The 144,179-nt window shown below is 43.1% G+C and overlaps 4 protein-coding genes and 1 long non-coding RNA gene across 6 annotated transcripts in view; 3 read left to right on the forward strand and 2 right to left on the reverse strand.

Annotated features, from left to right (window-relative positions):
* The first annotated feature begins 517 nt into the window (after positions 1-517).
* On the forward strand, positions 518-68,832 carry dnah5l (dynein, axonemal, heavy chain 5 like). Its single transcript, XM_036943917.2, has 77 exons — positions 518-667; positions 1,065-1,335; positions 4,453-4,553; positions 4,778-4,966; positions 5,041-5,115; positions 5,219-5,305; positions 5,765-5,836; positions 5,935-6,036; positions 7,271-7,457; positions 10,651-10,816; positions 11,124-11,217; positions 11,639-11,737; positions 13,256-13,437; positions 19,854-19,973; positions 20,145-20,346; positions 20,955-21,050; positions 21,176-21,349; positions 22,181-22,270; positions 22,595-22,750; positions 23,137-23,276; positions 23,488-23,639; positions 23,914-24,121; positions 24,399-24,486; positions 24,660-24,783; positions 24,989-25,158; positions 25,384-25,476; positions 25,873-26,076; positions 26,307-26,387; positions 26,477-26,881; positions 27,720-27,838; positions 27,924-28,060; positions 28,197-28,359; positions 28,499-28,610; positions 28,696-28,824; positions 28,911-29,110; positions 29,556-29,709; positions 29,846-30,112; positions 31,863-31,991; positions 32,230-32,445; positions 32,965-33,111; positions 33,431-33,603; positions 36,581-36,759; positions 37,037-37,224; positions 37,871-38,065; positions 39,604-39,738; positions 39,915-40,104; positions 40,610-40,827; positions 41,606-41,917; positions 42,088-42,177; positions 42,411-42,644; positions 42,733-42,900; positions 43,000-43,206; positions 43,443-43,772; positions 43,944-44,150; positions 44,461-44,703; positions 45,330-45,484; positions 45,870-46,534; positions 48,720-49,000; positions 49,318-49,533; positions 54,687-54,854; positions 56,148-56,366; positions 56,455-56,631; positions 56,831-57,025; positions 57,215-57,370; positions 57,695-57,877; positions 58,112-58,282; positions 58,479-58,857; positions 59,822-60,093; positions 63,197-63,361; positions 63,490-63,757; positions 63,881-64,002; positions 64,871-65,218; positions 65,398-65,586; positions 65,738-65,870; positions 66,108-66,316; positions 67,552-67,773; positions 68,058-68,832. Exons 2-77 carry the CDS (start codon positions 1,065-1,067, stop codon positions 68,274-68,276), a joined length of 14,082 nt encoding a protein of 4,693 aa, XP_036799812.2. The 5' UTR covers positions 518-667; the 3' UTR covers positions 68,277-68,832.
* LOC110489725 (caveolae-associated protein 4a) lies at positions 68,514-78,551 on the reverse strand. Its single transcript, XM_021562516.3, has 2 exons — positions 76,854-78,551; positions 68,514-70,949 (listed from the first exon to the last, which is right to left on the reverse strand). The coding sequence occupies exons 1-2, from the start codon at positions 77,208-77,210 to the stop codon at positions 70,371-70,373; spliced, it is 936 nt and encodes a 311-aa protein (XP_021418191.2). The 5' UTR covers positions 77,211-78,551; the 3' UTR covers positions 68,514-70,370.
* Positions 78,552-93,869: 15,318 nt separating this feature from the next.
* Positions 93,870-106,172, reverse strand: LOC110489726 (tomoregulin-1). Its single transcript, XM_021562517.3, has 10 exons — positions 105,444-106,172; positions 101,035-101,144; positions 100,502-100,631; positions 100,317-100,343; positions 100,031-100,127; positions 99,190-99,338; positions 95,739-95,795; positions 95,375-95,495; positions 95,086-95,247; positions 93,870-94,749 (listed from the first exon to the last, which is right to left on the reverse strand). The coding sequence occupies exons 1-10, from the start codon at positions 105,595-105,597 to the stop codon at positions 94,665-94,667; spliced, it is 1,092 nt and encodes a 363-aa protein (XP_021418192.1). The 5' UTR covers positions 105,598-106,172; the 3' UTR covers positions 93,870-94,664.
* A 4,938-nt stretch (positions 106,173-111,110) lies between these two features.
* LOC149977414 (uncharacterized) lies at positions 111,111-112,722 on the forward strand. Its single transcript, XR_016487013.1, has 2 exons — positions 111,111-111,529; positions 111,707-112,722. It is a non-coding gene; the product is annotated as an uncharacterized LOC149977414 (long non-coding RNA).
* A 13,812-nt stretch (positions 112,723-126,534) lies between these two features.
* Positions 126,535-144,179, forward strand: part of LOC110489727 (melanoma receptor tyrosine-protein kinase) — a 51,428-nt gene continuing 33,783 nt past the window's right edge. Inside the window, exon 1 of one of the 2 annotated variants that reach the window (XM_021562519.3) lies at positions 126,535-126,815. In XM_021562519.3, the coding sequence (XP_021418194.2) occupies positions 126,737-126,815 (79 nt within the window). In that variant the 5' untranslated portion in view covers positions 126,535-126,736. The remainder of the gene's footprint in view (positions 126,816-144,179) is intronic. The other variant, XM_090199419.1, reaches the window with a different exon arrangement.

The following is a 144,179-nucleotide window of genomic DNA, read 5'->3' on the forward strand; positions in this document are numbered from 1 at the left end:
CTCTGGATAAGAGCGTCTGCTAAATGATGTACATTTAATTCGCTGTGGCTTTGTTTAAGCTGTAGCTAGTACCTAGAAATAGTCTACCCCCAGGTAGTTAGTTATATGATATGGATGTCATAACGGAAGTTACTAAGACAATGATTAGTCAATCATGGTAAATACACAAACGCACTGTGATTTAACGTACTTCTCACAATAGAAGATGATATCTACCACTTAATACCTTATTGCATTATCTATGTGTGTTTCTCTTACAATACATCTATTAAGCCTCAAAAACACCTCAAAAATAACATTTACCTGATTAATCAATAACATGATTTGATTTTATCTATTTTACAGTTACACACACACACACACACACACACACAGACCGACAGACAGACAGACAGACATAATTCAAGTATCATTAGCGTTGCCAGACTTTAATGACCTCTCGTGTATTCATATGTGGACAGGCATTTGTTTGACTTATCCCTCTGCTGGTTTTCAGTGGATTAGTCATTCTGGCTAGGGGTTGCCATGACAACAGTCAAACTTTGTCAGAGCAATTCACCCATTGATTGCCTTTAGCGTCAGCTAGCTGAGCTGACTCTAGAGGCTCTTTTACCACACATCCCGGCAGGAGAGCAGCAAGAGACAAAGCAGAAAAACTGAGGGGGAGGTCTGGTATATTCAACATTTAATTTAGAAATTGTTGGATTATTTATCCTGTGTTCTTTTCCATTTGTGTGGATGCGCATAATGAATGTTATGGAAACACTTGAACTACAGTATCCATAGACAGTGCAGCGCATTGTTAGATTTCACATGATCATTATACCTGGCATAGACAATTGCACAATATAAGTTATTCTAATAATAATTTTCAATGGACAAATGGGTTTATTTGTTAAAACTATGTTGTTCAATACTGCAATAAAGTTATGCGTAGATCATGTAAAGGTGTAAGATAATTATAGAAAACTGGATCAAATTAAGATCCTACACTTGACTAGACCATGTCGTCTAATAGTTTAAAACCCAAAAGTGACTATTAACTAACTCCTCTGCGCTTTAAGATGTGTGACACTCAGAATCTCCAGCCAGTTGAAGTAGTGGACCCTGAGGTGGATGAGGGGTCCGGCATCCCCCCAGCGGAGAAGGTGGATCCAGAGGAGGAAGTGTCCAATCCTCCCACAGAGGAAAGCCTTGATGCTGGGGAGACGATGCAGGACAGCCCTGAGGAAGCAAAGAGGGAACAAGAGAACAAGGCCGAGGGAGAGCTAAGCCAGACAACTGCACCCGACCATTCAAATGAGTTAACACCTCCACTTGTTAGTATACGAAAAGGTACAGTGCAAGTGCAGTGTCTTGCGAAAGTATTCACCCCCCTTGGCATTTTTCCTATTTTGTTGTCTTACAACCTGGAATTAAAATAGATTTTTTGGGGGGGTTGTATCATTTGATTTACACAACATGCTTACCACTTTGAAGATGCAATATATTTTTTATTGTGAAACAAACAAGAAATAAGACAACAAAACAGAAAACTTGAGCGTGCATAACTATTCACCCCCGCAAAGTCAATACTTTTGCAGAGCCACCTTTTGCCACAATTACAGCTGCAAGTCTTGGGGGTATGTCACTATAAGCTTGGAACATCTAGCTACTGGGATTTTTACCCATTCTTCAAGGAAAAACTGCTCCAGCTCCTTCAAGTTGGATGGGTTCCGGTGTACAAAATCTTAAAGTCATACCACATACCAATTACCTCAATTGGATTGAGGTCTGGGCTTTGACTAGGCCATTCCAAGACATGTAAATGTTTCCCCTTAAACCACTTGAGTGTTGCTTTAGCAATATGCTTAGGGTTATTGTCTTGCTGGAAGGTAAACCTTTGTCCCAGTCTCAAATCTCTGGAAGACTGAAACAGGTTTCCCTCAAGAATTTCCTTGTATTTAGCGCCATCCATTATTCCTTCAATTCTGACCAGTTTCCCAGTCCCTGCTGATGAAAATCCTCCCAACAGCATGATGCTGCCACCACCATGCTTCACTGGGGGGATGGTATTCTCGAGGTGATGAGAGGTGTTGGGTTTGCGCCAGACATAGCGTTTTCCTTGATGGCCAAAAAGCTCAATTTTAGTCTCATCTGACCAGGGTACCTTCTTCCATATGTTTGGGGTGTCTCCCACATGTCTTTTGTCGAACACCAAACGTATTTGATTATTTTTTCTTTAAGCAATGGCTTTTTTTCTGGACACATTTCCGTAAAGCTCAGCTCTGTGGAGAGTCTCTTTGGTCTCTTTGGTGCCTCTCTGATTAATGCCCTTTTTGCCTGGTCTGTGAGTTTTGGTGGGCGGCCCTCTCTTGGCAGGTTTGTTGTGTTGCCATATTCTTTCCATTTTTAAATAATGGATTTAATGGTGGTCCATGGGATGTTCAACATTTAGGATATTTTTATAACCCAACCCTGATCTGTACGTCTCCACAACTTTGTCCCTGACCTGTTTGGATAGCACCTTGGTCTTCATGGTGCCGCATGCTTGATGGTGCCCCTTGCTTAGTGGTGTTGCAGACGCGGGGGCCTTTCAGAACAGGTGTATATACAGTGGGGAGATCAAGTATTTGATTCACTGCCGATTTAGCAGGTTTTCCTACTTACAAAGCATGTAGAGGTCTGTAAAATCACATTGTATGATTTTTAAGTAATTCATTGGCATTTTATTGCATGACATAAGTATTTGATACATCAGAAAAGCAAAGGTTTGCAAACACTGCAGCAGGGATTTTGGCCCACTCCTCCATACAGACCTTCTCCACATCCTTCAGGTTTCGGGGCTGTCGCTAGGCAATACGGACTTTCAGCTCCCTCCAAAGATGTTCTATTGGGTTCAGGTCTGGAGACTGGCTAGGCCACTCCAGGACATTGAGATGCTTCTTACAGAGCCACTCCTTAGTTGCCCGGGCTGTGTGTTTCGGGTCGTTGTCATGCTGGAAGACCCAGCAACAACCCATCTTCAATGTTCTTACTGAGGGAAGGAGGTTGTTGGCCAAGATCTTGCGATACATGGCCCCATCCATCCTCCCCTCAATACGGTGCAGTCATCCTGTCCCCTTTGCAGAAAAGCATCCCCAAAGAATCATGTTTCCACCTCCATGCTTCATGGTTGAGATGGTGTTCTTGGGGTTATATTCATCCTTCTTCTTCCTCCAAACACGGCGAGTGGAGTTTAGACCAAAAAGCTCTATTTTTGTCTCATCAGACCACATGACCTCCCATTCCTCCTCTGGATCATCCAAATGGTCATTGGCAAACTTCAGACGGGCCTGGACATGAGCTGGCTTGAGCAGGGGGACCTTGCGTGCGCTGCAGGATTTTAATCCATGACGGCGTAGTGTGTTACTAATGGTTTTCTTTGAGACTGTGGTCCCAGCTCTCTTCAGGTCATTGACCAGGTCCTGCCGTGTAGTTCTGGGCTGATCGCTCACCTTCCTCATGATCATTGATGCCCCACGAGGTGAGATCTTGCATGGAGCCCCAGACCGAGGGTGATTGACCGTCATCTTGAGCTTCTTCCATTTTCTAATAATTGCGCCAACAGTTGTTGCCTTCTCACCAAGCTGCTTGCCTATTGTCCTGTAGCCCATCCCAGCCTTGTGCAGGTCTACCATTTTATCCCTGATGACCTTACACAGCTCTCTGGTCTTGGCCATTGTGGAGAGGTTGGAGTCTGTTTGATTGAGTGTGTGGACAGGTGTCTTTTATACAGGTAACAAGTTCAAACAGGTGCAGTTAATACAGGTAATGAGTGGAAAACAGGAGGGCTTCTTAAAGTAAAAAAACAGGTATGTGAGAGCCGGAATTCTTACTGGTTGGTAGGTGATCACTTAAAAATCATACAATGTGATTTTCTGGATTTTTGTTTTAGATTCCATCTCTCACAGTTGAAATGTACCTATGATAAAAATTACAGACCTCTACATGCTTTGTAAGTAGGAAAACCTGCAAAATCGTCTGTGTATCAAATACTTGTTCTTCCCACTGTATACTGAGATCATGTGACAAATCATGTGACACTTAGTTTGCACACAGGTGGACTTTATTTAACCAATTATGTGACTTCTGAAGTGAATTGGTTGCAACAGGTCTTATTTAGGGGCTTCATAGCATTTATTTAATTTCTTTTTTTAAACAAGTTATTTTTTTAATTTCACTTCATCAATTTGTATTATTTTGTGTATGTCCATTACATGAAAAAATATATATATTTAAACGACAGGTTATAATGCAACAAAATAGGAAAACTACAAAGGGGATGAATAATTTTACAAGGCACTGTATATGGGTAGAACTATAGACATACAGGAAGTACAAACACAGACCATGCCATACAGTACATATAGACATGAAGCTCTGATTTTATCGGCCACGAAAATAGACAGTCATGTTTTGCCATATCAACAGACGTGGGAGTGAGTGGACACAGGCGAATAGGAGGTCACAACCCTAAAAGCACCAATCACACGGCATCGGCAGCTCTTCCTTCCTCAACTGCCAGTACAACTGTGAGTATTTACGAAGTCAAGACAGCTGAAAGGGCACAAAGGGTGTTAACCCCTCAGTCATTTTAACTTTTGATGGGCATCAACTGATCAGTTAATCATATCTCACAATATGGGTGAAGTTTCTTAATGTGGAAAACCCTAAACACTGTCTCCCTAAACGAATGTCACAGTAGCTCCGCCAGGTTGTGTTTTCTTTCACTCCCATTCTGTCTGGATGTGATTAGGTTTCAGGGAAACGGACGATGGTACTCTCCAACGAAGCCAGGAAAGAGATGGCTAAGCAGGCCAGGGCTGCCAAGGATGAGCGCCGGGCCATGCTAGATGCCCGCCACAAGTACCTCATAGCCAAGCTTGTGGACAGTGTGAGCCTGGGGGAGACTGAGGTGGAGGAGGCCTTTATATCGGATGACAAGGTAAGGGGGGGGTCAGATATTCACAAAATGCATCCAGACTCCAATTATACTAACTGTCATAAACTCTGCTCTAGTTCAATTTGATAGAGGATTTTTTTGCGCCTAATGGATCAAAGAGGTTGATATTCTTCTATCAAGACATACAAGTGGTAAACTGACCTTTCTCTTTATTGTCATCATTTAAAAAATGGAGCGAAGAACATCAGTCCTATAATATTACATGATGGTACTTTCCCCATCTCCCTTTTTCAGCCTTCATCAAACCACCCCACCTGGGCAGACACAGTCAGTTCTACCCCTGGGCAGAAAAAGCTCTTTCTCACCACTGGAACTTCAGAGGTAACGTTTTGCTGCAGAACTGATTGAAGTCGGTGTTGGTTCTACTTCTACTTGAAATCCTTGTCCGGAACTTCTTCCATTTAATAATTATCTCTGACAAAAGTTTCTAGCCCTAAAAGGGGACTTGAATGCCATCATGGCTTACAAGACACAGTCTGTAATTTTCACATTCTTTCTTTAAAGTATACAGTCCTGCACTCAACACCTTGCAGGCATAGTAATGGGGAAGAACACTCTCCGTGAAATATACCAGAGCCCCCTTCTTCAAACAAGCGTATCAGAATGACCTCATAATTACTAGTTTGGTAATGTTTGTATTACGTTGGTATTGGAGACAGAGCCTCTGCCACTTCTTAAGTATTGATTTCCATGGTATCAGTAAAAAACAAGAGTCTTTCTTTGTTTCTCTCATTCAGTCTCATCACCAGGCCGTGTGATGTGTTGGCTCTTATGTTTCAGGCCTTACTTGAAAAGTGTTTGTTTTTCTTGAGAACGACAGACAAGGCCATAACAACCGCCAATGTTTCCCAGGTCAGTAAGCCTAGCGTTTCTAGCCACCACTTTAGTGGCACTGTTTACGAATTGTTTCACTGTTTTGCTATTGCTCTTGTACTGCTTGTTTCTTCCAGGAAGTGAATTTCGGAATGCTAGACTGCACTAATGGGAGCATTTTGTACAGTATGGAGAAACTGTTCTCACAAATTATGCTGCCTGCACTCAAGTCTCAAGAGGTAATTCCCTATTGAGTATAATGCCCCATCAACATGCATGTTAAGTTGTTCAAAGTAGACAGAATAATCAAACACAACATAACAGGGCGCTGTAGTGAAGCGGGTCGAGAGTTTCAAGTTCCTTGGTGTTCACATCACCAACAAACTATCATGGTCCAAACACACCAAGACATTCGTGAAGAGGGCACGACAACAGTTTCCCGCTCAGGAGACTGAAAAGATTTGGTATGGGTCCCCAGATTCTCAAAAAGTTCTGCAGCTGCACCATCGAGAGCATCTTGACTGGTTGCATCGCCACCTGGTATGGCAACTGAGGCCAAGCTTTCTGCCATCAAAGACCTACATACTAGGCGGTGTCAGAGGAAGGCTCCAAAAATTGTCAGAGACTCCAGTCACCCAAGTCATAGACTGTTATCTCTGCTACTGCACGGCAAGCGGTACCGGAGCGCCTAAGTCTAGGTCCAAAAGGCTCCTTAACAGCTTCTACCCCCAAGTCATAAGACTCATGAACACTGTATCTGTCACGCCCTGACCATAGAGAGTCCTTATTTTCTATGGTGGAGTAGGTCAGGGCGTGACTGGGGGGTTAGTCTAGTTTATTATTTATATTTGGGTGTTCTAGTTTTCATGTTTCTATGTTGGTGATTTGTATGATTCCCAATTAGAGGCAGCTGGTAATCGTTGTCTCTAATTGGGGATCATATTTAAGTAGTGTTTGTTCCCACCTGTGTTTGTGGGATATTGTATTTTAAGTAAGTGCACCTCTGTAGTCACGGTTCATGTTAGTTTATTGTTTTTGCTAAGTTTCACTATTAATCAATTATGTGGAACTCAACATTCGCTGCGCCTTGGTCCGTTTCTACAAACGATCGTGACAGTATCCAATGACCACCCAGACTATTTACATGGACCCCCCACCCACACCTTTGTTTTTACACTACTGCTACTCTGTGTTTATCTATGGACAATCACTTTACCCCTACCTACATGTACAAATGACCTTGAATAACCTGTACCCCCGCACATTAACTGGGTATCAGTACCCCCTGTATATAGCCTCTATATTAAGTTATTGTGTTACTTTCTATTTAGTAAATATTTTCTTAACTCTGTTTCTTAAACTGCATTGTTTGTATGTAACTATTCAGCGCATGTGGCATATACAGTTTGATTTGAACTCTCCTATATCTCCTCTACTTCAACCCCAATAAATGTTTTGTTCAATCCTCACCAGAATTGGGGCTCCATGAAGGATGGACTTCAGAATGCTCAGATTCAGGACTTCCTGAGTTCAGTGGACAAGTTCATTAGCAACCTCTCCTCTGCCAGACTGAATATGGAGGGAAGGTTCCATCTCCACAGAGTGGACACTGGACAGAGCCTAAGCAGCCTGCTAGGCCCAGCAGACTACACAGCTGCAGGTATAGAAGTTACCTAAGTTATGGTTTTGGTGTTTTTTTGTGTGTGATTAGCGACTGTCCACTCTGTTGTATGTTGTGGGAAATGTATTCATTCTTACATATTTGCCTGTCATTGTTATTGTCACGGCCGTCCTCCTCTTCATCTGAAGAGGAGAGGCGAGATGGATCGGAGGACCAATACGCAGCGTGGTAAGTGTCCATGGTGAATCTTTAATAAAGAAAGACTGAACACTATGCAAAAGAGTAACGAAAACAATAAACCAAATACGACCGTGAAGCTACAAAATGAGACCTGTGCTGACACAAGCCACTAACATAGACAATCACCCACAAACAAACAGTGCAACCCAGGCTACCTAAGTATGATTCTCAATCAGAGACAACTAATGACACCTGCCTCTGATTGAGAACCATACTAGGCCGAAAACATAGAAATGCCCCAAAACATAGAAAAACAAACATAGACTGCCCACCCAACTCACGCCCTGACCATACTAAATAAATACAAAACGGAAATAAAGGTCAGAACGTGACAGTACCCCCCCCCCCAAAGGTGCGGACTCCGGCCGCAAAACCTTGACCTATAGGGGAGGGTCTGGGTGGGCGTCTGTCCGCGGTGGCGGCTCTGGCGCGGGACGCGGACCCCACCTCATCATTGTCTTAGTCCGCCTTATTGTCCGCCTCTTTCTCAGCATGACCACCCCTCTCAATGACCCCAAAGGACAGAGGGGCAGCTGCTCGGGACAGAGGGACAGCTGCTCGGGACAGAGAGACAGCTGCTCGGGACAGAGAGACAGCTGCTCGGGACAGAGAGACAGCTGCTCGGGACAGAGAGACAGCTGCTCGGGACAGAGAGACAGCTGCTCGGGACAGAGAGACAGCTGCTCGGGACAGAGAGACAGCTGCTCGGGACAGAGAGACAGCTGCTCGGGACAGAGAGACAGCTGCTCTGGGCAGAGGGGCTCCGGCAGCGGCGCCGGACAGGCGGGAGGCTCCGGCAGAGGCGCCGGACAGGCGGGAGGCTCCGGACAGGCGGGAGGCTCCGGACAGGCGGGAGGCTCCGGACAGGCGGGAGGCTCCGGACAGGCGGGAGGCTCCGGCAGAGGCGCCGGACAGGCGGGAGGCTCCGGCAGAGGCGCCGGACAGGCGGGAGGCTCCGGCAGAGGCGCCGGACAGGCGGGAGGCTCCGGCAGCGGCGCCGGACAGGCGGGAGGCTCCGGCAGAGGCGCCGGACAGGCGGGAGGCTCCGGCAGCGGCGCCGGACAGGCGGGAGACTCCGGCAGCGGCGCCGGACAGGCGGGAGACTCCGGCAGCGGCGCCGGACAGGCGGGAGACTCCGGCAGCGGCGCCGGACAGGCGGGAGACTCCGGCAGCGGCGCCGGACAGGCGGGAGACTCCGGCAGCGGCGCCGGACAGGCGGGACCACCTGCAGGGAGGAGACAGAGAGACAGCCTGGTGCGTGGGGCTGCCACAGGAACCACCAGGCTGGGGAGACCTTCAGGAGGCTTGGGGTTAGGAGGAGGCACCTGAAGGACCGGGCTGTGGGGGAGCACTGGAGCTCTGGTGCGCAACCTTGGCACCACTTCCCCAGGCTGGATAACCACTCTAGCCCGGACCCTCCAGAGTGCAGGCACAGGTTGAACCGGGCTGTGGGTAAGCACGGGAGATCTAGTGCTTACTACACGCACCTCTCCCTTAGGCTCCATTCCCACAGTCGCCCGGTACGAGCGGAGCGCGGGCAGAGGACGCACTGCACCCTCCCAGCGCCCCGGAGACACAGCACGCAGAGCCGGCGCAGGATACCCTGGGCCAAAACTGCGTACCGGCGACCAGACCCGCTGAGCAGGCACCATACGCCCTGGCTCGATGCCCGCACTCGCATGACACTCTCGGGGGGCTGTCCTATAGCGCACCGGGCTATGGACACGTACTGGCGACACCGTGCGCTTAACCGCATAACACGGTGCCTGCCCAGTATCGCGCTGCTTATAATAAGCACGAGGGGTGAGCGCAGGTCTGCTACCTGGCTTAGCTCCACCCCTCGTGTGCCCCCCCCCCAAAAAAATTTGGGGCTGTCTCTCGTACCTGTCGGACTGCCGTGCTGCCTCCTCATATCGCCGCCGCTCAGCTTTCGCTGCCTCCAGCTCTGCTTTGGGGCGGCGATATTCCCCAGCCTGTGCCCAGGGTCCCTCTCCGTTCAGTATCTCCTCCCATGTCCAGGAGTCCTGTGATACCGGCCGCTGTTGTTGTTGCTGCTGCTGCTGCTGTCGTCGCTGTTTTCTACCACGCCGCTTGGTCCTTGGTTGGTGGGTGATTCTGTCACGGCCGTCCTCCTCTTCATCTGAAGAGGAGAGGCGAGATGGATCGGAGGACCAATACGCAGCGTGGTAAGTGTCCATGGTGAATCTTTAATAAAGAAAGACTGAACACTATGCAAAAGAGTAACGAAAACAATAAACCAAATACGACCGTGAAGCTACAAAATGAGACCTGTGCTGACACAAGCCACTAACATAGACAATCACCCACAAACAAACAGTGCAACCCAGGCTACCTAAGTATGATTCTCAATCAGAGACAACTAATGACACCTGCCTCTGATTGAGAACCATACTAGGCCGAAAACATAGAAATGCCCCAAAACATAGAAAAACAAACATAGACTGCCCACCCAACTCACGCCCTGACCATACTAAATAAATACAAAACAACGGAAATAAAGGTCAGAACGTGACAGTTATGCCGAGCAATTATTCCCCCTTGGGGATTAATACAGTTGATTTAATTTAATTTAATTGGTAGTCCTGTGCAAAGACCCACTGAAAAATCTATTTGAGTAGAATAGACGATGTATAGTACAGCACATGCACAGGAGGCTGCTGAGGGGAGAACGGCTGGAAATAATGGCTGGAATGGCACAAACGGAATGGCATCAAACACATGGAAACCATGCGTTTGATGTATTTGATACCATTCCCCTGATTCCGCTCCAGCCATTACCACAAGCCCGTCCTCCCCAATAAAGATGCCACCAACCTCCTGTGAGTACATCCTTCCATTGGCAGATACTGGACATGAACAAGCATCATAGAGAAATGTCAACGTCAGCGGTACTGCTAAGCTCATACTGCACATGAGAAAATACATGCTCAAAGTAAGTCTGTAACATAGACAGTTTGTCTCTTCCCTCAAGCCAATAACTCCGAACTGGTGGAGGAGCTGGAGGGAGTTCTCCTTCACTGGGCCCACCAGATCGAACAGGTGCTGACAGAGGGCGAGCAAATGAGGAAGGAGGCCGATGACATAGGGCCCTCTGCTGAACTGGAGCATTGGAAAAGCCGCATGACCACTTTTAACAGGTACCCATACTCACTTGTCATGCCACCCACCAGAAAAATTCCCCTTTTTTCTGACACAAGTCTCAACTCCACACTCAGTCTGTGTCATTAAAAAACCTTAGAACATCTATTACATTTACATAACTTAGCAGACATTAGGGTCAAGGCCCTTTCGATTACTGGCCCAATGCTCTTAACTGCTAGGTTTCCTGAAACAAAGAATTGTTCTGTTATGCTGGCCAATATTTTTTTGAATGCTGCATGTCTTGTTTGGTGTGTTGGTTGAGTGCACACTAGTCTATATTGATTGTGATCGATGTTTTCTCAGCCTAATGGATGAGATCAAACGACCTCATGTGAAGAAAGTTATTGGAGTGCTGCAGGTGGCCAAGTCAAAGACACTAAGGACCTGGAGAGAGCTGGTCAGTTTCACTCTCTCTATTTTCTATATACTCTATATGTAAAAGCCTCTATTTTCTATATACTATATATATATATATATATATATATATATGTAAAGGCAGGCCTTTATTATCAGTTGCATTCAGTCATTTTGAACATGGATATTTTGAATTCAAGTGTTACTTTTTTGGACTAATGCTCATATATGCTTATAATATATATGCATATAATGCTTGAACTGCACCGTTGGTTAAGGGCCAGTAAGTAAGCATTTCTCAGTAAGGTCTACACTTCTTGTATTCGGCGCACGTGACAAATAAAGTTTGACTGACTTACAAAAGTCACAGTGATTTTTATTGTGCATTTCACACAGTTCAGTGGGGTTGTGTGGAAGTAAAATCAAGCCCTGTAGAAACATAACACAAATCTTATCTGCGGTAGGATGGAAACATCACTGTTGTGGCAAATGAAGCAAAAGACAATATGAAATACCTCTACACGTTGGAGAAGTTCTTTGGCCCGCTTGGAAAGTGCACTCCGGTAAGAACTTTGACATCAAACAACATTTTATTGGTTGCATTCACATATTCAGCAGATGTTATTGCAGGTGCAGCGTAGTGCTTGTGTTCCTAGCTCCAACAGTGCAGTAATATCTAACATTACACAACAACACACACAACCTAAAAGTTAAATAATGGAATTAATAAATATAGAAATATTAGGACGAGCAATGTCGGATTCCAGAGTGTGTGTGTGTGTGTGTGTGTATATATATATATATATATATATATATATATACAGTTAATTACATTTTAAAACATACATATAGACTTTATATAGACAGTATGTGATTGGACGAACAGACATTATGGACAGTATGTGATGGGATGTACATACAGTATGTGACGGGATGAACAGACATTATGGACAGTATGTGATGGGATGAACAGACATTATGGACAGTATGTGGTGGGATGAACAGACATTATGGACAGTATGTGGTGGGATGCACATACAGTATGTGATGGAATGTACAGACATTATGGACAGTATGTGGTGGGATGTACATACAGTATGTGATGGGATGAACAGACATTATGGACAGTATGTGGTGGGATGAACAGACATTATGGACAGTATGTGGTGGGATGCACAGACATTATGGACAGTATGTGGTGGGATGCACATACAGTATGTGATGGAATGTACAGACATTATGGACAGTATGTGGTGGGATGTACATACAGTATGTGATGGGATGAACAGACATTATGGACAGTATGTGGTGGGATGAACAGACATTATGGACAGTATGTGGTGGGATGCACATACAGTATGTGATGGAATGTACAGACATTATGTACATACAGTATGTGATGGGATGAACAGACATTATGGACAGTATATGGTGGGATGTACATACAGTATGTGGTGGGATGAACAGACATTATGGACAGTATGTGGTGGGATGTACAGACATTATGGACAGTATGTGGTGGGATGAACAGACATTATGGACAGTATGTGGTGGGATGTACATACAGTATGTGATGGAATGTACAGACATTATGGACAGTATGTGGTGGGATGTACATACAGTATGTGATGGAATGTACAGACATTATGGACAGTATGTGGATAGAATGTGTAGTATATCTGAGGAATAGTATATGTACAGCAATAGTTAAATAGGGTGGCCTTGGGCAGGGTACCGTGTGGAGGCTGGCTAGTGATAGCTATTTAACAGTCGAATGGCTTTGGGATCAAATCTGTTTTTCAGTGATATCAGGGTGGGTGGAAATATGCAATAAGACTATATATTCTGAGAGCTTCTAAGGCTAGAAATTCTAATGCTTATGACTTTAACCATTCAGATGAATGCTTTTGAAAAGTGCAAACAGTCCTCACAGCCTTAGCTCATGTATGTTTATATGCAGATCCTTGGAACTGTGCATGCCACAAACAAACATAAGATATAAGACGACAATACTAAAACGCTGCACCTGTATGTGTACGAACAATTAGACAAGACATGTCACTGTTTATTACCTCTTCTAGACGACCATGTTGGAACACATTCCCAGACTGATGAACAGCATCCGTATGATCCACAGCATCTCCCAGTACTACAATACCTCAGAGAGAATGACCTCTCTCTTTGTCAAGGTCACCAACCAGATGATTACAACCTGCAAGGCCTACCTATGCCAGGACGTGGCCAAGGTCTGGGATCATGACAGGTATTTATCCGGATATAATCATATATGTGATCACTGAAGGAATTGAACCCACAGCCTAGGCATTGCTAGCAGCACACTCTTAGCAAATGAGCCACACAGCTGGCTTTCATCCTCCCTGGTAGAAAATCAATGATGCTCTGCAATTTTTCTGTTGGCTGTCTAGGAGGCGTTTGAGTACTTGTCTGACATGCTTTGTGTGTTCTTGAAGGGAGCTCGAAAAGATGAGGATGTCATCCAAGTAAACAAACACGTATATGTTAAGCATATCCCTAAGCACATCGTTTGTGAGCGCTTGGAACACAGCCGGGGCGTTGGTCAGGCCGAAGGGCATCACCAAGTATTCGTAGTGACCAGTAGGCGTGTTGAAAGCGGTCTTCCACTCGTCACCGGGTCTGATCCGCACAAGATGGTATGCGTTCCGCAGGTCAAGCCTAGTGAAGACAACTGCTTCCTGGAGCAGCTCAAAGGCTGTGGCCATAAGGGGTAGCGGGTAGCGGTTACGGTCGGTTATGGCATTTAGTCCCCGGTAGTTGATGCAAGGACGTAATCCACCGTCTTTTTTGGCCACAAAGAAAAACCCTGCTCCCGCCGGCGAGGTGGATGGACGCATGAGGCCTGCTGCCAGAGCGTCCTTGATGTAGGTATCCATAGCAGCTCGTTCGGGAGGAGATAGGGAAAGATCCGACCCCTGGGGGGGCAGGTGCCCAGAAACATGGGGCAATCGTAAGGTCTATGGGGTGGTAGCATGGTGGCCCTCTGTTTGCTAAATACCGGTTTGAGGTCATGGTAACACTCGGGAACTCGGGACAGGTTGATGGATTCTAGAGACTCGGGAGGAGAACTCGGGGAACTCGGGAAGATACAAGTGGCTTGGCACGTAGGACCCCACTGCTTGATAGTGTCCACAGACCAGTCGATGTGAGGGTTATGGCTGTGAAGCCAGGGGTATCCAAGGACGAGAGGGAACTCGGAACAGGAGATCAGATGACAGTTCATCACTTCCTGGTGTTGAGAAACTGAAAGTCGCACGGGGGTAGTGACACGTGTGACAAGTCCAGATCCCAAAGGGCTTACATCCAATGTAGTAACCCTCATGGGGTCAATTAGAGGATTCAGCGGGAACGCCATTCTCCTTCACCAAGACACCATCCATGAAGTTACCTGCGGCTCCAGAGTCTACCAAGGCTTGAAGGGGAAGCTCGTGGTTGTCCCAGGAAAGGGTGACTGGAATGAGCAGGCGGGAGTTGGATGGATGGGAGAAGGTTATGTTTCCCGTTACAATCCTCCCAGGCCTGCACGGGACAGTGAGTTTCCCTGGAGCCCGGGACGCGTGGAGCGGAAATGGCCTGGTTTGCCGCAATATAGACAGCATCAAGAATGCTGAGTTGCATCCAAAGAACATCATACCTACTGTGAAGCATGGGGGTGGAAACATCATGCTTTGGGGCTGTTTTTCTGCAAAGGGACCAGGACGACTGATCTGTGTAAAGGAAAGAATGAATGGGGCCATGTATCGTGAGATTTTGAGGGAAAACCTCCTTCCATCAGCAAGGGCATTGAAGATGAAACGTGGCTGGGTCTTTCAGCATGACAATGATCCCAAACACACCGCCCGGGCAACGAAGGAGTGGCTTCGTAAGAAGCAGTTCAAGGTCCTGGAGTGGACTAGCCAGTCTCCAGATCTCAACCCCATAGAAAATCTTTGGAGGGAGTTGAAAGTCCATGTTGCCCAGCAACAGCCTGCTCTAGAGGAGATATGCATGGAGGAATGGGCCAAAATACCAGCAACAGTGTGTGAAAACCTTGTGAAGACTTACAGAAAACATTTGTCCTCTGTCATTACCAGCAAAGGGTATATAACAAAGTATTGAGACATTTTTGTTATTGACCAAATACTTATTTTCCACCGTAATTTGCAAATAAATTCATTAAAAATCCTACAATGTGATTTTCTGGATTTATTTTTCTCATTTTGTCTGTCATAGTTGAAGTGTACCTATGATGGAAATGACAGGCCTCTCTCATCTTTTTAAGTGGGAGAACTTGCACAATTGGTGTCTGACTAAATACTTTTTTGCCCCACTGTGTATGTATATATATATATATATATATATATATATATATATATATATATATATATATATATACATATATATTTATTATGTTACGTTAGTCGTATTCTAAAATGGATTAAATAGTTTGTTCCCTCAACAATCTACACACAATACCCCACAATGACAAAGCAAAAACAGGTTTTAAGAATCGCAGATGTATTAAAAATAAAAAATGTAAATAAAATATTTACATAAATATTCATACGCTTTGCTCAGTACTTTGTTGAAGCACCTTTGGCAGCGATTACAGCTTCGAGACGTCTTGTGTATGACACTACATGCTTGGCACACCTGTATTTGGTGAGTTTCTCCCATTCTTCTCGGCAGATCCTCTCAAGCTCTGTCAGGTTGGATGGGGAGCGTTGCTGCACAGCTATTTTCAGGTCTCTCCAGAGATGTTAGATCGGGTTCAAGTCCGGGCTCTGGCTGGGTCACTCAAGGACATTCAGAGACTGTCCCAAAGCCACTCCTGCATTGTCTTAGCTGTGTGCTTAGGGTCCTTGTCCTGTTGGAAGGTGAACCGTCACCCCAGTCTGAGGTCCTGAGCGCTCTGGAGCAGGTTTTCATCAAGGATCTCTCTGTTCTTTTCTCTGTTCATCTTTCCCTCACTGGTCTCCCAGTCCCTACCGCTGAAAAACATCCCCACAGCATGATGCTGCCACCACCATGATTTACCATAGGGATGGTGTCAGGTTTCCTCCAGACGTGACGTTTGGCGTTCAGGCAAAATAGTTAAATCCTGGTTTCATCAGACCAGAGAATCTGGAATCCTTTGGAATCCTATGGGTGCCTTTTGGCAAACTCCAAGCAGGCTGTCATTTACCTTTTACTGAGGAGTGGCTTCCGTCTGGCCACTCTACCATAAAGGCCTGATTGGTGGAGTGCTGCAGAGATGGTTGTCATTCTGGAAGGTTCTCCCATCTTCACAGAAGAACTCTGGAGCTCTGTCAGAGTGACCATCGGGTTCTTGGTCACCTCTCTGACCAAGGCCCTTCTCCCCCGCTTGCTCAGTTTGGCTGGGCGGTCAGCTCTAGGAAGAGTCTTGGTGGTTCCAGACTTCCATTTAAAAACGCTGAAGGCCACTGTGTTCTTGCGGACCTTCAATGCTGCAGACATTTTTTGGTACACTTCCCCAGATCTGTGCCTCGACACAATCCTGTCTCTGAGCTCTACGGACAATTCCTTCGACCTTATGGCTTGGTTTATGTTCTGACATGCATTGTCAACTGTGGAACCTTATATAGACAGGTGTGTGCCTTAATGGAAACAGGATGCACCTGAGCTCAATTTCGAGTCTCATAGCAAAGGGTCTGAACACTTAATAAGGTATTTCTGTTTTTTTTATTTTTAATACATTTGCAGACATTTCTAAAAACCTGTTCTCGTTTTGTCATTGTGCAGTATTGTGTGTAGATAAATGAGGAAAAAATTTAATGTAATGCATTTTAGAATAAGGCTGTAACGTAACAAAATGTGGAAAAAGTGAAGGCGTCTAAATCCTTCCCAAATGCACTGTGTGTGTATGTATATATATATTGGGGTCACTTAGAGGCCATTGTGGAGGCCAGGTCATCTGATGCAGCACTCCATCACTCTCCTTCTTGTTCAAATAGCCCGTACACAGCCTGGAGGTGGATGTGTGATGGTGTGGGAGTAATTTGCTGGTGACACAGTGAGTGATTTATTTAGAATTCAAGGCACACTTAACCAGCATGGCTACCACAGCATTCTGCAGTGATATACCATCCCATGTGGTTTACGCTTAGTGGGACTATAATTCAACAGGACAATGACCCAACACACCTCCAGGCTGTGTTAAGGCTATTTGACCAACGTCTTTTTGAGGGCTATTTGAATGCTGCACCAGATGACCATGGCCTCAACAATCACCCGACCTCAACCCAATTGAGATGGTTTGGGATGAGTTGGACTGCAGAGGGAAGGAAAAGCAGCCAACAAGTGCTCAGCATATGTGGAAACTCCTTCAAGACTGTCGGAAAAGCATTCCTCATGAAGCTGGCTGAGAGACATCAAGGCAAAGGGTGGCTAATTTGAAGAATCTAAAATCTAAAATATATTCTGATTTGTTTAACTCTTTTTGATTACGACATGATTCCATATGTGTGTGACTGACGGTTTCAAATCAGTCTTATGTAGCAAAATATGAAATTGTGTTTTTTGCATTGGATAAAAGTAGAGACGCAACGCTACAAAATGGTATATCATACACTACAGTTGAGGAACAATGGGGAAGAAATTTGGCTTTGGAAGTTGATAAACGTGATAAACTATAGCTAACCAAGCAAATAGCTCTTTCTGTCAAAATTAGAAAAGTGTAATATCTGAAAATGTATCTAGCTAGACTATCTTATACATCATTCATTGTTGGACGCGTCTCCTGTCAGATGCGATGATTGCCCTTAGTTTGAAGACGTAACCCAGAGACAGGTGTTTTATCCATCTCTTTAGCTATCATACATTCCACTGATTTCAAAACTCAGTCCTCCAGAAAGCGATACATTTAAAAAAGCAGTGTTAGACAGGATTACCTAGACATACTGACCAGCTGAAATTGACAGAAGCGTGCTATATGGCAGACCAATCCAAACTCATCTCTCGGCATGTCCAGCCCACTCATTATCTTAACCAATCATGGCTAGCGGGAAGGTTGCTCACTTTTTTCGTGTTTGAGAAGGCATTTCTGACAAAAAAAAACATTTTAAAAAATTTAAAAAGTTTACATTAGTAGTGACCCGTGTTTAAAGCTTGGGAAATCTTTTTGTATCCAAATCCGGCTTTAAACTTCTTCACAACAGTATCTCGGACCTGCCTGGTGTGTTCCTTGTTCTTCATGATGCTCTCTGCGCTTTTAACGGACCTCTGAGACTATCACAGTGCAGGTGCATTTATACGGAGACTTGATTACACACAGGTGGATTGTATTTATCATCATTAGTCATTTAGGTCAACATTGGATCATTCAGAGATCCTCACTGAACTTCTGGAGAGAGTTTGCTGCACTGAAAGTAAAGGGGCTGAATAATTTTGCACGCCCAATTTTTCAGTTTTTGATTTGTTAAAAAAGTTTGAAATATCCAATAAATGTCGTTCCACTTCATGATTGTGTCCCACTTGTTGTTGATTCTTCACAAAAAAATACAGTTTTATATCTTTATGTTTGAAGCCTGAAATGTGGCAAAAAAAATGTACTTTTGTAACCATTTCCTGCTTTATGCAAGTCAACAATTCTTAATCTTAGGTATTTTGAGATCTCTTTCATTCCAGGGATGGTTCACATCAGGCAATGCTCCTTGTGAATAGCAAACTCACATTTTGTGAGTGTTTTTTCTAGGGCAAGGCAGCTCTAACCAACATCTCCAATCAATTGTCTCATTGATTGGACTTGAGGTTAGCTGACTCCTGACTCCAATTAGCTTTTGGAGAAGTCATTAGCCTAGGGGTTCACATACTTTTCCCAACCTACACTGTGCAAGTTTAAATTTTGTATTCAATATAGACAAGAAAAATACAATAATTTGTGTGTTATTAGTTTAAGCACACAGTGTTTGTCTATTGTTGTGACTTAGATGAAGATCAGATCAAATTTGATGACCAATTTATGCAGAAATCCAGGAAATTCCAAAGGGTTCACATACTTTTTCTTGCCACTGTATATATACTGTATGCCATAATTCTACCACATTATACACATAAATATACCCCATATGAATCAATCTCCATGTGTGACAAATTAAACCCTGAATGAAAAATATTGATTTATTTTGCAATTTAACAAACTGCAGCTATAAAACCGTTTCGACCTATTTCCGTAAAGTAAGTAAGCCTCTGAGATTGAAATAGGGATGCAGGCAATTTTTCAGCACAGTCATGGTATGCAAGCAATATTATAAGTCACCCAATAACTTCTTGCAGAAAGTGGCCCTGCTTTCCAACTCAAAGACTCTGTAAACTGCAGTACTATGCTCATATTTCAGGACAAATCTACTCTGAAAAATGTTGCTTCATTCATAAGTACATTTGTCTATTCTAGAGGACATTCAAATGAAAGCAGTTAATTTTACATTATAGCTTCCAACTAATCAACAATTATGGTGATGCATGTGAGGTCATGTTTAAAATTGTTTTTAAGTAAAGTAAACCTACGACTGTGCCAAGCAACTATTGCGAAATAAATATTATAGTATAATTATATTATTCACACTCTGGAAGGATTTCTATGCCTTATTTGTTAGCATATGGAACCGTGTTACTGAAGGACGTCTATGGCATGTCTCCTCTCAGAAACGAGATGTTGAGGAAGATCAGAGAATGCACACAGCTCAACCAGGAGTATCAGCTGTGCTTCCAGAGGGTGCGAGAGAAGCTTCGGGACAACCCCAACGACAAGCAGTTTGAGTTCAGGTAAACAAAACAAAAAAGTAGACGATTTGGAGAAATTAGACCCGGGTCAATTACCTATGCTTTTCTTTTCCTATTCTCAGTTACATGTAAAAACTGTTTTTTTAACCAATAAAATAGTTCAAAAACGAATTGAGCACACCTCAAATAAACACTTCATCTGTGTCACTGCAGTGAGAATTACATCTTCGGCAAATTCGACACATTCTGCAAGCGACTGGAGAAGATTGCAGACATGGCCTCCATTTTGGAGGACCTCGCATCTCTGCAACACATGAAAGTGGAGGGGATCGAGAAGATCTTTGTTCGCTATCAGACCATTGTGACCACCACCAAGTCCAAGACCTACAATGTGCTTGACCACCGCAAGTTGGAGGTGCTATTTTATTTTATTTATATATTTTACCAGGCAGCTCAATTAAGAAAAACATTGCATTTACAATGATTACCTGGAGAGACATAAAGCCTACTGTGGGGCAGGGGGTGGGGATACAAATAAAACACAGACGGAAGACACTTGGCAACAGTACAGATACATCACCAGACACACAGTGGAAGCAAAGCACATCACGACAAGAAAGGCATCCCCGCATGACATGAAGAGAGTCCTATGGCAACAAGCACCATGGCACAAACAATGTTAAGGGCAGACAACAGAACAAGAGAAAACAACAAAGTGTCAGACCACAATACAAGTAGCATAGCACTACTGAATAGCCAAATGGACAGATAGAGGCAACAAATAATAGCAGCGCAAGCAGCCAGTCAGAAAACAGAGTGAGAGTGTCCATGATTGAGTCCTTAATATCAAATGTATGATGAAGTGCTGGTTGTAAAAACAGACGATAATCTGGCTATTACAACTGCCATAACTCCATGAAATTGTAATATAATGGTTTCTGTGAGGGTTTTAAATTGATCAAAAGCGTTGTATTGAATTGCCTCTGAATTGTGTGAGTGCTACAGATCCTGCTCTTTGCTCAGTTTGACAGTGACTACACAGAGTTCAAGTTCCAGATCCAAGGACTCTTCCAGTCTCTCCAATCATTGCTAGTGGCCTGGTTTGAGCAGTCACTAACCGTGAGTTCTCACTGATCCAAAAGTCTCTATGACATCTAAGGGTACCAGCTAATCTCGAATTGTAAAGCATGTTTCTATGATGATTCGTCACCTTTCACCTCGCTGAATTCTTTCTCTACCATTAGACTGAGCGAATGCTTGACCTCCTCTCCAAGTTTGAGAATGGCGTCGGTAAGCAGCTGGACCTCACAGACAAATACATGGCAGTACTGCAGCGCTATAGCCGAGACCTGGAGCTTGTCAGGAAGCTCTATCAAAAGCAGAAGGACAACCCTCCCATTCCGCGAAACATGCCTCCTGTGAGTCCATGTAGTCCAACTTTTCGAAAATGTGCTGCACATAGCAAATTGGTAGCATTTCATGATAAAAGCATGATGAATTATGTGTTTTTCTTCCAGCATTCAACTAACACATTCACTGTTTTGTTATAGTATAATGTACTCAGACCTCTGTGGCCACTGCAAAATACATTTCACACATTTGCTGGCTGCCCACAGAGCTTTGCAGCACTTCCTCAGTAAATTTGATGTGCGGTGACTATGGTGTTAATGTCAAAGCCTGTATGAAAGAGGATCTAAAGCAGAGCTCTACAACCCTGTTCCTGGAGAGCAACCGTCCAGTATATTTTTCACATCTGATTATAATAATTAGCTGGTTGATGAGATGAATCCAGTTAGAACCAACCCGGGTTGGTTCTACAGGAGGGTAACTCTTCAGGAACAGGGTTGGAGTGAAAACCTACAGGAGGGTAGCTCTTCAGGAACAGGGTTGGAGTGAAAACCTACAGGAGGGTAACTCTTCAGGAACAGGGTTGGAGTGAAAACCTACAGGAGGGTAACTCTTCAGGAACAGGGTTGGAGTGAAAACCTACAGGAGGGTAGCTCTTCAGGAACAGGGTTGGAGTGAAAACCTACAGGAGGGTAGCTCTTCAGGAACAGGGTTGGAGTGAAAACCTACAGGAGGGTAGCTCTTCAGGAACAGGGTTGGAGAGCCCTGATATAATGCATTTATCCCTTTTCAGACATTTAAGGCATACTAAACATACAGTGTGAAGAACATGGACAGCACATACAGAATGTCAAGAGTCTTTTTGGTCTTCATAGGTTTTAAAATGCTTCTCTCTCTGGCAGGTTGCAGGGAAGATTATGTGGTCGCGGCAACTATTCCGAAAGATTGAGTTACCTATGTCTATCCTGAAAAACAAAATGGACATTCTAAAGGTAGTCTTTTACAATTTCAACAACATTTCCTCAATTGTTTTGTTTGATATGTAACCCTAAATGAGGTAGATGTGATACTTTGGGTTGACACTTTTCAAACTTTGTGTTTTCTGAATTCATACTTTTGTGTGGGAAGCAAAACAAAGGAAATTAATGAAATGTGATATCTACAGTACCTAATTTGTATGGTCCCCAAAGAAAAATATGGTTTCATTTATACTCTCATTATATTTAGAATGCATGCCCAGTACATTGCGTCATTCTGAGCAGTATGCTAGTGTAGATATTGTTACAGAGACTCGTGCTTCTCTTTTTGTCTGGCAGACCCCTGAGATGAGGAAGGTGATCAGAAGCTATAACAAGATGGCCGCCGTTCTCCTTGAGTTCGAGCTCCTGTACCACAGAGGCTGGAGCCAAGCCGTGGAGATGGGCCGTCACGGCCTGAATGCATCGCTGCTTGTCAGAGACCCAGAAACAAAGGTTCTGCCCATTCCAAAGTGCCGCTAATGTCGACATTATATTCAGATAATGGCCCTTTCCTTAGAGGCCAAAGCTATAGAACTAAGCAACACCTTGTATTATATTTGATAATGTTAACATTATTTAAGTGTGTGTTGTGCAAATTTGAGATTTACATTAAAAATGTTGTCATTTAGCAGACGCTCTTATTCTTAGCGACTTACAGGAGCAATTAGGGTTAAGTGCCTTGCTCAATGACACATCGGCAGATTTTTCACATAGTTGGCTCGTGGATTCGAACCTGCAACCTTTCCATTATTGGCCCAACGCTCTTAACCGCTAGGCCTACACTTTCCGATTTCACTCTGTTAACTCACCCTTCAATATTGTGATTCTTGCTTGCCCAGAAGATATATGTTAATCTTGACTCCTTGGTCCTGGAGGTTCTGCATGAGGCTAAGTGCATGCATAAGCTTGGCATCGCGGTCCCAACTGTGATCCTGAATATGTGTGCCAAAGAAGTCGAGCTGAAGGCCCAGCAAAACAGGTGAGATATTATTGATTGAATCAAGTGTTTCAGTAATCAGTAAAGTGTTGAACTAAACCAAAACACCCTATATCTCCCAGGACCAGGTTTGGTGACCAGGTGTTGACTATGGGTCTAATGTACAATACATGTCTATTTTTTACAACAGTTGAAGCAAAAATGCACATGGTATCATAGAGGATGTTTTAATAGTGAAATCCCTTTGTCCCAGGCTACAGGAAATGCTGCAGGACTTTGAAGCAGTCTTATCCAGGATCCCTCCCATCCTCCTCCCCCTGATGCAGCCCTTCATCAGACACGTGGAGAACTCTCTCTCCCCAGGGCTCACTACTCTCTCCTGGACATCACTCAACACCGACAGATGTGAGAGCAGTTTACTGTAGTTTACTGGTAAAATTCGACAGGGTTCTCCTATTCCAGTCCTGGAGACGGTTGTACAGTATGTGTACAGGCGTTAGTTCCAACCCTGTGGTAATACACCTGATTCAGCTAATCATAACTCATAAGGAGGATTATGATTGGGTTAAATATCTGAATCAGGTGTGTTACTGCAGGGCTGGATTTAAGCATTGAATCTGGGATTGTGTTCTTTCAGTAATATTCAGACTTAACCAAACAAACTGTCCTTTTCTTGTAGTCATAGAGAATGTATATGGAGTACTGCAAGAACTGGAGCAAGTTGCAAAGGTTGCCATGGATACACTGGAGTGTCGCATCGAGAGAATCCTACAGGCCATGTCGTCCACTGCCCTGCTGGTGCTGCCCGAGGATATGCCCGTTTCATCCCAAAACTTTCATAGCCAGGCTGAGGAAACTGTGAGGTCTGCTGGGAAGGCACTGAGCATGTGAGTGCTGACTGAGCTCTACAAATTATACAGAAAGGTCAATTATGCCTATGTTTGGTTAGTCCAATATGTGAAATCTTAGTGTCATTACATGGTTTGATATGAACTTGCAACAAGTGACCAACAGACAAAGGAAAATAAAGGATTGGTGTTTTCAGAGTAATCGTCTCTCTATTACCATTACCAAAAACAGCATCATTGATCAAATCATCAGGGTATCATTGTTTGAAACGTTTGCTCAGTTTCACTTCAGCTGTTTATCTTGATTTCACTGCAGCCAAAGTAAACAAGTGGAAATGTCTATGTACGAGATGACTGACGAGCTGAAAAAGAGGATGACGCCAGCGGAAGTAGTCAACCTAAAGGTGGGTTAGTGTGACTGACTCGTTGAACAGCGCAAGTTTTCAGGTCTCAGGACAAAGTTACTTTTCACACAAGTGTGGTTCAAGAAACCACCTCTGTTACATTAGCAGTAAACGCACAACTACACCTGTCAACAATGAGCCTTTGTGTAACGCCTCAATGTTCTCTGATTCAGGGGTCTCTCCAGTGTCTACACCCGGATGCTAAACAGAAGACACGCTGCCAGTTGTGTCTAGCCTGTTGCTTTTACAACCTGATGGCTCAGCTGTGCCAGAGGAACACAGAGGCCCTGGTCAAAGGTGAGATTTCCAATTGTTCTTTTACCTATGTGAGGTCATCGGGGTTGGGATCAACTCTGTTTTAATCAAACCAAGACATTAATTCAAATGCAATAATTCAATGAAAACAATACACATTGGCAATAATAGTTAGTTGCTTTTGACTGAGTACCAAAACTGCCCTAAACTGACGTATGTTTTCCTATAATCATTTACATTTTCATAGCTACAAGGTCATCCCTTGATTCTCTGAGGCGAAGGCTTCATGTGGCGAGTTCCAAGTACCAGTCGTCCTCGTACCTGAGTCGACCACAGGTCCAGGTTCCTCTCTTCGAGGCCTCTATTCAGCTGGCCATTCCCAACATCGTCCTCAAGCCCAGTCTAGAGGACATCCAGGTACTCCTTGACACATGTAAAGAAATAGTCCAAAGTCAAAGTTTATTGGCAAATTGGATAGAAAAGATTAATGGAAAATATATATATTTAAGTCTATTTTATGTTATGAATATACACATGAGTGTGTTTATTGCTATCTCTTCAATATTCAATTATTTTCTACTGATAAATCACATAGTATGGTGGCATTGTCCTCTGTCTTTGTCCCCTGCTTGTGTCTCACAGAGTACTGTCAACAAAGTTGTGAGCATTGTGCTGTCTATGGCTACAGACATCCCACTATGGACATTTTCCCATCTACATCACAAGCAGCTTCAGGTAGGCTTGCTATCTGGTCGATGTATCTGCTGCTTATTACGTCTGCTGTGTTGCCTTGGACTTTTCTGCTCTAACCCACTGTGAATATTTCTTATTGTTCTATATTTGATGAATTTGTACCTTTTCTCCATATAGTGTGTTTTATTTCTTTTTAGTGGTATTGTGTGTTGTCCTGTTCACTGTTGGCCAGGTCGTATTGTAAATGAGAATTGGTTCTCAATTGACTTATCTGGTTAAATAAAGGTGGAATAAATAAATCAAATAAATAAACTAAAGATTCCTGAATGGTATTACTATCATATTTTTTTCTTATAATTATTCCTACCTTAAATATTGTTGAGAAATTGAATGTAAGAAGTGATCCAAATTGGGGTCTTTCCCTGTGCCCCTCCCCAGGCAGAGCAGGCTGCAGTCAGGGACGCTGGGGATGACGGCCCCCTGACCAAACAGCTGGTCCTCAAGCCCCTGGACCGGCAGCTGGCCGAGCACAAGGACGTCACCAAGGCCGTCATCCAGCTGGGTTCCATCGTGTCCTCCCTCAGGACCGAGGCCGGGGATGTACTGCAGGAGTTCCATCACTTCTCCACCCTGTGGAATCAGGTCTGCTGGGCTGGAAATGTTAGCGATACATAAAACAATGCTGGTGGCATCATCTTTGAATGATCCATTAGTATTCAAGTTTTACCAGAGCCAGGATGTACTAAGCCAAGAATGAAAGAGAGAAAGACTCTATGTCGATGAATTGATGTACTGTATACAATGATTTGATATGATTTGATCATATTTGACCGTTCGGATCTATATAACATGACTCGTATTGTTCTCCCCAGGACCCAGAGGAAGAAGTGAAAACCTTCCTGGAGACCAGTCCATCCCTCCCAGCTTTCAGCACTCAGATTTCCTCCTACTCTGTTAGTGACATTCACTCATTGTTTTACATATTGGATGGTTGTCATTAGATTTTGATCTGTTTGATGTGTTACTTGCTCACCTCATGCAGAAAATGGAAGCTCAGATTGACAGCTTGCCAGCCTCCTGCACTGTGGGTTCAGTCCTGTTCCACACAGAACACCTTAAGCTCTCCCTGACCCAGGAGTGCCGTGCCTGGAAACGGGCCTTTGGAGCTGCGCTGAACAGCCAGGCCTCAGCCGACATGGCCGACATCTACTCCTTTGTGGACGGCCTGACCAAGAGGCTCCAGAGGCCTGTTGAAGACCTGGAGGACGTTAGGGGAGCCATGGCCTCTCTCCGAGAGGTCAGAGAGGCAGAGATCCGGATAGACGCCACCATCGGCCCCGTGGAGGAGTCGTTTGCCCTGCTCAACCGCCACGAGTTGATCTTCAGCGACGGGAACGCAGAGAAGGTGGACGGGCTGACGTACGCCTGGAGGAACCTCAATGCAATGGTGGGTGGAAAATGTTATGTATTTCACGTCACATTTTCTCACCTGACATTTTATTGTTCCTCTATTCACTTGTCCCGTGTGGAGTTTCTGATGCCAAACATTCTCTTGTCAATCACCTTGTAACCCACTGAGGCAAAATATAAGAAAAGGAATTTGGAATTTGATGAAGTTTAAGACTCACGTACATCGACTGTGGTAGTTGTTGCAGCCAACCAAGACATATATTCTGTACATGTGGCAGTAGAGGGCAGCAAACCACTGAGTATGTGACGAACATGCCCTTCTTGCTCTCTCTCAAGTATGAGTCAAAAATGGTTCCTGTCTGCTTTAAAGCCCAGTGCATTCAAAAACATGATTTTCCTGTGTTTTATATATATATTTACACACCATGCGGTTGGAATAATACTGTGGAATTGTGAGAATTATGATAATGCTGTTTTAGTGTGAGAGCTGTTTGAAAAGCCCGCCTGAAATGTCCACCTCTTTTAGTGGGATGGATTTTTGGCCTGCCTGGTGACCCGGCAGTAAATTAGTTAGACTAAAAATAATGAGTTCCAAACCTCTCTGCCAGCTTGACCATTTTCATTGAAAACAATCACAGTAAGGTATTTCATTGTTACCCAGAAATGATTTGATATTGAGATATAAACAGCTGCATTGGACCTTTAAGGGCTGGCTCTCCCATAGGCACCAATGCTTTAGCAGCTTGATCTGGTCTGCTTAGTTCATTAACTGTAAATTAATCAGAAAAAAGGAGCAAGTGAGATGTCTCACTTCCTCTTCCATCTCTGTTTGAGCTGTGCTCTGTATCTGAAACCAAAACAATGTCCATCAAAAGGTGATGGAAACCCAAAACACCCTGGTGAAGATTCAACCTGCCATGAAGGCAGACCTACTGTCAGGGGTAGAGACCTTCCAGAACTCTGTCCAGACCTACTACTCAGATTATGACAAAAGGTAGAATACAGTTATATTTTTCATTCAGACATTTTGCTCAATAGTTGATAGATTCCTGTAATCCACATGCTTTATGTTCATCAAGTGGCCCTGGAGTGGAGGGGTTGACCCCAGATGAAGCCAGCGACAGACTGCAGAGCTTCCAGGCCCAGTTCAATGAGCTGTGGAGAAAATATGTTACCTACTCTGGAGGGGAGGAGCTATTCGGCCTTTCAGTTAACGGTGACTATTCTCACATTTATATCCACATTGAAATACACTGTTTCCTGGACCCATATTTTACATATCCTTGGACTTCAAAACACTTTCAATGGAGATTCAGGACTAGGCTAATATGGCTAATATCTCTCGTTAACAGAATATCCCGATCTTCAGAGAATTAAAAGAGAGCTGGGTCTTTTGTCAAAACTTTACACGCTCTACAACTCTGTCACTGAAAGTGTCACTAGTTACTATGATATCCAATGGGCCGACCTAAACATAGACAAGATCAACAATGAACTGCAGGATTTCCAGAACAGGTAGAATCCCATGGACTGTGATATATACATGTCAATATGCTGTATTGGAAAATAATCTAAACGATAGATAAGTTAAAGTTGAGTTGCTGACTAATCCTTGTGAACATTGTGATTACTCTATTTTTCCACTTTCCATAAGAATCCGGAAACTTCCCAAGGCGTTGAAGGAGTGGCAAGCCTTTAGTGACCTGAAGAAGACAATCGATGACTTCAACGAGACGTGCCCCCTACTTTACATGATGGCTAACAAGGTGAAACAATACCTTTAATTTAATCATCTACAACTCATATTGCTTTTCCTGACGATTGTCCCTTTCAATCCCCTCTCCCTTTCAGGCGATGATGTCCAGGCATTGGAGCCGCCTGAGTGACCTCACAGGTCACATCTTCGAGGTGGAGTCGGAGAGCTTTGCCCTCAGAAACATCATGGAGGCACCACTGCTCAACTACAAAGAGGATATTGAGGTACTATGTCACCAAATCCCCTCACCAAAATGGGCAAACAATATACTTGTAAAATATAATTAGGTGTGCTGTGTTTATCTGGACAGGATGTGTGCATCAGCGCCGTGAAGGAGAGGGACATTGAGGCCAAACTGAAAGACGTAGTGGCAGAGTGGAGCAGCCACACTCTCACCTTCGCCCCCTTCAGGAACCGGGGGGAACTGCTACTGAAGGGTACTGACACTGCAGAGAAGGTGGCCCTCATGGAGGACAGTCTGATGGTGCTGGCCTCACTCATGAGCAACCGGTAGGTACCACCACATCCTCATGTCTGATTTGATCGAATGGATTTCGAACCCAGGTACCACAATATTAGCAATCAGACATGAATTCAGAATTGAATTCAATGTTTACTGTATCGCTTCTAGGTGACCATACAGATAGTTGTCGATGGCGGCAGGTAGCCTAGAAGTTGAGATGCAGGTAGCGTAGCGGTTTGAGAATTGGGCCAGTAACCGAAAGGTCGCTATTTTGAATCCCTGACCCGACAAGGTGAAAAATCTATCTGTGCCCTTGAACAAGGCATTTAACCCTAATTGCGTCAAGGTCACTGTTGATAATGGCAGACTCTGGCTGTGACCCCACTCTCCAAGGGTGTCTCGGGGAGAGTGGGATATGCAACAAAAAAACACATTTCCCATTCACACGTGTATTAATACCCACTGTACATGTGTGAAATTATACTTTTCCAGGTATAATGCCCCATTCAAGCCTTCCATCCAGCAGTGGGTGCTGAAGCTGTCTAACACCACTGAGGTCATAGAGAAATGGTTGACGGTTCAGAACCTGTGGATCTACCTGGAGGCCGTATTTGTCGGAGGGGATATCGCTAAGCAGCTGCCCCAGGTCAGAACAAGCTGAACCATGCTCTGTTTACCTGTTGATTCACTATTGTTTCACTTGAATGTAGATTCAATTTGAACTTAGTGTGAATTCCAGGCTATTCAAGTAAGGATATGGCCACTAAATCTGTCCCATATAGGAAGCCAAGAGGTTCCAGAACATCGACAAGTCCTGGCAGAAGATCATGCAGCGTGCCCACGAGGTGACAGGTGTGGTGCAGTGCTGTGTGGGGGACGAGACCCTCAGCCAGCTGTTGCCCCATCTTCTGGAGCAGCTGGAGGTGTGTCAGAAGTCCCTGAGCGGGTACCTGGAGAAGAAGAGGCTTGTGTTCCCTCGGTTCTTCTTTGTCTCTGACCCTGCTCTACTGGAGATCCTGGGACAGGCCTCAGACTCCCACACCATACAGGTACTGGACTGGACAAACTAAAAACATTCTATGGCTGGGTTACGTTAGGGCATTTTCTTCTACTGTACTGTTTCTCCATGTCTGGTATGGCCATAGATACCATTGATACACGACCATGCCAAAGGTATGTGGACAGCTGCTCATTGAACAGCTCAATCCAAAATCATGGCCATTAATATGGAGTTGGTCTCCCCTTTGCTGCTATAACAGCCTCCACTCTTCTGGGAAGGCTTTCCACTATATGTTGGAACATTGCTGCAGGGTCTTGCTACCATTAATCCACAATAGCATTAGTGTGGTCGGGCACTGATTTTGGGTGATTAGGCCTGGCTCGCAGTCGGCGTTCCAATTAGTCTCAAAGATGTTCGATTGAGTTGAGGTCAAGGCTCTGTGCAGGCCAGACAATTTCTTCCACACCGATCTTGACAAACCATTTCTGTATGGACCTCACTTTGTGCACGGGGGCATTATCATGCTGAAACAAGAAAGGGCCTTCCCCAAACTGTTGCCGCAAAGTTAGAACCACAGAATCGTCTAGAATGTCATTGTATGCAGCGTTATATGTAGCGTTATGATTTCACTTCACTGGAGCTAAGGGGCCTAGCCCGATTCATGAAAAACAGCCCCAGACCATTATTCCTCCTCCATCAAACTTTACAGTTGGCACTATGCATTGGGGACTAGCGTTCTCCTGGCATCTGCCAAACCCAGATTTGTCCGTCGGGCTGCCAGATGGTGAAGCGTGATTAATCACTCCAGAGAATGCGTTTCCACTGCTCCAGAGTCCAATGGTGGCAAATCCCTCCCTCCCATTTTAGACACAATTGCTTAGTATGGCAAGTTTTCAGGTTATAAGATGCTCAGACATGGAAACCCATTTCATGAAGCTTTCGACAAACAGTTATTGTGTTGACGTTGCGTCTGGAGGCAGTTTGGAACTCGGTAATGAGTGTTGCAACAGAGGACAGATGATTTGTACACGCTTCAGCACTCAGTGGTCCCATACCACTTCGCGGCTGAGCTGTTGTTGCTCCTAGACATTTTCTCTTCACAATAACATCACTTACAGTAGATCGGGGCAGCTCTAGCAGGGCAGAAATGTAACTAACTGACTTGTTGAAAAGGTGGCATCCTTTGACGGTGCCACGTTGAATGTCACTGAGGGGCAGCAGGCAGCCTGGCCGTTAGGAGCGTTGGGCCAATAACCGAAAGGTAGCTGGATCGAATCCCTGAGCTGACATGGTAAAAATCTTTCGTTCTGCCCCTGAGCAAAGCAGTTAACCCACTGTTCCACAGACGCTGATGACGTGGATGTTGAGTAAGGCAGCCCCCCCGCATCTCTCTGTTTGAGGGGTTGGGTTAAATGCGTAAGACACATTTCAGTTGAATTCATTCAGTTGTATAACTGACTAGGTATCCCCCTTTCCTTCTTCAGTAAGGCCATTCTTCTGCCAATATTTGTCTATGGAGATTGCATGGCTGTGTGCTCGATTTTATGCACCTGTCAGCAACGGGTGTGGCTGCTATAGCCGGAACCACTCATTTGAAGGGGTGTCCACATGTATTAATTGTTTGGTGTTTTAACTATTGTCTCAATGTGTAACTGTGCAGTCTACATTATGTTTTTTGACTGCATAAAATGAAATCAATCAAAATCAATGAAATGTAGTGCGGTTCTAGTTCTATCATTTGTCGTTATCTCAAATTAAACCTCTCTCAAACTGTAACTTGTCATCTCCTTTGGGTACAGGCTCATCTGCTGAGTCTTTTCGACAATGTGAACTGTGTGGTTTTCCATGATAAGAACTATGACCAGATCCTAAGCTTCCAGTCCCAGGAAGGAGAGACAGTAGACTTGTCCGAACCTGTTTTGGCTCAGGTACACTTAACCTACTGTACACACTGCTGAGTTGAAGGCAATGCTCCTCAATGCATGACTCACATTTGGCATTGGTGTTCTGATACGTTTCAATACAAAATGGAAGTTTCTTATTCCCATATTAAAAAGCCATTCTGCTTTGATTCCTGCTCAACCATCTACTTTATATGTTCAGAGGTAGACTAATCATGTGGCGCAGATCCATTACTGAACATTGTCCTCTGATGGTGTCCGATAGGGAAATGTAGAAGCCTGGCTGGGGCTCTTGCTGGACAGAGTGAGGAAGACCATCCATGGCATTATCCGGCAGGCTCACATGTCCATCAGTGACGCAGGACTAAAGCTGGTGGAGTTCCAGTCTGTGTTCCCAGCCCAGGTGGGTCTGCTGGGCATCCAGATGATCTGGACCAGGGATGCAGAGGAAGCACTGGGGTTCAGCAAGGGAGACAAAAAGGTAACAGTCTGGGCATTCAAATACTGTACATGTAAGATACTTGCAAGTATTTGAGGTGTGCTTGATTTTGCTTGGAGCTTCCACTTTTGGGACCATTCCATTGGTGCTATTATACTAGGTAAAGTATATGTTGTAGAATGTGGTTATACTGTACCTGAAAGGGAATTGTATTTTTTTTTTTACCTTTATTTAACTAGGAAAGTCAGTTAAGAACTAATTCTTATTTACAATGACGGCCTACCCTGGCTGAACCTTAACCCGAACGACGCTGGGCCAATTGTGCACCGCCCTATGGGACTCCCAATCACGTCCGGTTGTAATACAACCTGGAATCATACCAGGGTCTGTAGTGACGCCTCTAGCACTGAGATGCAGTGCCTTAGACCTCTGCACCACTCGGGAGCCGGAATCTTCACCTCTAGACAAGAAGTAGCTTTATTTCTAAAATGTGATTTTGTGGATACATTGTTGAATAAATTATTTTGTGTTTTCTTTTTACTTCTTGACTTGATTGCACAGGTCATGCAAACTACCAATCAAAAGTTTGGGGATATCCTGAATGAGCTGATTGATATGACCACTCGAGACTTGACCAGGAATGAACGCACCAAGTATGAGACTCTGATAACCATCCATGTGCATCAGAAAGACATATTCGACGACCTGGTGAGCATACCCTTTGCATTGTTTCAAAGTCTTTTCCCCAACCACATACAAGTTGATGTATTAACTTTCTTAGAAGCCTTATAGTATTTTTAGCAAAAGTACAGCAATAGTAAGATATTGGAATGCCATCTCTTTTTTTCAATGCAACATTTATACAACCTATTTTTCAGTAAGAAAGGGGGCACATTTTTCATGAATAACCTCTAGAATATTCATTGGGCATTTCATAAGGTATCTTATAAAGCTTTGCATGACTCTCCATCAGGTTGTACTATATAAACGTAATCCATGACTAAATCCACATCCCAATATCACTCAGGTGCGAATGAACATCCGATCGACATTAGACTTTGAGTGGCAGAAGCAATCCCGCTTCTACTTCATCGAGGACAAGGACAGATGTATAATCCAGATCACTGACGTGGAGTTTAGCTACTGCAACGAGTATCTGGGCTGTACCGATAGACTGGTCATCACCCCTCTCACTGACAGGTCTTTAATAATTACACTAATGGTATTCTATCTACTCTGAAACTCCTGCTTGTATTATAGTGTTATTGTCTTACTGGGACATATTATGGGCAGATTTCCCAAGCACAGATTAAGCCTAGTGCTGGTCAAAAAAGCATATTCAGTGATGATTCAGGATAAATCTCTGGGAAACCAGCTCTGTGATATCTACTATAATGCATACCAGCGCAGACAATACGGCTGGCTGAAAAGATCTTATCCAATTGCAAGAATGAGTTTGTTGCAACAATTAAGCAAACTTTTAAGCAAATTTTACCAAATTTTTACCAGCATGTCACGTGCAACCAGAGAAAAAAAAATCCTAGACCATCTTTATGCCACACACAGAGATGCATACAAAGCTCTCCCTCGCCCTCCATTTGGCAAATCTGACCATAATTCTATTCTCCCGATTCCTACTTACAAGCAAAAACTAAAGCAGGAAGTACCAGTGACTCGCTCAATAGGGAAGTGGTCAGATGACGCGGATGCTCCACTACAGGACTGTTTTGCTAGCACAGACTGAAAAATATTCTGGGATTCATCCAATGGCATTGAGGAGGACACCACTTCAGTCTTCGGGTTCATCAATAAGTGCATCGACGACGTCGTCCCCACAGTGACTGTACGTACATATCCCAACCAGAAGCCATGGATTACAGGCAACATCCACATCGAGCTAAAGGCTAGAGCAGCCACTTTCAAAGGAGTGGGAGACTAATATGGACGCTTATAAGAAATCCCGCTATGCCCTCAGACAAACCATCAAACAAGCAAAGCGTCAATACAGGATTAAGATTGAATCCTACTACACCGGCTCTGACGCTCATCGGATGTGGCAGGGCTTGAAAACTATTGTGGATTACAAAGTGAAACCCAGACGTGAGCTGCCCAGTGACGCGAGCCTACCTGATTAGCTAAATGCCTTTTATGCTTGCTTCGAGGCAAGCAACACTGAAGCATCCATGAGAGCACCAGCTGTTCTGGATGACTGTGTGATAACGCTCTCGGTAGCCGATGTGAACAAAACCTTTGGTCAACATTCACAAAGCCGCTGGGCCAGACGGATAACCAGGATGTGTACTCAAAGCATGCGCAGACCAACTGTCAAGTGTCTTCACTGACATTTTCAACCTCTCCCTCACCGAGTCTGTAATACCTACATGTTTCAAGCTGACCATCATAGTCCCTGTGCCCAAGGAAGCGAAGGTAACATGCCTAAATGATTACCACCCCGTGACACTCAAGTCGGTAGCCATGAAGTGCTTTGAAAGGCTGGTCATGGCTCACATCAACAGCATCCTCCCGGACACCCTAGACCCACTCCAATTCGCATACCACCCCAACAGATTCACAGATGACGCAATCTAAATCGCACTCCACACTGCCCTTTCTCACATGGACAAAAGGAACACATATGTGAGAAAGCTGTTCATTGACTACAGCTGAGCGTTCAACACCATAGTGCCTACGAAGCTCATCACTAAGCTAAGGACTCTGGAACTAAACACCTCCCTCTGCAACTGGATTCTGGACTTCCTGACGGGCCGCCCCCATGTGGTAAGAGTAGGCAACAACACGTCTGCCACGTTGATCCTTAACACTGTACTTTGTCCCCTCCTGTATTCCCCCTTCACCCATGACTGCGTAGCCAAACACGACTCCAACACCATCATTAAGTTTGCTGACGACACAACAGTGGTAGGCCTGATCACCGACAATGATGAGATGGCCTATAGGGAGAAGGTCAGAGAACTGGCAGTGTGGTGCCAGGACAACAACCTCTCTCTCAATGTGAGCAAGACAAAGGAGCTGACCGTGGACTACAGGAAAAGGCGGGCCGAACAGGCCCCCAGTAACATCAATGGGGCTGTAGTGGAGCGGGTCGAGAGTTTCAAGTTCCTTGGTGTCCACATCACCAACAATCAATCATGGTCCAAACAATCATGGTCCCCCTCAGGAGACTGAAAATATTTGGAATGGGTCCCCAGATCCTCACTACAGCCCCGTTGATGTTAATGGGGACCTGTTTGGCCCGCCTTTTCCTGTAGTCCACGATCAGCTCCTTTGTCTTGCTCACATTGAGGGAGAGGTTGTTGTCCTGGCACCACACTGCCAGTTCGCTGACCTTCTCCCTATAGGGAGAAGTTCGGCTGCACCATCGAGAGCATCCTGACCGGTTACATCACTGCCTGGTATGGCAACTGCTCGGCATCTGACCGTAAGGCGCTACAGAGGGTAGTGCGTATGGCCCACTACATCACTGGGGCCAAGCTTCCTGCCATCCAGGACCTATACAATAGGCAGTGTCAGAGGAAAGCCCATAAAATTGTCAGAGACTCCAGTCACCCAAGTTAGACTGTTTTCTCTGCTACCACATGGCAAGCGGTACCGGAGCACCAAGTCTAAGACCAAAAGGCTCCTCAACAGCTTCTACCCCAAAGCATTAGACTGCTGAACAATTAATAAAATCGCCACCGGAGCACCAAGTCTAAGACCAAAAGGCTCCTCAACAGCTTCTACCCCAAAGCATTAGACTGCTGAACAATTAATAAAATCGCCACCGGACAATTTACATTGACCCCCCCCCCCCCCCCCCCTCCCTTTTGTACATTGCTGAAACTCGCTGTTTATAATCTATGCATAGTCACTTCACCCCCACCTACATGTACAAATTACCTCAACTAACCTGTACCCTCACACACTGACTCGGTACCGGTGCCCCCTATATATAGCCTCGTTATTCTTATTGTGTTACTTTTTATTATTACTTTTTATGTTAGTCTACTTGGTACATATTTTCGTAACTCTTCTTGAAATGCACTGTTGGGTTAAGGACTTATAAGTAAGCATTTCACAGTAAAGTCTACACTTGTAGTATTCTGCGCATGTGACTAATGAAGTTTGATTTGATTGGATCATCAGCACAATGATGACTGACATGTTCGGACTCCACTAGGTGTTACATCACCCTGTCCCAGGCCCTGGGTATGAGTATGGGTGGAGCCCCGGCAGGGCCGGCTGGTACAGGTAAGACCGAGACCACCAAAGACATGGGCCGTTGCCTGGGGAAGTACGTTGTCGTCTTCAACTGCTCTGACCAGATGGACTATAGAGGGCTAGGACGAATCTATAAAGGTACTAAAGCTTGTCCATGGGGAGATAACATGGAAAGGTCTCTGACTTGACAATTAATCAAAGCTAAATATGATCTGTCAATACTCATAAAACACTGCTATGAATGTTGCTCTGACACACATAAAGAGGTAATGAGGGTTTTACTAAATGTGTCACAAAGACATATGTACAGTACGGCCCCTTTAAATGAAGCATTTCCTAAAAAATAACCATCATAGCATATGGAATTATGCAGAGTACATAAAGGGTATAAACGGAGAGCAAACATTATCTGCAGGTTTGGCTCAGTCAGGTGCATGGGGCTGCTTTGATGAGTTCAACCGCATCGAGCTCCCTGTCCTGTCAGTAGCAGCCCAGCAGATCTATATAGTGTTGCAGTGCAAAAAGAACAAGAAGACACAGTTTATCTTCACGGATGGCGACTTGGTGGAAATGGACAGAGAGTTTGGCATCTTCCTAACCATGGTGAGAGAATATCACATTTCACATTTTCACTAACATTGTGCTAAATTGCATGTAAGGTTCAAATACCAACTGTGAAAGGAAGATTTACTAGACATTATTTAGTGTGGTTTGCACACTCTTTTATAAAAATAAAAAAAATGTACCCCAATTTCGATCTTGTCTCATCGCTGCAACTTCCCAACGTGCTCGGGAGGTGAAGGTCGAGTCATGCATCGTCCGAAACATGACCCGCCAAACCCCACTTCTTAATACTCGCCCGCTTAACCCGGACGCCAGCCGCACCAATGTGTAGGAGAAAACACTGTTCACCTGACGACCGAGGTCAGCCTGCAGGCCCCCGGCCCGCCACAAGGAGTTGCTAGAGCGCGATGAGCCAAGTAAAGGCCCCCCCTGCCAAACCCTCCCCTAACCCGGGCAACGCTGAGACAATTGTGAGGTGCCTTATGGGACTTCTGTTCACGACCGGTTGTGATACAGCCAGGGATTGAACCGGGGTCTGTAGTGATGCCTCTCGCACTGCCTTAGACAGTGCCTTAGACCGCTGCACCACTCGGGAGGCCCCTTGGTTTACTTAATCCCTTCTTGAGTCAATTGTCAATGTTATGTTTCCTATTATCTCTGTTCTACTGGTCTTCGCAAATGGCAGAACCCTGGATATGCTGGCCGCCAGGAGCTTCCGGAGAACCTGAAGATCCAGTTCCGTACGGTGGCCATGATGGTTCCAGACAGAGCCATCATCATGAGGGTGAAGCTAGCCAGTGCTGGTTTCCGTGACAACCAAGTCCTCAGCCGCAAGTTCTACACCCTGTACAAGCTGTGTGAAGAGCAGCTCTCCAAGCAGGTAACATCAAGGTGGTTGGTTTCTCAAATGACTGCCTCGCCTGGTTCACCAACTACTTATCAGACAGAGTTCAGTGTGTCAAATTGGAGGGCATGTTGTCCGGACCTCTAGCAGTCTCTATGGGGGTGCCACAGGGTTCAATTCTCAGCCGACTCTCTTCTCTGTATACATCAAGGATGTCGCTCTTGCTGCTGGTGATTCTCTGATCCACCTCTACGCAGACGACACTATTCTGTATACTTCTTGCCCTTCTTTGGACACTGTGTTGACTAACCTCCAGACGAGCTTCAAAGCCATACAACTCTCCTTCCGTGGCCTCCAACTGCTCTTAAATGCTAGTAAAACTAAATGCATGCTCTTCAACCGATCAGTGCCCGCATCTGCCCGCCCGTCTAGCATCACTACTCTGGACGGACTTAGAATATGTACTACATATTACCTAATAACTACAAATACCTAGGTTTCTGATTAGACTGTAAACTCTCCTTCCAGACTCACGTTAAGCAACTCCAATCCAAAATTACATCTAGAATCTGCTTCCTATTTCGCAACAAAGCATCCTTCACTGCCAACATACCCTTGTAAAACTGACTATCCTACCGATCCGCAATGTAATTTGCAAAATAGCCTCCAACACTCTACTCAGCAAATTGGATGCAGTCTATCACAGTGCCATCCGTTTTGTCACCAAAGCCCCTTATACTACTCACCACTGCGACCTGTATGCTCTCGTTGGCTGGCCCTCGCTTCATATTCGTCGCCAAACCCACTGGCTCCAGGTCATCTATAAGTCTTTGCTAGGTAAAGCCCCGCCTTATCTCAGCTCACTGGTCACCATAGCAGCACCCACCCGTAGCATGCGCTCCAGCAGGTACAGTATATTTCACTGGTCACCCCCAAAGCCAATTCCTACTTTGGCCGCCTTTCCTTCCAGTTCTCTGCTGCCAATGACTGGAACAAACTGCAAAAATCACTGAAGCTGGAGACTCATATCTCCCTCATTAACTTTAAGCACCAGCATTCAGAGCAGCTCACAGATCACTGCACCTGTACATAGCCCATCTGTAAATAGCCCATCCAACTATCTCATCCCGATACTGTTACTTATTTATTTTTCTCCTTTGCACCCCAGTAACTCTACCTGCACATTCATCTTCTGCATATCTATTACTCCAGTGTGGAATTGCTATATTGTAATTATTTTGCCACTATGGCCTATTTATTGCCTTAACTCCCTTATCCTACCTTATTTGCACTCACTGTATATAGACTTTTTCTATTGTATTTTTGACTATGTTTGTTTATTCCATGTGTAACTCTGTGTTGTTTGTGTCGCACTGTTTTACTTTATCTTGGCCAGGTCGCAGTTGTAAATGAGAACTTGCTCTCAACTAGCCTACCTGGTTAAATAAAGGTGAAATAAGGTCACAGTAGGTCACAGTAGCACCATAGACAGTACACTTGTAATCAATCCTCATCAAGAACTTTGGTCACCAGCCAGATTGATTATAATCGTCTCCACTCACATGCTCTTCAAGGTCCACTATGACTTTGGGCTAAGGAACATCTTGTCAGTGTTGAGGACACTGGGTTCAGTGAAGAGGTCCAACCCCACTGAGCCAGAGAAAACGGTAGTGATGCGGGTGCTGCGTGACATGAACCTCTCCAAACTGGTACAGTCAAGTTTTCTTCTACCCTACAATCCAAGTGGTACTTCACCTCTATCCTTCACACTGAAACTAGAAGTATCTGAATTTGTGTTATCCTCAATGATTTTATGAATTTACATGAATGATTTACATTTTTTATTGTTAAAAAAAATAAACAAAATCCCTGGGTCTCTGACCAGGTGGATGAGGACGAGCCTCTATTCATGAGTCTGATCAACGACCTGTTCCCTGGGATCATTCTGGACAAAGCAGGCTACCCCGACCTGGAGGCTGCCATCCACGCCCAGACCCAGCAGGCTGGCCTCATACCTCACCAGCCCTGGGTCCTCAAACTGGTGCAGCTCTACGAGACCCAGCGGGTTCGCCACGGTCAGTCAACGTGCACTGGAACCTTCTGTTTTAAAGCTATAGTGGAGATGGTTTGGTGTTCGCCACGGTCAGTCAACGTGCACTGGAACCTTCTGTTTTAAAGCTGTAATGGAGATAGTTTGGTGTTTGCCATGATCAGTGATTCTTCACTACAGGGTTTGGCAACTCCTGTCCTGGAGGGCCGAAACCATTCTGTTTTTTCTTCTTCTACAAGTTAGTTAATTGCACTCACCTGGTGTCCCAGGTCTAAATCCATCTCTGATTAGAAGGAAATAATAAAAACCTGCCATTTTATGGTCTTGGAGCTGGCTATCCCTGCTTTACCACAGCCCTATATTGTAAAGCATGCATTAGACTAATGCATGTCATAACACGTGCCATAAGCAGTTGTAACAGATAGTGCAAACTAGTGTGAACCGTTTGCTCTACACACTGATATTCCTCTGCAGACCACAGCCCCTTCTCTTCCTCTCATTCTATGTTGATCTCATTCTCTTGCCTGTAGGTATGATGACACTAGGCCCCAGTGGAGCTGGAAAAACCACCTGCATCCACACACTGATGAGGGCCATGTTGGATTGTGGCACCCCTCACCGAGAGATGAGGATGAACCCCAAGGCCATTACTGCCTCCCAGATGTTTGGTACCCTGGATGTAGCCACCAACGACTGGACTGATGGGGTCTTCTCAACCCTGTGGAGGAAAACGCTTAAAGCCAAGAAGGTCAGCAAGGTCAATAGAGTTGGGATGGAATGGTATTGCCTTCAGTATGCTGTTCTAGTTACAGTGTGCTCCAAAAGTATTGGGACAGTGACACATTGTTTGTCGTTTTGGCTCTGTACTCCAGCACTTTGGAAAAGTGCACACTGTCAGCTTTAATTTGAGGGTATTTTCATCCATATCAGATGAACCATTTAGAAATTGCAGAACGTTTTGTACATAATCCCCCCATTTTAGGGGACCAAAAGTATTGGGACAAATTCACTTATGTGTATCAAAATAGTCAAAAATGAAGTATTTGATCCCATATTTATAGCACGCAATGACTACATCAAGCTTGTGACTCTACAAAATTGTTGGATGCATTTACTGTTTTTTGTTTTGGTTGTGTTTCAGATTATTTTGTGCCAATAGAAATGGATGGGACATAATGTATTGTCTCATTTAGGAGGCACTTTTATTGTAAATAGGAATATGTTTCTAAACACTTCTACATGAATGTGGATGCTACCATGATTATGATGAGTGAGAAAGTTAGACACACAAAAGTGTCACTGTCCGAATACCTTTGGCGCTCACTGTAGTTAGGTGTACTGGGAAGTTAAAGGGGCAGTGCAGTCCAAAAAAATTGGATCGCCCACCTCTGCCAATAACAGCTATTCAGGTTACATATCCCTCCAATTAGGCCCCTCACAATTATTTATGAGTTATCACTATCTAAGCCAGATGGTTGTCGTACTAGTTCTCATTTTTATTATATTTAACTGTTTCTCTTCCCAAGGGGGAGCACATCTGGATCGTGCTGGATGGCCCTGTGGACGCCATCTGGATTGAAAACCTCAACTCAGTCCTGGACGACAACAAGACCCTGACCCTGGCTAATGGCGACCGCATCCCTATGGCGCCTAACTGTAAGGTGGTGTTTGAGCCCCACAACATCGACAACGCCTCCCCGGCCACAGTGTCCCGCAACGGCATGGTGTTCATGAGCTCCTCTGTGCTGGACTGGAAGCCTATCCTTCAGGCCTGGCTCCAGAGGGTGTCACCACAGCAGGCAGAGGTTCTCCTGGGCTGCTTCCATAGTGTTTTCCAGGTCTGTCTGAATATCATACTGTACATCCATTCTCTTTCCCTAACCCAAAAAGAGACACAAACACATGCAGTATGGAGGCATACACACACTTTGCTGACATGTGTTCCCATGAGAATAATCCTCTGTGGTCTTCCTGAATCTGCTGAGTCTCTACCTTATTCCCTGTACAGGATTTGATCAACTTTGTCTTCACTGCTGTGTCTCCCAAAATGCCCATCCTGGAGTGCATGTACATCAAGCAGACCATTGACCTTCTGCAGGTAAGCAGAATAGCCACACTAAAATCCTGTAAAAGACACTTGAAATTCAAATATTTTACCTATTTATTCTTAGAAATATGTAATTTTAATAAAACTGAACTAGTCATAATACCTCCCACATTCTATTATGACCATAACATTGAATCCAATAGACATGTCCACCCCAGTGGCTGAAGTGTTGAAAATATAAAACTTATTTAAAAGGCAAAGCTCAATGTGGAACCTTTTTCCAGGGTCTACTTCCTGCAGTGGAGGAAAAGCAGTCTCAGGGGGATGTATCAAGGCTCTTTGTGTTTGCTGTCATGTGGTCAGTGGGGGCTCTGCTGGAGCTGGAGGACAGATCCAAGATGGAGGCCTTCTTAGAGGCACACCCTGCCACTCTGGACCTGCCCCAGACCCAAGGAGACCAGACCATCTTTGAGTTCATGGTCAATGAACGTGGCCAGTGGGAGCACTGGTCCAAGAAGGTATGGCTTGTGCTGTTGCTGTTAATTGATCAATCAGTCACTCCACTAACCCTTACTCTCTCTCTCTGCATGATGATGTCACCTCCAGGTGCCAGAGTACAAGTATCCCACAGACTCTGTCCCGGACTACTCATCTATCCTGGTGCCCAACGTGGACAACGTGAGGACAGACTTCCTGATGCAGACCATCATGAAACAAGGCAAAGCCGTGTTGCTCATCGGGGAACAGGGGACTGCTAAGACTGTCATGATCAAGGTCTGAGATATAGATTTGTGAACGTAGATGTGGGTTTTATGACTATCTATGACCATAATACCTCTTTATAGGATCTCAATCCTAGTCATTCCATTGCAGGGCTATACCAGTAAGTTTGATCCTGAAACTCAGGTGAGCAAGAGCTTAAACTTCTCCTCGGCCACCCTGCCCAGTATGTTCCAGAGGACCATAGAGAGCTACATTGACAAGAGGATGGGCTCCACCTACGGGCCGCCGGCAGGCAAGAAGATGACTGTGTTTGTGGATGACATCAACATGCCCGTTATCAACGAGTGGGGTGACCAGGTTAGTGCCGTTTTGTAACATGAATCCAGATGTTAATTTTGATCGTAACTATCAACATGAACCTGGCTTTATTTACACTTTACCAAAATATTGTATAATTTCTCTTAATAAATTGTAATCTCCCTGTCTCTTGCACACAGAAAACCAATGAGATTGTGCATCCGTCCAACAGATAATCAATGAGATTGTGCGTCCATCCAACAGATAACCAATGAGATTGTGTGTCCATCCAACAGATAACCAATGAGATAGTGCGTCAGCTGATGGAGCAGGGTGGTTTCTACAGCCTGGAGAGACCAGGGGAGTTCACCAGTGTGGTGGATGTCCAGCTAGTAGCGGCCATGATCCACCCCGGGGGCGGGCGCAACGACGTGCCTCAGCGCCTCAAGAGGCAGTTCAGCACCTTCAACTGCACTCTGCCCTCCAATTCCTCCATCGACAAGATCTTTCGTACTGTGGCACAGGGCTACTTCTGCCCCGAGAGGGGCTTCCCTGAGGAGGTGTGCACCCTGGCCAGCGCCCTGGTGCCCACCACTAGGAGGGTGTGGCAAGCTGTCAAAGCCAAGGTACAGTACTGTGACATACCTAACACAGCCAGAGGAGGATGGAGGGAGTCTGGTTCTTCTTGAGATGAGTTTTTCCTTGCAACTGTGCTGCTGCTTGTGCTTCAGGGGTGTAGGCCGTGTTGCAAGAAAATGAATGATTAATTAATCCATCCATTTATGTGACCTCCTCAGATGCTGCCCTCCCCAGCCAAGTTCCACTACATCTTCAACCTGCGAGACCTCAGTCGTATCTGGCAGGGTATTCTAACGGTGAGGACCGAGGTGTGCCAGGGGCCAGAGGTGCTGGCGTCACTCTTCCACCACGAGTGTACCCGGGTCATTGCTGACCGTTTCGTTGACCACAAGGACAGACGGAGCTTTGACAGCATGCTGGAGAAGGTGGGTATGGAGTGTGGATTCTGTTCATATATCCTCTGTTATGCGGTTTGAATTGGTGTCCTGTTCTCAACAGGTGTAACTTTATAAAAGATGGACACATAGCTATGCATTTGAATATCACATTTTATAATTCTAGATTTTTTTAAATTGGCCTAGTTTCGTTATAGAATGACAAGTGTTTTGATTTCATATTTTACTTTTAATAACACTACATCTTTCTCACTATATTTCTGAAAGCATATTTATAAAGAAAGCATAGTTAAACACATTATCAAACTGGTTACCAACCACAGAGAGCTGTTTCCCTTAGGTTACAGTGGAGGAGCATGGAACAGCCATGATAGAGCACCCCCAGTGGGAGGCTTACTTTGTGGACTTCCTGAAGGATGCCCCCGAGACCACAGGGGAGGAGCCAGAGGACATGGAGCTGGAGGCCCCCAAGGTCTATGAGCCCATCCCGTCCTTCCAGGCCCTGTCGGAGCGCCTCGCCACGTTCCAACTGCAGTACAACGAGGCAGTCAGAGGCAGTGCCATGGACCTGGTCTTCTTCGAGGTAAAAGCAAACTACAGTATTAGCCCTTTCACACTACCGAAACGAGTGTGACCTACATCAGTGACCTGGTTACACTGTGCAGCACGGTTCTGGTTGGCTTGACAGTGTGAAAAGGATAACAGTGAATTGAGCGTTCTATTCTAAATTATAAACTGGGTGGTTCGAGCACTGAATGCTGATTGGCTGACAGCCGTGGTGTATCAGACTGTATACCAAGGGTATGACAAAATATTTATTTTACTGCTATAATTGCATTGGTAACCAGTTTATAACAGCAATAAGGTACCCCTGGGGTTTGTGGTATATGGCCAATATACCATGGCTAAGGGCTGTATCCAGGCACTCCGCTTTGAGTTGTACATAAAACAAGCCCTTAGCCGTGGTATATTGGCCATCTACCACAAACCCCCGAGGTGCCTTATTGCTTAAGTATTCCATATCATGGGATTTACCAGTTGGCATACTCCCCTATCTTCTGGTAGCTTCTGGTAGCCATTGTCATTATTGACTGACACGTTAGTACACACAAATACACAACCATGTTTTCACTCAACAACATGTAGTAGTATCCTGCTGTAGCTCTGTATTCCTATTGGCTGATGCTCCTTCTCTTTATCGCCGGGCAGGATGCCATGATCCACCTGATGAAGATCAGTCGTATCGTCCGCACCCCTCAAGGGAACGCCCTCTTGGTGGGGGTGGGTGGCTCAGGGAAGCAGAGTCTCACCCGCCTGGCCTCTTTCATCGCTGGATACCAGAGCTTTCAAATCATCCTGACCAGGTCGGCCTTCTAGATACTAGCCTAATCATCATCATAAAGACACCCAAACCCTAATCATCATCATAAAGACATACTAACCAGTGGTTCCCAACCCTGGTCTGGATCCTGTGGTCTGTACTCTGTATTCAGTTACAGAGAGATTGGGTTAATAATCACATAATTGATCATCACAGATCTAATTCATGGATAATCACAGGTAAATTAATTGATAATCACAGATCTAAATAGATCAGTGGAGCATGCGGTGAACCATGTACCTTTTTGATAGGCTAATGACAGTAGCATAGTAGATTTTAGAAGATTAAATAGTGGATTATCGTTTGATTGAATCTTGTTAACTGGAGTTGGTGTGAAGAAAATTCTGTTTACCTCATTCATTCGACAGGACGTACAACACCAACAACCTCATGGAGGACCTGAAGTCGTTGTACCGCATCGCCGGACAACAGGGCAAAGGAGTCACCTTCATCTTCACCGACAATGACATCAAGGAGGAGTCCTTCCTGGAGTACATGAACAATGTGCTGGCCTCGGGCGAAGTCTCCAACCTGTTCGCCCGTGACGAAGTCGATGAAATCACCCAGGACCTCATCCCAGCCATGAAACGCGAGCACCCTCGCCACCCACCTACCGCCGAAAACCTCTACGACTACTTCCTGTCGCGTGTGAGGAGCAACCTGCACGTGGTGTTGTGCTTCTCGCCGGTGGGGGAGAAGTTCCGAACAAGAGCCCTCAAGTTCCCAGGTCTGATATCGGGCTGTACTATTGACTGGTTCCAGCGTTGGCCACGGGACGCACTAGTGGCAGTGGCACATCACTTTCTGTCCCAGTATACGTTCCAATGCTCTGAGGAAGTTAAGCAGAGTGTAGTCCACACCATGGGGACCTTTCAGGACCTGGTGGCCGAGAAGTGCACAGAGTACTTTGAACGGTTCCGCCGCCAGACCTACGTCACTCCCAGGTCCTACCTGTCCTTCATCGACGGCTATAAGATCATCTACTCAGAGAAGATCGCTCAAGTGGGCATGCTTGCTGAGCGCATGAAAACAGGTAAGGTAAAACTATTCAAAAACAAATATATGTGTTATGTTTTATTGTCACATACACCGGATAGGTGCAGGGAAATGTGTTGCTTTACAGGGTCATCCATAGTACTACGGCACCACTGGAGCAAAGCTGGAGACATTGTAACAAGTGCATTGTTACACTTTTTGCACTGACAGACAGTATTCATTTATTATAAGTGAATGGCTATAACGTCTTGTTTATCGCCATTAATCAAATCAAATTTCAAATCAAATGTATTTATATAGCCCTTATTACATCAGCTGATATATCAAAGTGCTGTACAGAAACCCAGCCTAAAACCCCAAACAGCAAGCAATGCAGGTGTAGAGGCACGGTGGCTAGGAAAAACTCCCTAGAAAGGCCATAACCTAGGGAGAAACCTAGAGAGGAACCAGGCTATGAGGGGTGGCCAGTCCTCTTCTGGCTGTGCCGGGTGGAGATTATAACAGAACATGGCCAAGATGTTCAAATGTTCATAAATGACCAGCATGGTCAAATAATAGTAATCGCAGTGAACAGGTCAGGGTTCCATAGCCGCTGGCAGAACAGTTGAAACTGGAGCAGCAGCATGACCAGGTTGACTGGGGACAACAAGGAGTCATCATACAAGGTAGTCCTGAGGCATGGTCTTAGGTTTCAGGTCCTCTGAGAGACAGAGAGAAAGAAAGAAAGAAAGATAGAAAGAAAGAAAGAAAGAAAGAAAGAAAGAAAGAAAGAAAGAAAGAAAGAAAGAAAGAAAGAAAGAAAGAAAGAAAGAAAGAAAGAGAGAGAGAGAATTAATGAGAGCATACTTAAATTCACACAGGACACCGGATAAGACAGGATAAATACTCCAGATATAACAGACTGACCCTAGCCCCCTGACACATAAACTACTGCAGCATAAATACTGGAGGCTGAGACAGGAAGGGTCAGGAGACACTGTGGCCCCATCCGATGATACCCCCGGACAGGACCAAACAGGCAGGATATAACCCCATCCACTTTGCCAAAGCACAGCCCCCAAACCACGAGAGGGATATCTTCAACCACCAACTTACCATCCTGAGACAAGGCCGAGTATAGCCCACAAAGATCTCCGCCACGGCACAACCCAAGGGAGGGCACCAACCCAGACAGGAAGACCACGTCAGTGACTCAACCCACTCATGTGACGCACCCCTCCTAGGGACGGAAGAGCACCAGTAAGCAGTGACTCAGCCCCTGTAATAGGGTTAGAGGCAGAGAATCCCAGTGGAGAGAGGGGAACCGGCCAGACAGAGACAGCAAGGGCGGTTCGTTGCTCCAGTGCCTTTCCGTTCACCTTCACACTCCTGGGCCAGACTACACTCAATCATAGGACCTACTGAAGAGATGAGTCTTCAATGAAGACTTAAAGGTTGAGACCGAGTCTGTGTCTCTCATATGGGTAGGCAGACCATTCCATAAAAATGGATCTCTATAGGAGAAAGCCCTGCCTCCAGCTGTTTGCTTAGAAATTCTAGGGACAATTAGGAGGCCTGCGTCTTGTGACCGTAGCGTACGTGTAGGTATGTACGGCAGGACCAAATCGGAAAGATAGGTAGGAGCAAGCCATTGTAATGCTTTGTAGGTTAGCAGTAATAGTCAACAGGATTCTAGCAGCCGTATTTAACACTGACTGAAGTTTATTTAGTGCTTTATCCGGGTAGCCGGAAAGTAGAGCATTGCATTAGTCTAACCTAGAAGTAACAAAAGCATGGATTAATTTTTCTGCATCATTTTTGGACAGAAAAGAGAGATCAGGGTCCAGAGTAATACCGAGGTCCTTCACAGTTATATTTGAGACGACTGTACAACATCAACATCAAGATTAATTGTCAGATTCAACAGAAGATCTCTTTGTTTCTTGGTACCTAGAACAAGCATCTCTGTTTTGTCCGAGTTTAAAAGTAGAAAGTTTGCAGCCATCCACTTCCTTATTTCTGAAACACAGGCTTCCAGCGAGGGCAATTTTGGGGCTTCACCAAGTTTCATTGAAATGTACAGCTGTGTGTCATCCAGATAGCAATGAAAATTAACATTATGTTTTCGAATGACATCCCCAAGAGGCAAATGTAGTGAAAACAATTGTGGTCCTAAAACGGAACCTTGAGGAACACCGATTAAAGCTATTTTTCACCACCTGACACAATCTCACTCTCCCCAGGCCTGGCCAAGCTGATGGAGGCAGAGCAGTCTGTGAGCCAGCTGTCCAAGGAGCTGGCTGTTAAGGAACAGGAGCTGGAGGTGGCCTCCAAGAAGGCTGATGGCGTCTTGCAGGAGGTAACAGCCAAGGCCCAGGCGGCCGAGAAGGTCAAGATGCAGGTTCAGAAAGTGAAGGACAAGGCTCAGGCCATCGTGGACGAGATTGAAGCCGATAAGAAAGTGGCCGAGAGGAAGCTAGAGGCAGCCAAGCCTGCATTAGCAGCCGCGGAGACCGCATTGCAGGTGAGAATAGGATTTGTTACATTGTTGAGTTTGCTTTTTCTGTCCATCGTATCAGTCGAAGTACAGTAGTGATCCAGCACCATTAGTACAGTAATGATCTCGCACCATTAGTACAGTAGTGATCCCGCACCATTAGTACAGTAATGATTCTGCACCATTAGTACAGTAGTGATCCCTCACCATTTGTACAGTATAAATCCCGCATCATTATGTGGCCACCAACCCCAAGCTTATTGAGTGTTTCAAAAAGTTACTAAAATGAAAGCCATTTGAAAAGGGAAATCAGAATTATTTTTTCAGTGTCCTGTTTTCCCCAGACCATCAAGCCTGCGGATATCGCCACAGTGAGGAAACTGGGCAAGCCCCCACACCTGATCATGCGCATCATGGACGCCGTGCTGCTGCTGTTCCAGCGCAGGGTGGACCCTGTCACCCAGGACCCAGAGAGACCCTGCCCCCGGCCCTCGTGGAGCGAGGCCCTCAAACTAATGCAGCAGTCTGGCTTCGTCAGCATGCTGGTCAACTTTAGTAAGGTAAGCCATATTAATGGGTGAAGAGGTTCCAAGATGTATGGGCATATTTAATCCGTCTTAAATGATCAAATTCACCTTGTCCAAGTGCATTCTCGAGTGGTTATAAGTCTTAAGACACATAGACTTACACCAGTGGTCACCAACCTCAAGATCACTTTCGCAGTCACAAAGCAGCTGAGATCTACAGCTCATATGTTTTTTAACATTAGCCTCACACAAACAGTTTTGTAGGAATGAGGTTTGGACAGTAGGCCTAATACATTATCACAGCATATTGGCTATATGATTGTCCTGCCAATATTGTTAATCGGACCATATTATATTTCAAAACTCGAGGTTTGATAACAAAATAGATCAGTTGGTTTAGCACTGTTGAGGCAATGAATTTAAATCATTTGCTTTTTTATTTTACTGGACTGATGGTAACGACATCTGATGGTCAACAAGGTAAAATCAAAACATAATTATCTTCAGGTCAAAAAGTCAGAGCTCTAGAAAGATTCCAAAGTTTCCGACTTGGAATTCAGTTGGATGACCGTTCAAAACGATTTTTCCCAACCGTCTCTCACGGTCCCTGCTCTCTCCTTCCTTTCCTCCGGTGAGACTGACCTGAGAGAGGGGACACCGTCTTCCACCTGATTGCCAAACTTGAGTTGCACCGCATCTGCTTCATGCACAAATTCATGTTGTTCCTATGACCAGAGAAAGTTAAATATTCCTTCATATTAAAATCGACACCATGATACTTGGCTACTCATTCATTGCAGCTGCAGCCCGAGCGGAAGTACGGAGAAGCACGTATTGTAATAGTGTTTAATAAAAACAGTGACAGTGCTGAATATCAACTTAAACATGAACTCACTCATACAAACACCAGCTCTTTTCTGTATTAATTGACTGTCTCTCTGTGGTCATGGTTTTAAAAGTTATTAAATCTTACGTAGGCTAGTAGCCAATTAAACTTGGCTGTGGCCAGTGTCATGAAGCTCTGTAGCCACGGTGATTTGAGCTAACCAATTGGGCAGCGCAGTAGGTTCACTCCATTTAGTCACAGATTTGCCGGTCTGCTGGGTAGGCGGAGTTTGTCTCATGGGAACACTTTGCTTATTCGGTGCGCAGAACTTTTGACTCAAGTGCACCAACTGGGATCAGCTCAACACAATTTTTAAAAAGGAGCGCCAGCCTTTATCGTTTGTTGGCTTTTCTACAGAAATATTTGGTGATCGACTAGGAATGCCTTGAAGATCGACCAGTAGATCGCAATCGACCCGATTGGCAACCACTGACTTACACCAACTATATAGGCTCGATATAAGCAGCCATTTTCCTTTCCATGCAAGGCTTTAACTAGGAATTTTCAGCCATGCGGCACAAGGACAAAATCTTTAACGTCTGCCTTGACCAGTATGGCCAGAGTCATATATACTGTATCTAGAGTATGGAGGATTTTTTGAGCCAGTTTGCTACAGCAGGAAAATAATCCTGCAGCAACAAGAATTGTGAATTTTTATTTGGATTATAATTAATGGACAGTTTTGTAGGGGTCAAAACATTTTTTTGGCAGGGCAAAATCAAGTTTGCAATGTCAAAGCGGAAATGACAAACTTCAGAAGCATTTTTAAACCTCAAACAATACAGGTGATCTTCAAATGAAGATCCGACATCTGAATATGGACTTAGGTATTTGTATTTTGTAACGCTTGTCGTCTGGGGAAGGAGAGGAGGACCAAGGTGCAGCGTGGTAAGTGTTCATATTTTAAATATTTTAATGAACACTGAAAACAAAACAATAAACAACCAACGAACAGTCCTGTAAGGTGCAACACAACACTAAACAGAAAATAACCACCCACCATAGTCTTTCTCCGCCTCCTTAACCGCCTCCGTGGCCTCTTAAGAGCGGCGACCTTCGCCGCCGACCTCGGACTGGGGACCCTAGCCACGGGTCCCGAATGGACGGGAGATTCCGGCAGCGCCAGACAGGCGGGAGACTCCGGAAGCTCCGGAGTGAAGGGTGATTCTGGCATCGCCGGCGTGACAGGCGGCTCTGGCAGGTCCTAGCTGACTGACAGCTCTGGCAGCTCCTGGCTGACTGACGGCTCTGGTAGCACCTGGCTGACTGACGGCTCTGGCAGCTCCTGGCTGACTGACGGCTCTGGCAGCTCCTGGCTGACTGGCAGCTCAGGACAGACTGGCGGCTCTGGCAGCTCAGGACAGACGGGAGACTCTGGCAGCTCAGGACAGACGGGAGACTCTGGCAGCTCAGGACAGACGGGAGACTCTGGCAGCGCTGGGCAGGAGGAAGGCTCTGGCAGCGCTGGACAGGCGGGAGCACCTGCAGGGAGAAGACGGAGAGACAGCCTGGTGCAGGGGGCTGCCACCGGAGGGCTGTTGCGTGGAGGTGGCACCGGATAGACCGGACCGTGAAGGCGCACTGGAGCTCTTGAGCACCGAGCCTGCCCAACCTTACCTGGTTGAATGCTCCCCGTAGTCAGGCCAGTGCGGCAAGGTGGAATAGCCCGCACTGGGCTGTGCTGGCGAACCGGGGACACCATGCGTAAGGCTGGTGCCATGTACACCGGCCCGAGGAGACGCACTGGAGACCAGATGCGCTGAGCCGGCTCGATGCCCACTCTAGCCCGGCCGATACGAGGCACTGAAATGTACCGCACCGGTCTATGCACACTCACCGGGGACACCGTGCACCTCACGGAATAACACGGTGCCTGCCCGGTCCCTCTCGCTCTCCGGTAAAGCACTGGGAGTTGGCTAAGGTCTCCTACCTGACTTAGCCACACTCCCCGTGTGCCCCCCCCAATACATTTTTGGGGCTGCCTCTCGGGCTTCCAACCTCGCTGCCACCGCCTCTCAGATTTCGCTGCCTCCAGCTCAGCCTTGGGGCGGTGATATTCTCCACCCTGTGCCCATGATCCCTTGCCGTCCAGAATCTCCTCCCATGTCCAGGAGTCCTGCGATTCCGGCCGCTGCTGCTGCTGCCCGTTACCACGCTGCTTGGTCCTTTCTTGGTGGGTGGTTCTGTAACGGCTGTCGTGGGAAGAAGGTGAGGACCCAAGCCGCAAAACCTGAACCTATAGGGGAGGGTCTGGGTGGGTGTCTGTCCGCGGTGGCGGCTCTGGCGCGGGACGTGGACCCCACTCCACCCACAAAACACAATGGAAAACAGGCTACCTAAATATGGTTCTCAATCAGGGACAACGATTGACAGCTGCGTCTGATTGAGAACCATACCAGGCCAAAAACAGAAATAGAAAATCATAGACAAACTAACATAGACAACCCACCCAACTCACGCCCTGACCATACTAAAACAAAAGACAAAACAAAGGAACTAAGGCCAGAACGTGACATATTTATTATGAATCCCCATTAGCTGCTACCAAGGCAGCAGCTACTCTTCCTTGGGTCCAGCAAAACTAAGGCGTTTTATACAATTTTAAAAACATTACATTACATTCACAGACTGTGTGCCCTCAGGCCCCTACTCCACCACTACCACATATATACAGTACAAAATCCATGTGTACATGTGTGTCCTGTTCTGAACTAATTGCAATTTTCTTTTTTGTGGCACCTGGCCACACGACTAACAGTAGTCCAAGTCTGACAAAACTAGGGCCTGTGGGACCTGCCCTGTTGACACTGCTGATAAGAAAGTAGAGCATCGCCTTATCAGGGACATACTTCTCCCCATCTTAGCTACTGTTGTATCAATATGTTTTGATCATGACAGTTTACAATCCAGGGTAACACCAAGCAGTTTAGTCACCTCAACTTGCTCAATTCCACATTATTTATTACAAGGTTTAGTTGAGTTTTAGAGTTTAGTGAATGATTTGTCCCAAATACAAAGCTTTTAGTTTTAAAAACATTTAGAACTAACGTATTCCTTGCCACCCACTCTGAAACTAACTGCAACTCTTTGTTACGTGTTGCAGTCATTTCAGTTGATGTTGTAGCTGACATGTATAGTGTTGAGTCATCCGCATACATAGACACTCTGGCTTTCCTCAAAGCCAGTGGAAATTCATTAGTAAAAAGTGAAAGAAGTAAAGGGCCTACACAGATGCCTTGGGGAATTTCTGATTCTACCTGGATTATGTTGGATAGGCTTCCATTAAAGAACACCCTCTTTGTTCTGTTACACAGGTAACTCTTTATCCACAGTATAGCAGGGGGTGTAAAGCCAAAACACATAAGTTTTGCCAGCAGCAGACTATGATTGATAATGTCAAAGGCCAGACTGAAGTCTAACAAAACATCCCCCACAATCTTTTTATTATCAATTTCTGAGTGGGCAGCTTGATGAAAGCTGTCCGTCTGAGACGTGTTAACCCTATGGAGACTCTGTCTAAAATGTCTCACCTACAGTATAGTTAACAGGTTTCAAAGTAAAGCCCCTTCTCAGATCATCACTAGCCTAGGTTATAAATACAACTCTGTCATTCACTGTCTATCAGTATTTGTGGCTTCAATACAGCACTTTCATTCACTGTCTATAGCAGCTCTAGAGGTTTTTTTCCCCCAACTGTCTACACTCATCTGACTGACACACACACACACACACACACACACACACACACACACACACACACACACACACACACACACACACACACACTCACTTACTTAGGAGGGGATTAGGAAAGCTGTCCAGGCAGTGAAATATGGACGCCAGGGGATAGCCCCCGCATAGTGACTGTGTGGCAGTGTGAAATAGAAACAGAGGTGCCAGTGAAGTCAAGGAACCTGATATCACAGCCCTTTGTCCCATAAATACTCAGACAAACATGGTGTTTTTGGAGTTGTGAAACAGCATGCCGTCTGAAATGACTGACTGACCTTCTTCTGTCCAATCTGTCATGAGCCTTTTAATAGATGTTTATCAAATGAACTAATTGGCCAGATAGCCCACTTACCTGGTGCCCCTGATTTAAAAGAGCGACTGAACATCAGAATTACAGTTTTCCAGTCTTCCTTCCCTGAAGTTGAATATCCCTGTAATAGAACATGTAATTACATGTAATTACAACATAACGGATGTCAGATTCCAGTTTTCTGTACTTTCCATTACGACTTATGCCCCCACATCACTTCCAATGAATTTGTTTCCTCTTGCACTCTCACGTCACCAGGATTCTATCACTGAGGAGGTAGTGGAGCTGTTGGCACCATACCTGGACATGGAGGACTACAACCTGGAGGCAGCCAAGAGGATCTGTGGTAACGTGGCTGGCCTCTGCTCCTGGACTGAAGCTATGAAGGACTTCTTTTCCATTAACAAAGAGGTCCTCCCATTGAAGGTACACTACTCAACAACCATGGACCCTTCTTTGAAGGGAATATACTGTATACTTATGTACCAAAAGTAGGTTGAGAAAGATTTGACCCAGGTTTTTAACATTGTGTTGGCCCACTGACCCAAAGCCTAGGCATTAGTTCAGGGAGTTAACACAATTATGTACACTACCGTTCAGAAGTTTGGGGTCAACTAGAAATGTCCTTGTTTTTGAAAGAAAAGCAACAAAAAATTGTCAATTTTTTATTTTACCTTTATTTAACTAGGCAAGTCAGTTAAGAACAAATTCTTATTTTCAATGACGGCCTAGGAACAGTGGGTTAACTGCCTGTTCAGGGGCAGGACGACAGATTTGTACCTTGTCAGCTTTGGGATTTGAACTTGCAACCTTCTGGTTACTAGTCCACTTTAACCACTAGGCTACCCTGCCACCCCATTAAAATAACATCAAATTGATCAGAAATACAGTGTAGAAATGTTAAAACGGCAGATAAAAAAAAAAAAATGAATATCTACATAGGCGTACAGTTGTGCACCGGGGCCTCCCACTCCTCTTTATATTCTGGTTAGAGACAGTTTGCGCTGTTCTGTGAAGGGAGTAGTACACAGCATTGAACGAGATCTTCAGTTTCTAGGCAATTTCTCACAAGGAATAGCCTTCATTTCTCAGAACAAGAATAGACCGACGAGTTTCAGAAGAAAGATCTTTGTTTCTGGCCGTTTTGAGTCTGTGATCGAACCCACAAATGCTGATGCTCCAGATACTCAATTAGTCTAAAGCAGTTTTACTGCTTCTTTAATCAGAACAACAGTTTTCAGCTGTGCTAACATTTTTGCAAAATGTTTTTCTAATGATCAATTAGCCTTTTAAAATGATAAACTTGGATTAGCTAACACAACGTGACATTGAAACACAGGAGTGATGGTTGCTGATAATGGGCCTCTGTACGCCTATGTAGATATTCCATTAAAAATCAGCTGTTTCCAGCAACAATAGTCATTTACGACATTAACAATTATTTATTTACTGTATTTCTGATCAATTTGATGTTATTTGTATGGGGAAAAAATGTGCTTTTCTTTCGAAAACAAGGACATTTCTAAGTGACCTCACATTACACCTCACCCCCCCTTGACTGGCTGGGTAAAAACCCAGGTCTTCTGCACACTACTGTGCAAGTCTGTGTTAGCCCACTGAGTTACATACAGCCTAGTCATTAGCTCAGGGAGCTAACGCAAGTCCTCAGTTCTCAAACAAGGTTACTCACCAAACCAATTATTTTAAATATGTCCCCAGGCCAACCTGACCCTGCAGGAGGCCCGACTTGGTGTGGCCCAGGGGGAGTTGTCCCGGGCCCAGGAGCAGCTAGACGCTAAGCAGCGGGAGCTGGATGAAGTGCAGGCGCTCTATGACGCCGCCATGAGGGAGAAGCAGACCCTAATGGACGACGCCACGGTCTGCCGACGCAAGATGGCCAACGCCACCGCACTAATCGACGGGCTTGGTGGTGAGAAGGTGAGGAGCTTTAGCCAACTCCTCAAACTGTCATGCCATATTGTTGTTGACATCTCCATTCGTCTATCTTGTTGTGTTTGTCTGTCAGATCCGCTGGACCGAGAGCAGTGCCCTGTTCCAGACTCAGATCAGACACCTGGTTGGAGACGTGTTGCTGGCTACTGGCTTCCTGTCCTACGCTGGTCCCTTTAACCAGGAATACCGCAACCTACTGCTGCAGCTCTGGAGAAAGGAGATGAGCAGCCACCACATCCCCTACAGTGAAGTAAGACTCAGCTACACTCTTCACTGTTCTTGTCCCATTTGTCCATATAGATACAAGGTCTTAACTTTGTAACAATGATGTTAGTACATAGTCACTACATTTGATATTATCATTAGACAAAATTGTCACATTGAGCTGATTAGTTGTGCTGTTTGAGACCATACTGGAATTGACCTTGAATGGACCATAACTGCTGTAGGAGCTGAATGTGATCAGTATGCTGGTGGACAATGCCACTGTGGGGGAGTGGAACCTTCAGGGCCTACCCAATGACGACCTGTCCATCCAGAATGGCATTATCGTCACCAAGGCCTCACGCTACCCCCTCCTCATCGACCCACAAGGCCAGGGAAAGATCTGGATCAAGAACCGTGAGAAGGATAGGGAGCTAGAGGTAACGAGGGCAGAGTAGCTACAGTTATCTCACCCATAAAAAGTAAATCTGTATGAGATAAATGTCTGGAGAAACACATTTCTTTAATCCAAATTAACTTGACCCTACCTGTTTTGTATAAAACAATAAAAAATAAACCATGAAGTGAACATAGGTTTTTATTACCATCTCTGTTACTGACTGTTTCAGGTGACATGTTTGAACCACAAGTACTTCCGCTCCCACTTGGAGGACAGCATGTCTCTGGGCCGCCCCCTACTGATCGAGGACGTAGGAGAGGAGCTAGACCCTGCCCTGGACAACATTCTGGAGAAGAACTTCATCAAGTCTGGCTCCACGTATAAAGTAATATATTGCTTTTTGTATTCAATGTAGATGTATGGGGTTTGTGCTGTCTTGGAGTTAAACGTCTTGGAGTCATGTTTGTGCTTGCACAGCTGATAGTTTGCAAATACTATTTGATAGATAATTATAATAGTGCCTGGAAAACCGTAATTTTTGCTCTAGTTTCGACCCCCTTTTGTTTTATTAAGCTCTATGGGGGATATGAACTTAATCGTTTTTAATATTGGCTCCAAGATGCCTGTGCTATGACAACAAGCCTCAGACTCTCTGTTGCCATTTCATAGAGTATCTCTTCCAGCCCTCTGTTGCCTGTCCTGTCCCCAGGTGAAGGTAGGAGACAAAGAGGTGGATGTGATGAAGGAGTTCACCCTCTATATCACCACTAAGCTGGCTAACCCGGCCTACACCCCTGAGATCAGTGCTAAGACTGCTGTGGTGGACTTCACTGTCACTCTCAAAGGCCTGGAGGACCAGCTACTTGGCCGGGTCATCCAAATAGAGAAACAGGTACAGGGATCCCATTTATGAGGTATACCTATAGAGTGCATAACTGGGGATGCCATTCATATTGTTTGGGTAAAGCTAGTCAAATACAGCTGTCAGTCACACAGAGTTTATACAGAGTTTCAAGAAATACAAGTACCTCCTTGCTCTTACAAGACATGCTTATTTCTCTCTGTCTGTGTGTCTCTCTCTCTCTCTCTCTCTCTCTCTCTCTCTCTCTCTCTCTCTCTCTCTCAGGAGCTGGAGTCGGAGCGTGTGAAGCTCTTAGAAGAAGTGACTTCTAACAAGAGGAAGATGCAGGAGCTGGAGGATAACCTCCTGTACAGACTGACCAGCACTGAGGGCTCTCTGGTGGAGGACGAGTCCCTTATAGAGGTCCTGAGAGTCACCAAGACCACAGCAGAGGAGGTATCTGTGTGTTTGGACTGGGTGCATGATTTCTTTCCAATGATGATGTATGAAAGAGAATAATGCATGCAAGAGCATCATTTTTTAAATACATTTTTAGACATACCTATATGTATTTCCCCTATATATATTGATTTAAATGTTCTCAGATTTGTGACACAGTAGTCCAACATTGTACTTGAAATGTTCCCAACAGGTGAGTGAGAAGCTGAAGGTGGCAGCCGATACGGAGGTGAAGATCAATCTGGCCAGGGAGGAGTACCGTCCGGTGGCCACACGGGGCAGCATCCTCTACTTCCTCATAGTGGAGATGAGCCTGGTCAACATCATGTACCAGACCTCCCTCCGCCAGTTCCTGGGCATCTTCGACTCGTCCATGGAGAAATCCACTAAGTCCCAAATCACCTCTAAAAGGATCCTCAGCATCATTGAGTTTCTGACCTACCAGGCGTTTCGATATACAGCTAGAGGCCTGTATGAGGATCACAAGTTCCTCTTCACCCTCCTGCTGGCCCTGAAGGTCGACCTGCAGGCCAGGAACATCTCCCACAGCGACTTTCAAACCTTCATCAAAGGTTTGGCCAGTTACATTCATATTTTCCATTGCAACTTTCAGACCTTTATCACATTAACATTGGATTGTTTCAGTACCTCCTGATTTGTTATGAATGTGGCTGATGTTTTGATTAGGTTATGATAAGACTGAACACATGACCTGGCCAGGATAAACTGTGAGGCCTAACTGTAGCCTAGAGCCTATATTTTCCTGGTGACCTATCTGCGATTTAAAAAAAGACCATTTCAACGTAACCCTTCAATTAATATCAGTCATTACCAATCACACATACCTATATCAATGTGTCTTTTCACAACGAAAAGAGTGACACCCATCACTTTGCTCTTATCACCCATGTAGGGTATCTCATAGTGTGTCTCACATGGCCCACCCACAAGGGGGGTAACTGAAAACCCCAGCCCTAGTTCAGCTTACATCACACTGCTGACTGTATGCATCCAGATCTATTTTAGCCCCCTGAATTCCCCCTCTCACACACCAATGGTATTAGGACCTTCTTTGACTGCTATAATGTACATCAAGCTAAGTATTTGGAAGAACTCTTTGTTTTCTCTTATTGTATTTGCATACAGTTCCTCTTAGGTCCAATATTGACTCGTTTTCAACCTTTACAGTAAAGAGAACTGTTATCTGTCAAGCATCCATCTTAAAATGAAGCCAGTATTCCCTAAGCAAACCCTCTGAGTTTAATGCTCTTCTTAACCCTCAACCCCACTTAGATTTGTGTAAATTGAGATGTGAGATTTGTTACAAATTGGCAGTGCGTCATCATATGGGAAGCTTAATAATTCTCACTTTCTCTCTCTTACATTTGTTGCCGTTATTCAATTCAATCATTATTGAACCATGAGTAGTAAGGATATTAACTGTGCACCATGCATTACAGAAGATCCTACACATATTTAGAACTTGAAATTATTGTGTAGTTATACACATATGGAATATATCTCCTTCTCTCCTAGGAGGTGCAGCCCTGGACCTGAACTCTGTGGAGCCCAAGCCGCGGCGCTGGATCCTGGACATAACGTGGCTGAACCTGGTTCAGCTGTCCAGCGTGCACCCCTTCACCCAGCTGCTGACCCAGGTCACCCACAACGACCGCTCCTGGAGGGCCTGGTTCGACGAGCCTGCCCCCGAGGAGGCCCCGGTGCCTGACGGATACGACAGCATGCTGGACACATTCAGGAAGTTATTGTTGATCAGGAGCTGGTGCCCCGACCGGACCATTGCGCAGGTGGGTGGGCCTATCTGTTGTTATTTAGACCTCACGTACGAATTGGGTCAGTGTCTGCTCAGTCAACATTTCCTGTGCTATTAGCAACAATATATTTTTGTTTCAACAGAAAAAATGCACATCAGTGTATTTTCAAGATACTAGTTTGTATTTACCCCTTGAAAAAAATGTAATTTCCCACATACAGCAAAAGCTTTTGACCCAGAACAACCCAAACGTTATGAATCTTTCCTCGAGTCTGGATGGTACCTTTAATATTTTTATGCAGGCACAGTGCTCTAGAAATAAAGGTGGCAGGTAGCCTAGCAGTGAATAGCTTTGAGCCAGTGACAGAAAGGTCGCTGGTTCAAATCCCAGAGCCGACTCTGTGAAAAATCTGTCTGTTCCCTTGAGCAAGGCACTTCATCCTAATTGCTTCTGTAAGTCGCTCTGGATAGGAGCATCTACTAAAAGACTCAAATAAATGTGCTGCCCTCAAACTTGTCATACCATTCAAGACTAAATTACCTTTTTTCAAATCTAAATTAAGACTTGCTGAGTGATGTAATTTGACAAGTTCATTTACTTAGTAACCGTGGAAACTCTGGGGAAGACGGTGAGAGAGAGAGAAAGGCACAGGTGTACTGTAATCATTTACAAATGCGCACGTTACAGACAAGCGTCTCCCCTTTCAGTTCTGACTTGTGAGGGAACTATAAAAAGCCTCTCTGAAATGAGCGAACAGCTGACAGTCCGCATAGCCAGCAATTACCCATTCAAATCCACCATCTCTCCTTCTCGACCAAACCATTGCCAAGTTACACAAACCAGACTGTGTAGGGTGGGTCCAAATCCTTCAAACACTGAGTAAATGTTATGTTTGTCTGAAGAAACAAGACAAAGAACTGTTGATGGTACGATGCCTAGTTTTACATCAGTTAACCAAAGTGAATACATTTTATCCTAATTTAATATCAGCGAAATATAATGGCTTTGAAAATATTTCAACAAGTTCCAAATTAATTTGGCACTAAGTATGCAGGAACTCTATTAAAATAGGCATAGAAGTAGGGTGTGTGGTACTTTCCCACTTTTGGACAGCCGGAGGAGCTAAGGCACTGAATTCCCTTGTCAAATCTGATCTGAGGTCTCCACTTTAGAAACGCTACCCACATGTACATACTAAGGGGAGGCAGCTATTACATTTTGACACGCATGACAGGTGGAAACTGAGTTTGAGGCCCTTTGCCAAATATCTACTAAGCTAGGACCAGTGGTGTAAAGTACTTAAATAAAAATACTTTCAAGTACTACTTAAGTAGGTTTTTTGGGGATTTGTACTTTACTTTACTATTTTTTATTTTGGACAACTTTTGCTTCTGTCACTCCCTGACCTTAGAGATCCTTATTATTCTCTATGAATCGGGTGGGAAATTCTATTTTTTTTGTTTCTTTTATTTTTTGGCCAAGTGTGGTTCCCAGTCAGAGGCAGCTGTCTATCGTTGTCTCTGATTGGGAATCATACTTAGGCAGCCTGTTTTCCACCTGAGTTTGTGCGATCTTGTTTTCTGTTTAGTTACTGTTGCCTGACAGAACTGTGCGTGTTATTTTGTTTGAGTGTTTTTTTAATTAAAATCATGAACACTTTCCACACTGCGCTTTGGTCTACTCTTTCTACCACCAACGAGAGCCGTTACAGCTTCACTACATTCCTAAAGAAAATAATGCACTATATACTCCATACATTTTCCCTGACACCTAAAAGTACTCCTTACATTTTGAATGCTTAGCAGGACAGGAAAATTGTCCAATTCCAGCACTTATCAAGAGAACATTCCTGTTCATCTACTGCCTCTGATCTGGTGGACTCACTAAAGTGTTGGAATGTGCCCCTGGCTATCTGTAATTTAGAAAACAAGAAAATGATGCAATCTGGTTTGCTTAATATAAGGATTTTGAAATGATTCATACTTTTATATACTTATACTTATACTTACTTACGTACATTTTAACAGTTACATTTACCTTTGATACTTAAGTATATTTAAAACCAAATACTTTTAGACTTTTACTTAAGTAGTATTTTACTGTGTGACTTTCACTTTAACTTGAGTCATTTTGTATTAACATATCTTTACTTTTACTCAAGTATGACAATTTGGTGCTTTTTCCACAACTGGCTGGGACTATTCCGCAAACCTTACAGGGTGATTCCATGCCAGCGTAGCCCCAAAATAGTGTTTGTATCTCAGATTGTTCTGGCAATTCTTACATAGAAACTTCATAGGGCGGAAGGATGTTTGACATGCTTTTTACATTTGTATCACAAACCATTTTTGAGAAAATCATGATGAAAGTGGCCATTTTAGGCCTTTTTAGACCTAAAATGCCCTCTTCAGATACCATATATATGTTTGACCTACGCTGGCGTGGAATCACCCTACATGCTCCTGGAAGTGGAGTGACAGTTGGTAAGACCGTGGCTGCGGTGATAGTAATGGCAAGGTTGTGGGTTGAAGGGATCACATACACTGAACACAAATGTATGCACTCAATGTACTATACATTGTGCTGTAAAGAAACATTTTCCACACTCAAATGAAGACAAACGTTTTCTTCTCCAGACATGTTTCTTCTCCTTTGGGCAGTGTGGTGTTGAATACTACCTGTCTATGTCTCTTCAGCCAACGCATTTCTAATCATCTCTATTAATAGAATGTGACTCACTTTTAAAGGAAGAACCACTGTACAGTACTGCTCTCTATGCTCCTAGGCTGCAGATCCTCTGTGCAACGTGTCAATGATTCTGCTTTACGTTATTGCTATGTGATCCGAATAAAATCATTTCCCCATTGGCCATATAATTATCACCCTGCAATAAAAACTTTTCACAGATAATAATAGGTGGATTCAAAAATGTAGGTTTTTATTTCATAGTTCTCTGTCATCTTTGAACCCAGGTTGATCCACCAAATGTTGCCTCTTCAATAATGACAAAATGAAAACCTCCAATAAAGCCATAGATTTATCCAAAGCTAATGAACCGTGTTGAAAATCCTCAGCGGCAGTGGTATAGCCTGTGTTCCCCACATTAGCTGGTGAATCCCTTTGGTTTTTGTTCCAGGCACGGCATTACATCGCTGAGTCGCTGGGGCCTAAGTACGCCGAGGGGGTCATTCTGGACATGGAGTCTATGTGGGCGGAGAGTGACAAGAGGACTCCCATGGTGTGCTTCCTGTCTATGGGCTCCGACCCGACAGAGAACATAGAGAGGCTTGCAAAAGCAAAGGTAACTTTAGTGGCAAGTTTTTCAGACCTAGATTAAGCCTAGTCCTAGACTAAAAAGCATGATGCATCTGTTTTCTACTGTATGTATTTGACTGTTTTGCTGATGTTGTGTCCGGCGTGTACCTGTAGGGAGCACCATGCAGACCCATCTCCATGGGGCAGGGCCAGGAAGTGCATGCTCGCAGGTTATTGGCCAACAGCATGGCTGATGGAGGTTGGCTCCTCCTCCAGAATTGTCACCTGGGCCTGGACTTCCTGGACGAGCTGCTGGAGTCGGTCACCAACACCGAAAACATCCACAGTGGTTGTAGGGTGTGGCTGACCACCGAGGTCCACCCCAAGTTCCCCATCAACTTCCTGCAGTCGTCCATCAAGTTCACCAATGAGCCTCCTCAAGGTACATGTAAACCACTTCTTCTGTGTTAATTTTCATAATCTGGATTGATGAACATGGCATATGCAGTATCTTCGTATTATGAATTTGTGTCATACCAGATTTGTGGTCTTATGTTGTGTCCAGGTATGAAAGCAGGGTTGAAAAGGACCTACAACGGTGTGACTCAGGAGATGCTGGAGATTACTAACCTGCCCCAGTGGAGACCTCTGTTATACGCTGTGGCCTTCCTCCACACTACTGTTCAGGTCTGACTGAACAACATCATTTCAAACCTGATTCACCCCCGTATCATAATCCCATATCCCCATATCACACCATAATATTAAATACCCATATCCCCAATGGCTGTTGTTTCTCTAACATTTTCAGCGTTCACATCAATAACAGTCTTTCCATCTACTGTAACATGTTTTCCTTCCCTTTTCTCTAGTTATTACTAGTACTCTGCCTCTGTATTTCTCTGGTTCTTGCTAGTACTCTGCCTCTGTATTTCTCTAGTTATTACTAGTACTCTGCCTCTGGTTCTCTGGTTCTTGCTAGTGCTCTGCCTCAGTATTTCTCTGGTTCTTGCTAGTTCTCTGCCTCAGTATTTCACTGGGTCTTGCTAACACTCTGCCTCTGTATTTCTCTGGTTCTTGCTAACACTCTGCCTCTGTATTTCTCTGGTTCTTGCTAGTGCTCTGCCTCTGTATTTCTCTGGTTCTTGCTAGTGCTCTGCCTCAGTATTTCACTGGGTCTTACTAGTGCTCTGCCTCAGTATTTCACTGGGTCTTACTAGTGCTCTGCCTCAGTATTTCACTGGGTCTTACTAGTGCTCTGCCTCTGTATTTCACTGGGTCTTACTAGTGCTCTGCCTCTGTATTTCACTGGGTCTTACTAGTACTCTGCCTCTGTACCTCTCTCTTTCCCCTCTGCAGGACAGGGAACCTTTTGAAAATCAGTAGGTCTACTGTGAAACGCTCACATTCTTTACATTACAATCTATGCTTTAACTCTACAGTTATTACTTATAATGATATTTTACCCAGTGAAAATAAATGAATGAATGGATGAACCAGTGATGTCCATCAATCTCTCTATCAATCTCATGTGTGTTGGTTTTTCTCCATCCAGGAGAGGCGTAAGTTTGGCCCCCTGGGCTGGAACATCCCGTACGAGTTCAACCAGGCAGACTTCACCTCCAGCATGCAGTTTGTCCAGAACCACCTGGACGAGTTGGATGTGAAGCGTGGCGTCAACTGGAGCTGCCTGCGCTATATGCTGGGTGAGGTCCAATACGGCGGCCGCGTAACAGACGACCTGGACAAACACCTTCTCAACACCTTCACCCGCGTGTGGTTCAGCGAGAGCACATTCGCCGACAAGTTCTGTTTCTACAAGGGTTATACTATACCCAAAGCCAAGAATGTGCCGGATTACCTGCTCCACATTGAGACCCTGCCACTGGTCGACTCGCCAGAGGTAAGAGGGGGGAGAGATGTTATTGGTGTGACATTAGTGCTACATCATTATTTTCTGCTTGCAGTTAGCAGACGGTTAATGTTAGACAGGTTTTGGTTATTTTTGAATAGGCTACTATCACACTGGAGCAACAAACTAATGTATACTGTGTATACTAATCACAGTTGTGTGACCAACAGGTGTTCGGTCTTCATCCTAATGCTGACATTACGTACCAGACAAACATGGCCAACAAGATCCTAAGCACCATCATCAATATCCAACCCAAGGACAGTGGAGGAGGGGGAGGGGAGACAAGAGAGGCCACTGTCCAGAAACTGGCCAACGAGATGCTGGACAAGCTGCCACCAGACTATGTTCCACATGAGGTAACCAACCAGACATGGACAAGGTTGATTGTGTCAATCAAGGGTTGGCATCAACAATTGTTATATCTTGGCTCTGTAAAGATACCATATATACCACAGATCAGCTGAACAACTACATCAATAATAAGGTCCCTTCTACTTTGTGCTTCAGGTGAGAGCTCATCTTCAGAAAATGGGCCTTTTCCAGCCCATGAACATCTTTCTGCGTCAGGAGCTTGACCGCATGCAGCGAATCATAGGCTGTGTACGGAGTACCCTCACCGATCTGAAACTGGCCATTGATGGTAAGTCTCTAAAAAACACATATTGTAAATGCATACAGAGGTACTATGAAAAAGATAATCTGTAATAAAAACAACTTTCACACTGTACAGTGTAAATAGCATGGAAATACAATACATAGCTAGTTAGCAACTTTTGATAAGAAATTAGACAACATTTTTCTCTACTCCGAAATCGAAGTGAGACCTTTGAGTCTGGTTATAGGTTTTGAGTCCCTGAACTAAACTATCTACCGTTAGGGACCATTATCATGTCAGAGGATTTGAGGGATGCCCTGGACAGCATGTATGACGCACGCATCCCCAAGCTGTGGCAGAAGATCAGCTGGGACTCTGCGACGCTGGGCTTCTGGTTCACGGAGCTACTGGAGAGGAACCAGCAGTTTTATACCTGGATCTCCAGTGGACGGCCCCACCAGTTCTGGCTCACTGGCTTCTTCAACCCACAGGTAGGATATACGTGACCGACCGCTTTGATTCGGTCTTATGTAGCAGAATTTGAAATTGTGTTTTTTTACATTGGATAAAAGCAGAGACACAGAGCTACAAAATGGTATATCATACATTGCATTTAAAGGAACAATGGGAAAGTAATTCTGCTTTGAAAGTTGATCAACTTTGAGAAAATGGCCTTTGAATGTTTTGGTACCTACTGGAGAGCACTTCTTTGTCTACACCCCTTCAGCATCGTTCACACCCTCTTAAGTTTTAGCCCCACCCAACTCTTTAAGGGTTGATCTGAGTGTTCTATCCTAACAACGACAGTCAAGCACCCAAGCTAACTGGCAAACGTTGGCTAGCTACTTCAAGAAACAAATGAGAGAACAGCTCACTGACTATTTTACTCGCCCTAGCATAGCTGGTTAGGCTGTTTACATGTTATCCAGAGCGTTGATGACTGCAACTGTGCTGCTGGCAAAAATGTATGCTTTTTTGCCAACATTTACTGACACTGGACATATTCAACTGGTGTTGAGCGTTCGTAAATTTGTCAGTTATTCTGCACTCTGTCATACTCAGACGAGAGTGCTCTGAAATCGGAGTAGTTAGCCAGAGTGAATTTACCAGCTGCAACTATCAACAGTTGTCGCTGTGACATTCCATTGAAATGGTTACTTGCATGGAGTCCTTTGTTAAGACATGTAGCTAGCTAGCTGGGTAAACAATTAACCATAATCGCAACTCATGACGTTACTACCCTGCATGAATCTGCAGCTAGCTAACCAACCAGGTTCAATGTTAGCTAGCTAACATTAGGCTATAACTAGCAAAGCAAATTGCTCTGAGATACAAATAATAAGATCATACACGTGATGTTAGCTAGCGAGCCAGCCTGCTAACGTAGTTAGCTAGCTAACAGTACACTTTTTAACTTAAAATGAAAACTACTTTACGTTCAAATGGCTCTCCTGTGAAGTAGTGACTCGCGACATATGCCTAGTTTCCTGACACGAGTCACATACTGTAAATGTAGAAGCTCAGAGGTGGAGCAGACAAGGCAGTCGCACCAATGAATATCTGGTTACAGTACTTCGTGTGGAACTTGTACTGTTTATGTATTACCTGGGAATAATGTATTTTACGTTGTGATATAAATGTTAGGATTTTAAATAGTGTTCTTTTAAAGCACCTAGCAAAAAAAAAATCAAATTCATGTCATGATAAACTGTGTGGTTTGTCATAGGGCTTTCTGACTGCCATGAGGCAGGAGACCACGAGGATGAACCTGGCCAAAGGCTGGGCTCTGGACACTGTCGTCCTGCACAACGATGTCACCCGGATGATGAGGGAGGATGTCACAGCGCCGCCGCCAGACGACATGGGCGGAGTCTACATCTACGGACTCTTCCTGGATGGCGCAGGGTGGGACAAGAGAAACGCCAAACTCACAGAGTCACCTCCAAAGGTTAGCATATAGCATTATCAATATTTATGCTCATTATTATTTGCTTCTCTAAGATCGATGGTAAAAACATTGAATGAACCAGACTTGGGTTCTGTCAACAACAACTAAATGTATATGATCATACCAATGAAATAGTCCCAAAAGTGAAAACTCTCAATTCAATTGCACCTTGATTAATTGTATTTGACATAATGTATTTGACCCAGGTCTGTAATGAATTTCCTTTGAGTCTGAAGTTGTTAGAAACCACCCTTTTGAGTCTCACCCCCGTCTTTCACTTCCAGGTCCTTTTCACAGTCCTCCCTGTGGTCCACGTCTATGCTATCAGCACGTTGGCTTCCGATGCCAAGCGTCAGCAAGGGATAAGCCTGTACCCCTGTCCCGTCTATAAGAAACCCAGACGCACAGACCTCACCTTCATCTTCTCCCTGCTGCTGCGCACCTTCCAGTCCCCTGACCACTGGACTCTGAGGGGAGTGGCTCTGCTCTGTGACTGCAAATGAGTGGAAATTTCATTTCAAGTGGTAGCCATTTTAGTTTTGCAAAACATGTTTGTGTGGGCGGAGGCAGTGGATAGGTAGGGGTGCGTGTGTGAGTGTGAATGAGTGACTGTGTGTCTCAACCACATTCTGAATATGACAATGACGACAATGTGTGTGTTTAACTAATTCCAAGTGATTTCTCAGAATTACTATTTGTCTACGTAGTGCAAATTATTTGATTAATCAATAACGCTAGTATTTTGTGCAGCCAAATTACTATATTTGGAATTTTTATTAAACATATTTTCAAAGAATAACAGTAGATGTAAACAATGCACAAGTCATATAGAAATTCTTGTTTTTGAATAACTCATCATATCCTGGTATTTTATTTGTTGAAGTGCTGTAGAAAAGATAGTTGTTATGACATGTTTCCCCTATTCCAATTTATCCACTAAAATCAACCCCTCTAACACTTCACCCTGTCAAAAAGCATTTGAATAGCATCGTGTAGCATCATAGTAATAACCCTTTTATAAAATGTTAATAATTATGTAATAAATCAGAGCATAGCAAACAAGGACGCCAGTAATTTTTTTTCACAGTTCTATACCTCTTGACTGGGTTGTGCGTGTTGTAATACGAGTGTAGTTGTCATAAGCTGTTACGACACATTTTATGGGAAAAAACAAAAGCTTTCTACTACTATCTTGTCTACTATCTTAACATATGTTGGACGTGTAGCAAATGATTACCATAGCAACAGTTAGTGTAGTACTGCACTGAGTTTAGACCTTTTTCAACTGTGTTCATTGAATAGAAACAAAATCTACAGTTAACAAGAGTATTGGACAATTGAATAAGATAATGACATGCACAATGTGTTACCTCTCCTTAACAGCATAGAGGCTTAAAATCCATCCTATATATGTAAAGTGGCATAAACTCAAGAGAATTCCTCTCAACTTCATGAAATAATATCTATAGTCATGCCAAATCACTCACACTATAACAGAAAAAAATATCTAGAAATGGCTTCATATATTTAACAATACTAAATGAGCAGAAGATGCAAATATTCAGGAATCTGCTTATGTCCATAGGGAGTTAAATGATGTACTTACAATGTCTGTTCCTACTGGCCATTTGTATAGCAATTTTTTTTAAATTAAAAAAAATGTCATATCCATAGATATTTGACATAATGCACAGTAGTTTCCTCACCCACCGTTTCATATAATAATATATGCCATTTAGCAGAAGCTTTTATCTTAGTCATCCGTGCATACACTGTACGTATGTCTGGTTCCGGGAATCGAACCCACTACCCTGGTGTTAGAAGCGCCATACTCTACCAACTGAGCTACAAAGGACCAATTTAGAAATTAACCAATTTTTCTATGAAATTATATATACTCGTTATATATGTTTATATATGCATTACTCATCAGACAACAGCTGATTTTAGTTTTTCTCTGCAAAAACTGCACAAGAAATGTTATCTATTCACTGAATTCTGGTTCGGCGGGCATGAATTGACATCATTCAGTCCTAAAGCTCATCACTCTTCACATACCTTCACACAAGACATTTCTCTGTCAAGTTATTGTTTTGCATATGTAACATTAACCTTAATTAAACCATTCATACCAAAACTCAATTTCAACTTCCATCATTTCACTAGTTTAGCCTTAACATCCCATATTCAGCCTTTCAACATGCAAATTAACGACAATTGAATGTCCGTTATGTTGTAAGTATGTTGATTATGAAGATGTTGAAAGTCTGTAGAAAATGTCCAATCCCACAAACTTGCTGTAATTCTTTTCCGGTTATTTGTTTTGCACACTTACTTGAAAGTCCTTGTCTAATGTAAACAGGAAAAAATGAAGAAAAAAAAAATATATATAAATCCTTGAATTCCCAAAACAAAGATGACTTCCAAATGTTACAGGAGTGTGTGGATTATATAAACTCATCGTGTTGACACCCTAACTGGCCTGTTTCTGGGACCAGGACTACTGGGACTATGGGTCACAGGCCAATCCTAAAAATAAAATAAAAAAGGAAAAATAATATGTATGTTGTTGTTTTTCAGTTTCCTTGACCGATGTTTTAGGAGAGCTGCTTGATATCATTTATCGGTACCTCATCCTCTCCATCCTCCGCCTCCTTGGTCACCTCCGTGTAGGCGAGGTCAGGGCTTGCAGATCTGCGTCCCTTGGGTGGTGGGATGGGTGCGGCACCCTCAGTGACCCCCTCGGCCCCCTCCTGGCCCTCCGCCACAGTCCTCTCCTTCTTCAGTTTGGCTGGCACATGGCTGGCAATAGATTCCTTGAGCCGCGAGCCGGACTGCTTGAGCCTCTCGCCGGACTGGCGGATCTTCTCCCGGCGCTCAGTTGATACGATGCGCTCACCCATCTGGCCAACCTTGCTGTTCATGTTCTCTTTCGTCTTGGTCATGTTCGCGCGGGAGAAGGTAGATTTGAAGCTCTCGATGCGGCTCAGGCCTGATTTCTTAATCGTGGCGGCCGTGGACGAGGCTTCCTCCACCACCATGTACTCCTCATCAGACTCAGGGGGGAGCTCAAAGTGGTCTGGCTCCACTTCGGCCGCCGACGGTTTGGGTGCCTTGGGTTGACTGGGTCCTTTGGGTTCCTTTCCGGCTGCCACAGCTGGCACCTCACTGTCACCCTATAATGAGATCAGAAACCAGGTTGAGTGTCTCAGAACCACCTCAAAACAACCAAAGGGATACACAAAAGTGCTTGTGTGTCTGCTTGCTAGTATACATCTGTATCCTGTAAAACCACACATTTCACTGCACCTCTCCAGTGTATGTGACAGTAAAACATTTCTTTTTTTTGTCTGCCTGCTAGTATACATCTGTAATATCAAGTGGTAGCACTTTGTTTCAGGTTTAATGATATCGGAGCTCTGACAGAAGGATTGCAATAGTATTGAGGTTTAATCCGTAGAAAATAAAGACCGAAATTAAAAGTCTTGATGTTGGGAGGAGAATGACCACCATAATATTGACGTTTTTGCCTTAGTTGTTGAATGAAGAATCTGACATCTTGACGATCCTGAGAAGCATAGACCAACTGCTCTCGCTTAATGCTGCGTGTCCCATAACTCAGTTATTTATGGGTTCATGTTTCAGACAGTACTTCACTCATTAAAGTCAATGTTTGAAATGAGAGCAGCCACTCATGAAGACATTGCCAAGAACCATAAATAATTGTATGAATTACCATAGATGGCAGCTAAACTGGTATCTGCAACCCAACACTGTATCCAGCACACACTGTGCGTTTCAGTTAATCAGTGGATTTGGTTCAAACCATTATTTGTATATCTGTATATCTGTATATCTGTTAACCCAATGAGTCCCACTGTGATGACGGCGCAAATTGGAATTCTAAGCACTTTTAAACGTGGTGTTTGAGCTACAGACTTTTGAATGACTTGAGCTACAAACTATTTAAAGCTATCATTGAAAGTCTCTCACAAACACACAAACATGCACATGTAACATGTTCTGCTCTGTGATGCTCACAAGCTACACAAGGTCATTAGAAGGTGAGGGGTTCTTCTACATAGAAGATCATAGGAAATCCAAGGACATGGCGTATATAATACTGTAATAAGCTCACATTAGTTGCTGTCTTAAACACCAAACTCTGCACAGTTGCCTCTGACTAGTTGGATATTAATTTCCCAGTTAGCAAAAAATGTCTGTACTTACAGCATTCATATAAATAAATACAAAATGATCATGTTTTTGCTTTGGCTGACCTTTTCTTATTGACATTGGTCAATAAAACTTATGAATGCAACTGTTTATGTCAAATTGTTTTGAGTTGTACTTGTAGCCCTGGTTGTCCTGAAAAGAAAATGGTTAAACACAACTGTGAGGCTAAATATAAAGGCTGGACATGCAGATAAATGAAAGTCAATGAAAAGGAGATTTGGGGCCTCGGGACTAATAGGGTTAATAAGACAGGTCAACAAAATTTCACAGATTGACCCTAATTGGCTGTTTTTTCCCCACCTACAATCACTTAATAACAGTATGATTTCAGTATTACAAAGAAACACCCTCCGTTCTAAAATGTAAATTAACTATGTTCTACGTGCATCTCAGAATTAAGTTATTAGCCTCTAATATTCTATGAAAACACAAGACTTTAATGATATTTCAAAAATAATAATTTATTACATAATTCGAAATGTATGCACTTTATAGAATATGCCATAAAGGCACAACATGTCAAAAGTTGGGTAGAAAGACTAAGGTTTTGATACAACATTGTGTCACCTGAGAGTTCAGCACCATTCATTTAGATATGTGTTCATTAAATAACGCTTTTAATGAGAACTGGTTTGATAGTCTTTGGCATATATCAGATGTGTACTGGTTCACTTGGGTCTCTCGTTTCCCTCTCCTGCTTGAAGTTATTTGGGAATTGGAGATGCTTCAGTACGTTTTCCATGGGCCTCCAGCTCATTCATCCTTTCAAGAAATGTTCACAAGAGAAAAACCATGTCTTAACATCATATCTTAACATTATACATCAACTGTTTCATGTGTTTGAATTGCAGTTACATACAGTGCATTCGGAAAGTATTCAGAACCCTTCACTTTTTCTACATTTTGTTACATTACCGCCTCAATTCTAAACTGGATTAAGTAGTTTTTCCCCTCATCAATCTACCCCATAATGACAAAGCAAAAACAGGTTTTTAGAAATGTTTGCAAGTCTATTAAAAATTTAAAACGGAAATATCCCATTTACACAAGGATTCAGACCCTTTACTCAGTACTTTGTTGAAGCACCTTTGGCAGCGATTACAGCCTCAAGTCTTCTTGGGTATGATGCTACAAGCTTGGCACATCTGTATTTGGGGAGTTTCTCCCTTTCTTCTCTGCAGATCCTCTCAAGCTCTGTCAGGTTGGTTGGGGGAGCGTTGCTGCACTGCTATTTTCAGGGTCGTTGTCCTGTTGGAAGGTGAACCTTCGCCCCAGTCTGAGATACTGAGCGCTATGGAGCAGGTTTTCATCAAGGATCTCTCTGTACTTTGATCTGTGCATCTTTCCCTCGATCCTAGCCTCCCAGTCCCTGGTACTGAAAAACATCCCCACAGCATGATGCTGCCACCACCATTCTTCACAGTAGGGATGGTGCTAGGTTTCCTCCAGATGTGACGCTTGGCATTCCGATCAAAAAGTTTCATCAGACCAGAGAATCTTGTTTCTCATGGTCTGAGAGTCCTTTAGGTGCCTTTTGGCAAACTCCAAGCGGGCTGTCATGTGCCTTTTACTGAGGAGTGGCTTCCGTCTGGCCACTACCATGAAGGCCTGATTGGTGGAGTGCTGCAGAGATGGTTGTCCTTCTGGAAGGTTCTCCCATCTCCACAGAGGAGCTCAGGAAACTCTATCAGAGTCACCATTGGGTTCTTAGTCACCTCCCTGACCAAGGCCCTTCTCCCCCGATTGCTCAGTTTGGCCGGGCGGTCAACTCTAAGCATTAACTTACTAATTAAAAAAAATAATAATTAGCAAAAATTTATATAAACTTGTTTTCACTTTGTCATTATGGGGTATAGTGTGTAGATTGAAGAGGGAAAAAAAAGTAATTTAATCAATTTTAGAATAAGGCTGTAACATAACAAAATGTGGAAAAAGTCAAGTGGTCTGAAAACTTATCGTGCCAAAGCCTTACACGTATTCAAGTTCCATTTATGGGTGAGGAGGTTTGCTTCCAATGCTGAATTCAGAGTTGCAGTGCTGTTCCAATATACTCTAACGAGACATGTGCCATTTGGTACATGAAATATTACTACTATTAATGTACTGTATCATTAATATGCCTCTTACGTATTATAGAACACCTGATCTAAACACTTACACTAAAGGTTCAAACCTTTGACTTTATAAAACTACAGGATTAACATGGATTAAAGGATTAATCATAAGGATTATAACAACCTTTATGATAGGCCAAGCCCAATAAAACTCTGCCAAACGATGCCAAAGAAATTATGACTTTTGAAGTCTATTCAATAAAATTTCAATATATAACTTAGCCCTATCACGAGGACATCATTCTGAGAATGTCCTCCCTCATTTTCTGTATAAACTATGTCATTTTGTACACAGTTATATATTTACTTACCTATTTACATACTGACTGACTGACTTACCTACTTGCTTACTAATTGGCCATACTTATTTAATTACTAATGTGTCTTACTTACTAAACTGCTTACTTACTAACTTGTCTTATTTACTCATTTGTTTTACCTACTTACTTACTAATTTGTCTTACCTACTTACTTACTTACTCATTAATCTTACTTACTAATTTGTCTTACATACTAATTTGTCTTACTTAATTACTAATTTGTCTTACTTAATTACTAAATTGTCTTACTTACTAATTAGTCTTACTTAATAATATGTCTTACTTACTTATTCCCTTGCGTTCATATAATTCTAAGAGAGGTTTATTAAAAATCACAGCCTCATTCCTAATACTTTATTAGGAGGTCAGGGCCTTGACAGGAAAAGGCTCTCAGCGTAAAAACAGAAAGAGGACCCTGTGCACAGCAGGCTCTCAGAATAACCTTGTATAATAACTTTGAATAATGTTGTCAGCTGTCATTTAGACCCAGCAAATAACAGCAGACCCCTTTACAAAGACTGGAGGTGCTCTTCATTATTAGAGAGAGAGCTAGACTGTTCTATTCGTGGTATATTCTGACTTAAATTCCAAATAAGTCTTTTTTTTTTTGCCATTTCAATGTTCTCTTGCCCAACTGCTTTACAGTACGATGAGCTGATTTCTGTCAAGAGTAACTTGTTTTACAGTTTATTTCTCTAAAAAAATTGGGAGATACTTTAATGTTTTGTCAACATTAGAGCCATCTCTTTTGCTGAGACCAAACATTGTCAATTATATTGACATTTTGACTCGGTACCGGTACACTTGTTGTTGTTATTTTATGTTACCACTGTATATCCTTCATCTTTAAAAAACATTTATTTTTTATTTATTTTTTACACATGTTCATACTTTTCGGCTTTGCATTGTTGGGAAAGGGCTCGTGAGTAAGCGCTTTACAGTAAAGTCTACACATGTTGTATTTGGCGCAGGTGACAAATAAGATTTGATTTGATAAATCTGTGCCACTGCAGGTTTAGGCTACAAGGGAAATCTAGGAAGATTAGTTCCATCCATTATATTTTTCTTTCGATCCCCTTATACCAATCTAAATATAAGTGAATCATCACTAACCATGTACATGTTGGGTCTGTGCAGCTTATCCCAAAAAATTGCTAAATTTAAATTCTAATTTACATTTACCAATTTTCATTTAAACGATGACATAAAAAGAGCACCTAGTGGTCACTAAATGGCACAATCCCAGAATGGCAGACAGTGTGGTGAATTAGTCAATCCCAGTATACCAAGAGAATCAACCAACATTACTGTAACCATGCCACAGATGTCCCCACTCCTTGTTTGATTCCTAAACCTCCCTATCATGTTTCATTTTCACTTCCCCCTTTAGAGTAAAAATAGAATGGAACGGTCTTAACCATATGACCCATTCTGGACCAGGCAAACTGAGCAATTAGTAGAATTAAGTTGCTATCACTTTACTTTACAGCCCCCTTATTACCTGGTATTTACTTCAAGACTGTAGGGAAACAGCATAAGTACGTACCGTTACAAAAAATATTTGAAATGACTTCTAGAAATTACTTTTTGTAGTAATTTCACAATAAAAAAATTATAAACACCAGTGGTAATATTAATATAAAATAAAACATTTTCTGTAATGCATTTGAGTAAAAACTGGTGTTAAAATGTTTGAAAATTGATCTGGTTTTAGAGTCATCTTTAATTACAGTATGAATTAAATCAACTCATTGCATGCCTTCAAAGCAATAGTTTCTTATTCAACATTAGTACTGTATGTCACACACACACTTGCATGCCAAACTGCATATCGTTCATTGATTATGCGGCTGCCAGTGAATCCAGTTTGTTTATAGACAAAGCATGTTGTTCTTTGTTATTTGACCTCCCCCTTTCTTTCCTAGTCTGAAATAAAATGGCAGCCAAGATCCGCTCCGCCCCATCCGTGGCTGCTTAATCCAAATCGTATCGTCACTGGCAATCTGCCACATAGATTCGTATTCTTGAGTGCAGCATCTAACCTTTTAATAGACTGCACTATATCTTACGTCCTGTCAAGGCAACTCAGGCCCTGAAATAATCAGGTCAACGGCAGGCCTGCAGCTGTTGGCTTTGAAGGCCAAAGTCAAATTAAGCCTGCACCATTCAACCATCTGAAAGAGTCCATGCGTTGATTTCACTTTTAACACGTTCAATTTTAACAGATTCTTTCAGGCTCCATGTTGTTTCTGCAAGCAAAATCTCAACTAAAGTCTGAGTTTGAACAATTTACCACATCCTTCTACAGCTCTTGAGAGTATGATCCTTAAATAACCAGTTAGAGGATGAAGATGACAATGGTGAGTACCCCTTGCTTCTGACAGCAATGACATTGGCTGAATGGGCTTACCTGGTAGATAACAACCCGGAACTTGTTCTTGGCCAACAGTTCCTCCTGGGTTATTTCCACCTTCTTGACGCGGATGTTCTGATTCTCCACCCGTACCCGAACGTCCTTGATGTGGCAGCTGACCTTCCGCGTCTTCTCCAGCAGCTTGTCCACTGTGCTGCTGGTGGCGGCGTGGTTTACCGTCAGCTTCACCACGTCCTCCTGGATGGTCTTGACGCTGTTCTCCAATTCTAGCTGCCTCTCCTCCATACGTGTCTGACACGTCTGCACGTTGTCAATGATGCCCGCCACACGCTCCAATAGTGCCATGATGGACGTCGTGTCGTCCCCCACAGCCAGACCCAGTTTATTAGCCATGGTTGGTGTCGTCAACCGCCTCGTCTCGGATCCAAAGGGAAAGGGTTGAGGATAGAAATCTTTGTTTTTCTTAGTGGTCAGTAGAAACCGCAGAAAGGGTAACCAGGCCTCTAGATAGCTTCGACCTGATACTTGTCAGACCAGCAGGTGTTAGGAAGGGTTTGGTTGCTGGATCATTGGGCCATGGAGGGCAGCAGACACCTCGGCCAAAGAGACACACCGTGCTACTGGTCCCTCACCCAGGTCAAATGCAAAAGGACATGGAGGCTCCACCTCTCTAGGGTGTGGGCAGCTCAGGGGGATATGAGAGGGCAGATGCCGCCAGTCAGGGCTCAGAGAGAGAGACAAAGAGAGAGACATGGGGGCCAGACTTGACATGCGTTCGCCCTGGCTAAAAATACTGAGCGTTAAGTGACTCCTCTACATTTTTGGAAGATGTGTGGCTGGGATAATGGAAACCCCCCCCCCTATCCATTCTACACTCATCTTCTATAAGCAAGTTTTTTTTTTTTTTCATTGCACCATTGGACAACTAGCTACAGTTGAAGTTGTAAGTTTACATACACTTAGGTTGGAGTCATTAAAACTCATTTTTCAACCTCTCCACAAATTTCTTGTTGACAAACTACAGTTTTGGCAAGTCGGTTAAATCACCTACTTTGTGCATGACACAAGTAATTTTTCCAACAATTGTTTACAAACAGATGATTTCACTTATAATTCACTGTATCATAATTCCAGTGGGTCAGAAGTTTACATACACCAAGTTGACTGTGCCTTTAAACAGCTTGGAAAATTCCAGAAAATGATGTCATGACTTTAGAAGCTTCTGATAGGCTAATTGACATCATTTGAGTCAATTGGAGGTGCACCTGTGGATGTATTTCAAGGCCTACCTTCAAACTCAGTGCCTCTTTGCTTGACATCATGGGAAAATTTAAAGAAATCAGCCAAGACCTCAGAAAAAAATTGTAGACCTCCACAAGTCTGGTTCATCCTTGGGAGCAATTTCCAAACACCTGAAGGTACCACATTCATCTGTACAAACAATAGTACGCAAGTATAAACACCATGGGACCACGCAGCCGTCATACCGCTCAGGAAGGAGATGTGTTCTGTCTCCTAGAGTTGAACGTACTTTGGTGCGAAAAGTGCAAAACAATCCCAGAACAACAGCAAAGGACCTTGTGAAGATGCTGGAGGAAACAGGTAAAAAGTATCTATATCCACAGTAAAACGAGTCCTATAATCAACATAACTTGAAAGTCCATTCAGCAAGAAAGTAGCCACTGCTCCAAAACCGCCATAAAAAAGCCAGACTACGGTTTGCAACTGCACATGGGAACAAAGATCGTACTGTTTGGACAAATGTCCTCTGATCTAATGAAACAAAAATAGAACTGTTTGGCCATAATGACCATTGTTATGTTTGGAGGAAAAAGGAGGAGGCTTGCAAGCTGATGAACATCATCCCAAACATGAATCACGGGGGTGGCAGCATCATGCTGTGGGGGTGCTTTGCAGCAGGAGGGATGGCATCATAAGGAAGAAAATTGTGTGGATATAATGAAGCAACATCTCAAGACATCAGTCAGGAAGTTAACGCTTGGTCAAAAATGAGTCTTCCAAACGGACAATGACCCCAAACATACTTCCAAAGTTGTGGCAAAATAAGGACAACAAAGTCCAGGTATTGGAGTGGCCATCACAAAGCCCTGACCTCAATCCTAAAGAAAATTTGTGGGCAGAACTGAAAAAGCATGTGCGTGCAAGGAGGCTGTAACAATGTGCTGGGTTCGTTGTCTGAGTCAGGCGCAGGACACAGGTTTGAGGAAAAAACACAAAAGTCTTTACTCAAAATATTAATTTAAAAAAAAACGGAATATCTCCAACAAGGAAACATCACGTATAGAGAAAACCCTCCAACACACACGGTAACACAACACAATCACGGACAAAACAGAAAGGTAGACGAGAGGTTAAATAAGGAACATAATAAGGGAATAGAAATCAGGTGTGCTTAATCAAGACAAAACAAAAGGGAAAAGGAAACATGGATCGGTGATGACTAGAAAGCCGGTGACGTCGACCGCCGAACGCCGCCCGAACAAGGAGAGGAGCCGACCTTAGCCGAAGTCATTACAGAGGCCTACAAATCTGACTCAGTTACACCAGCTCTGTCAGGAGGAATGGGCCAAAATTCACCCAACTTCTTGTGGGAAGCTTGTGGAAGGCTACCTGAAACGTTTGACCCAAGTTAAACAATGTAAAGTCAATGCTACCAAATACTAATTGAGTGTATGTAAACTTCTGACCCACTGGGAATGTGATGAAAGAAATAAAAGCTGAAATAAATCATTCTCTCTACTATTATTCTGACATTTCACATTCTTAAAATAAAGTGGTGATCCTAACTGACCTAAGACAGGGAATTTTTACTAGGATTAAATGTCAGGAATTGTGGTCCCCTGGCAGACCCCTCGGAACAGAGGTTGGGCATGCGTTCCATGAAGTATATGCTAGTATGGAGTTTGGAACAGCCCAAGCCTCCTGCATACTATGGGAGTGACATCACACTTGTGACCTTGTGATACTGCATACATACTTAACACATGGGTCCAACAGGATTACAGGCCTAAGAGTTCAATAATTGTGTATTCCCTTGTGTAGTGTTGTGCCTTTTATGATATGAATGCTAAGCTTGTCTTCTACCCAAGCTTGTCTTCTACCCATTTAGGCTAGTCCAAGGGAACTTCCATGATTGGGTATCTCAGTATAGAATGGGTAATGTAATCTCTGTTAATCATAGGAAGATTATTATTGGACAAAGAATTTGACTCAATTCAGTATGTCAGTACTCAGTATCCTCAGTAGGAAATAAAGTAAACTAATCAGTTACTGATTGGTCCATTAAATTCTAAAAGGTGCATGGAAACCATTATACATTATCAGTAGAATCAGAAGCCCTTGCGAGTTGTGGATCCCTGCTGTAGATTGACTTTTTCTCTTGCCACATAAAAAAATAAAAATTATATTTCATGTGATAAGTTACAATTGAGTTGCAAGCAGGTTGTTCAGCGTGACACACGGAGCGACCCAGGCGCAACTTCGTTGGAAGAAAACAAAGGGCGTGTGTTGAATGGTTTTACTTTCATTTCAACAGGTACGTTGATTGAGAACAAATTCCCATTTACAACAATGAGCACATATTTTTCTAAATACCAAAAGGTCGGGCTGGATGAGTAGCCCTCCATCACTTAGCAATCTGTGCAATGCGATCCTTCCTGACAGGGAGGGGGCTAGGCACCTCCAGTGGGAACTAGGGAGGGAAAAGGGGACTCTCTAACTCCTAAAATGATGCCACCAGCTGTTGTCTATAATTAAACTCTTGCCATATCTATAATTATCCTTGTCCTGTCATAGCAGAGGGCAGGCTTACTTCATACAAATGAACTCTGCGTCCATATTAAAGTTACCCCTCACTCACATAACCCAATGTAGATAATATCCCCAAATACCATCACCCATCTCTGCCTCATATCCCCATGTGTCCCTCCCAGAGAACTATAAACTATTTCACAGCCCTGACAGAATTGAACTCCTTACAGTCACAGGGTAGGATCAGAGGGCAATCCTAGAGAGAATTGGCTAAACCGGTCAAGTCCTAATCATATATGCCATTTAGCAGACACTTACCCAAAGTGATAGTCATGCATGAATTCAATTTACATATGGGTGGTCATGGGAATTGAACCCAGTACCCTGGTGTTAGAAGCAGCAGCATGCTCTACCAACTGAGCTACAAAGTGTAAGTGTATTGAATGTTGAGAAGTGAAAGGGTCGGCTGCCAGACACTTCTGTACCCGTCAGCATCGTACACATCAGGGTTCTCTCCAGAAAATGACATGTTTATCGTGTGAAAGGGGTGTTACACTTCATTTAATACTGTGTATAACATAAATAGGGGCGGCAGGTAGCCTAGTGGTTAGTGTTGGGCCAGTAGCCGAAAGGCAGCTGGATCAAATCCCTGAGCTGACAAGGTAAAAATCTGTAGTTCTACCCCTGAACAAGGCAGTTAACCTGCTGTCATTGTGAATAAGAATTTGTTCTTGACTGACTTGCCTAAATAAAGGTAAACCCCCCCCCCCCCCCCTCTATTATTCAGTGATGCCTCTTCACTCTTTAAACTCTCCTCTTCTGACCCACATTTAGGTCTTATTTATCGTTATAAAAACACTGACCTGATGTGCCAAGTGAGAATTGACTGCATCTTTGATGAGTAAGGTGTCTCCCTTTAGGTAATTGGCCCCTGTCAGTTGATAGCTTGAAGCTTCACTTGGGCTCATTGCAGCAGGTTTAGTTGTCTTTGTAATGAAAAACAAATCAAAAAGAAGGACATTTTGTCATTTCAACTCAACTCAAAGTCCTAATTTTGAAAAGCTAAAAAGCTCTAAGATTTCAGCACAGAACCTTTGAGTAGTCATTCACTCTGATCCTATTCACTGACATGGAATCTTCAGAGACATCTTGACAGTAATGGTCAGAGGTATAACAGACACTGTATGTGGCTTTATCTCCCTCTGCTGTAGCCTTGTGTCTACTGTAGTTCTAATGAGGACACCAATGTTATGGCTTTTTACCCCTACCCAAGTAAACCAAAAACATAGTTTTAATTCATTTTTATCAAATCACATTTTATTTGTCACATGCGCTGAATACAACAGTGAAATGCTTACTTACAAGCCCTTAACCAACAATGCAGTTAAGAAAAATACCTTAAAAATATATCATGTAATATAATATAAAAAATATATATAATAATAATAAAAGTAACAAATAATTAAGAGCAGCAGTAAAATAACGATGATGAGGCTATATACAGGGGGTAACGGTACAGAGTCGATGTGCGGGGGCACCGGTTAGTCGAGGTAATTGAGGTAATATACAGTATGCATGAAGGTAGAGTTATTTAAGCGACTTATGCATAGATAATAACAGAGAGTAGCAGCAGTGTAAAAGAGTGAAGAGTGTGTGCAGGGGACAATGCAAATAGTCTGGTTAGCCATGTGATTAGATGTTCAGTAGTCTTATGGCTTGGGGGTAGAAGCTGCTTAGAAGCCTCTTGGATATAGACTTGGCGCTCCGGTAATGCTTGCCGTGCAGTAGCAGAGAGAACAGTTTATAACTTGGGTGGCTGAAATCCAGTTGCAGAGGAAGGTGTTTAGTCCCAGGGTCCTGAGCTTAGTGATGAGCTTTGAGGGCACTATGGTGTTGAATGCTGAGCTGTAGCCAATGAATAGCATTCTCACATAGGTGTTCCTTTTGGCCAGGTGGGAATGGGCAGTGTGGAGTGCAATAGAGATAGCATCATCTGTGGATCTGTTGGGGCGGTATGCAAATTGGGGTGGGTCTAGGGTATGTGGGAAAATGGTGTTGATGTGAGCCATGACCAGCCTTTCAAAGCACTTCATGGCTACAGATGTGAGTGCTACGGGTCGGTAGTCATTTAGGCAAGTTACCTTAGTGTTCTTGGGCACAGGGACTTTTTAGTTAAACCCAGTGTAATTGTGTCTCTGAGTATTATTGTCACGTTCTGACCTTAGTTCCTTTATTATGTCATTGTGTTAGTTTGGTCAGGGCGTGAGTTGGGGTGGGCAGTCTATGTTCTTTTTTGTTATTTCGTTTTTGGTGTTCAGTGTTAATAAATTATCAACATGAACACGTACCATGCTGCATATTGGCAACCTGCAAAAGAAACGTGATCTGTCAAATCTAGATCTTACAAAAACTCATACATAACGATAAAGTAGATGGTACGACAGAGGTCTCAAACTATCAACCTTTCTTTATTATATCCACATTTCTAGAAAAGATGGATAAGTAAATACAACAGAATATTGTCTATCTCGTACACACTAAAAGCACTGACCTCAGTGTCTCCAATTTACACCAGGGATTTCTCCGTCCAGTAGAGAGCTGTTTCACTCCTGAATCCTGTAGGTTGTTGTAACTCAGGTCAAACTCTCTCAGATGTGGTGGCAGGTAGCCTAGTGGTTAGAGCCAGTAACCGAAAGTTAGCTAGATGGAATCCCACAGCTGACAAGCAAAAAACCTGTTGTTTTGCCCCTGAACAAGGCAGTTATCCCATTGTTCCTAGGCTGTCATTGTAAATAAGATTTTTTTCTTAACTGACTCGCCTAGATAAATAAAAGATGTGACCTGAGAACTGATGCCAACACCTCACAGCCTTTCTCTTTGAATTGACATTGATTCAATCTGGACAAGAGAAATGAATAAGAATTATACAATTTGGGCCATGTACAATCTACAGACAACTGAAAAGGTGTCTCCAGCCTACAGTGTGGATTCCCCAGTACAACGGAGAGCAGCTTCACCCCTGAATCCTGCAGATCATTGAATCCTGCAGATCAGGTTAAACTCTGTCAGGTGTGAAGAGTTTGAGCTGATTGCTAAAGCCAATAATTCACAGCCTCTCTATGATGTGGCATTAATTCACACTAAATAAGAAAATAATATTACTGGGTTACTCAATCTAGATGGAAATATTAGACCACTCAGAGGTATGTTAGGGATGGGTGTGAATTCTTCGAACTGAAACAAAATGTACATTTGATACAGAACTATAGCATTGTAATAGCCTATCTAAAGTCAGACATAATCTGACTGGTAGACAGAATTGTTCTGTGAATTGGTTTGTTCAAATACTCACAGTGCAGTTCTGGAGGCTTTGACTACAGACAAAAGCTTTAGAAGACCCTTCTCAGATCTGTAGTATTTCTTCAGGTCAAAGACTACCAGCACCTCTTCTGAAGTCAGCAATACAAAGACCATTGCTGACCACTGTGCAGGTGAGAGTTCAGCTTCGAAGATACTTCATGTAGCTTTGGACCTCCTCCTCCAGAGAATGGTTATTCAACAGGTTAATGCATTTTTCTGGGGAGGGATTCTCCCTGATCCTCTGCTTGATGTACTCTTGTATCTTCATTAGTCTGAGAGCTCTTTTTAGTTTTTGTTCGTAGGCCTATAATAGTCTGAATGGACTCTAGTAAGAGGCCGAGAAGGAAACAGAGGAGCAGGTCCAGGTGTCCATACATACTCTGTATGGACTCATCCACTGCATTCTTGTATACTGTATGTTGATTGATAGTTGACATTTCAACAATGTTGGACATTTGGAAACTCATCTCTAGCTGACTAGTGGATTCGTATTGCTGTCATTGAAGGTGAGAAACACATATAAAGCAGACAGAAACTCCTGGATGTTCAAATGCACAAAGCAGTAGACCTTTCCATGGTGCAGCCCATAATCCTCTCTGATGATCTGTGTACACACTCCTGAGCACAATGATGCATCTCTGACATCAATGCTGCACTCTCTCAGGTCTCCCGCATAGAAAATCACATTGCCTTTCTCCAGCTGTTTGAAGGCCAGCTTTCCCAGTGCCACAAGGCTCTTTTTACACCAGACAAGGTCCTCGTCATGGTCTCCGACATACTTATGATTCCTCTGTTTGGTTTGAAATATCAGGAAATATATGTACATATGAGCAAGAGTGTTGGGGATCACTCCACTCTCCGCTTCACCTAACAGTACCTGTTAGAATAATTGAAGTAATCCCGTAGAAGACAGATATGTGGCACATGATGTGGAGGCTCCTTCACGTCTTTATGTGTGAGATTATTCTTCTGGCTAGGTTCTCATCAGGGTTCTCTTCCTGAAGTAGTACTCCTTCCGTGGGTCATTGAACTCTCGTACCTCTGTCACCTGGCCAACACACTCAGGAGGGATCTGATTGGCTGCTGCATGATGGGAGGTTATCCAGAGGAGAGCAGAGGGAAGCAGGTTCCCCTTGATGAGGTTTGTCAGCAGCATGTCCACTGAGGTTGGCTTTGTGACATCGTACAAGCTCCTTATGTTCTTGAAGTCTAGAGGATGTCGCACTCCTCAAGACCATCAAGGACAACCAAAACCTTGTATTTGTTTGAATCAGATATTCCTGATTCTTTTATTTCAGGAAAGAAATATCAAAGAAGTTCAGAAAGGCTGTGTTTTGTCTCTGTCATCAAATTCAGCTCTTGAAAAGGAATTGGGAATATAAATTTGATATCCTGTTGGGCTTTTCCAATTCAGAATTAATTTCTGCACAGAGACTGTTTTTACCAGTGACACCCTTTGTCAGTACAGTTCTGATAGGTTTGTCTTTTCCAGGTAAAGGTCTGAAGAAGTTGTTGCATGTGATTGGTGTATATTGGATGGCTGGTCTCCAGGATACTGTCTCAATCTGTCTCATCTCATGTTCATCACGGACCTCTCCATTTCCACCGTCTGTGATGTAGACCTCTGTGTGTATCTTATATTGACAAGTGTTGGGTTTCCTCATACTGCAGTCCCTTCAAATACACTTTAAAACTTCTTCAGGTTTGATTTTAGTTTATCTTGGCCCTCGTCAATAAACTCATTTGTATGACACACAAAATATAAATTTTTATAGAACATTTGTTTGGCTGTTTGGTTTTACCACTTCCAACTGATTTGTCTCCAGTCATGCTACTTCTATGTGAAAATACAAAGTATTGTATCTCTTACTTTTCTCCAGCGTGTCAGTGAGCTCCATTTGATTCATGTTTCTCATAACATGTAGTGTGATGTTCAGAGCACCCTCTCTGGCACTGCTCGGCTACTTCTGATGTTCAGTGTCCATCACTTCCTGTCTGTCCACTCTTGGTATGCTTTACCTCTTCAGGTCGTTCCTTACAAAACAAATATGACATTTCCCTCAACCAATTGAAACAAACAATTAAAAATAAATGAAATAGAGAAGATAAGGTAATGACTTTGTGGGAAAATTTTGTTTGAGGCTCTGTGTATACGTTAAAGGCATAAATTGAAGACATACTGTATCAAGCATAAACAAATATGTCAGTCCAAATTATGTCAGGTGTTTATCATACAATCAAGACAAACAGAAAGATGTTCACTGTTTACTAAATGTCTGTTTGCTGACATATTTTTAGCTTACGCTGAATGTGGAGTCCAGGTCCGTTTGATGACTCTGTGCAGATTGACCACTGGAAATCTGATCTCTCCTGTTGGTCTCTATGTAATAACACAAATGTGCATTAATTTTGATCAATTCATTGCACTGCCAAAAATATCTTAACAGGGCCCAGTTCTCCCATGACCGCAAGGACGTACGTTGTTACCCTTGTTTCAGATAAGGGTCTCTGCTTGAATTCTATTGGCGCTATCATGGCGCTATCATGGCGCTGTCACTCTTCATAGACAGACAGCTGGGTGCTGGTGAGTCTGGTCTCTCCTGATTGGTCCTTGCAGAATAAAGTTTAATTTCAAGTACTTCAATTGTATTTTTGCCAGGGCGTTGTTATTTCAAAGGTGATCTGAAGACAAACAAGACTTTCTTACCTTTGTTCATGGGTGAAGTGAAGGTGAAGTCTCCACCCTTGAATTATATTGTTGCTTTCATGGAGATGCCACTCTTTATGGACAAACAGCTGGGTGCAGATGAGTCTGATTTCTCCTGCTGAACCCTGTCAAACACAGACACCAGCATTCCTACATCTTCACCAAGAGATTTTGTCTGTTTTTATTTAGATTTCAAGATTTTACCATTTAAAAAACATGTAAAAGAGAAATGCATAAATAAAATGATTGAGGGTGACACAAATGTATCATAATAAAACTATTTGGTTAATGTGTCCCTATATAGTATAGTCTCTCTTCTCACCCCATAGCTTCATAGTGGGAGTCAGTCTCAGCTTCAAAGTGGGAGTCAGTCTCAGCTTCATAGTGGAAGTCAGTCTCAGCTTCATAGTGGAAGTCAGTCTCAGCTTCATAGTGGGAGTCAGTCTCAGCTTCAAAGTGGGAGTCAGTCTCAGCTTCATAGTGGGAGTCAGTCTCAGCTTCATAGTGGGAGTCAGTCTCAGCTTCATAATGGGAGTCAGTCTCAGCTTCATAGTAGGAGTCAGTCTCAGCTTCATAATGGGAGTCAGTCTCAGCTTCATAGTGAGAGTCAGTCTGAGCTTCATAGTGGGAGACAGTCTCAGCTTCATAGTGGGAGTCATTCTCATTCAGACTAATTTTAGAGACAGCGATGTTCTCCCTTTGTCCAGACAGACTCCTACTGAATGAATGAATGAATGGATGAATGAAATTGGAGTTTCGCGTCAAATCATCAATTGGCAAACCAACCATGGGATTAATTGACACATAAACAAACAGTACAATAATTCACTGTGGTAATTAAATGATAATTATTCTTCCGCGGTTCTCTGCATTGCACATCACATAAAGAGTGAAAACAAATGTAAGGTGAAAATCTATACATAATTGTAAATAAGGTTATCCAAATAATAATGATATCTCTAGAGCATTAAAATAATATACACATACATACATGCATACATGCATACATACATACATACATACATACATACATACATACATACATACATACATACATACATACATACATACATACATACATACATACATATACAGATAAATAAATACAGAAAAAAAGAAACAGAAGGCATTTGAACCCAGTCTGCAAAAAGAGAAGACACATATGGCAGACAAGCCTATACACAATCTATATACACACGTGCCATTTACAAAATAGAAGCTAAATATTTTTACAATTTAATTATAGGTAGCCCTTTTTGATTCATTCCAGGCTTTATAAGTATTCCGCAAACGGAAATACACAATGGACAAAAAAACATTTCAGTTTCTCCTCATCACTCAGCCACATAATGCCAGCCACATAATGCCAGGGTATATCTGGTGTGCTTTCTGGAATAAGAGCAAGCATTATTCCATGTGGTAGAAAGGGCAATAGAGTATAAAATGAGTTTCATTCTCTATTTCTTTGAGGTCACAATAGTTACATAGCTGTTCCTCTTCCATTTCACCTCAATACCGACCTGTTTCAATACGCAGAGGAAATATCTGATCTTACCTGTGCACATAGTGATCTCTTGCTTTTAGGTTGGTTCTACATAATGTCTCTCACATTCGAATTCAACACACAGCTCTCTGCGTCTTCCCCCAACATGCATTGTTTGTAGTTTTCCTCTGGACATGTAAGAGAATCTTACAGAACTCTGTATGCAGGGTGTGATTGGGGTGTTTTTCCCATTGGGGAATGGTGTTTTGCAAGTGGACCCCACACCTCGCTGCCATAAAGTACAATTGGTTCAATTACATTTTCAATTAGTTTTGGCTAAATGTATTTATCTGTCAGTCCATTCACTGTCTCATTTAGGTGTCCAGTTGAGCTTGTTTTTTAAACCTAAGTAATATTTGTGTGTGCAGTACTCTATATATTTAGGACCATTTGAGAACTTTGGTCTAGTTCCCTGAAATCTGAATATTCTTCAGAAAATCATTATTATTGTATTTTTGGGGTTTACTGCCAGGGTCCAGGGCTCTGCTGTAGGCCATGTGCATACATACATACATACATACATACATACATACATACATACATACATACATACATACATACATACATACATACATATACAGATAAATAAATACAGAAAAAAAGAAACAGAAGGCATTTGAACCCAGTCTGCAAAAAGAGAAGACACATATGGCAGACAAGCCTATACACAATCTATATACACACGTGCCATTTACAAAATAGAAGCTAAATATTTTTACAATTTAATTATAGGTAGCCCTTTTTGATTCATTCCAGGCTTTATAAGTATTCCGCAAACGGAAATACACAATGGACAAAAAAACATTTCAGTTTCTCCTCATCACTCAGCCACATAATGCCAGCCACATAATGCCAGGGTATATCTGGTGTGCTTTCTGGAATAAGAGCAAGCATTATTCCATGTGGTAGAAAGGGCAATAGAGTATAAAATGAGTTTCATTCTCTATTTCTTTGAGGTCACAATAGTTACATAGCTGTTCCTCTTCCATTTCACCTCAATACCGACCTGTTTCAATACGCAGAGGAAATATCTGATCTTACCTGTGCACATAGTGATCTCTTGCTTTTAGGTTGGTTCTACATAATGTCTCTCACATTCGAATTCAACACACAGCTCTCTGCGTCTTCCCCCAACATGCATTGTTTGTAGTTTTCCTCTGGACATGTAAGAGAATCTTACAGAACTCTGTATGCAGGGTGTGATTGGGGTGTTTTTCCCATTGGGGAATGGTGTTTTGCAAGTGGACCCCACACCTCGCTGCCATAAAGTACAATTGGTTCAATTACATTTTCAATTAGTTTTGGCTAAATGTATTTATCTGTCAGTCCATTCACTGTCTCATTTAGGTGTCCAGTTGAGCTTGTTTTTTAAACCTAAGTAATATTTGTGTGTGCAGTACTCTATATATTTAGGACCATTTGAGAACTTTGGTCTAGTTCCCTGAAATCTGAATATTCTTCAGAAAATCATTATTATTGTATTTTTGGGGTTTACTGCCAGGGTCCAGGGCTCTGCTGTAGGCCATGTGCTGTGGGTGACAGGCATTTAACCTTTGAACTGTGAACAGTCCTGTATGCCAAATAGAATCAAATGCTTTTTGGAAGTCGATAAAGCAAGCGTACATTTTGGTATTATTTTGGTGGAGATGTTAATACACTGCTCAAAAAAATAAAGGGAACACTAAAATAACATATCCTAGATCTGAATGAATGAAATATTCTTATTAAAACCTTTTTTATTTACATAGTTGAATGTGCTGACAACAAAATCACACAAAAATTATCAATGGAAATCAAATGTATCAACCCATGGAGGTCTGGATTTGGAGTCACACTCAAAATTAAAGTGGAAAACCACACTACAGGCTGATCCAACTGTAATGTCCTTAAAACAAGTCAAAATGAGGCTCACCTGCCCACCTGTGGACGTCGGGCCCTCATACCACCCTCATGGAGTCTGTTTCTGACCGTTTGAGCAGACACATGCACATTTGTGGCCTGCTGGAGGTCATTTTGCAGGGCTCTGGCAGTGCTCCTCCTTGCACAAAGGCGGAGGTAGCGGTCCTGCTACTGGGTTGTTGCCCTCCTACGGCCTCCTCCACGTCTCCTGATGTACTGGCCTGTCTCCTGGTAGCGCCTCCATGCTCTGGACAATACGCTGACAGACACAGCAAACCTTCTTGCCACAGCTCGCATTGATGTTCCATATGGATGAGCTGCACTACCTGAGCCACTTGTGTGGGTTGTAGACTCCGTCTCATGCTACCACTAGAGTGAAAGCACCGGCAGCATTCAAAAGTGACCAAAACATCAGCCAGGAAGCATGGGAACTGAGAAGTGGTCTGTGGTCCCCACCTGCAGAACCACTCCTTTATTGGAGGTGTCTTGCACAACAGCATGTGAAATGTATTGTCAATCAGTGTTGCTTCCTAAGTGGACGGTTTGATTTCACAGAAGTGTGATTGACTTGGAGTTACATTGTGTTGTTTAAGTGTTCCCTTTATTTTTTTAGCAGTGTATATCAGGATGTGTGTGGGTGTAAATATGATCGGTCGTGCAATGTTTTGGTATAAATCCAATTTGGCATTTACACAGGACATTGTACTTATTAAGGAAGTGTCATGACGTTGGCCTGGGGGTAGGTTTATGACAGTCATAAATACCTCTTCCCCCCTTTTTCCTCTCTCTACCCTACTGATCTGACATTTGAAAATCCCTTGGTTAACATAGAGATTCTGGGAACATCAGAAGGTGGGGGGAAATGAACTATATTCTGGTAATCCGACCAATTGAACATATGTGGTGGTACTTAATGAATATGATGTCAGTTCGGTTGTCATCTGAGACATTCTCCTCAATGATAGGATGACATAAACTCTACAGTGGAAAGTCTACACATCAAAGTTATCGGAGTCACATGGAATTGTTGTTCAATTTAAATGTTTGAATATAAAATTATTGGTGAAGAGATGAAATGTAATTTTAGCTTCCAAATGAGAGATTTGGGTTTTCATAAGGTCAGGGCTCTGCTCAATCAGTGGCCCGCCCCTGTGAAGGGACAAGGGTTATAAAACTTTTCAAATACGCCCTCCTCTCCCTTCCTATATAAAGCCTTGACGACAATATAACTTCCTGTTCAAAGTATGTGAGGTCTGCAGCCTCTGTGTTAAAAGGACTAACATGTCAACTACAGAACTAAGCCATCCTACCACCTGCGAATGGTATGAACTTTGAAATCTTATTCACTACAGAAGTGATACCTCCTAGCCGTTGAGTTAGCCACAGCAGCTGCAAACGCGGGTTAGGAAAGAACAGACAAAGTATCCCGTCTACCACACAACGACGTTACTACAACGTATTCAATTGACCACCAGAGACATTTTTCAAAGGACAAAGGACTCGGTTTGGCAACACGGCCTTCCATCTACCACCAACCTACCGAAGCGCAGCTCAGAGTAAATATTTATTGCATTTTCCTTTTCCAAATGGGCGGTAATTTAGAATGCATAAGATACTGTATTTACGATAGCACAGCTTCTCCCTTTGTCCCTCAGTCTTCCCGCTCTTTCACTCAAACCCAGCCCCTTTTCTTTTGAGTAACCAGCTGTCATATCTGTTCCGCCCGCTAGGGACGTTTTCCTCTATGACGTCATTTGTAATCAAGGTATGATTCATTCTTTGTATATGTAATTCTGTGTGATTAGTTAGGTATTTAGTAAATAAATAATGAAACCCAAAGTTGTATTGCTGATTCAACTTGTTAGTCAGGGTTCGTGAAGATGTACAACTTTTAGATGAGACACTCAGGATTAAATTAAACTGTTTTAATATAACCAATTGAAATGTTCCACTAGTAACTTTTTTTGAGCGTATAATTTGGGATGCCATCATGTCTGCATGCTTTTTAAAATTTGAGGGCATTTACTCCACACACAGAGATGCGTGATCACGCTCTCCATAGCGGATGTGAGTAAGACCTTTAAACAGGTCAACATTCACAAGACAGCAGGGCCAGACGGATGACCAGGACGTGTACTCCAAGCGTGCGCTGACCAACTGGCAAGTGTCTTCACTGACAATTTCAATAATAATGTAATACCTACAGTACATGTTTGAAGCAGACCAACATAGTCCCTGTGCCATACTGACCTGTAGCACTCACGTTTGTAGCCACATCTGTAGCCATGAAGTGCTTTGAAAGCCTGGTCATGGCTCACATCAACACCATTATCCCAGAAACCCTAGACCCACTCCAATTTGCATACCGCGCGATAGATCCACAGATGAAGCAATCTCTATTTCACTCCACACTGCCCTTTCCCACCTGGACAAAAGAAAGACCTGTGTGAGATTGCTATTCATTGACTATAACTCAGCATTCAACACCATAGTGCCCTCAAAGCTAAGGACCTTGGGATGAAATACCTCCCTCTGCAACTGGATCATGGACTTCCTGACGGGCTGCCACCAGGTGGTAAGGGTGGTAACAACACATCTGCCATGCCGATCCTCAACACGGGGGACCCTCAGGGGTGTATGCTCAGTCCCCTCCTGCACTCCCTGTTTTAATAAATTATTTGGTGACGTGAATATATTTAGTATAGTTTTATCTAAAAAGGATAACTTGAAAATGTTTCACTATTTTTATGAAATTCGCTAAGATTGTCCTCCCCTTTTTCTAAGGAGCCTCCACTGCCATAACATGATTTAGCCACCACTATACTTGAAAATATGGAGGACAAAAAAGTAAATTGCTTTGCCACATTTTTTTGCGGTATTACATTCGTGCCTTGTTGCAAACAGGTTTTAGAATATATTTATTCTGTACAGGCTTCCTTCTTTTCACTCTGTCATTTAGGTTAATATTGTGGAGTAACTACAATGTTGTTGACCCATCTTCAGTTTTCTCCAATCACAGCCATTAAACTAACTGTTTAATGGTGAAATCCCTGAGCGGTTTCCTTCCTCTTCGGAAACTGAGTTAGGAAGGACGTCTGTATCTTTGTAGTGACTGGGTGTATTGATACACCATCCAAAGTGGAATTAATAACTCCACCATGCTCAAAGGGATATTCAATGTCTGCCTTTTTCTACCCATCTACCAATAGGTGCCCTTCTTTGTGAGGCATTAGAAAACCTCCCTGGTCTTTGTGGTTGCATTTATGTATGAAATGTACAACTCAACTGAGGGACCTTACAGATAATTGTATGTGTGGCATACAGAGATGAGGTAGTCATTCAAAAATCATATTAAACACTATTATTGCACAAAGAATCAGTCCATGCAACTTATTATCTGACATGTTAAACACATTACTCCTGAATTTATTTAGGCTTGCCATAACAAAGGGGTTGAATACTTATTGACTCAAGACATTTCAGTTTTTAATTTTTAATGAATTTGTAAAAATGTCTAAAAACATAATCCCACTTTGACATTACTGGGATATTGTGTGTCGGCCCGTGACAAATAATCTCAATTTGAATCCATTTTAAATTCAGGATGTAACACAACAAAATGTGCAACAAGTCAAGGGATGTGAATACTTTCTGATAGGCACTGTACATGCAGTTTTATAACTAGGGCTCAGAGTCTTTCCCAACCATGTGACTTGTCCACATTCCAAATGTTATAGATTTTTTGATTTAACAAAGTAAATCAAGAACTGCATTAAAATCAGTGCATTTATTTTTTCAATAACATCATATGAATACGCCTTTTCTTCCATAACAATTTTAACATTGTGATAAATTATTTTCTGAAAATGATTTAGGCTCCGTCATTGATCTAGTCATAATAATATGAAGGCAACACGAGTGTTTGAAACACAGATCATTTAATATTACTAAAACTACATCACTAAACACATTCACAGCTCATGCTATATGCAACTATTTCATTAGCAATAATACAAACAACATTAGAACATAAAAAATAAAAATAAAAATATATAAAAACATTTAAATTAGTACCTAGTCAAAAAAATTGTTCCATCCCCGGAATGGTATATTGAAAAGTAACCAAAACAAACTGTACACATCAGCTTTTACCTCCTTTATAGAAAACTGCATTTGGTATTTAGTTGTGTTTCATAAAAATAAAAAAAAAGGTACTGAGAGAGGGTCAGAGACGCTGATAAATAGCATGACCCTAGATAGCATAAATAGCATGACCCTAGTCCAGACCCTAGGTATCCAAGGTTTGTGTGCCTAAAGATACCAATACCACCTTGCAAACAATGGACGATCAGAGGAGAATGGCTGTCCGTTTTCTGCCCGTAGGAAAAAATAAATAATGCAGCAGTCTGAAAAAAGCAGCAAGAGCTGCATATGTCCAGAAGGGAGAGAAAACGAAGGCCCCATTAGAGAAAATAAATACATAAACATCCATTCAAAATAAAGGAGACAAAACAACAGATATCAAAAAATGTGATCCATATGGTGCAAAAATGCACACAAAAAACTGCTACATCATCCTGGATGAAGTCCCAGAGGGAAAGTGTCCAAGGTGTTGCTGTTGTCTTCGTCCCCTCTGGGTTTTGGGACACCTCCTATTCAACAAAAGACAATGGAATAACATCAAACTCCTAGTTTTGACTGCCTCACAAAACACATTACTCAGCACTTTAGAAACGCGTTTGAAAAATCTTAAATCAATTACGAATGTAAAAATGTGTATTGCTAAGTATACACCTTTTACAGAGTAACCACCTTTTGTCAAATGACACACATTGTCACATTTGGAATAGAATCTTCCATAAGACTTGCTCATTTATGCTACTGTATGTTGTTTACAAAACACGGCTTATAAAATGCAGAATATTTAAATCTGCTTATCAGAAATGTGCTAATAAGATCAGATAGGTCACTTTGGAGAGCACACCCACCTTGTGAAACACATGACAACAGCGACAATGATGGCGATCTGTACGGCTCCTATGACGGCTGCTATGAGAACGTAGTGGAGTTTCTGTCCACTGGGCACCACGTACAGGATGTTGAAGTCTTGGATTTCATCACACTGCTGGCCAGTGTAGCCCGAGTCACACCTGGGGAGACAACAAAACCGCTAGCACTTCATTTCATGACACAATAATTATCTATGAATTAGGTCAAAAAGAGATGAAACATAGCATACGCAGGTATGTAAGACAAAAGGACACCATGTTATCTTACCGGCAGGTGGGGATGCTATACTTCATTTCACATTGGCCGTGTTCACAGAAGTTTGCGTAGTCCTTTGTGCAGAGGGTGGGGATCCCTCCATAAGCTCTGTCCTCCCCTGTGTCTACCGTGTCTTTAAAGGTATACAGAAAATCACTAATATTAATATGGATGATATAAATATTAAAGAGCGAGCTAGGCCTGGTCCTCAGTTGCAATTCAAATATAACTGACATGACAGAGCAGAAATATGCTTTGCAGATATGTAAAAGTACAACAGTATTATTTCCATATCGACAACATGAACCATGGTCTGAGGTAAATCAACGACCATAACAACATCATAACAGAGTGTGGTAAAAGGGAGCAGACATACCAAAAAGATCCGTCTTGCTGTTGCTACCATCGTCTTCGTTTTTCTTCTTCCCTTTTTCTGAAAAAACAAAACAAATATTTTTGAGTGCATGACAGAAATGTCCCAATATTGAAAATGGGTTAAAAAAAAACATTTCTGAGCGAGCCTTCCTTTCAAAGCTATAGACAGAAGCAAATGTGAAATAATTCATAAGACTAGAGGTTGCTTAAAAATAGTTTTTCAACTGTAAGAAGTTGAAAATAAATCATATTGGAGGGACTCAGGGAAATAGTGTTCAAGCTCCATGTTCTAAGAGAGCCCTAATCACAAGGATTATAAGATTATCAGAGAGCCCTAATCACAAGGATTATAAAATTATCAGAGAGCCCTAATCACAAGGATTATAAAATTATCAGAGAGCCCTAATCACGAGGATTATACGATTATCAGAGAGCCCTAATCACAAGGATTATAAGATTATCAGAGAGCCCTAATCACAAGGATTATACGATTATCAGAGAGCCCTAATCACGAGGATTATACGATTATCAAAGAGCCCTAATCACAAGGATTATTCGATTATCAGAGAGCCCTAATCACAAGGATTATACGATTATCAGAGAGCCCTAATCACAAGGATTATAAGATTATCAGAGAGCCCTAATCACAAGGATTATACGATTATCAGAGAGCCCTAATCACGAGGATTATACGATTATCAAAGAGCCCTAATCACAAGGATTATACGATTATCAGAGAGCCCTAATCACAAGGATTATACGATTATCAGAGAGCCCTAATCACAAGGATTATACGATTATCAGAGAGCCCTAATCACAAGGATTATACGATTATCAGAGAGCCCTAATCACAAGGATTATTCGATTATCAGAGAGCCCTAATCACAAGGATTATACGATTATCAGAGAGCGCACCATGGCTTGATTATCAGAGAGCGCACCATGACTTGATTATCAGAGAGCACTCCATGGCTTGATTATCAGAGAGCGCACCATGACTTGATTATCAGAGAGAGCAGCATGGCTTGATTATCAGAGAGCGAACAATGGCTTGATTATCAGAGAGAGCAGCATGGCTTGATTATTAGAGAGCGCAGCATGGCTTGATTATCAGAGAGCGCAGCATGGCTTGATTATCAGAGAGCGAACAATGGCTTGATTATCAGAGAGAGCAGCATGGCTTGATTATTAGAGAGCACCATGGCTTGATTATCAGAGAGCGCAGCATGGCTTGATTATCAGAGAGCGCAGCTTGGCTTGATTAACAGCGAGCGCATCATGGCTTGATTATCTGAGAGCGCACCATGGCTTGATAGTCAGTCAGAGAGCGCACCATGGCTTGATTATCAGAGAGCGCACCATGGCTTGATAGTCAGTCAGAGAGTGCACCATGACTTGATTTTCTGAGAGCGCACCATGGCTTGATTATCAGAGAGCGCACCATGGCTTGATAGTCAGTCAGAGAGCGCACCATGGCTTGATTATCAGAGAGCGCACCATGACTTGATTATCTGAGAGCGCACCATGACTTGATTAACAGAGAGTGCACCATGACTTGATTATCAGAGAGCGCAACATGGCTTGATTATCAGAGAGCACACCATGGCTTGATAGTCAGTCAGAGAGGGCACCATGGCTTGATTATCAGAGAGCACACCATGGCTTGATAGTCAGTCAGAGAGGGCACCATGGCTTGATTATCAGAGAGCGCACCATGGCTTGATTATCAGAGAGCGAACCATGACTTGATTATCAGAGAGCGCAACATGGCTTGATAGTCAGTCAGAGAGCGCAACATGGCTTGATTAAGGACGGACTATAAATACTAAGTAGCCGTAATATAGTTAATATCCCAAGTAAAAATAGCAGTTAACTAGCATTCTGACATGGCCTCATTAAAATCCATTTGGTTAATCAACAAACCAGTTGAATGTTAGATATATGAAGTAGATTTTGTACAAGATACCTACCATTTTTTATTACAAACTAATAACCGATGGTGCTGTTTAGGATGCACATTTCTGATATATAACAATAAGATGACCATAGATACAATGTGAGAGGTATGGCGGGTTTCTATTTGGGCCAGTCGAAGCATGAGGCTGTTGGTAACATTACTCTGACAGACAGTTATTGTAATGTGTGCATGCCTTTGCAATGCTCATTTGCATTACCAAATGAAATAAATGACAGATAAGTGGCGAGTGACTGGGTTTAACTTGAGGGCAATTTGGCCTGTTGAGATGTAGGGTGACACACAGGCATGCTTCACTACAGTTAATGGCCCTCCTGCAAGAATTGGCCAACTGCACCATCAGCAGAAATGCCTCCAAACTGATTTAAGAGATAGACACGTACATAGGGTCACATGACAAATGTTGTTAAGAAACATCTCAGGACATGCAGAACAATTACTCTCTGAGAACAAATGTAATATCACTATGGTAACAAATAATATCACCATGGTGATTTAGCAGACGCCCTTATCCAGAGCGACTGACATTAGTAATGTGAAATGATAGGAACCCCATTGTAGGAATATTGGAACATCCATAACTAGTTCTCAGATTTCCAGGTTGGGATGTATTCTATTGCATTTTGAATAAGGTATGCAAGTTCATGTAATATTTAGGGTCAATGTATGCTCTGTGAAACAAAAAATAGATCGATTATTTATGTAAATAGATATTTTAGCCCTACACTTTAGAACTAGATTGTGAGACGTTTTTAAAAACAGGGCCATATTTGGGGTAGTAAATCTTCGCCCTCAAATGGAGAATGACATTTTTTAAACGGCTTTAAACAGATGTTCTGGTAAGAAACATCTTTGTAGTTATCTGAACAGCTGGTTGCCCGATGCCCCTTGGTCATAATAATGTGGCCCAAATCCTAATTGTGTGCATCCAGATTGAGGTCATGTCTGCATTTGAAAGAAGAATCTTCAGTCTTTTGATGCGCTGAAGAAAGACGTATGTCGGGACAAACCTAATAGTCTCAGTCATCACCACACAGCATTGTCATAGTAGGGATCAATCAACCAATTGGGGTGGGCATCATAAACATCAGAGTTTGACAGGAACTAGCCATCATATAGGTCACTGGCAGTATAAAATGATAAAGATTTAGAGGAAAGTCAAGACTGGTGGGTGGGACGCTTATATAAACACAGCACATATCAGGAATATCAGGACTGGCACCAGGAACCCATGCACGGGAGAATATCTAGGACATTGTATTCAACTATTAAGTAGGATGTCGCATTACAGCAGGATCCCCTCATCTCTACACCAAACATCTCAGTCAAATATTAAATTGTGATTATTTTCCTTCCTTGAGATTGTGAATAATAAATCAAATCCTTCGAAAACCACAATCCATTGTTTTTTTTCCCACAATGCAGTGTAAAATGACATGTTTCTAAATGACGTTTTAATGTTAGAACATGGCATTACCTGGACAACTCCCTAGATGCTTCACGTCAATCTTCACCTGCTTCAAGCACGAAGCCTCTCTTACGTGACAGGGGGTAATGTAAGATTTTCCGTCTGTTCCACACACCGGGTTGTCATTATGGCCACTGCAGTCAATGTTGCACATGCACCTGGGTGTCGAAGAAAACATTTATATAAACATCTGTTTCATGAACAATGTATTAACACTGCGTTCACTAAAAGAGCTAAACATACATCATCAATCAATTTGAATCTAATGTGACAACCCAGGACCCCAGTATATGGCGAAAATAAGCAAAGATATCTATGAGGTACTAGTGGTCACTAGTCGTCTTCCAGATGAAGATGAGACCTCCTTTCAGAGACTGAGAGCACAACAGCTGATGAAGACGAGTCCTTTCAGAAACTACTGAGAGCACAATAGCTGATGAAGACGAGTCCTCAGAGACTACTGAGAGCACAATAGCTGATGAAGACGAGCTCTCCTTTCAGAAACTACTGAGAGCACAATAGCTGATGAAGACGAGTCCTCAGAGAATACTAAGAGCACAATAGCTGATGAAGACGAGTCCTCCTTTCAGAAACTACTGAGAGCACAATAGCTGATGAAGACGAGTCCTCAGAGACTACTGAGAGAACAATAGCTCATGAAGACGAGTCCTCCATTCAGAAACTACTGAGAGCACAACAGCTAATGAAGAAGAATCCTCAGAGACTGCTGAGAGCACAATAGCTGATGAAGACGAGTCCTCCTTAGACTACTGAGAGCACAATAGCTGATGAAGAGAAGTCCTCCTTAGAGACTACTGAGAGAACAATAGCTGCAGTGGAAAGTACTCACAATATATCCTCAGAGTCCACATCACATTCTGCTCCAAACTTGCAGTTGACACATTTTGTGGGCTTTTTTCCTCTGCCTGTGCCTGATCCTTCATCATCTGTAGAAAAGGAGAGTATTTAAAAAATGTTAGCTGTCAAACAGAGTTAATATTGTTCTATTAGTGGTTGGATCTGCAAAGCTTTTGTTTAAGCAGGCTATGTTTAACCAGCTTTCATTGTAACATTGTAACATGGGTTGTCAAGTCAAACGTATTAAAGTGAAGCAAGACCAAGTTACTACACTGTACCTCCGTCGCCAGATCCAGAACTGCCATCTGCGTGTTACAGCATAGAAAATGAGTTAGCTTCAGCTTGGTCTAAAATGATTTATAACAAAATGACAAGGTGATGAACCCAAGTGATGAAAAATGCGCTCCATAAAGGGGATTCTGTACTCTCCAGTGAAAGTGTGCAGCCTGCGACTAAGACTCACCTGTATAGCAGGCCACGTCAGAGACCTGCGATATGGACTTCTGCTGCTTGCATGCTGCTCTCCTCAAGAAGCACTCGTTCTGATAGGTGTCTCCGTTGGACCCACAAACAGGGATGTACTTCTTAGAGCACTAAAACACAACGGGCAATGAAAGGATGTTACTGAACCATCACAGCCTAGACCAGGGATCATCAAGTAGATTCAGCCATGGGACGATTTGTTTTCTTGAGTGGATAGTCAGGCGGCCAAAACAAAATGCCAAATCATTTGTAGACTGCAAATTTACTGCAAGAAGCCCAAACAGATATAACATCTGACTAACACCTTGTTTACATTTGTATATGATCACATACAGTAAATCTCTATATTATGTGTGGGAATACTATGGAACAGAGTTCCGAAATGAAGATCAATTGGAGCTGATTTGCTTTGGCAAAGCCATTCCTGCTTGCTTTCTTGCTCATGGCAATGGTAATGACAGTCTTACTTGACAACAGAGAACATGATAGCCTTTATTCCACTGTGTTACTTACATGGAACTGGCAGACACATTTCAGGTCAGCCCCATTCTCTTGACATGTCCCACCGTAACGACATGTTGCAGCGTCACACACTCTCAGGTCACTTTTCTTCTCAGACAAATCTGGTAAAAACAAGGTGTGAAATACCATTATTTTAGTGCTCCATTTGTAAAACCACATGAATATCTAGTATAGTCTATGTTGTGTATTAGTATTTACGTGACATTGCTTTTCTATCTGGGAAAAACTTTCTAACATAAAGATTGGAGCAAATAGTGTGTGAAAACGTTCAACTCAAAACACAATTCTTTCCCAAACTACAGTCTTTGAGAAAAAACTCCTCGGGTATAGCCTAGCTGGAAACACTCTTCTTTACCTAAAATACAGTTAGCCTTGAATGCAAAATGATATGCTCTGTTTCATCACAAAACAGAGTAAATCAGTCTGGATTCCAGGCTAAAATGCACTATGAACCAAAGCCGTGACAACTTAAGAGTTCACGGCCACTTGAATACATCTTCCAGTAATGACTTTCATCCATCCAACACGCAAAAGCCCATAGCTTCCCCTTTAGCCAGAAATACACTTGAACATCTCTCACTCTCTCACACTGGGCGGAATTTATCAGAGGAAGGAGAAGGACAAATCAATGGAAGAGAGGAGTCAATGTAGCGAAGACCCGGGTCATTAGCAACACGTAGCCATCCAACTCCTTTGCCACAAGACATCAATAGTCATCGCCTCATTTCTTCAATGGTTGGACTAATGAGAGATCCGGTACAGAGAGAGCTTAGCTACGCATCATTTGTACAACTTTATTGAGAGTCAGTGGAATGTGCAATGTACAACAGTCACTGCCCAGCACAACTGGACTGAGAAATGTAGTCACTACTGGTCATTCGGACAAGTTGGTCCTCATTTACACAGTAATGCCTTGGCATTGCATGATCATGGGAAAGCAAAGCCAAGAACAATCAAAAGGGACCCAGAAAGATGACTTGAAAAGATTGGAGAAGAGGGTCAAGTCCGATCTGATAATCTTTGGTCAGGAGCTCAAGCACATTATGCGTGAGAGGCATTCCTGATAGGAATGATTGGATTTCAGGTTGTCAAGGTGGGCTTACAAGGCACTTATAGTAAAGTATGCCATCACAATATTGTTTGAAAAAGTTCATCATTAGCCTGGTCATAAGTAGGGATAACATCATTGGATTGGATTACATCATCAGGATCAATGAATTTGGTCAAAACAACTCCTCCGTGCTGCAAGTCTTCAATATTAACTTTAACCAAACTGTCAAAAACATTACGGATGAAGTGAACTTAGAGGATTTTATTTCCCCTGCTGACAATCAGTTGTAGTATAATCTGTTTTTCACTAGCTTTGATAACTACAGTAGGTGTGCAAAATGACTGTTGTGCTACTGTGCTAGAACAACTCTAGGTTCATGGACACCCTGAGGGAGAGTGTTTGAATCTCACGGAGCTCTAATGGAGGAATGAGAAGACCATCCCAGCCTTCCAGGCAGGTTTGACAGCAGCCATTTACATCCTCCTGGGGTCAACAGCATTACCACCAAGCACTCCTATCAACTAGCAGAACATTGGAAAACCCCTGGTCTGTGAGATTTACAGGCAGGGGGAGACATAGGGGGGAGGGAGAGAAGGAGAGGGAATGAGAGAGAAATGAAGACATAAAAGGAGAGGAAGAGTTAAAAGAGGGAGCGAAGGAGAGAGAGAGAGGGAGAGAGAAAAAGAGAGAGTAGGAGAGGTGATGGGAATGGAAGAATCCTACCCCACTGAGGTTTGAACTGAAGTTCCCTCCTGCTCTCATCGCCAGTCCCCACGAGGGAAGACATATCTCAACATGCAGTAGGAGCTTTATGTTGTCTTATCCCCACTGTTAGAGAAGATTTCAGAAGAGGAACTAATCCATTGTCTTGAGACAGGTAAGCACGCCACAGGGACTAATAATAACCCAACCTTTCAACAAATGGGAGGCAAAGTAGTTCCAGGCCAAAGATTATAATCAGCCTCTCCTAACAATCCCCTCCTCTCCTAAATAGATCTGTGTGTTACTCAACCAATGGTCACAGTCTCGATATAAAGGGGCTAGCCCCGATTCTAGTCACCCTGTACTTAAAGGACTATTGACCAAACTGTTCATTTCCTCATTACAGTCACTGTCACCCTGGGATCCCGAAGCTAGCCCATTAAATACAGGCCATGACCTAAAACTCCTCTGTAATCAATCAATACCACCACTGTATAGGAACACTAGTCTTTAAAACACTGCAGTAGAAGTCATAGTGGGACCAGGGCTTTAATTAAATAAAACCCTAATGAAATAGCATTGATCCTGACCTGCAAAATAGGCGCATTGGTGCAGTAATGTAAGTACGGTAATTCCGGCTGTTTTACCGATGTTTGTTCTTTACAGCAGTGCAGGGTAACAACCACGCTTCCACTTAATTCAACCCAATCAATGCATGCCTTGAGAAATACAATCTGCATTTCTCAGTAACAGTGGGGAAACACTGCACTTCACTGTATTTAAAGGGACAGTTCACTCTCAAATTAAAATGTTGTCCGATATTTTCAGAAGTAGTCTAATGTCAGGTCAAGCTGAATCCACATCCCACATTATCATTTGGGTATCCTAGATCCAGCAACATGCCTCAACCTGAAAACCACGGGAAAGAAAAGCCCAGAATAAAGGCAAGAAATTATACAGTGATTATATTTTCCATTCATTTCTGAAATGAATCTTTATATCCAGAATACTTACGGTTGCTAAGGTCACATCTGCTATGTTGGTTTCCTAAGAGGTTTGGGATCAGCAACCAATTATAGGTTGTTTTTAGGAGCATTGAAGAGCAACCAGGACCATGGGGAAAAGGAATGGCCTGCTTATTGACGGAAGTTAATCAGGCAAGCAGCAAATGTAAACAAATAGCTTGACAAGAGGAAAACAACTGGCTTTATCAGGACAGCTCACTCTTCGTTTTAAATCGGACTGCTTTTAAATAAAAGGGGAAGCCTACTGAATGAACACAATACATAGACCTTCATGACATACAGTTATTATGGGAACGAGAGGACATCACTCATGGTTTATGGGATTATGGAGAGGGTGGAACTACATCCACAACGGGTTTACGTTTCCATTCATCTTAAATACCATCAAACATAGGCCAATCTGTCAAAGTCACACTGAATGTTGGCTTTGGGTGGAACCCCTTAGGAAACCACATAGCAGATGTGAACTTTTAGCAAGCACATTATATATTCCGGATATAAAGAGTAATATGAATTTACCCTCAATTTAACCCACGATGACACTGTATACCAGTGTTGTAAAGTACTTGAGTAAAACTAAAGTAATACTTAAGTCGTTTGGGGGTGGAGTGGTATTTATAATTTTGATAACTTTTACTTCACTATATTCCTAAAGAAAATAATGTACTTTTTACTCCATACATTTTCCCTAACACCCAAAAGACATTCATTACATTTTGAATGCTAAGCAGTACAGGATAATGTTCCATTTCACGCACTTATGCAGAGAACATCCCCGGTCATCCCTACTGCCTCTGATCTGGCGGACTCACTGAACACACATGCTTTGTTTGTAAATTATGTTGAAGGTTGCCCCTGGCTATCTGTAAATGAAAAAAAACTAAGTCCGGTTAACATAAGGAATTTGAAATAATTTATACTTTTACTTTTGATACTTAATTAAGTATATTTTAGCAATTACATTTAATTTTGATACTTACGGATATTTAATACCAAATACTTTTAGACTTTAACTCAAGTAGTATTTTACTAGGTGACTTTCACTTTTACTTGAGTCATTTTCTATTAAGGTATCTTTACTTTTACTCAATTAGGACAGTTGGGTACTTTTTCTACAACTGGTGTATATAAACAAAAGTCATCACTCCTAACCAGGAAACTGAGAAATTACTGTTTACATTTAATAATGAAACCCAAACAAAAACAGCAGGACAATCCAGGGTGGGGTTCAAATATGGAAATTTTCCCTGCATGCACCTCACCAACAAGAGGGGACAGATCGAGCCACCCCCCAATAAACATTCGCCTATGAAATCACATTTCCCAAATGTATACATATATTTTTAAACATGCATTGACTCAAAGTGATTCCTCTTATGAAGTAGTGACACTGCCAGCCTTACGTTTGTCTAATCTAGACCAATTGAGCATGATGTGCTTTGTCTGCTGGTCAAGGAGATTGCCCAATTACCGACCAGCGTTCATTCAGCAAGGGCGATAAACACCTCAGGAGCGCCTGTGTTGCAAAAACACAGGATGTGTGTCTGATAAACACAAATTATTCCCATAGAAGTGCTTGCTTTGGAAAAGTTAATTGATAAAGAAAATGTATTGATACTCACCCAAGCAGTCCTTGCCTTTTCCTGAGATACATTCGCTGCTCTCAGGGTAAGAGGCTTGTGCTCCAGGCAGTGTAGAGACGGCCAAAAGGCAGAGGAGAGAGAAAAAACGGCCTGCTGAGGGTCCGTGAGATGAGAGGGGATATCCTATGGACATGATGCTTACAATGCTGTGTAGAGTGGACACCGTCTTTTCTCCAAATCACAACATATGCCTTTTTTCATTCAAATGGCAGAAATACATCAACAAATCCACCAGATGTGAATTGGTAGACGGAGAACAAAACGCGTTGTTGTTGGCAAACTGTTTCACCCACGGCTAAAAAAAGGTTTCATCTCATTTGCAGAACGGGGATTATCTCCCAGCATAGCCATATAAAAAAACTGCATTATATCGGACTTTAGTTCACAAATTGCACAAACGAAATGTTGGCTTTGCTCTATTGATCGCTCGTCTGGCCGTCGTATGGGATAGGGTGTGCGATAATGAGCTGTTTTGACTGTCGCATTTACCTTTGACGCGTCTGCCTCTATTTTATCCCAGCGGCAAACAGCTGGTTTAAAATGTCCCTCCGAGAATCTCTCTGCATCATTCCACAACACAATCCCACAAAGGCGAAGATAAATGATTTTGTTGTAGCAATTTACCCAGACAATGTCTTGAGTGAGATTTTGTGAATCACCATCAACAAAGGACTTCAGTGACGCTTGGGTATCACATGACGCGAGACCACCCCCAACCATTGAAGCACGCTTTGCGTTGGAGCGGCAAGATCACACCATAAAATGTGTGGGGAGGGGATTCCGGTTGTAGCCTAGTGGGATACGTTATAAAGCGACATTTGCTAAAACTGAACAAAGGCTACAGCCTAAGCCTACTAACTTTTTTTCGTAATCAAGGAGTAAGACAATTACATTAATTAAAGTATAAAAAATGCAAGCCTTATGTGCTCTTTCACATATATAAAAATAAGAGGGATAGGCCTATCTGGCAGATAGAAAATAGAGATTGACAGTTTACCAATCCATGTTAAATAGATTATTCCCAGGTTATTTACCAACTAGTATAAATTACAATTTCACAAATTGTGAATCATGACATTTCTAAATAATAATTATGTTCAAAACACTCAAACTGATTGTTCTGGCACTGTCAGTAGCAATTGACATCATGAGTAGCCTAACTAGAGGCTTATTACATGGTTTATTACCCGCTTATACATATTGGGAAGGGTTCGCAAGCAAGCATTTCACGGTAAAATATTCGGTACAATACATTTTGAATTGATTACATGGCTTACATTTTATATGACTTATTACATGGCTCGTATTGCGTCTCTATGGTTCGCTCAGTCCTTGCACTGCAGTGGCGCAGCATGCCATGTGGTGTTGGAGACCACAACATCAGTGGCATTATTGATCCTGATAACACAACCACTCTTTCCATTTCATGTTTGGGCGGCTGTTCAAAAGACACATTGATGAGTATTACCACATATAACAATGCAATCACAGGCAAGCCTTTGCCAGACACCTGAGGTTTCAGGATCACCGAAGAGATCACCAAAGATAAATCAGGACTAGTTTGACTAAAAGATGGATTCCTTTTTTCTGAGTGACATGTGCCTTGCGGGCTGTTTTCCCAAACTGAGTCAGCTCACAACTGCATCAATGAATTTGAGCATCTAGGACTGGTGCAATTTAAAGATGTGAGTGAATCAATCACATTTCCAGTCAAATCAGTGGAAATGTGGTACACTGTGTTAACTGTATCTACCACGTTTTTATTTTTCTCATGAATTTGTTGAAATATTAATTTAGTTAATATTCTTTTAATATTCAATTAATCAAATTAAAATATTTTTGTAACGGTCACCCCAGTTTAAATAGGTGTTAAACTGAGCACAATATGGCATGAAGGTTACATCCATTTCTATGCACACCAGTCTATAACATATTGATTCAACCATGTACTCTGAATGCAATATCACTCTAAAATGTGTATTCGTATTCAAATGTTATTGTAAGTTGAAATCATACAGTCATTGAAGGAAAGAGCTGAAACTATCCAATGTATAATGCATTGTAATGTCAAGTAACATGCCAAACGTGGATGGTGTCACGACTTCGGCCGAAGTTGGCTCCTCTCCTTGTTCGGCGATCGACGTCACCGGCTTTCTAGCCACCGCCGCTCCATTTTTCATCTTTCCATTTGTTTTGTCTTGTTCCATACACACCTGGTTTTCATTCCCTAATCATACTGAATGTATTTAGTCCTCTGTTCCCCTACTTGTCTTTGTGTGTAATTGTTAGATGGTGTTTTGTCTGGCGCTATACTTTATTATTGTTTCCGTTTTATTTTGGCACATTGATTTTTCATGTATGTCATTTGTGGAACGGAATTAAAGTGCGCCTATTTATTTCACTCTGCTCTCCTGCACCTGACTTCGCATCCCTTATACACACCTAACAGAATTACAGCCAGTACCCCGGTTAGAAGAGTCGAGGAGTGCGTCCAGGAACATTCGGCAATATTAAATCATCTTGGTGCCATGATGGATCGCGTTGTTCAAACCATGGACCCCTGGGAGAGACAGGAAGTCTCTCCAGTGCCTCGACCCGCACAACCGGGGTTGCCTCCACCTGTCCCGTCTGGAGCCTGTCCCAGTGGGATACGTCTCTCCCTTCCCAGGGAATATGATGGGACGGCCGCACAATGCCAGGGATTGCTGTTACAACTGGACCTCTAATTGTCCACTGTGTACCCAGCTCCCTCGGGAAGGGAGAGAGTGGCTGCCCTCCTCGCCTGCCTCAGAGGAAGAGTGCTGGATTGGGCAAACGTCGTGTGGAGAGGAGACACGGCGTTGGACCACTTCGAGGAATTCACTGGTCGCTTCAGGGCCATCTTCGACCATCCGCCCGAAGGTAGAGTGGCGGGAGAAAGGCTCTTCCATTTAAGGCAGGAGGCGAGGAGAGCCCAGGAATTCGCACTGGAATTCCGGACCTTGGCCGCCGGAGCAGGCTGGAACGACAGTGTCCTCATCGACCACTATTGGTGCAGCCTGCGAGAGGACGTCCGACGTGAGCTGGCCTGCAGGGATACGACCATCTCCTTTGACCACTGGTGGATTTGTCAATCCGGTTGGATAAGCTGCTGGTCACCTGCGGACGTCCAGAGGGGGCTCTGTCAGTGCCATCTTCCAGCACCCCCACTCCGGTGCCCATGGAGTTGGGAGGGGCTGCGCGTAGGGAGGCTGGAGAAGGGGCCATCACATGCACCATCTGTGGCCGCAGAGGTTACACCGCCGGTCGGTGCAGTGTCGGTCCCTCTGGGAGTGTAAATGGCAGGCAGGGCACTCTGGCGTCACCCCAGGTGAGTTTTTTTTATTATTATTATTTTTATTTTATTTTTATTTTACCTTTATTTAACCAGGTAGGCAAGTTGAGAACAAGTTCTCATTTACAATTGCGACCTTGCCAAGATAAAGCAAAGCAGTTCGACAGATACAACGACACAGAGTTACACATGGAGTAAAACAAACATACAGTCAATAATACAGTATAAACAAGTCTATATACAATGTGAGCAAATGAGGTGAGAAGGGAGGTAAAGGCAAAAAAGGCCATGGTGGCAAGGTAAATACAATATAGCAAGTAAAACACTGGAATGGTAGTTTTGCAATGGAAGAATGTGCAAAGTAGAAATAAAAATAATGGGGTGCAAAGGAGCAAAATAAATTAATTAATTAAATACAGTTGGGAAAGAGGTAGTTGTTTGGGCTAAATTATAGGTGGGCTATGTACAGGTGCAGTAATCTGTGAGCTGCTCTGACAGTTGGTGCTTAAAGCTAGTGAGGGAGATAAGTGTTTCCAGTTTCAGAGATTTTTGTAGATCGTTCCAGTCATTGGCAGCAGAGAACTGGAAAGAGAGGCGGCCAAAGAAAGAATTGGTTTTGGGGGTGACTAGAGAGATATACCTGCTGGAGCATGTGCTACAGGTGGGAGATGCTATGGTGACCAGCGAGCTGAGATAAGGGGGGACTTTACCTAGCAGGATCTTGTAGATGACATGGAGCCAGTGGGTTTGGCGACGAGTATGAAGCGAGGGCCAGCCAACGAGAGCGTACAGGTCGCAATGGTGGGTAGTATATGGGGCTTTGGTGACAAAACGGATTGCACTGTGATAGACTGCATCCAATTTGTTGAGTAGGGTATTGGAGGCTATTTTGTAAATGACATCGCCAAAGTCGAGGATTGGTAGGATGGTCAGTTTTACAAGGGTATGTTTGGCAGCATGAGTGAAGGATGCTTTGTTGCGAAATAGGAAGCCAATTCTAGATTTAACTTTGGATTGGAGATGTTTGATATGGGTCTGGAAGGAGAGTTTACAGTCTAACCAGACACCTAAGTATTTGTAGTTGTCCACGTATTCTAAGTCAGAGCCGTCCAGAGTAGTTTACACCACACTCATCCAGAGTCCTCTGTTGACCAACTGTTTATATCTGTTTGTTTCCCTGAGTTTTCCCTACATTTCCAGCATAAGGCGCTCGTCGATTCAGGCACAGCTGGGAATTTTATCGACAGAACGTTAGCCATTAGTTTAGGGATCCCCATTTTTCCTGTAGTTAGACCTTTCCCGGTACACGCTCTGGATAGTCGACCATTAGAGTCCGGGCTATCAGGGAGGCCACCATCGCCATGGCCATGGTGACACAGGGGGATCATGAGGAGATAATCAGCCTCTTCCTCATTGACTCTCCTGCCTTTCCTGTGGTACTAGGCCTTCCCTGGTTGGCTCATCATAATCCTACCATTTCCTATCAACAGAGGGCTCTCACGGGGTAGTCGCGAGAGTGCTCGGGGAGGTGTGTAGGGGATGCCGTTGGTGCTACCACGGTGGAAAGTCCAGACCAGGTCTCCACCGTGCGCATCCCCCCAGAATATGCCAATTTGGCTCTCGCCTTCTGTAAAAAGAAGGTGACTCAATTACCACATCATCGACGGGGGGATTGTGCGATAAATCTCCTGGCAGACGCTGCGCTTCCCAGGAGTCACGTGTATCCCCTGTCGCAAGCGGAGACGGTGACATATGTCTCTGAATCCCTATGTCAGGGGTACATTCGGCGCTCTACTTCACCCGCATCCTCAAGTTTCTTTTTTGTGAAGAAGAAGGATGGAGGTTTATGTCCGTGCATTGACTATAGAGGTCTCAACCAAATCACGGTGAGGTACAGTTTACCAGCTACCGTCAATGCATGGGGCGCGATTCTTCACGAAACTAGATCTCAGGAGTGCATATAACCTGGTGCGTATCCGGGAGGGAGACGAGTGGAAGACACCGTTTAGTACCACCACAGGGCATTATGAGTACCTCGTCATGCCGTACGGGTTGATGAATGCTCCATCAGTTTTCCAATCCTTTGTAGATGAGATTTTGAGGGACCTGCACGGGCAGGGTGTAGTGGTGTATATCGATGACATTCTGATATACTCCGCTACACGTGCCGAGCATGTGTCCTTGGTGCGCAGGGTACTTGGACGACTGTTGGAGCATGACTTGTACGTCAAGGCCGTCTCCTTCCTAGGGTATCGCATTTCCACATCAGGGGTGGAGATGGAGAGTGACCGCATTGCAGCCGTGCGTAATTGGCCGACTCCCACCACGGTAAAGGAGGTGCAGCGATTTTTAGGGTTTGCCAATTACTACTGGAGATTTATCTGGGGTTTTGACCAGGTTGCTGCTCCCATTACCTCACTGCTGAAGGGGGGTCCTGTAAGGTTGCATTGGTCGGCTGAGGCGGACAGGGCTGGCCCATCCGGGTCCCTCTTTGGCATTCATAGTGGAGGAGGACACGTCCGAGGCTGGGATTTGGGCTGTGCTCTCACAGCACTCGTGTACGCCACCTAAACTCTGCCCCTGTGCTTTCTTCTCGAAGAAGCTTAGCCCAGTGGAGCGTAACTATGAAAAGTGGATCGATGATGGCTAGAAGACCGGCGACGCCGTCCGAAAAAGGAGAGGAACCAACTTCGGGGGAGGTCGTGACAAGATGAGAACAAATGTCAACACGCGCATTGAAGAACTTCGAATGGTAAATGGTCTGTTGTATAACCCTTTCACGATGTATGTAACTGAGGGATTGAAAATGTTGGGTCCAGACTATTGCTATACTGCCAATCGCTATGTATTTTCACGGTTGCACGGATCACCGGTTTCAGAATGGAAAGTGTACAAGAAGATTTCTTCCACTTCTCCTTGCTTCTATCAGGTCATGAAGAGGACAGAACAGTTCCATGCGACTGCCCTCACTACAGCAGCAGCAGCAGCCAACCTCCCGGAGTGGACCACTAAAGAAGATGAAGACCATCTATTACACACTGAACCTGTGTAACATAGACATCACACAGAAGCTGCTTGTTGCTGAGATTTGGTGTCCAGTGCCTGACTTAAACCTGCTATGATAAAGGGATCAATAAGTACACTGAACTTGATTTAATTACAAAGCATTCTGGGTGTACACAGACAGATTTAGGGTGCACATCAATGTAGATTTCTTAAAAATGAACTGTGTGCGTGTGCATGTGAATACAAACACATGCACGTGAATACAAACACATGCATGTGCACGCGTGCACACACAACCTGATATAGCCTTCGAATTCTGTAACACTCCATTCACATAACAGACCGGTAGCTAATTAACACAACTGAAGCAGCAATGGCCGCCAATACTGATGATTGAAATCACTACAACAATAAGACCAGAATTGAACTACAGTTTTATGATGTTTCCAAACGTTATGTTTTTATGTCTCATCTATCCTTTACCAGGTTCAATCCCAAAACAAGTTCTACAAAGAATCTGGGTACAAGTTCACACCACTTTACTTCGACAGGATGCTCAACATGCAGTGATTTCAGACAGAGAAACATGCTATTGCTATTGCTAAAAGTCCGTTCTCATTTTGCATTTATTGTTTATGTAGATGTCTTTGTGTTAGTCATTGATCACATAAAGTTGAGCTCGATATGTGTATCCTATATGTAATCTATAACTGTTGTCATTGCATAAAAAAAGATGTGCAGGCAAGGTGTATCATTTGCCACAAGATGGCAGCACACAATCCTCAGTCAGTCATGGTTCCAGAAGTAAATTCAGCAACAAGAATAACCAAAAGCAGTCAATATAGAGAGATGAAGATGAGCATCTACTCACTAAAAGATGTGTACACGTTCTGTAAAATAAAACAACAACATGTAAATAAAAAAGTTACATTCAACAAATCTGTGAAATGTCTTGGGATAGAATATGGAAAGATAAGTTATTCCGTTGCGATTGCCTGTAGGGATTCTTCTTGTGCGTGCTTATAAGTGCATTGAAAGTAAAACCCCAAACCAATCAGTGTATCTGTTGTCTTGCAATAGGATTCATATCAAGAGTCTAATGCAAAATAAATACTTTCTTGTATTAACTAATTGGTCCTAAGTGACAAAATATTAAATTAGAGAGAAAAGCTTGATCTGTAGATTTGGGGGACAGATAAGTTATTTGTAGGGGGGATACACTCTGTTGTCCTCCCAAGGAAAGAAAAGTGCATCCTTACCTAAACATCGACATTAGAATGTTCCATTGAAGAAACCACCAAGGACTGTAGGCTATATCTGCAGAGTTATTTAGGCCAGTTGTTGTTCAAATCTAAAAACTGTCTAAAAAGCATTGTAAAAAAAAGAACTAAAAAGGCTCACCTAACTTAATTTGCTTTCAACCGCTTGAGGAAAAGAAAGGGGATTCCCACAGTTACATTCAAGCATAACAGTTGGTCTACATGACCATTCAGAATGACAATAACAATTATCAGCAACAAAAAACTGACTGTAGCATGTTTATATTCAGAGCTCAATTCGATAAGGATGGTCACAACCCTCTGAAGACTGACCAAGTGCATTCAGATTTGAAAATGACCACGTCTATAACACAGCTGTGAAACCATACTGGTCACTGTGGGTATCCTGGCGCTAGTCCATCCTTATGTCTGCCACAGTTTATTCTAAGCATTGCAGTATATGTCTCTGTTCCTTTGTCTTTGTAAAAAAAAAAGAGGAAGGTTGGGACTTGACTATGATGGTAATCCCGGGGATTGACTGCACATGTGCTTCAGCCATTATTAGACATGGAATAGGTACATTTTTATGTCTTCTTTCATTTCGATGTGACACGATGCATCTTGTGTGCCAAGACCTTTTTGTCAACACACAACTCCTCCAAATGACTATAACACACAGCTCAGAAGACTTATTAATGCACAACATTCAAGTGTTGAGGTCAGTTCCATCCACTTACAGATATTCAATTTAATACTAATATATGTCAAATATGTCTACAACTTTGTTCTGTCTCTATGGCATATGCAATGGCCTGCCAAAAAAAAGGATGACTGGTGGCTTTGCCTAAATCAGTTTGCTTAATTCTGGAGATTTGGTTAAATCATAAATCTTTGCTAGCGAGAAGGGGAGGGCAATCAGTGCTTAAAGCTGGACTGTGCTTTTGCAGTAAATGCAAGTTGCGAGAGGCAGGTGAAAGCAGGTTAATTGAATTGGGCTTTAAAAAAAGTGGATTGAATATGAGAGCAAGTGTGTGGTCACCTCTTTGCCCTCATTCCTTATTCTCCTCTGAGGGCACTTTTCCCACTTGCTGAGCAGAATGTGCTTCATTCATGATCGAATCTCACTGAGGGGTCTCAACATAAATGTTTTATGCACAGGTTTCATTGTGTGTGTGTGGGGGGGGGGGGTTGGTTGGTTCTTCTATCTTTGTGGGGAAACAATGAAAATTCTCCCATTCTCACACATTTTCCACATCCACATGAGAACAAAGACTACTTTAGTTTAGGGGTTAGGATTAGGGTTAGAATTAGAGTTAGGGTTAGAATTAGGGTTAGGGTAAGGGTTTAGTGGGTAGGTTTAGGGTTATGGGTTAGGGTTAAGGTATGGATTACGGTTGGGGTTAGGTTTAGGGGTTAGGGAAAATAAGATTTTAGGTCCACACAAGGATAGAAGAACATAATGCGTGTGTGCATGTGTGTGTGTGCACATAAAGGTTATTAATTATATTATAAAACTGAAATGATAACTAATGATGAAAAAACAATCATTTCATTATTTAGTCAACTGAAATGAAATTATTAACAAACCCATTTGAAAAACGAAAACTATACTGAAACTATTTGACTCCAAAACTAACTAAAATAACATAAAACAATCACAAATTATGTTTGGGCAAAAACCTAATGGGGTTTTCAAGCTACTGAATTTGGTGGGTAAATGCTACCAGGAGAAGCTGATGTTTTAAATAGACCTAGCTTGAACATCACTATTCCTAGCTATCACTAGCTGATTTTTTTGCACCAATCTTCACGATATTCCTTTTAAATTCAAGTGACATTGAGATTTACTTTATATCTTAAACCTAACCTTCATTTGAACAACTGACCACAGCAAGGCCGAAGTGTACAACTTTTCCGACGGTCTGTCTAACCGTGAATAATCACTGCATGCAATACGGTTTTGTAAACCTCCGAAATTCTAAGCTTAATTGTTCTCAGATGGTCATACCATGGACCATTTAGCTATTTGGTTTAGAATTTTAGGACCCTTTTAGGTATATCCATTTTTTTTTATTTAAAAAATGTTTGATAAAATATTGAATTTGGCCTTTACTACTATAGCTCATAGAGACGCATTGAATATCACATTCATAAATGGCAAAAAAAGACAGTCAAAAGATTCATCATAAGGAATGAGGTTTTGAAATAAATAATCTCTGGAAATAAATACATATTTTTTATATTTTTAACCCCTTTTTCTGTGAGCACAAAAAACTACCTCCATACTTCCATTAATTTGTATGGGTTACCTATAGATGAGTTCATCGTGTTCGTGAGTCTCCCCTTTCTATAGATTAGTCATATTATTTTGTAGGCCAAACTGTTCGGATGCTAGAGGTTTTCGTGAGAAGACCGATTTTCGGGATGTTTCCTGGTCTGACAAATAGCAATGGAGCACTGTCACTTCCCACTGCAGAGGCGGAAGGGCGACATAGGTGGATATGGTGGATTGAGACACAACCCATACAAAAAAACAGATCTCTACAGTCGTGGCCAAAAGTGTTGAGAATGACATTAATATTCATTTCCACAAAGTTTGCTGCTTCAGTGTATTTAGATATTTTTGTCAGATGTTACTATGGAATACTGAAGTATAATTACAAGCATTTCATGAGTGTCAAAGGCTTTTATTGACAATTACATGAAGTTGATGCAAAGAGTCAATATTTGCGGTGTTGACCCTTCTTTTTCAAGACCTCAGCAATCCGCTCTGGCATGCTGTCAATTAACTTCTGGGCCACATCCTCACTGATGGAAGCCCATTCTTGCATAATCAATGCTTGGAGTTTGTCAGAATTTGTGGGGTTTTGTTTGTCCACCTGCCTCTTGAGGATTGACCAAAAGTTCTCAATGGGAGTTAGGCCTGGGGAGTTTCCTGGCCATGGACCCAAAATATAGATGTTTTGTTCCCCGGGCCACTTAGTTATCACTTTTCCCTTATAGCAAGGTGCTCCATCATGCTGGAAAAGGCTTAGTTAGTCACCAAACTGTTCCTGGGTGGTTGGGAGAAGTTGTTCTCAGAGGATGTGTTGGTACCATTCTTTATTCATGGCTGTGTTCTTAGGCAAAATTGTGAGTGAGCCCACACCCTTGGCTGAGAAGCAACCCCACACTTGAATGGTCTCAGGATGCTTTACTGTTGGCATGACACAGGACTGATGGTAGTGCTCACCTTGTCTTCTCTGGACAAGCTTTTTTTCCGGATGCCCCAAACAATTGGAAAGGGGATTCATCAGAGAAAAGGACTTTAACCCAGTCCTCAGCAGTCCAATCCCTGTACCTTTTGCAGAATATCAGTCTGTCCCTGATGTTTTTCCTGTAGAGAAGTGGCTTCTTTGCTGCCCCCCTTGACACTAGGCCATCTCCAAAAGTCTTCACCTCACTGTGCGTGCAGATGCACTCACACCTGCCTGCTGCCCATTCCTGAGCAAGCTCTGTACTGGTGGTGCCCGATCCCGCAGCTGAATCAACTTTAGGAGACGGTCCTGGCGTTTGCTGGACTTTCTTGAGCGCCCTGAAGCCTTCTTCACAACAATTGAACCACTCTCCTTGAAGTTCTTGATGATCCGATAAATGGTTGATTTAGATGCAATCTTACTGGCAGCAATATCCTTGCCTGTGAAGCCCTTTTTGTGCAAAGCAATGATGACGGCACGTGTTTCCTTGCAGGTAACCATGGTTGACAGAGAAAGAACAATGATTCCAAGCTTCCAGTCTGTTATTCGAACTCAATCAGCATAACAGAGTGATCTCCAGCCTTGTCCTCATCAACACTCACACCTGTGCTAACGAGAGAATCCCTGACATGATGTCAGCTGGTCCTTTTGTGGCAAGGCTGAAATGCAGTGGAATTTTTTTGTTGTTGGATTCAATTCATTTGAATGGCATAGAGGGACTTTGCAATTAATTGCAATTAATCTGATCACTCTTCATAACATTCTGGAGTATATGCAAATTGCCATCATACAAACTGAGGCAGCAGACTTTGTGAAAATTAATATTTGTGTCATTCTCAAAACTTTTGGCCACGACTGTATTTTAAACTGAAGGATTTTTTAAATGTTGTTTTATTATGTTACTTAGATTAATGCACCTGGGTGTCAATAGACTCTAGGGGTTTAAACTAAATAAAAACCTACCAAATCTGTCACGACTTCCAACAAATGTGTCTCCTCTTCCTGTTTGGGCGGCGCTCTGCGGTCGTTGTCGCCGGTCTACTAGCTGCCACCGATTCCCTTTTTCTGTTGGTTATGTCTTTATTGGTTTCACCTGTTTCTTGTTTGGGGGTTATTGCAGGAATATTTAAGCCGTTTATGCCCTCCTGCTTTTGTGCCGGCTTGTTCTCTGTTTTGTCGTGGATGGTTATTGTTTGTGCATTTTTCCAGACTGTTTGGTGTCCTGTTTTGGGTCGGCCTTTTTCGCCTGTCTATTTTGGCGTGACCATTTTCAACCAAATAAATACGGTTTTCCCGAAACATCTGCTCTCTGCGTCTGATTCCACACCCACCACTATGTGACAAAATCAGGTTTGAAGACAGACTGAAAGTTAGCTGCATTAAAAATTCAAATGGAAAAAGTCATAGAAACAAATATAAACACAAATCTATAATAACTTTGGTGCACATGTGCCAATGCCAGCGTGTCAGAGTCTCTGCATGTGAATCTCCTTATTATTGTAAAAATAAAGAGTATGTACTCAGCCATATGAATTTAGGTGTGGATACACAGGGTTGGGTAGGTTACTTTCTAATTGTAATCCGTTACAGTTACTAGTTACCTATCTGAAATTGTAATCAGTAACGGTGCAAAGCTGTCATTAAGGCAAAGGGTGGATATATTTTGATTTGTTTAACACTTTGTTTGCATACTACATGATACCACATGTGTTATTTCATAGTTTTGATGTCTTCACTATTATTCTACAATGTAGAAAATACAAAAAACTAAGAAAAACCCTGGAATGAGTAGGTGTGTCCAAACTTTTGACTGGCACTGTATATTTAAGGACATGTTGTTTTGCATTGTCCACAAGAAGAACAACTTCTAAGATGTATAGTGTATTATATTGAAGCAGATCGCATACTGAAACACGTTTCAAACTTCACATCCTCAGTCAGAGTTAACCTGGGGTCTTTTCTCACTGAACTTTTCTCACCTTATCATAGACTGCAGGTTCTGATTTTAACACATTTGACAGAGCAATTCATTTATGTTGCTCACACAGTAGTCATCCCACTGGATGCTCACCCTGGTTAAGACATTTGGTGAACCTGTTAGCATTTGGTGAACCTGTTAGCATTTGGTGAACCTGTTAGCGTTATGATCCAGGTGACCTTTGTTGGACAGTTTCTGTTATTTAGCAATGTGGGATTATGTTTCCTTTACTGTAGTCTTTTCCCAGCAACCGTAAGACAAGTAAACAAAATGGAAGACAGAGATATTCAAATTAGTTATCCACACATTTCTTGGATAAATGCCATTGTAATTGTGTTAAAAGTGGACATTTCAGTCAAGATTTTCATTCTGCGGGTCTTGACTTAATGCTTCCGCTCAGTGGGTAAGAATGCACTTCCAAATTAATTTATTTCACTGTCGCCTAATGTACTTTAAAGAAAAAAGGTAACCCATTTGCCTTAAAGCTTTGTGTACTCAGAAATGCGTTGTTCGCAAAGTGATTCATTGTGCATGTTGAAAGCCTTTTTAAACTAGAAAAAGTATAATCGAAACAGTTTAATAATGCATGTTGCATTGAAGGGCCAGTGAGGGCCTCTCATGTTTACTCCTAATCAACACAGTAGACCTCAAACTGCATTTGATGTAAAGTGATTTATTGATAGTTTTAGTGATAACAAATTGAGTGGTTCCTACATTAAATTATGTGTCTCCCCACTGCATGGACGAAGATAGAAATTGTGTACGGGAAATATGTTTTTTGATTCAGTAGCGTTGTATTGAATGTTTTGATTCACTGTTCTGCATTGAGGGCGGTGTACATACTTGTTCCTTGGTTGCGCCATCAGCCTGCCATTACCTGAATCTTAAACAAATTGTTCAGACTTGTGGTGTGGTATTTTTTATTTCTTTCCAAAGAACAAGAGGCTGTTGACTATTCGTCTGATGCATACATTTTTTTGTGCCATCCTAATCAAGCAATCACTTGTTTGAGGTCGTTTCTTCATGGAGACTGGTTCTATGTGGGTTGATATCAAGACTGCCATCAGAATAATTGATAGCAAATAGAATACAGATGGGTAAAGGCAGCCTACAGTAGTTGAGCGGAGCATTGAACTAATCTTGCCTGCCTTGGGGTAGGAGGGTCACACACGCATTTGTGGTTTATTTGACATTTACATGCTCAGAGGAAGTGCATTAACCTGCTCAACAGACCCATCAACCTAGAAGGGCATGTTGCGATAGACATTTGATATGCATCAAATGCATGACTCAGGCTATCACATTGTAGCCGTTGCATCTACAAATGGTAGTAAAATGTGTCTCTTATCCCTCCACTGTGTCTGCATTGAAACCAGATTTATTGGTGCCTCCCTGTATGCAGCTTATTTACCAGATATTCTTTCAAAATTAATATTTATTTATTTTAAGACAATTATTGATGCCATAAGTCAATGGTGCTACATGTCAATGATTTTAGAGGCTGGTATAATGATGATTTAAATGGTTTGACCATAGAGATCTGTTTACGCTTGATTGATATCCAGGTACAATGGCTCCCTGACTACCTCCGGAGGTGGTCAGGAAGATCTGATCACAATCAGACCACAATGTGTCTTTAACCGTCTATACCTGTCTAAAAATTGGGGCATAATCAGATGGTGGACCAGATCTGGAAAAAAGACGTATACTAGAACCTGGTGGAAACAAGGCTTTTATGGAATCAGACAGTGTTTACTGACATTCCATTGCAGTGAGTGAGCTGAAATGCCTTAAGAAACCTAAGGCAACAAACAAAGTGGTGTCTTAGACAAGCGGTCTTCAACCTTTTCTTACTCAGGGAAACCGGCAACCCAGGGACCTCAATCATATTGTAATGACCTGGCTAGATCATGAAGGAGCAATTGTCCAGAAAAAGGACTGAGTTTACGAATTCACGGTTTATTAACCCAACTCCACACAAGTTACTGTTTGGCCGTAGCCCACACCAAATAAATGAAAGATATCTGTATAAAACAACCATGACCTTCTCTTGTGATAACCAGATGTAAGAAAGAGAACAAACATGGCTAAACATGGTCTTAACTTGCAATGCTCCCCCCCCCCATGCATGTTGCATTGAAGGGCCAGTGAGGGCCTCTCATGTTTACTCCTAATCAACACAGTAGACCTCAAACTGCATTTGATGTAAAGTGATTTATTAATAGTTTTAGTGATAACAAATATATAAAATGATATCATGCCCTGGTAGGATGATGTATGTTGCCATAATGTACTTGTTTTTTGATTCAGTAGCGTTGTATTGAATGTTTTGATTCACTGTTCTGCATTGAGGGCGGTGTACATACTTGTTCCGTGGTTGTGCCATCAGCCTGCCATTACCTGAATCTTAAACAAATTGTTCAGAGTTGTGTTGTGTTTTTTTTCTTTCTTTCCAAAGAACAAGAGGACATTGACTATTTCCGTGATTGGCAGATCACAGGGTCTGATATGCCAATCAAACTGCTAACACTGGGTACTGGTAAGCACAACACAACCAACTAACAGCATAACACAAAACACACAGCTGTCTGTGCGGGTCGCTCGAATATGTTTGTAACAAAAATAGTTTTGACATGTCTTGTACATCAGGTAAAGACAAGGAAAAGTAATCAACATTTTAAAATGAATAGATTGGGTAAATAGTTGTTAATTATTTTTACCTCATCCCCATGTTATAATTGGAAGTTGAAGTGTAAACTCTAACATAACCTATTAGCTAGCAAGGTAACGCCAAACACATTTACGCTAATAACAGCTGTTAAACAAAGGTTAGCCATGTGTTGGCAAAAATGTATGTCCAAGTCAAGAAAGCTTACCAGCAGCCAGTGGCACTTGCGTCGACTGGTACTTACAGTTGCTTTTTCAAAGCCTATTTCAGTAGTTGCCAACCTGTGGTCTGTGGATATATGATATTATAAGCAATTCTACATTACTTTCACAATGCAAATTGTTTAACAAACATCCATCTGTAATATGTCTTAAAGGTAGACTCACACAGTCACACACCCGGTATCTACACATGTGTATGGGTTCGCTTCACGCTCTTACAGTGTGGGATCCACGGCACCAAAACAGTGGAGAAGTTGAGCCTCGTGCTTCAACGCTCTTAGTTGTTGCGGAAATTGACCCACTATGCTGTTTACTTTCTGCATTTACGTCATGTTGCTGAGTCTACCTTTAACTCCGTTACATTCACTGATAAAATGTACTCTAAATTTGACAGCTGATATTTTATGTTAAAGGCCCACTGTAATCAGAAACGTGACTGTTTTTTTTTTTCATTTTTGTCACACTATGAGGTTGTAATCATACTGTGAAATTGTGAAAATTATGGTAATGCACTTTTAGTGCAGGAGCAGTTTGAAAAGATAAAAACAGATGAGTCTAAGTGTCACTCTCTGACCATAGAGAGCCCTTGGTTCTTTGTTGAGTGCTGATGTGCGCTCTGTTTGTTCACGGTCGGTGTTTGTTTATTGTTTTGTTTAGAAGTTTCACTTTAAATAAATATGTGGAACTCAAATCACGCTGTGCCTTGGTCCGTCTTTCCTCACGACCGTGACAGAATATCCCACCAAGCAAGGACCAAGCAGCGTGTTCATGAGGTAAAGGAGTTTTGGACATGGGAGGATGGGAGACCCTTCCTTGGCGGGAGTCGCAGAGGACTCAGGAAGGACAGTGATGACGCTGGGGCCCGCGGCCACAGAAACCCCAATACCTGTCGGCTGAGCAGCGGAGAGTACAAGAGCCCGAAAGGCAAACGGTGGAGGAATTCAATGAGGGTTACCGGAGAGAGCGTATCATCAGTCCGGTGCCATCTGGGCCGGCTCCATCTGCACCGGTACCCAGTCCAGGCAGGGTGACCAGTGCCGCTCCAAGGCCGGAGTCTTCCTCTGCGCCGGTGCCCAGTCCAGGCACGGCGTCCAACCCAGCTCCATGGCCGGAGCCCTCCTCTGCGCCGATGCCCAATCCAGGCACGGCATCCAGTACCACTCCAAGGCCGGAGCCTGCCTCTGCGCTGATGCCCAGTCCAGGCACGGAGTTCAGCCCGGCGCCATGGCCGGGTCCGGGGTCTGGGCGGAGGCTACGACCCGCACCGGAGCCGCCACCGACACTAGTCACCCACCCTACCCTCCCCATTTGGTTTCAGGTTTTGAAAGTCCGCACCTTTGGGGGGGGGGGGGGGGGGGTACTGTCACACCCTGACCATAGAGAGCCCATAGAGGGCCCTATGGTGTTTAGGTCAGAGCGTGAGTAGGGGGGTGTTCTAGTCTTTTCATTTCTATGCTGGTGCTCTTAGTATGGTTCCCAATTAGAGGCAGCTGATGTTCGTTGTCTCTAATTGGGGATCATATGTAGGAAACCCTTTCGCCCACCTGCTTTGTGGGATATTTTTTTGTTGAGTGCTGATGTGCGCTCTGTTTGTTCATAGTTGGTGTTTGTTTATTGTTTTGTTTAGAAGTTTCACTTTAAATAAATATGTGGAACTCAAATCCCGCTGCGCCTTGGTCCGTCTTTTCTCACAACCGTGACACTAAGTTTGTAACAGTCGTAAAGTTGTCTATCAACTGTAGAATGTGAGCGCAACGGGAGGCGTCATGCCCAGATTTGTCCTCTTAAAAATAAAAATATTCTGTATTAAGTTTCAGAAGCACGACATGACCAAACTTGTGTGTGGATACTTGCTCGTCGAACATCTCATTCCAAAATCTTGGCCATTAATATGGAGTTAGTCCCTCCCTTTGCTGCTATAACAGCCTCCACTCTTCTGGGAAGGCTTTTCACTAGATGTTGGAACATTGCTGAGGGGAATTGCTTCCATTCAGCCACAAAATAATTAGTGAGTTTGGGCACTGATGTTGGGCGATTAGGCCTGGCTCGCAGTTGGCGTTCCAATTCATCCCAAAGCTGTTAGATGGGGTTGAGGTCAGGGCTCTGTGCAGGCCAGTCAAGTTCTTCTTGACAAACCATTTCTGTATGGACCTCGCTTTGTGCACAGGGGAATTTTCATGCTGAAACAGGAAAGGGTCTTGCCCAAACGGTTGCCACAAAGCTGGAAGCACAGAATCGTCTAGAATGTCATTGTATGCCGTAGTGTTAAGATTTCCCTTCAATTGGAACTAAGGGTCCTAGCCCGAACCATGAAAAACAGCCCCAGACCATTAATCCTCCACCAAACTTTACAGTTGGCACTATGCATTAGAGCAGGTAAAGTTCTCCTGGTATCTGCCAAATCCAGATTTGTCCGTCGGACTGCCAGATGGTGACGCGTGATTCATCACTCCAAAGACACTCCACGTTTCCACTGCTCCAGAGTCCAATGGCGGCGAGCTTTACACCACTCCTGCCGATGCTTGCCATTGCACATGGTGATCTTAGGCTTGTGTGCGGCTGCTTGGCCATGGAAACCCATTTCATGAAGCTCCCGACTAACAGTTCTTGTGCTGACATTGCTTCTAGAGGCAGTTTGGAACTCGGTAGTGAGTTTTGCAACCGAGGACAGACAATTTTTACGTGCTACGCGCTTCAGCACTCAGCAGTCCCATTCGCTGAACTTGTGTGGACTACCACTTCGCCGCTGAGCCGTTATTGCTCCTAGACGTATCCACTTCACAATAACATAACTTACAGGGGCAGACCGGGGCAGCTCTAGCAAGGCAGACATCTGAGTTGTTGGAATCCTTTGACGATGCCATGTTGAACGTTACTAAAGCTCTTCAGTAAGGCCATTCTACTGCTAATGTTTGTCTATGGAGATTGAATGGCTGTGTGCTCTATTTTATACACCTGTCAGCAATGAGTGTGGCTAAAATAGCCAAATCCACATACTTTTGCATATTTTTTTTATTATTTTTTTACCTAGTAACTAGGCAAGTCAGTTAAGAACAAATTCTTGTTTTCAATGACGGCCTAGTGGGTTAACTGTGGGTTAACAGTGGGTTAACTGCCTTGTTCAGGGGCAGAACGACGACGACCTTGTCAGCTCGGGGATTTGAACTTGCAACCTTTTGGTTACTAGTCCAACGCTCTAACCACTAGGCTACCCTGCCGTCCCTATATAGTGTAGGTTATAAGTAGGCCTGTCGTAAAATAAATAACATTAGCCTATTGATGTCATTTGTTGAGTACGGTAGGCACTAGCCTTTGTTGGTAATTAATGCAATATAGCCTGTTCAAAACGTTTGGGAAGGTTTAAACCAGATCGTAAGGGTTTTGTTTAATTCTATTTAGCCATTTTCTTTGGCCAAATTCAGTTCCAACTGTGATGCTGTTTCCCTCAGTATAACAGCCTTCTCATATTTCTCTAATGAACAATGGCTTGACTTACATCTGATATTACCCTAATACAGTTTAGAATGGTTTGGTGTGGTGTGGTGGGGATATTATTAAGATTTAGCTACTGCAGGCCTATGAAGGCTGTGCTCACTGGTGCTCCAACTGACAGATGAACTTGAGGTGAGAAAGAATGTTTTAGGCCTACCAGAGTTAATCCTATAATATAACAAAATAATGCTTATCTTTATCCAAAATATTCAGATAATTTACGAATTAGCCTCCTGTACGGCTATATCCGCATAGCAGACGCAGTAGCCATCTGACATAAAGAAATGTATGTTGGTGTCATGGCATGCCACTGGCATATCTCTATCTCTCTCGATTTCTCTCTGCAGCTGGGCCTAATCTTCTCTTCCTCATTTATTGATGGCGCTGACTGCGCCAAGTCGGATTTGAGGGATGTCCGGTAAACTTTTCAAATGTCTGGAAAATTAAAATCTTCCTGGTCAAATTTTCCCAAAAACCCAAAACCCTATACTACCAACCACCTACAGATGGAAATGTGAATTATTATTTGGAATCAAATTAATTGATATTTTTGTAGGGGTTGATACATTTTTCGTAAGGGAAAATAGTCTGTAATTTGAATGTGGAAATTACAAACTTCAGAAGCCTTTTTAAACCTCAAATACACTACAAGTTAAAAATGTCCTGTATTGCAGGAAAGTTCTCCTGCAACTGGGTAATCAAATTAAGATCCTACATCTGTAGCAATTTTTATGAAGTTGGCTTTAGCTAAGCCAGTTTCCCAATCTCCCAACTTTATAACTAGCTACCAAGCATTTTCAGGCTATCAATTAAGTTAGAGTAGCTAGGTTGGTAGACTTCAGAAATGCAAGCAATTGCTAAATGTACTGAATAAGACTCACATTCCTTTAAATCTTTTACCCAGATTTTAGCAGAAATGCAGAGAAGTATATCTAATTTCTTTAAAAAAAAAAACGCCAGTCAGGAGGATACAGACAGCTCAAGAGGTATGCTTGGATATGCCCAAAAAAAAGCACAATGATTGCAGGAAAAAGCAGTTTCAGGTGTTTGAAAAGTGCTAAATTCTCCAACTTCCAGATGGGGGCATATCCCCCCTCCGACCCACCCCGCTGCCATCTTCACATACTTTGTGCCCGCTTAGATTTGTGTGGGGCATCGCGCCACTTAGTGCAACAGAGCCAGTTACAACTGAATTATCTGATCATCAATAGATTAGACAAAAAGCAAGTTGTTTTTAAACACAGTGGCCACATATCATCAGGTAGGTCCTTGTTTAATAGCCTATGACATGTTGAAATGTTGACGTTTCTTACGATAACCTACTTCCAAACCAAATGTTACATAGACACAAAGGTAGAAGGGGTGTTTGTTATATGATCTCTTAAACAAAAAAATAATGGAACGAATTTGGAGCAGCAGTTCATTTTTTCTATGAGCACTTCTATGAGCGATTTTTAGTGGAGTGGGGAACGGAGGTTGAGCACTGGAGCGGTGCGCAAAGACGTGGAGCGATGAGTGGGAGCTCACATACTCTGCTTCAGTGAGTGTAATTATCTCTAATGAGTGCAATTTTCGCAATATTAGGAGTTGAGAAATAAAGTTGACAATAGAAATAAGAGATTATCCTCTTTTCTAATGTAGGTAGCCTATGTAATTCAAAATACACCCCTGTTTAGACAATAGCTTGCAATAAGAATCCTAGGCATGCATCCTACTTGCAATATGAACATATCAACCTAATAAAATGTTATTTCAGCCAGGGATAGGCCTATTTGAGATAACGTATCCAATGGTCTATGCTTGTGAAAGACCATGCTTGATATAACTTTGCACTTGACTGCTTTGCTTTCGAACTATACTCCTTCCAAATGACGTCAAAACAATTGAAAGTTGCTCTGACTGCGATACTAGAGACGGAAGAGGACCAATCACCGGGAAAAGAGAGAGTGCCAGTTCAACGAAGTCCCACCCAAATAGACTACACCTCTTACCTCCCCTGGACGTAAAGTGGGGGTAGATACATCACATAAAGGGGTTCGCCCAAGACTATGGATACATTTATTCTCTAATTTCATTGAATATAACACATTTTGGAAACAATGCGACCTGAAACTGGAATAGTTATTGCTGCCTTGTTCTGCATGGGCTGCTGCGTGACACTGACAGCGCACAAGAAAGGTAGGTGTGAGACCGACTTTGCTTGTGGGGAATTTGGTAAAATGTGGGAATTAGTACTAGGTTAGCCTAGGCTACTTAAACGGAATGTTTGACACGGAATTCTAAATGACAATGCTTCTTCTACTGGATATAACACAGTAACCTGTTTATTGGTCGGGGGGAAAGTCTGCCAAACATTTTTTTTAAAGGAGACATCCACATCATGTAGCTTAATTCCGAAGACGTGTCACATGATTTCAATAGTATTTATCTCTATTGATCAGTAGACAAACTTATATAAACTTTAAACTTTAAAAAAATGCAAATTAATAGCCTACAATTGAGAGCTATTTAGCCTAATTTTCTGAACACCTGCTTAAGGACTTTATATATATACATAGAGCTCTGCAATGTTTGTCCCTGTCACTGCGTTAGTTTTAAGGCTATTTCTAACCAAAATAATACTTTTCATTTTCTGAACAGAAACACTATGACTATAGGCCTAAACTAAAGCTGCATCATCACTCCTTACACATGAAACATTACACATCAAACTTCAAATTAAATGCAATAGTCTATAGTTTATTTGTACCTAATTAACCCACAGGCGTTCCAGAACTGCTTTCAGACTGTCCATTGCCTGTTCCATGTCTAAACTGTCTTGGTACATTAGCCACCACTGGGAAAGAGGAGACCAAATCTGGTCCTGTGTTGTGCCAAAGTGGGTCTCCAGTCCAGATGGTGGTGATGACAGACGGGGTCCCCCATGGAGCAGGGACTGCCCCTTGTCCCCCTGGCTCCTCTGTGGACAACCACCTGCAGTAGGAGACCCTCTGATCTGGCCAGAGTGCTAGCTGTCTGGGACTCCCGCTAGTTTGAAAACACACCAGATTGTTAGCAGATTGTGGAAGTGTCTGATCTGGTTAGGCATTTGTCTGGGGTTGTTGGGCAGCCAGGTACACATTTCCATTCTAACCAAAATGGATGGACAATTCTGGTATCTATTTTATTCTGCTCTACATTTCTTGATTTTTAAGTGCAGTCAGAGAGATAGACAGTGTCTCTGGTTAAAACATTATAATATTAGACATATTTAGCAGTCGTTTCCTTTATAAACTGTGATTTAGAGGAAAGAACATGTTCCGCTTGCCAGATGAATTCAGTCATATTAGATGTAGGTGAAATGGAATTGGTGGTAACAATGTCTATTCCCTTTTTTCATTCACTACCTTCTACAGTGAGCCACTATAAAGTCTGACATGTTTTATCATTTATGATGAAGAATGATTTTTCCTTTTTGGGTAGCCTACTAAAATGGATGTAAATTGAACTATAAAATGCTGACATGATTTTCTTATATTTTGTTTCTGTAATGAACAGACGTCATCATACTAGACAATCATTTAGTTATTGTTCATCTTTGAGTAAGAATAGCTGACTGTTCCTTTTCTTTGACTGGCCTCACACAACAGCTTGAAGAAACGGTAGCTCCTGGAAGGACCCTTGCTTAAGGCTCACACCCCAATTATCCTGGTTTGTGTCTATGGCAATTAGTGTTCCTCTTCAGTACATTGTTTGAATTGAATTAATTTGTCATCATTGACTTCTTAGACATGTTCCCTCTGTTTCCACTATAACACAGACTTCTAAAAATACATATGGAATTACCACTGCAAATAACAAGGATCATTGGTTTATGAGTATAATTGTGATCCTCAATGTCTTAGAGAATTAAATAACTGAGTGTTAATAACAACGTAACAAGGTTCTTGATAAAATGAACGCAATTATTTAATGCAAGTAAATAGCTAATTTGATTGGAAGACCCATCTCAAATTGGTGAATGTATTGACCTTCTCATATGACAGTGGTTCAGTGACGTTTGCTGCTGTTTTGATTCAATGGAAGCTATTGTTCTCTAAAGCTCTTGCCAGGTTCTCAATTGCAGCCGTCTGCATTTCAGGGTAATTTTATTGTGTCAAGGGTCCATCATGGGTTTTGTTTTGTTGTGCAGCTGTTACATATTATTTCAATGCATTTGAGGAGAAAGCTTTTTCGGCTCCCATTTTCTGGAAGCATGTTATTCCTGGTTTGACATACTTAGCTGAAGAGATGCCAAGGTATTATTATTATTATTGTTCATGGATATTAATAGACCTTACCAGATAGCCTTAGCATTGAGATGATACTCTCAGTGAATGGTGTCCTCTTTCAATGCAGAGAAAAGCAAAAGAGGGAAATAAAACAGATTTGTTGTCCTGAAAAGTAGCACTGACCTCCACTCCACTAGGCACTTATAGGACTTGTTAGGGTAGCAGGGTAGCCTAGTGGTTAGAGTGTTGGACTAGTAACCGAAAGGTTGCAAGTTTGAATCCCTGAGCTGCCAAGGTACAAATCTGTTGTTCTGCCCCTGAACAAGGCAGTTAACCCACCCTAGGCTGTCATTGAAAATAAGAATTTGTTCTTAACTGACTTGCCTAGTTAAATAAAGGTTAAAAAAAATAAAAATAAATAAAGGTTAGGTGTGCATGATAAGTCCATCAAACTCAATTTGTGGCATCAGTCTAATGACCAGCCCTGTGTTTTAGCCTCTGGCACGTTTTCCTCTTTGAGAATCTGTTGACAGAGGACAACTAAAGCATTTGCCACTCTGAACCCTGTGAGTTTACCCAGTGGCCTCTAACAGACTGCATGTGTTGTAAAAACAGTGAAACCAGCCAGCCGCACAAGGCTCATCTGGCCTTTACCCATTAAGAGTGTCTGCTAAATGAATGCTCACTAAAAGGTCTCACTTGGTGTAGTGGGGAAGAACTACAACAGCAAACCAGATAGGTATAGGGCACACACATGACTGAAGGATTTTATAGTAGAAGCACCATAGACTACCAGGTGCATGATGAAATTGTTTTTTTTTTTGTATCAACTCGGAGAAGGTACGGTGGAACTCGGAATTAGGTATCATAAGGTCTTCAAGTGGAAATCTACATATTCTGTCTGTATGTCCTTTCTTTGTGTCTGGTTTATGCGGTATCTCAATTTGAATTGCAATGCCGAAACGGTAAACTCTTGGCTCGTGCTGCCGTTGCGTATTAAGAAGCAAAGAGAACAACACAAAGGTAACATACATTTTTTAACGGAAGCAATGTATTTGAGAAATGGAAACATTTCTTTCTTTCTCGAAACATGTGGAGTCAAGTTCTGGGCGGAATTTCCCTCGGCTCCATTTGTGAGAGTGTTTTACCCATCAACCTGTGCACTCTAACCCTACCTGGAATGCCTTTAACACCTCTGTTTCAAATGTTAAAAGGAAGTATCAATGTACATTGAAAAGAAGTTGGTCAAATGTCAAACACCTCCCCGTTTCTTGGAAGTGATTGAATATTTTGAAGGTTTTGTTTTGATATCACAATTATTCTGATTTTGGAAAGGTGTTCAGTTGGTTGGATGACCAGACCATGCCTTTATTACCGTTTTAGTTTTTCAATCTTTTATATGTTCTTTAGACCCCTGTCGAAAGAACACAGTGTCCGTTTGACTTGTGGAACCTTAAACCACCTTCCATCAGGTGTTACAACAAGAAGGTCCTGATATATGGCCTTATATGACAGTGAGCAGCATCCAAGCTGGTAAACAAATAACTTTGAGATTTGTTTCTCTTCTATCATGACTTGGATTTTGTTGATTTAGTGTTGTTTAGCGTATATTTTACTAATCTGCCTAAATAGCTCCGTGGCTGTGTCTACGGCATTAGTTCTAATCAGCTATGTCTATGGTACGACAAGGACACTGTCCAGCCTTGGCATTTGGCTCCAGAGTCTGTCAAAATGCTGGCCTCTCAAGCATAAATCGTCTATTCCCCGAATTATATGTCCTCTCCAACCAAGGAGGGCAGCTTTCTCATTGCTGTTTTCACAATCCCGTTTTCACTAGGCGAAATCGAACCTTTTGAGAATTAACCATATATCAGTATTTGCTAGAAATGAATTAGAAATCAATTTGAACACTTTAACATTTGACACGTGGTGCCACATATGATTCAAGAACAATGTCAATACAGCACTTGTTAGCCATTTAGGCATCCTCTGTTATTGAATGTGTGGAGAGTAAATAATGCTACATTGATTTTAGGCCTGAATATCCAATTATATCACCCAGGGGGAGGTCAGTTGTGTCTACTCTGTAACACTTATTGGTGTTAGTCCAATAACATCATATCTCACAAATCACGGCTGCTCTGTTGGTTGAATTGCAATCAACTTATTTAGCTCGAAAAATTCTGGCAAGCAAATGTTTTGGCAAGTATATGAGGGAATACTTTTTTTTAATGAACATAAAGATAAAACAAGGGTGAAAGACAGTTTAATGCAAGGTCAAGTTTAAATTAAGAGTTTTAGGATTAGGCTTTTTTCTGTGTGTTTTATTCCCAACTTAACAAAAACAAGTGCAAACTTGTTGGTTGGTGCAAACACTTCTAGATACTGTGGGTATAGGAAAATTGGCAATTCCAAGGTAATGGAATCTCACTTAAAATGTATGCCAAACAAAAACCATTGATTTCAAAGTTTAGCAAAGCACACTACTCTATACACAAGGACTACTTTTAACAATTTACACATTTTGTTTTACAAAAACACATTTACTGGAAGAAATGTGAAGATGCAAAGTTGAGTAAAAAAAAAAAAATCCGTATTTTATGTGCCCAAGTTTTCCGAAAACAATGTTAAATATCTGCTCTGAATTAAGATTCAATGATGTCTGCAGAAACAATGGTGTCAGCTATGACATGACACATTGCCTTCACAATACAGTACAGTAGAGAACAGTATAGTACAGTTGAGTATAACTAATTGATAGGTCTACCTTTACTTGTTACATCTGTGAACATTCATTATCGTCCCTCATTAGGTAAAGGAATTTCAAGGCAGAATGCAATGTTTCTGAAAAACTTAGAGAAGGCAGAAAAAAAGATCAAAAAGTACATGATGAAATGAGTTGGCAAGGATTTTTCAACAGTATTGTTTTTTGATGTGTTTCTAATACCTTTTAAAAAAAACTTTTCCATATGTTTGACCAGAAATCAAAGCCTTTGCTTATTCCCAATTTTTGTGATGGGAAATGGTTGAAAATATAAATATGCCTTAATTAAAAAATATATATATTGACACTTTCATTTGACAACCATTTTTACATGAACCTGTGAACTTCACGTTAGTGCTCATGGGTCCTTTTACATGGAAATGACTAAATCTCTAGTATTGTCACGGCCATTGAAAGAAGTGGACCAAGGTGCAGCGTGGTGAGCGTACATTTTCCTTTTATTATAAAAATGTCGCCAACAAAACAACAAACGAGAAAACAACCGTGAAGCTTACAGGGCAAAATACCACAAACAAAGTTAACTACCCACCCTGAAGGAGGGAAAAAGGGCTACCAAAGTATGATTCCCAATCAGAGACAACGATAGGCAGCTGTCCCTGATTGAGAACCATACCCGGCCAAAACATAGAAATAAAGAAACATAGAAAACAAAACATAGAATGCCCACCCCACATCACACCCTGACCTAACCAAATAGAGAAATAAAACGGCTTTCTGAGGTCAGGGCGTGAAAATTATCTATTTTTACATGAGCAGACTTACAGATTTGTGTTTTCCCCTGGGCTTAATCCCCTTATTTTCATTTAGCAAATCATAAAAGTAATTTATGGGACAGACCAGGCTAGATTAGTTTTGGCTGGAAAAGATTCCACCAAATCCCAGGATAAATAGCTGTAAATAAACTGTTAAAAGAGACCATTGTCAGGCTTAGATTCACTTTTTTTTTCATGTTGTCCTTATGTCCAGTAATAACTACAGCAATTGGTGTGTTGAAGTAGAACAGGAGTGGTCAACCCTGCTCCTGGAGAGCTGCTGGGTGTGCAGGCTTTTGTTCCAGACCTTCCCTACACTCCTGATTTTTACTAATCAGCTGCTCTTTAGGTCTCGATAAAGAGCTGATACTGGTGTATTAGGGCAGGGCTGGATCAATAACCTGCCTATCCAGTATCTCTCCAGGAAGTGTTGGCCACCCCTGGAGTAGAGATCCTCTCTTGTCTTGAGTTTTGAGTATACTATCTCAAACCTGGTGCTAGACAGTTGTTCTCTTCAAGTTGTCTGAGTCCTATCAGTGTCAAAACAGGTTTAACTCAGATATACGCCAACACATTTTCAATATATAGCCCTTTTTTAGATGTAATATAAGTCATGTGAATTTTAAGCAATGACCGCAACGTTTACTCTCCAATAACCCTTAGAAAACACACTGACAAACAAACCATTATGCTATTTTATTTCATCTGAGGCACTTCAGTGTTTCTATAGATACTACATATGTGCCTCCTCCTTGTTAACTGCACTATCTAATTTAAAGCAGCCTTAATGTAATTTGCTCAAATTCAATATAAAGCTGCTGTTACACATTTCTGTCTTTCTTGGCAACATTCTTGGACCTAAAGGGGGACTGCTCAGTGAATAATATTATTGTCTCTTGCTACATACGCTGTGAGAGACAGGGAGACCTTATCTGATATTCTCGAGTCCATGGGTTGCGAAATTCCGGATTGGGGGCTGAAAAAACAACTTCCTGTCACTGGGTTGATTCTTCTTATGTGGTGTTCTTTTCATATGTAAAGTTTTCAGACCAGTCAGTCATGGTGATGGAATGCGAGACATTCACCTGGGAGAGAAGACTTTTCGTGATCCTATTGAGATAAGAAGCAAAAAAGCCCTTCTCCTATTCTTTCAGAGTGACAACTCCTCCTGTTGTTTCAGCTCAGGTGTCAGATTGCAGATGGCATTTTTTGGGGGGTGAAAGATTCCACCTAGACCCAATGCTTCGAATTCATCTGGATCTAAGATTGTTATCACGTAGTGTACCACACCTTCTCATTCACAAAAGACAGGAAATTCATCCAAAATAGAGTCAAAAGAATGGCAGGATGAAATATTTAACAATGAATATGTGACAGAGTGAATCCAGTTGTGAGACTTACTGGATGTGTGACATGACTATATGTTACGTCTCTAATATGTCTCTAACGTCTCTACCCACTGGGCACACACTGGTTGAATCAACGTTGTTTCCACGTAATGTCATTGAACCAATGTGGAATAGACGTTGAATTGACATCTGTGCCAAGTGGGTAATATGTTTGAAGGTCTAAACAATTATGTTGATTTTTCTTTCCTCAATTTGAATCTTCCTCCCTGCTTTGACAAACAAGGCTTGTTTTTTTTTTTTTAAATCCTCATTGGCCATGACATGTTGAAACATCAGGGTCACCTGCCTCTGGCTCAGTTCAGTGTTCATTTTTGACGGATTTCACCTTTTTTAACTAGGGTCTGGTTTTCAGTGAGGTCTAGCGTAATTTCCAGATGAATAAATGAATCCCAACTCAAACATCCTTTATCTGCCATAGAGCACATCCTAATGTCGAAATACCAGGCGTTTGTTAAACAAGACATAGTGTACATAACAAGTGTTAGATGGGTCACTTGACTCGTGCTTGATGTGGGAGGACAGGACAAACACTTTTGAACGGCTGCTCTACATCAGGATCGATAATGCACTTGCGACACTAAGTGGTGGGCGTCAATGTTAATAATCTCCTGTAAATCTCATTGATTCGTCCCTAGCAAACCTATCGATTTCCCACCCAAAAAGGTTTGTTTGACCGACGTATGTCGGACTCCCGCAAATGCACACAAAGTGATATTCTGCATTCTAAAGTGATATGCCAAGTTGCTAATGTACATGTGTTATCCATCGTAGGGTCTGGCTGTAGAGATTTAGAGCAGAGACACCAATGCTGATGCTTTGTTATTTGACACTTATTGATTGTGAATGATGACCCACACTTGAGGTGAGGGATGTGCAAACAAGTGCCAAGTTGCCTCCTCTTGCAGGAAATGACCAACGTTCATGTGTGTTCATGCATGCCAAGGCAAGACAGTGACTAGTTAGCTAAAGCCAAAACAGACTGGCACCCAAGCTAGTCAAACAAAACCCCACAATTCTACAGACTGTAAAACTCTAGAAAGAGATTCAGAATTGGTAACGCCCTCTATTCTTGATGATACCACGTTCCCACAGTAGACACATTAATGAGAGAAAAGCGTCGACTGGGGGGGAATAGAGAGAGTAGAGTCAAAAGGATGACTGGATGAAATATGACTTACTGGATGTGTGTGGTGGGGGGGACTGGAAAAAGAGCTGAGTGAGTGATAGAGAGTGAGAGTGAGAGTGAGAGTGAGAGTGAGAGTGAGAGAGAGCTTAGGGTTAAACGGCAAAGCACAGAGAACAGGGTCGCCGGTCATTTGGAAAAGGGTAAACAACAGAAAGTCCAAGTTCTCTGGCCTTGAGAGGGGAACACTGGGGATAAATATGTTGGCCAATTATCTGAACCATGTGCTTCTGCTGCTCCAAATGCAGTCTCCTGCCTACCGCTGAGATTTTCACGCTTTTCATTAGCAAGAATCAAGGGGGATACGGTTAGAGTTATCAGCCCACAGCATATTTACAGTATATTAGTGCCTCAATGTAATTGGTTTATGCTAAAACACTTATCCCTACAACAACCTTCCTGCACTGTGCACACTGCATCAGAAAGACTTGTCTGTCAAATACTTAAGCTGTGATTGACAGTGTTACCCCTTTACTTTATTGTACCAGACACATACAAGCTATCTGCCCTTTTCAGCTTAGAATACCCACCGATTAAACTTCAGTAAGATTAGCACTTGGGAACTGATTAAATTGGTGTCAGCTGACCGGTCACAGTCAGTAATACCCAAGGATCAGGAAACCCTGTTATAGTAGAAGAATGTTGTAGAGATGGAATGCACATTAACTCTATTATTGAGTTAATGAGGGGTGGCTAATGGCTATCATGCGCTTTCCTCGTAATAAGTGTCTACCACCAATGGAATAGGCTCACTTTAATACATACAGATGTAGGATCTTAATTTGATCACCCTGTTGCAGAAGAACTTTCATGCAATGCAGGAAATGTAAAACTTGTAGTGTATATTTGAGGTTTAAAAAGGCTTCTGAAGTTTGTATTTTCCACCGACTTGATTTCCCTTACAAAAAAATGTATTAACCCCTACAAAAATGGCCATTAATTATAATTCACATAATAACTCACATTTCCTGTTGCTGCATGATTATTTTCCTGCTCTAGCAAACTGTCTCAAATTAAGATCCTACACACATACTACATATAGTTACAGTGTCTTCAGAAAGCATTCATACCCCTGACTTATTCCAGATTTTGTTGTGTTACAGGCTGAATTTTAAAAAAAAATAAACATTTTTTTTACACACAATAGCCCATAATGACAATGTGAAAACATGTTTTTAGAAGTTTTTCCAAATTTATTAAAAATGATTTCTTGAAATACAGAAATATCTCATTTACGTAAGTATTCACAACCCTGAGTGAATACTTTGGCAGTGGTTACAGCTGTGAGTCATTCTGGGTAAGTCTCTAAGCGCTTTCCACACCTGGATTGTGCAACATTTGCACATTACTCTTTAAAAGATTATTCAAGGTCTGTCACATTGGTTGTTGATCATTGCTAGACAATCATAATCAGGTCTTGCCATAGATTTTCAAGTAGATTTAAGTCAAAACTGTAACTCGGCCACTCAGGAACATTCACTGTCTTCTTGGTAAGCTACTCCAGTGTAGATTTGGCCTTGTGATTTAGGTTATTGACCTGGTGAAAGGTGAATTAATCTCCCAGTGTCTGGTGGAAAGAAGACTGAACCAGGTTTTCCTCTTGGATTTTGCCTGTGCTTAGCTCTTTTTTTTTATCCTGAAAAACTCCCCAGTTCTTAACAATTACAAGCATACCCATGACATGATGCAGCCACCACTATGCTTGAAAATATGAAGAGATTTTCCAGAAACATAACACTTTGTATTCAGGACAAAAAGTGAATTGCTTTGGCACATTTTTGCAGTATTACTTTAGTGCCTTAATGCAAACATGATGTATACTTGTATTCTGTACAGGCTTTCCATCTTTTCACTCTGTCAATTAGAGTAGTATTGTGGAGTATTTACAATGTTGTTGATCTATCCTCAGTTTTCTCCTATCACAGCCATTAAAGTCTGTAACTGTTTTAAAGTCACTGTTGGCCTCATGGTGAAATCCCTGAGTGTTCCTTCCTCTCTGGCAACTGAGTTAGGAAGGATGTACTTATCTTTGCAGTGACTGGGTGTATTGATACACCAGCCAAAGTTTAATTAATAACTTCAGCATGCTCAAAGGGATATTCAATGTATGCTTTTTTATGTTTACCCAATAGGTGCCCTTCTTTGCGAGGCATTGGAAAACCTCCCTAGTCTTTGTGGTTTAAACTGTGTTTGAAATGTACTGCTTGACTGAAGGACCTTACAGATATCAAATCAATCTTTATTTGTCACCTGCGCCAAATACAATCATTTGATTTGAGATAATTGTATGTGTAGGGTACAGAGATGAGATAGTCATTAAAAAATGATGTTAAACGCTATTACAGCACACAGATTCCATGCAACTGGTTATTTGGCTTGTTAAGCACATTTTTACTACTGAACTTATTTAGGCTTGCCATAACAAAGGGGTTGAAAACTTTTCATTTTTAAATAATTTGTAAAAATGTCTAAAAAGAAAGCTCAACTTTGACATTAAGAGGTATTGTGTGTAGGTCAGTGACAAACAAATCTAAATGCAATCATTTTTATATTCAGGCTGTAACACAACAAAATGTGGAAAAAGTCAAGGGGTGTGAATACTTTCTGAAGGCACTGTCCATTTGCATCAGCAATTGCTCCATAACCTGTCATCCAGGTTCACAATCCAGCATTAGCATCAAATATCCCCCGTGATATGCAACTTTTCAGGGATGTTAGGAACCAGTATACACAAGCAGTTAGGAAAGCTAAGGCTAACGTTTTCAAGCAGAAATTTGCATCCTGTAGCACATACTCAAAAAAGTTCTGGGACACTGTAAAGTCCATGGAGAATAAGAGCACCTCCTCCCAGCTGCCCACTGCACTGAGACTAGGAAACACTGTCACCACTGATAAATACACTATAACTGAGAATTTCAATAAGCATTTTTCTACAGCTGACCATGCTTTCCACCTGGCTACCCCTACCCCGATCAACAGCCCTGCACACCCCACAGCAACTCGCCCAAGCCTCCCCATTTCTCCTTCACCCAAATCCAGATAGCTGATGTTCTGAAAGAGCTGCAAAATCTGGACCCCTACAAATCAGCCGGGCTAGACACTCTGGACCCTCTATTACTAAAATGATCTGCCGAAATTGTTGCAACCCCGATTACTAGCCTGTTCAACTTCAGTTTTCATTGCAATTAAGAGCAGTTGGAAGCCACGGAAGGAGAGTTGTATGGCATTGAAGCTTGTCTGGAGGTTAGTTAAAACAGTGTCCAAAGAAGGGCCAGAAGTATACAGAATGATGTTGTCTGCGAAGAGGTGGATCAGAGAATCACCATCAGCAAAAGCGACATCATTGATGTATACAGAGAAGAGAGTCGGCCCGAGAATTGAACACCGTGGCATGCCCATAGAGACTGCCATAGGTCCGGACAACGATTTGCCACATTGATCTCTATCAGACAAGTAGTTGGTGAACCAGGCGAGGCAATCATTTGAGAAATACAGTGGGGTAAAAAAGTATTTAGTCAGCCACAAATTGTACAAGTTATCCCACTTAAAACGATGAGAGAGGCCTGTAATTTTCATCATAGGTACACTTCAACTATGACAGACAAATTTAGAGAAAAAAAATCCAGAAAATCACATTGTAGGATTTTCTATGAATTTATTTGCAAATTATGGTGGAAAATAAGTATTTGGTCACCTACAAACAAGCAAGATTTCTGGCTCTCACAGACTTCTTCTTTAAGAGGCTCCTCTGTCCTCCACTCGTTACCTGTATTAATGGCACCTGTTATGGTGAGTGAATGAGGACCCAAAAGCGAACTAACTTAAACAGAGCTTCTTTAATAACCAAACATAGGTAGGCTCAGATAGACCGGCAGATTCCGACAGGACAGGACAAGGTTACAGCAAACATGACGATAGTCTGGCTCAGGCATGAAACACAACAAACAAGAATCTGACAAGGACAGGAACAGAAACAGAGAGAGATATAGGGACCTAATCAGAGGGAAAAAGGGAACAGGTGGGAAACGGGGTGAATGGGTAGTTAGAGGAGACAAGGAACAGCTGGGGGAAAGCGGGGGAGAAAAGGTAACCTAACAACGACCAGCAGAGGGAGACAGGGTGAAGGGAAAGGACAGAGACAAGACACAACATGACAGTACATGACAGTACCCCCCCACTCACCGAGCGCCTCCTGGCGCACTCGAGGAGGAAACCTGGCGGCAACGGAGGAAATCCTCGATCAGCGCACGGTCCAGCACGTCCCGAGAGGGAACCCAACTCCTCTCCTCAGGACCGTACCCCTCCCAATCTACGAGGTACTGGTGACCACGGCCCCGAGGACGCATGTCCAAAATTCTACGGACCCTGTAGATGGGTGCGCCCTCGACAAGGATGGGGGGGGGGGGGGAAGACGAGCGGGGGCGCGAAGGACGGGCTTGATGCAGGAGACATGGAAGACCGGGTGGACGCGACGAAGGTATCGCGGAAGAAGAAGTCGAACTGCGACAGGATTAATGACCCGAGAAATACGGAACGGACCAATGAACCGCGGGGTCAACTTGCGAGAAGCCGTCTTAAGGGGAAGGTTCTGAGTGGAGAGCCAAACTCTCTGACCGCGACAATATCTAGGACTCTTAGTTCTACGCTTATTAGCAGCCCTCACAGTCTGCGTCCTATAACGGCAAAGTGCAGACCTGACCCTCTTCCAGGTGCGCTCGCAACGTTGGACAAAAGCCTGAGCGGAGGGGACGCTGGACTCGGCGAACTGAGATGAGAACAGCGGAGGCTGGTACCCGAGGCTACTCTGAAAAGGAGATAGCCCGGTCGCAGACGAAGGAAGCGAGTTGTGGGCGTATTCTGCCCAGGGGAGCTGTTCTGACCAAGACGCAGGGTTACGAAAAGAAAGACTGCGTAAGATGCGACCAATAGTCTGATTGGCCCGTTCTGCTTGACCGTTAGACTGGGGGTGAAAGCCGGAAGAGAGACTGACGGAAGCCCCAATCAAACGGCAAAACTCCCTCCAAAATTGAGACGTGAATTGCGGACCTCTGTCCGAAACTACGTCTGACGGAAGGCCATGAATTCTGAAAACATTCTCGATGATGATTTGTGCCGTCTCTTTAGCAGAAGGAAGCTTAGCAAGGGGAATGAAATGAGCCGCCTTAGAGAACCTATCGACAACCGTAAGAATAACAGTCTTCCCCGCTGACGAAGTCAGTCCGGTGACAAAATCTAAGGCGATGTGAGACCACGGTCGAGAGGGAATAGGAAGCGGCCTGAGACGGCCGGCAGGAGGAGAGTTACCGGACTTAGTCTGCGCGCAGACCGAACAAGCAGCCACGAAACGACGCGTGTCATGCTCCCGGGTGGGCCACCAAAAACGCTGGCGAATGGAAGCAAGCGTACCCCGAACGCCAGGGTGGCCGGCTAACTTGGCAGAGTGAGCCCACTGAAGAACGGCCAGACGAGTAGGAACGGGAACGAAAAGAAGGTTCCTAGGACAAGCGCGCGGCGACGGAGTGTGAGTGAGCGCTTGTTTTACCTGCCTCTCAATTCCCCAGACAGTCAACCCGACAACACGCCCCTCAGGGAGAATCCCCTCGGGGTCAGTGGAGGCTACTGAAGAACTGAAGAGACGAGACAAAGCATCAGGCTTGGTGTTCTTAGAGCCCGGACGATAAGAAATCACGAACTCGAAACGAGCGAAAAACAGCGCCCAACGCGCCTGACGCGCATTAAGTCGTTTGGCAGAACGGATGTACTCAAGGTTCCTATGGTCAGTCCAAACGACAAAAGGAACGGTCGCCCCCTCCAACCACTGTCGCCATTCGCCTAGGGCTAACCGGATGGCGAGCAGTTCGCGGTTACCCACATCATAGTTACGTTCCGACGGCGACAGGCGATGAGAAAAATACGCGCATGGGTGGACCTTGTCGTCAGAGAGGGAGCGCTGAGAAAGGATGGCTCCCACGCCCACCTCTGACGCGTCAACCTCGACAACGAACTGTCTAGAGACGTCAGGTGTAACAAGGATAGGAGCGGATGTAAAACGATTCTTGAGGAGATCAAAAGCTCCCTGGGCGGAAACGGACCACTTAAAGCACGTCTTGACAGAAGTAAGGGCTGTGAGAGGAGCTGCCACCTGACCGAAATTACGGATGAAACGACGATAGAAGTTCGCGAAGCCGAGAAAGCGCTGCAGCTCGACGCGTGACTTAGGGACGGGCCAATCAATGACAGCTTGGACCTTAGCGGGATCCATCTTAATGCCTTCAGCGGAAATAACAGAACCGAGAAATGTGACGGAGGAGGCATGAAAAGTGCACTTCTCAGCCTTCACAAAAAGACAATTCTCTAAAAGGCGCTGGAGGACACGTCGAACGTGCTGAACATGAATCTGGAGTGACGGTGAAAAAATCAGGATATCGTCAAGGTAAACGAAAACAAAGATGTTCAGCATGTCTCTCAGGACATCATTGACTAATGCCTGAAAGACAGCTGGAGCGTTAGCGAGGCCGAAAGGAAGAACCCGGTATTCAAAGTGCCCTAACGGAGTGTTAAACGCCGTCTTCCACTCGTCCCCCTCCCTGATGCGCACGAGATGGTAAGCGTTACGAAGGTCCAACTTAGTGAAAAACCTGGCTCCCTGCAGGATCTCGAAGGCTGAAGACATAAGAGGAAGCGGATAACGATTCTTCACTGTTATGTCATTCAGCCCTCGATAATCTATGCAGGGGCGCAGAGACCCGTCCTTCTTCTTGACAAAAAAAACCCCGCTCCGGCGGGAGAGGAGGAGGGGACTATGGTACCGGCGTCAAGAGCTACAGACAAATAATCTTCGAGAGCCTTACGTTCGGTAGGCCGACAGAGAGTATAGTCTACCCCGGGGGGGGGTGGTTCCCGGAAGGAGATCAATACTACAATCATACGACCGGTGTGGAGGAAGAGAGGTGGCCCTGGACCGACTGAACACCGTGCGCAGATCGTGATATTCCTCCGGCACCCCTGTCAAATCACCAGGCTCCTCCTGTGAAGAAGAGACAGAGGAAACAGGAGGGATAGCAGACATTAAACATTTCACATGACAAGAGACGTTCCAGGAGAGGATAGAATTACTAGACCAATTAATGGAAGGATTATGACAAACTAGCCAGGGATGGCCCAAAACAACAGGTGTAAAAGGTGAACGAAAAATTAAAAAAGAAATGGTTTCACTATGATTACCAGAAACAGTGAGGGTTAAAGGTAGCGTCTCACGCTGAATCCTGGGGAGAGGACTACCATCCAGGGCGAACAAGGCCGTGGGCTCCTTTAACTGTCTGAGAGGAATGTCATGTTCCCGAGCCCAGGTCTCGTCCATAAAACAGCCCTCCGCCCCAGAGTCTATTAAGGCACTGCAGGAAGCTGACAAACCGGTCCAGCGTAGATGGACCGACAAGGTAGTGCAGGATCTTGAAGGAGAGACAGGAGTAGTAGCGCTCACCAGTAGCCCTCCGCTTACTGACGAGCTCTGGCCTTTTACTGGACATGAAGTGACAAAATGACCAGCGGAACCGCAATAGAGACAGAGGCGGTTGGTGATTCTCCGTTCCCTCTCCTTAGTCGAGATGCGGATACCTCCCAGCTGCATGGGCTCAGCACCCGAGCCGGCAGAGGAAGATGGTAGTGATGCGGAGAGGGAGGCGACGAAGATCAACCCGTCGCTCAATGCGAATAGCGAGTTCAATCAAGGAATCCACGCTGGAAGGAACCTCCCGGGAGAGAATCTCATCCTTTACCTCTGCGCGGAAACCCTCCAGAAGACGAGCGAGCAAGGCCGGCTCGTTCCAGCCACTGGAGACAGCAAGAGTGCGAAACTCAATAGAGTAGTCTGTTATGGATCGATTGCCTTGACATAGGGAAGACAGGGCCCTGGAAGCCTCCTCCCCAAAAACAGATCGATCAAAAACCCGTATCATCTCCTCCTTAAAGTCTTGATACTGGTTAGTACACTCAGCCCTTGCCTCCCAGATTGCCGTGCCCCACTCACGAGCCCGTCCAATAAGGAGAGATATGACGTAGGCGACACGAGCAGTGCTCCTGGAGTAAGTGTTGGGCTGGAGAGAAAACACAATATCACACTGGGTGAGGAACGAGCGGCATTCAGTGGGCTCCCCAGAGTAACACGGCGGGTTATTGATTCTGGGCTCCGGAGATTCGAAAGCCCTGGAAGTGGCCGGTGGATCGAGGCGGAGATGGTGAACCTGTTCTGTGAGGTTGGAGACTTGGGTGGCCAGGGTCTCAACGGCATGTCGAGCAGCAGACACTTCCTGCTCGTGTCTGCCTAGCATCGCTCCCTGGATCCCGACGGCTGAATGGAGAGGATCCGAAGTCGCTGGGTCCATTCTTGGTCGGATTCTTCTGTTATGGTGAGTGAATGAGGACCCAAAAGCGAACTAACTTGAACAGAGCTTCTTTAATAACCAAACATAGGTAGGCTCAGATAGACCGGCAGATTCCGACAGGACAGGACAAGGTTACAGCAAACATGACGATAGTCTGGCTCAGGCATGAAACACAACAAACAAGAATCCGACAAGGACAGGAACAGAAACAGAGAGAGATATAGGGACCTAATCAGAGGGAAAAAGGGAACAGGTGGGAAACGGGGTGAATGGGTAGTTAGAGGAGACAAGGAACAGCTGGGGGAAAGCGGGGGAGAAAAGGTAACCTAACAACGACCAGCAGAGGGAGACAGGGTGAAGGGAAAGGACAGAGACAAGACACAACATGACAGTACATGACAGCACCTGTTTGAACTTGTTATCAGTATAAAAGACACCTGTCCACAATCCCAAACAGTCACACTCCAAACTCCACTATGGCCAAGACCAAAGAGCTGTCAAAAAACAAAATTGTAGACATGCACCAGGCTGGAAAGACTGAATCTGCAATAGGTAAGCAGCTTGGTTTGAAGAAATCAACTGTGGGAGCAATTATTAGGAAATGGAAGACATACAAGACCACTGATAATCTCCCTCGATCTGGGGGCTCCATGCAAGATCTCACCCCGTGGGGTCAAAATGATCACAAGAACGGTGAGCAAAAATCCCAGAACCACACGGGGGGACCTAGTGAATGACCTGCAGAGAGCTGGGACCAAATTAACAAAGCCTACCATCAG

Source organism: Oncorhynchus mykiss, chromosome 15, assembly GCF_057628025.1.
Source record: "Oncorhynchus mykiss isolate SJ-2025 chromosome 15, ASM5762802v1, whole genome shotgun sequence".
Classification (NCBI taxonomy): Eukaryota; Metazoa; Chordata; class Actinopteri; order Salmoniformes; family Salmonidae; genus Oncorhynchus; species Oncorhynchus mykiss.

What these genes read in the sequence shown, in the direction of transcription:
- LOC110489726 (XM_021562517.3), bottom strand. Translation starts at nt 105,597, where the DNA reads ATGTCCATAGGATATCCCCTCTCATCTCACGGACCCTCAGCAGGCCGT. An exon ending in CAGCAAGACGGATCTTTTTG is followed by an intron (nt 95,496 to 95,738) that starts GTATGTCTGCTC and finishes ATACCTTTAAAG; the next exon opens with ACACGGTAGACACAGGGGAG. An exon ending in TATAGCATCCCCACCTGCCG is followed by an intron (nt 95,248 to 95,374) that starts GTAAGATAACAT and finishes TTGTCTCCCCAG; the next exon opens with GTGTGACTCGGGCTACACTG.
- LOC110489725 (XM_021562516.3), bottom strand. Translation starts at nt 77,210, where the DNA reads ATGGCTAATAAACTGGGTCTGGCTGTGGGGGACGACACGACGTCCATC. An exon ending in TCCGGGTTGTTATCTACCAG is followed by an intron (nt 70,950 to 76,853) that starts GTAAGCCCATTC and finishes ATCTCATTATAG; the next exon opens with GGTGACAGTGAGGTGCCAGC.
- dnah5l (XM_036943917.2), top strand. Translation starts at nt 1,065, where the DNA reads ATGTGTGACACTCAGAATCTCCAGCCAGTTGAAGTAGTGGACCCTGAG. An exon ending in TTGACAGCATGCTGGAGAAG is followed by an intron (nt 44,151 to 44,460) that starts GTGGGTATGGAG and finishes TGTTTCCCTTAG; the next exon opens with GTTACAGTGGAGGAGCATGG. An exon ending in AGAGGCTTGCAAAAGCAAAG is followed by an intron (nt 63,362 to 63,489) that starts GTAACTTTAGTG and finishes GTGTACCTGTAG; the next exon opens with GGAGCACCATGCAGACCCAT.